Source organism: Adiantum capillus-veneris, chromosome 15 (genome assembly GCF_014529385.1).
Source record: "Adiantum capillus-veneris isolate H3 chromosome 15, ASM1452938v2, whole genome shotgun sequence".
NCBI classification, from domain to species: Eukaryota; Viridiplantae; Streptophyta; class Polypodiopsida; order Polypodiales; family Pteridaceae; genus Adiantum; species Adiantum capillus-veneris.
The window spans coordinates 103195408-103339586 of record NC_140945.1 but is presented as its reverse complement, the minus strand read 5'-3'; the positions used below and the strand labels follow the sequence as shown (position 1 = coordinate 103339586).

General features: G+C 43.8%; 2 protein-coding genes across 2 annotated transcripts; one reads left to right on the top strand and one right to left on the bottom strand.

Annotated features, from left to right (window-relative positions):
* The first annotated feature begins 30652 nt into the window (after window positions 1-30652).
* On the top strand, window positions 30653-118770 carry LOC147441199 (uncharacterized). The gene is made up of 9 exons (XM_086482887.1): window positions 30653-30951; window positions 31046-32572; window positions 81732-81922; window positions 82050-82171; window positions 82267-82378; window positions 82474-82621; window positions 82720-82881; window positions 117999-118121; window positions 118245-118770. Exons 2-9 carry the CDS (start codon window positions 31331-31333, stop codon window positions 118467-118469), a joined length of 2325 nt encoding a protein of 774 aa, XP_086339013.1. The 5' UTR covers window positions 30653-30951; window positions 31046-31330; the 3' UTR covers window positions 118470-118770.
* Window positions 118771-130670: 11900 nt separating this feature from the next.
* Window positions 130671-131432, bottom strand: LOC147441198 (uncharacterized). The gene has a single exon (XM_086483801.1). It carries the CDS (start codon window positions 131430-131432, stop codon window positions 130671-130673), a length of 762 nt encoding a protein of 253 aa, XP_086339927.1.
* Window positions 131433-144179: the final 12747 nt, after the last annotated feature.

Sequence of the window (144179 nt, the reverse complement as noted above, 5' to 3'; positions counted from 1 at the left end):
CTCCCCGATCCCCTTCAATTGGTATCAGAGCTATGGTGACCGCGGAGAGCACGACGGCTTTGAGAGCCTCGAAGCGATAGCTCGCTCTCTCTTGACGGTGGAGAGATTAAGAAAGCTTGGAAGCTTTGTGAGAATGCAATGTGAGCTCAGTTGAGAGTGATGTATGCTCTTGTGGAAGCTCAGAAAGGAGTGTGGAAGATCGTGTGTAAGTGAAGGTGCTGCCCTAAAACTGTGTGCGCAGCAGCACAGTCTTCAGATTCGTTTTTCTCCTTGTAGAATGCAGATCTGAGAATTCTGTTCATGGCGCCCATCCGTTTCGACGTGGTCTACAACTTTGCAGAAGAAACTCTTTGCATTCCTCACCGTTTTGCTGATATTCAGCTCAGACTGACTGTATACAGAAATTCCAGATTTTCTGTTGTCGCATTGTGTGCGAGTTTGATGCACTTTTGGAAGCACGGGAGATGCTTGAAGTTGAGTGCCTAAATTCTGAGTTGAAGATGCAATTGCAGCTTGTGTTAAGCTTGTGGTTTGAGGGTTTTTGGTAGACTTGGGCAACGAAGTACGGAGGCGTTTACACACCACCGAAGCGGTCTCTTGAGAGACACAGTTTTTTGGAGCACACAGGTGGAGCTTCTTTCACTGGTTTTCACAGGATACTTTGGCAGTGATTTTGTGCTTGGATTCATGGTCTTTGTAGATGGTTTGCATATGGTTGTGGTGCATGGTTGATGCCCATTATACATGCATTTTGGCGAGCACTTTCAAGTGCCGGTGAGCTCTCTTGAGAGCATTGTTTTCGCATTGATCAAGTTTCCGGAGTGCAAATCTTTTGGCGCTTGCTTATGCGCGGTCACTCCGTTGATGTACGTTGAGTGCGGATTGCCATTGTATGTGAAAATGTGAAGCCATTTTAGCATTTCTACTCATTGGCATTGAGTAGTGTTATGGTTTATGGTAGAGATTGTACTTGAGTTTTTGCTCAGTTTTCAGGAGAAATTCTATCCGATTTTTCCCAAATTCTCGCCATGGTTTGTGATCGAGTGTTTACTCTCACTTTGACAGGTTTTGTCAGTTTGTACACAGTTTTGTGTTTTTGTATCCACTCTCGCAAGAGTGAGGAGTTGTGTATCTTTCTTTGCTTGAGATAGTGGTTTGCTCTCGGGTGGGAGAGTCTTGTGATCTCGAGCATTGTTTGCCATAGTTTTGCAGAGCTTATGCATGTATGTTGAGTGTAGTTTGATGCGCATTGATTGCTCATTGTATTGAGCTTGCCAGACAATGGTTATTTTGTGTTGATAGCAATTGTGCGTCGAAACTCTGGCGAAATTTTCCCTGGAGTTTTATGCGTATCATTTATGTGATCTAGGTAGAGATTGCGGGTTGCACTCAGCATTTGTGTGCGGTGTTCTCTGCAGGTGGGAGATTTGTGCATGTGTATGCATCGATACCGCACAGTGTGGGCTTGGTGATTAGCTCACAGATTGCAGTGTGATACTAGAGCATGCGAGGCTTGTATTGACATTGCGGCAACTCTATTCTGGAGTGTGTCTCACAGGTTTTACATTGTGTTTCTGGCCATATTGGTAGACAGTTTCCAGGTGTTGTTGGTGAGGTGGTTTTGCTGTCTAGTTTGTTACATTGTGCTCATGGCAGAGACAGGTGATCGATCAGATTGTGACCTCTCACAGATGTGTGTGTTTGATGGGTCAGACTTTGCGGCATGGAGAGAGTGTATGCTTGATGCATTGACACAGCGAGGGTTGCATCGACCATTGAGTGGTGATGCAGGTAGACCTTCAAACATGTCTGACGATCAGTGGCAGGAGCTAGAGGAGATGGCACTATCTACACTCTCTTTGCACCTTGCGGAATCTGTATATGCTCTTGTTATGTATGAGACTACTTCGAGAGCACTTTGGCGCAGATTACATGATATGTATGATAGATCTGAGTCATCACAGACTCGTGTGAGACATGTACATTCACGAGCACGCCGACATGTGACATTTTGGTATTGTGGTCATTCTGGACACATTAGACGGCGTTGTTTGCGTCGTATGCGACATCGTAGGAGACATGGCAGTCTCAGAGATGTATGTAGTGATGCCATGGACTCAGTTGCTTTGACAGTTGAGGCAGATGTAGTGTCGAAGTATAATAGTGACGGGGATGTCACTTTTACCTCGAGCTATGCACGAGATGCTATACATGTGGATAGTGCACTCCCTTCGCAGTGGTTGCTAGACGCAGATGCTATGTTTCATGTCACACCGCATCGTGAATGGTTTTGTAGCTATTCTAGCGGGATGCTTGGTAGTGTACGTTTGACCGATGGATCGGTGCATGCGATAGCAGGTGCAGGAGATGTGAGACTATCATTACCGAGTGGTGCATCTTACTTGTTACGACATGTGCGCTATGTACCAGATTTGACAGTGAGTTTGATCTCGATTGGTCATCTTAGAGATTGTGGATGTCAGATTTCGCTACGAGAGCGAGATTTTGTGATGCATTTGGGTTCGCTAGTGATTGCGAGAGGTGCCAAGAATGGTACAGGTTACCCATTGCATGTGGATCACGCGAGAGACGGTGTTGTCTCTGTGATCATGCAGCCAGGTAGACAGCGAGAGAGCAGGCGAGTCTCTTTTGCTAATGGGTTGCAGGGTGCTTTGCATGGAGTGCAGAGTAGTGAGCTCGTTGTGCACACAGTTGGGGTACGACTTGAGCAGTCGCACAGAGAGGTGACAGAGTCAGACATGCATTCTTTGCTAGTGACTGAGCAAAGCAGAGAGTCAGTTGTGCGAGATACTTCTATGCAGGATAGACAGGTAGAGCGGTCTTGCTCTAGTGAGTCACAACAGGAGAACGTTGTGCAAGAGTCTATGCATACGGAGTTAGAGCATGAGAGCTCTAGTGAGTCACAATAGATTGAGTGGTCATGTTTGCAGTGGATGATTGTAGAGGAGGCTGAAACGTCAGCGATTATGCAATCATTCCTTTCTATGCTCGACAGTGAGCATGGGGATATAGTTGTTAAGGATATGTCTTCCAGCAGACACCTAGAGCAGCTGGTTTGCTCTGAGGTTGCACGACAGGTTGATGCGTCTTTTACGGACAGTCAGGAGATGCATGTGGCTGACACGCCTTGTCAGTCAGAGATGCCTATTGCCAGGGATAAATATGTTGATGCATGCTCCATGGAGCTAGCAGGGTCCGCTAGCATTGCATCGGCATTCGGTGGTCTCATGTATGAGATGTTGATCTTGAGACCGGATATCGCAGCTGCAGTGGGAGCATTTGCAGTTGGGGTTGTCAGTCGTTTGTTGGCTGATGGTGGCATAGTGCACGAGGGAGATATGCAAGTATTGCATACATACTTGCAGTACGTGTGTGGTACGTCTGGTGGTGTATGGACTTACACGGGAGCAGGACAGCCGGATGCACACGATCACAGCCAGCCAGTGGGCATCGGTTGAGAGCGGTTTTCTCTCGCCTTTTGTAGTCTTTAGACTAGGTTCCCTTGCTTAAAGGCACAGTCGCCTTTAAGTGGGAGGTTGTTGGGGTATAGGCGTCTGTGCCTTGCCCGGCCGCCCAGAGTCTGGGCGCCCACTGACTTGTATACCTTATACATAGCATAAGTGTATAGGGGGCTGCTCACTCTTTGAGTCTCCCCACCCATATCTGTGTGTCGTGTGTCTCCTTCTCTCTCTCACTCTCCGTATGTGGTGCTCCCCGATCCCCTTCAAATTGCCCCAAGGACGGAGTTTGCATGGGCCCACAAACATCACTATGCACAAGCTGCAACTTGCATGTGGCCCTAACAGAGCCATCCTTTGGAAATTTAGAACACTCCATTTTACCCAAAATACAGCCTTCACAAACATGTTTGACAGGTGAAGAGGTGGCAAAGAAGCAACCATATCAGATTTCTGCAAACGGAGCAAACTGGCAAAATTCAGATGACCAAAACGTGCATGCCAAATTTTTGCATCTGAAATAGCCCTTGAATCTGCAACTACATTTGCAAAATTTTGTCCACACTTGTCATACAAAAGTGAGCTTATACAGCCCACGGCACAAAAGGCCAGATGCAACAATTTCATCATCAAAACTGAGATCACGAACTGTACATTTTTCATCCACAAATTTGACTACAAGTCCAAGTCTAGCAAGTGCAGATACAGACAAAAGATTCTTCTTGATCCCAGGTACATAAAGTGCATCAACAAGTGTGAAAGAACTGCCATTTGCAGCACTAAGCACAATCTTTCCAATTCCCTGAACCGGATAAGAGGCATTGTTGGCACAAGTGAATGAATTCCCATGAGGGACAGACTCGAGAGAGGTGAAAAATTCAAAATGTGAGGTAATGTGCTTTGTAGCATCACTGTCGAAATACCACACATGTGAATTTGCAACAAAACTGACATGCATGCATCATGGACAGCAGGATTGTAAGTGCACTCTGCACTAAAATCCCATTCTGCATCGACATCAGCATTACAGTCTCCTTTCACAGAAGACTCAACAATGGCTGCATTTGTAGTGGAACCAGCATTTACAGTGGAACCACCCTCTTTCTTCATAGCCTCTTTGGCCTTCAACTTAGGACACTGCTTGATCAAGTGATCATTAGCTTTACAATAATGGCAACGCGTCTTCTTTTTGCCCTTATCACGAGAATTTTCCAAATGAATTGCTGCCAGCAGAAGCATTAGGAACAAAATTTTTGCCACTTGCAGCAGAACCATAAGAAGTGGCTGCATTGTTGTTGCCACCCTTTCTTTGAGAAGCAATAAAAGCTTGTTCAATTGCACGTTGTCTAGTCGTGTTTTTTCTAGAAAGTGACTCTTGCAATAGCAATGTGCATAATGCATCAAACTTGACAACTTCAAGATTTCCTTGGGTCATAAGTCTCCAAGTACTAGCAAAAGTCTGGTAAGAATCTGGTAAGGCATCAAGAACAGTCTGCACAAGGGAGCTATCTGAAATGACGTCACCTGTAGAAATAAGTTGCTCATTAATATCCTTGACATCAGCAAGGAAAGTGTCCATATCATCTTCCTCATGCATAATCTTCGACTCCAATTCTTTATACAGCAAAGCAATTTTAGCCTCATTGCAACTTGCATAAAGATCAGCCAAAATATCCCAAGCTTGTTTCGCGGATTTCACTGAACGAATGTGAGGAACAATGGTGCGCTTCACAAACAACACAATCAATGCATGATCATGCGCATCCTTTACATCCTAATGAGATTGTTCTGCCGTAGGCAAAACAACTCTAATAGCATCAATTCTTGTGCAAGACCTGTCACATCCTCAACGTCGCTTGCATACTCAGAACCAGGACGTACATGAATGCCCTGCACAATATTCTAGACGCCCTTTGACACAAGAACATGTTGCATCATGTAAGCCCACATAGGGTAACTGTCCCCATCCAATCTATCCTCAGCAACAAACATCTTGAACACATATGTGTTGTTGTCAGCCACGGTAAATGATGCACCTGATGTGAAAACTGCCCGAAAAGAGGAGAAACGAAGCAGGAACAACACACGTGCTATATAGCACAAACCATAGAAGATTGTAAGGCACCTGTTATGTAGTAGACGGCACTGATAGAAATTCTGCACAAAATGACAAAATTATTTGTGCAGACCTGCTTGTAGTGGAAATGGAGGCCGAAATGAGCCCGAATAAGAAATTTGAGCAAATGAGCAATCTGAACCCGAAATTTTTGTCGACCTATGAACGCTCGCCATAGTTCACTGAAATCGGAGAAAATAAGCAGGCGTGTGCTGGAGTTGCTAGCAACTAAGCTCGGGAGGACGCAACCTGCTCTGATAGCAATTGTTGGAATTAGGGTTGCAGAGAAATGCACACAGCTTGGAGAAGACGAAGGAAGCTCAGGCACACAAATGAGTGTGTATTACTTAGTGTGCAATAAAAAGATAGATAGCCCTAGAGAGATGGACGTATATACAATGCACAAGGGAAAAAACCTCCTAAAGAGGGAAAAAATGCCCCGACGGTCCTAGTGTGTTCACACACATCACTATCACATGTATATGGTAACAACCCTTCCACTCAAGGAGCACCCTGCAACCCCGTGCCGTTATGGGCAGCCCTTCAAATGGCACCCTCCTTCTCTCACGGCCACGCCTCCCTTCGCTTCATGCCCCCTGCTAGTGGTGGCTCCACTTGCAATGCCATGCTTGCTAGATTGCAGGCGAATCCTAAAATCCATTTTTTATCTCCCCTTTTTTTTAAATTAAGGATGATTCCTACCAAGACTTCCTTGCCCACCTTCAATCTTTGGTAAGGAGACCACATTCACCAAAGGATCACCAAGCGCGGTTACAACAATCTCGTCCACTCGCTCCGCCAATAAATATTGTAGAAGTGCAAGAAACATATTCACGAACTTCAAAGCCACACGCACTAGCGGGTTCTAGACTGACATTCATCTTTGGAGGAGACCAGGCACATGATCTAACCCTTGGAGCCCCAATCGGGATGCTATTTCGAAAGGCTTATACAGAGTTAACTTTGAGCACGCTCTATCATTCACCATACACTACAAATGAGCTTCAGGTTGGGGCTTTAGAAGAGGAGAGAGCGCTTTTGAGCTTTCATATCACCAATAAGATTGTAGCCCTTGATGGAAGCATCACCATCTTGGCAAATCGCTCAATTGTAGGCTAAAAATGATCTACCCGGCTGCCATCTTTAACACTCAAAGAACCATCCCGAGCATGCTCAACCTTTGAGGCTTCCAATCGAATGCACCTTGAAGCTACTTTTATACCTGCTGCTGTAGAGATACTACATATGTAGCCAAGTATAAGATTGCCTAGCTCTCATATCCACTTGCTGACAAAAACCTAGGATCCATCAACGTCTCTCTGATTGCACAAGCTTACCCTCTTGGCCAAGATGACTATAGACGCCCAGTGACGTTCTTAGTGAACATTTGTGCCTCTAATGATGAGGAAGAGTTACATGATTACACTGATGGCATGTATGACCTCACAAGTGATGACTTTGTTTTTCTCGATGATGATGAGGATAGGGGTTTAGCCTTAGGGTTACCTCCCCATGTCTACAATATCCTGTTCCTTGACTCTGTGGGGGGGGTGCAAATAATGAGGTTAGGGTTCCTTATGTTGTTTATTGTGTTCAATAAATGTTGGTGCCTCTTCCCATTGATGTGCCTCCTAGAGGCATTCCTTGTGTTTTCTTGTGTGTACAGGAGTGTTCCCATTGTTAAGAGTTTAGACTTCATGGAATCTTTCTCTCGTTCACTCTTCGAATTGAGTGCGATCATCAACATGAACAGGTGTTTCTTGTCCATTAGCATTGCCCCTTGTCTTTGTTTTTATATCCATGATTGTATGCTTTAAATGTGATTATAGCACAATATTCAGCACATTTGCTTAGATTAAACATTAGATCCTATATAATTTTCTATCATAATCCCCTGTCTAGGTTAAAAAATCAAGCAGTCTGACTAAGCTAGTTTGACCAAGTTAGGCGTTAGAGATCTTCTCTTAATACCATGGGAAATGCCTTCCTAATAATCAATAGTTACTTTAGGCTCTTAATCCAATTTAGGCAGCATTGTGTGCAATGTACTAGGGCTTTCCAATGGTCTTAGTCCCGATTGACCTTTAGCTTAAGTATTATAAGGGAGTTTACTAGTGTGATGAACTTGGGGAGGGTAACAAAATTAAAACCCCAAAGTTACAAAATTAAAATGATGAAAATGAACAAACAGTAAAATCAAAAGTTCCACAATGTAGAATCTTAGGCTGGAAGAGAAATCCTAGCTTGATTTGGTACTTCACTCACATGTATCACCTATGGTACTAGAGCCCTAGAGGTTCCCAATGTGGGCGTTTTTCCTTGAAAATAAAAAAACCCAAGGTATACAAAATAAGCACACACATCAAAATTGAATCAATGTGAACAAACTTTGGGGGGTCAAAGAAAACTGAATAAGTCAGGCGATGATTTCATGAGCAATTCCTTTTATCATAGCTTAACTACAAGGTCTTCTAAGTATAGCCTCTACTCAGCCCTCGAACATGAAATACTTTGCTCTCACGATTAAACAACTTAATTGACGAGAGAAAATTGAGAAGCTTGTCCATGGTATTAATAGTTGACCTGTAGCTGTGCCTCTCGGCTGTTAAATTAGTGACCCCAGACTTGTTTATTTTTTGACCTTTACAATTGCTTATGCATTTGATTATATTATAGTTTAATGTTTTACCACTAACAAATTGTTTAAAATTTTGTTACCAATCAATTTGTGTGCCTACAACTGTATATGCTTTTGATATGTATATGAGAATGCAATTACTGTGCCAATTTTGGTTGATTTTACAGTAATGAAGAAGGCTAAGGATATACAATCTTGGATGCTCTTCCACCTTGACAAATGGGTTTCATCTCAATAGCTTCTGAGGATGGAATCTACATTAAGAAGGGGGGCATGTTAACCGACGATGGAGACCCTTTTTGGTGATTTCATTACAAGCGATAGTGGAGTCAGGACCGAACGAATAGGAGGCTTGGTGACTGCCCAACGCTTCCCATCGCTTGGTGCTGAACTTGGCAAATTGGCGTCGACCCAGTAACAACCACGAATATCACATTGTTTTGAGTCAAGGACCGGGCTTGTCGATCCTATACGTGCTTGGGTGATCGTCGATGAGAGACGCACCACATATCTCATTTGATACTATTTTTACTTTATCGGCCACTATGGGCGCCCATGTGTGAATGGGTTAAACTCTTATAAAAGGTCTATTTTGACCTAAAATTCTCATTCATTGAAGTGTAAGCTAAGAAGTTCTCTTGCTCCATCTCTGTCTCCTTCTCCTTTGTGTGCTCACGTGTGTGTGTGTGTGTGTGTGTATGCTAGAGAGAGAGAGTGTGTGTGTAATCGAGCCTTGTAGCAGCGAGGCGGTTGAGCACGGCATCGACGGCGGCTCCTTCTTCTTTGCACCACAGGATCCTTCACGACGGAAGCATTGAGCGGTGACACACCATTGTTTCTTTGAGCTTGCTAGGGCTGTCTAGTTGTGTGTTTGCAACCTTTCGAGGCTCGTACACAGTGCACGTGGTTTTGGAGAGCAAGAGGAAGGGAAACGTGAAGGGTATGAGAAGAGAAGGGTTGACCAGGAGGGTGAAACAGGCATGAAGATGTTGGGGAATCTCTCTCGATCTCTCTCTCATCTAAGGAAGGCAACAAAATCTCACTCAATCTCTCGGTCGCGAAAGCAATCGAGCTCGAACTTTCTCTCTCTCTCGGCTAAAGAAGGCAACAAGGGAGGCACAGTTCTTTTATGGCATGATGAGCGGTAAATCTCGCTCATATTTGGGAGATACAAAGACATCAAGGTGCATGAAATTTAAGCTAGATTGCATTTTTTTAGAAGAAAAGGTAATTGAAGAGAAGAGGAGAGCTCCATCATCATCATCAGCTTAAGCTTTGTTCATCTTATTCATAAGTCATGGTGTCATTAACGGCCTACTTAATCTTTGTAAGGAGCTTAAACTCCTTAATCCTTGTGTAATCCAAGTGATGGTGCAGTCCGCTTTGGTTATTGATTAAGTTGTACTCCATATTTATTTATGATTATGGTGATTGCCAAAGCTTTCCGTGTCTACTTTTCTCTCCCTCTCACATCTCTCACAATCAAAGGTCACACATCTTCCCGGCTCACCTTTCGAACACATATCCCCCGACACCATATAATCAAAATCAGTGTATCCAACTATGGATGCATCACTATTCCCAAAGCGTAAGCACTCATTGACTGAACCCTTGATGTATCTTAAGATATGCTTCACTACTTTCCAATGTTTTTTTCCCAGATTTTCCATATACCTACTCCCACTTCAAATGCAATATCTGATTGCGTACTAACGATGGCGAACATGAGACTGCCAAATGTCAGAAAATATGGCACCTTTCCTTTTCAACATGCAATTTGGGTCAATCATTCTTGCTAAGCTTTACATATGCAGTCATCGGGGTGCTCAATGTCCCCCACGCCCCCCCTTGCATGTTAAAATGTTGCAAGACCTTGTGAATATACTCTTCCTATGATAGTTCAAGTATTCCATGCTTACTATCTCTCTTGAGACGCATACCAAGAAAATGATGTGCATCGCCTAAATCCTTCATGGAAAACTGCTTGTTTAAGGCCTCCTTGAGAAGCGTAATCTTATCTTTGGACTTCTCAGCTATAATCATATCATCTACGTACAAGATGAGAATGATGAGAGAACCATCGTTCAACCTCCTTGTGTACAAGCGGTGATCCTCTTGGCTCCATACATAACCTTGAGATTGAATGTACTTATCAAACTTGATGTATCACTGCCTTGAGCCTTGCTTTAGTCCATATAAAGCTTTCTTTGAGTCTACACACTAGTTTTTCCCTTGTTGGCTTCTCAGGCTTTATGTCAAAACCTTTTGGCTACTTCATGTAGACATCTTCTTCAAGATCCCCATGAAGAAACGCCCACTTCACATCCATTTGGACCATCTCCATGTCCTCTATGGATACTTAAACAAGCACAAGACGTAGTGAAGTCATTTTGACCACTAGAAAAAATATCTCATGGAAATCTACACCTTGCTCTTGCTTGAATCGTTTAGCAACGAATCTAGTCTTATACTTAGGCTCGGGATCTCCTGCCATGTACTTCTTCTTGTACACCCATTTGCAAGGCAATGCTTGTTTACCCTCTGGTAACTCAGTCAATTCCCAAGTCTTATTGGCTAAAATTGAGTTAAATTTAGATTGCATAGCCTGCTTCCACTTCACGCTATCTTCCATTGCATAGCTTCTTTATAACAAGTGGCCTCATCGTAGTCAATGACTAACAAATAGTCCAATCCTGACTCAAAACGCTTAGGTGCACGAGATACACGAGTATATCTTCTAAGTGCCTGACTGCTCAATTCCGCTCTTTCTGAAGCACTGCTAGTGGTAGGAACATCAACAGTAGACTGAGTTGATTTTCCCAAATTTTTGGAGGCTACATTCTCAAATTAACTTTCTCAAGACTAGCCATAGTCTCAGAAAGGACTCTTCTAACTCGAGCCTCAAAGACGATCGGGTAACTGCAAAAAAATCAAGCCAAATCAACTCCATAGACGACGCACATAGATAGTAACTGCAACTCAATGTCCATAAGTCTGATATCGCGCAAAACAAGCATCAAAATAGTGTGCAAGCAAAAAAGTCAATGCGAGCGGGGATACGCTCTCAAAAGAGCTCATAGCGATAACCATGCGTTGTCAAAAAGACACATAAGTCTCATCTGCAAAACTCTCACTGAAACTGAATAGTGCTCCAACATGTAGCAAAAATCCTAAGTAAACCATGTCTCCACTTGTAATGTTGATGCATAACGCTATGTCTCAATCGGAATGCGATCTACGGTTGGATCTCCAACGCCCACTGGTAGTGGCCGATGTCAAATCTACACCTCCAAGCAATGTGCTCAAGAAACCGCGTCTCTCGAACGACCGCTTGCATAGAGGATAACCGCTCTTTGTGTCCCCCTAATCATGATGGTGCCGGTCTCGTGGGTGTATGCAACAACAATCCACAAAAACATACATCCAATCTCTTTCTGTGTTTGAGAGTGATGTTGGTGTCTAAAAGATGATGCCAGAGATGTTGAATATGGAGAGAATGATGTCGAAGCCGATGTCAAAGACACCAAAACCAAGAAAATCGATGTGTGTATGTGTGTGTGGAAAAGGAAACGCAAGGTTGATTTGTATACATGCCAAAATCATCCCTTTTCTCGATCTTCAATGCCAATGACAAGAGAGAAAGCCTTCTCTCTCTCTCTCTCTCTCTCTCTCTCTCTCTCTCTCTCTCTCTCTCTCTCTCTCTCTCTCTCTCTCTCTCTCTCTCTCTCTCTCTCTCTCTCTCTCTCTCTTCCCTTCCCTTTGCTTGCCGAAGCTGAGAGATTCTCCTTTCACTTGTTGTGCGTGTGTATACGCGTACACACACGCTTCCTTGCCGATTGCGTAGAACCGAGAGCCCACGCTCGCTCTTGCTCGATCTATCTTTGTGCGTTGCCTTCTTCTACTCTCTCTCTCTCTCTCTCTCTAGCGCTACTCACAGAAAATCTTCAATGCTCTGCATTCTTTTCTCCCAACGTTTTGTTTCAAAAAAAATCACTAGTGCTGCCTAAGCTTTTCAGCGTTGCCTTTTCTCCACACATAGGCCATTGCTCTGCTTTTCCAAAACCAACACTGCCTCCTTGCTCTCCAACATGCTTCAGTTGCAAGCTTTGGAGCACCTTAGCAAAGCGATCTATGCTCTGTTTTTCTACAGACTTTAGACAGATGAGCCTTAGCTCAAACCGGAGCTGGTCACATATCGAGAGTAAATCAAGAAACCGCAGCTGCTTTAATACCACTTGTGAGGCACGATACGGAGCGTGTGGATGTGGGTGCGAGTGCAAGGTGCGGTGCTGCAGTATAGGAGGTGTGGTGGAGCTCTCGGTGAGATAATAACTCACCACCCCCTGGCCTAAAGAATAAGATAAGGGTTAGTAGATGCTCGGGCGGTTGACCACTTGGCCTGAAACCCAACACTCTTTAAAGCCCAAAAGAGTGATTTTCACACTTAAAAGTAAGACTTTGAGTGACTTGTTGAAATTCATTGTTCCAAGTTTGCTGCTTGTTGTCGATTGCTAGATACAGAGCATGCTCATTTTTATGCAGTTGGAATCGCTTTACAAAAAAAAGAGAATCTACTTGTATGAATCTATGATGTCACATGACAAATCTGGAAAGAATGTTGATTGACAAATTAGCTGAGCACTGTGATAAAAAAGAATTTTGGATAGAGGATAGCTTCACGATTAGATGGCCCTTGATTGGTTTCAATTTGTACAAGACAACCAATTGTCAATTCTTGGTAGTATGCCAAATATAAAGCAAGGCTATTGTGGATTGCTTCCAATGTATAAATGCGGTAAAAAGTTGGAGTGTTACATTAGACAGATGTTCACATAGTTTATAATACATAGTGCTAATGAGTGTTAGAAAAAAACCGAGGTCTAGTGTATTTTAACCGGCTGAAATTATAAAATCCCGGTTAAATTTTGAGCTTGCCTTTAAGAAAACCGGCAAATTTACACAAGTTTTAGTGTAATTACTTGGAAAAGCTTCAAATTTTAACCTAAAACACATGAGAATTTCAAGTTTCCCCTTATTTTAATCGGTTAGGAAAAATGTATTTTTCTAGCCCTGGTGCTAATGATAAAGGGTTTTGCTTTACATGCACATGATCCGTACTATGGGGTACATTCTTCCATATGAACCATCCAAATTTGAGATAAGATCTAAGGTCCACCAGTAGAGAAAGATGAAAACATACTTGAAAATGAAATTAAAGAAGGTGTTCTTTTACTTGAGAAAAACATGGAACACAAAAGAAAGTTGATATTACACATTGAATCCATGTATGCACCTAAAAATTTTGCTATTTATGGTGAGCTCATGGAAAGCCATTGAAAGTCCTCAATCAAATGCTAGTTGCAAGGCTTTTGAAAAATAAAAACATCATATTGGATCGGTCAGTTTTGGTTGTTGTCATGTTTGTTAGAAGCTCATGAAAAGGTGTAGCAATATTGTGGGTTTCTAGAAAGAGAGCCCAACTGGTGACACAAAGTATGTTATTTGTAGTCTCTCATAAAGTTAGTTGTGTATCTCCCATATATATATATGTATATATATATATGTGTGTGTGTACATATATTGTGTGTGTGTGTGTGCGCGCACGCGCGTACATACACACACACACAGAGGTACTACTACTTTGATTAGTAAAAAGCAGGCCCAAGCATGATCCTTCACGACGGAAGCATTGAGCGGTGACACACCATTGTTTCTTTGAGCTTACTAGGGCTGTCTAGTTGTGTGCTTGCAACTCTTCGAGGCTCGTACACAGTGCACAAGCAAGTTCCTAGCCTTCGACACATGCAGCAAAGTGCACACTATGCATATGCAACTTCACATCTCGAATGACACATTTCTCAAGCTGATGAGAATCACCTAGCTTGACTAAACCATGTGTCGAAGCATAATTGGCGAACCACTCCTTGTGAGAAGTAACATGAAAATTGGCACCCGATACAATAATCCAATTCTGTGCATAGCATTGATCAAGAGCTAACAACACCTCTAGACTCAAATCAAAGGTGAAGACTAGTACGTCTAATGACACCTGTGGTGCGTTAAGAACAATGTCAACATGTGGAGACTTAACAACATTGAACTCCCGTATCTTCCCACTACCCTTGGGAGGTGTAGAACTCACGATAATGGCTTTACCCTTCTCTCTTGGCAACAAAGGGCAATCCTTTTTTGTGTGTCCTTTCTTGTGACAATGGTAGCATTCCATGTTCCTCGTGTCAATTCCACGGATCTTGCTATGTGCATTCTTACGATCTTGAGAATGATAGTGGCTATGACTATGATCTCTTTGCCTTTGATTGTTCCTCTGGCTACTTCCATTTTTCATATAGCATCACCATGTCCAATAGTGTCAAGAGACTGATGTCAACTCTCTTTCATGAGAAAAACACTAATAACATCATTGGAAACAAGCTTGCCCTTAGGGGTATGGTTACTAATGGTAGATTTAAATGTATCCCATGATGCTAGCAAAGAACACAACAAGAAAATGGCTTTCATTTCATCATTGAGTAAACATGCTATTAAACTTGTTTAGGTTTGAACTCACACTATTATCTTCTTTCATGTTAAGACGCATAAGCTTCTTCATCAAAAATCAAAAACACTTTGTTTGATGCACTCTTACCATCCCATGTTGAGCATAAAGATTCCCACAGTTCTTCATTGTTCTTGTCCACAATCGTGAATAATATAGACTCACCAAGATGCAACCTAATAGTTTCCATGGAGGAAAGAGCATCAAGCTCCTCCCACTAATCATTAGTGTACAAACCCTTTCTATGCTCTTTCAATGGCACTACAAGTCCTTTGTTGATTAGGAAATTAAGCATTTTGTGCTTCCCTATAGTGAAATTATGCCATCAAATTTTTTAATGTATTAATCTTCTTTCTCAAAAGCTCCAACCATACTGAAAAGAGCTAATTGCAAGAGAGTAACGCTAAGAACTATGGAAAATTTAATGCAAAAATTTAAGTACGGTCGCTTTTGTTCAAAGATCAAAATCTCAACTAGAAACTTTGCAAAATCACTACAATGTCAATGCAAAAGAGTGTTGTAAGAAACTAGAGGACTCATATGGGAAAAATCCAGTAGAGTCTCCTCTATATAGAGATCAAAATCTCAACTAGAAACTTTGCAAAATCACTACAATGTCAATGCAAAAGAGTGTTGTAAGAAAACTAGAGGACTCATGGGAAAAATCCGGTAGAGTTTCCTCTATATAGAGATCAAAATCTCAAGTGAAACTCTGAAAATCAATGCATAAATTGTAAATAGAGTGTTGACAAGGCATAAAAATAGCATTGTAGTTGGCTAGGAGGGCGCCTGTCAGCTGCATTTGCCAAACACTCCCCCCTTCCTAGCCGTTGATCATCCTTGTGCAAGCCTTTGTTGTTGCTCTTTAGTAGTTGAACCACCACTTCTCCAATGTCTTTGTGATTTGAGTGAACTTGGCAGCTCGAGAAACTATGTCAACTTGGACTGATAGATCTTTAAATGGATTGTTCAAGAAACTGATTTGGTAGGCTATGTGCCTCATTGGTAGATCCTTTAACAGGGGATTGAAGCTGGTGGAGCCCATCTCAAAGAACCGTGTCATGAAGAATTCCTCAAATGTTTGCATGTAATGTGAGGGGAGAAACATTATCCTAGCATAAATCCCGATGAGAGTATTCCTAGAGCGGGATTTTCTTTCCAAATTCTAGGTAATGCCCTATGTGCCTTCAAGGAACACTTGCCAAGGGTGTTCCGCTGCAAAAATGTCTTTGAATGCATGTGATAATCATCTTGGCAATCTTTGTTGTAAGCATATGGCATGTAAGATCACGTACCTCTCTCATTTGGGTAATGACAGCTTTCATGATGTGGACCATGTATGCTTCCATTGGTTTGTAGTTGTTGAGAGGCTTTGAGAGTACTGGGTAGTTCAAAATAGAGGGCCTCTTGCTCCTTCATGTGAAGTAGTCTCCCAGAACTGTCGTTAAGGGATTGGACAATTGGTTAGGTCTATCATGAGATGTTGTGGTGCATTTCTATAAGTGGTCTCATCTTGGGGCATTTTCTCAAACCAACTTTTACTCCATAACGGCTGGCTCTCTAGGATGAGAAGCACTTGCTCCGTAAATTTGGATCTATTTTTCCTAAGTGTACCCAATTTCTCATCCTATGGCCCCTTTGACTTTTTCCATATTGGTTTCCTAGAGCCAAGTTGCATTGATCCTTGTCGCTAGAGTGTGTTGATTTTGGTTGATCTGAAGCTTTGAGGTTGAATTTTACCCCCAAGGCAAGCTACCTACTAAGTTTCAGTTCGTTTGGAGTCTATCAAAACCTTCTAACTGAGCTGACAAAATCTACCCAATTGGTAAGAATTTTTGAACTTCTTTTGAACATACAAGCATACCATAAGTTCTCTTGCCTTTTAAGCCTTGGTTTTTGGAAAAATCTCTTATTTTGCATTGAACACTCTGAAAGTGCATGACTACTAGAATTGAAACAATCTTGCAATGATTCCTTGATCACTTGATGATATTTACCTCTACAACCACTGTGGATTATGACTCTCCTAGTTTTGCCTCTCGGGTACATGGATCGCGATCCATATTTTGGACCCAAATTGCACCATACTTAGGGGAAAGGTTCCTGACAAGTCCCCTAAACTATTTGTCACATTTTTTTGAAGTTTGGAACAAATTTTCTCTGTCCGAGTCAAATGACCGTTTGTAGACTGAATTTCCAAAATTTTAGGGTTTTAGGGTGTAATGAGCTCCATTTTTGCCCAAAATTGCACAATCACTACCCCAACCTATGGTCTAGATGCTGGTCGATTTCTAAAGGATTGTGACACGATAGGGTACATGGATAGCGATCCATATTGAAAAAATATTTGCAACTTCAATTACAGTAGTGTATAGGTGCGATTGAGGGGTATCTCTTGGTGAAATCTTTTTTCATTTGGGGGTGGAGGAACCTGGATCGCGATCCATGTTCCTAGATAGTAGAAGAGCGTACCTATTGAATCTGGTGGTGTGTGGTGGCTCTAAATGCTCGTGGCAGGCAAAAACACGGCAACACAAATTGTCTGCATAATGACCAAACTGAAAGCATTCAAAACACTTTACTTTTTGTTACCATTGAAAACTTGAGTAGGCCATTGATTTTCGGTTTCCATGTTGGCTTGCAATCATTGAAATATTCTTCTTAATTTTTTGATACCAACATCAACTCACCAACAAATTAAAATATAAAGATAGCAATAGTAATTAACCATCACAAGCCTAGCCATTTTCAATTGTAACCCTAACCATATACAACAAAAGGGTGACCAATATCATAACATTTTTTACGTTTTCTTGAAGAGAACAACTTCACGCTAGAGAATCTATTCTTGGATATAAAATGTATAAAGGCTAAGCATTCACTTTCTAAGGTTAAATATTGTACATGTGTTTTAGCCAATTATAGCATGTAGCCAAAGTTTGGTCAAAAAAATGAGAGAAGGCTAATGAAAGAAGCCAGAAACTCTAAAAGAGGAGGCAAGGGTATTTTTGCATGCATAGGACTCTCTAGATCTCAAAAGTAGGTTTTTGCACATGCAAAACAACCCTTCACAAAAATGACCATAACTTTCTCTCTTTGAGCTCTATGGATTTATGGTATCGATTTTATGTTTTCATCATGTCTACTATTTTTTGTAGCAACATCTTTGCTCACCGTTATTCTCATCGGTCCCAGAGAAGACAATGGAGAAGCTATTTGCCATGCATAAACCGTGCATGGAACTCTGTAAGTAAAACACTTCTAAAGAGAAGTATTACATGTTTCTAGGATTTTTGTGTGTTTAGGTCTTGCTTCTACAAGACGAAGAAAAGATGTCAAAGAATTTTTGGATTGGTTTGGCAAGTATACAACTTGTTAAAGCCCTTGGGCAAGTTTCAACAAGTTTGGACAAAATTTGATCAAGTTTACCCACTGCTCCGTGTCCGCAGACTCTGATTTTGAGAATCTGGCTTAAGTCTCACTTTTGTGGTCCAAATTTCACCAAAATTGATTTGTGGGGTCTACTTGATGTTTTTGACCTTGTGGTATACTCAAATTTGCAAAATCAACAAGTTTTGAAGCAGAAGTAAATAATCGTGATTATTTACTCCTGACAATTTTTTGCAAATATTTGCCCCAACCTTAACACAGATCTGTTAAGCACCTTAAGTTAAGGTCACTAGCCAATTTTCATCATGTGTCAGGCCAAGGGCCTAGAGGCCAGTGGCCAAGTCTCAACTCGGTTCAAGGGTTGGCTATTTAAAGGCAAAAGGTTGGAAGGAAAGGATTGAGTTGAGACCTTGCCTCATAGTGTTATCAGAGCAAGCTAATTTCTGAAAAGCAAGGTGTGGCCTCTTCTTTTGGAAAAAAGGATTTGCATGTTGGTGAAGACAAAGAAGCCGTCTGAAAAGACCCGCTTAGCAGGGAATTGGGCTGCCATCGGCTAGCACCAAACTGCGCATTTTATGGCTTGGCTTGTTTACGTTGTCGTGGGGAAGAGTTTTTGACACAGTGGAAGTGGCACTCGTGGTTTCAATTTAAAAAGGTTTAAGGAGACACGCCATCCCCCCCAACTTCTCTCCCCATCCTTGGCTAGAATGCTACAGCAAGTGTTGAACTCAGAGAGTGGCAAGCTACGACAAGTATTGAAGTACACTTTTCTTCAAGCATATTCGGCAACACTTTCCAGCTATTCAAGATGGAAATTTCAAAGAGTTGTATCGTATTAGTTGGACGTTTCTAGCAAAATACTGTGGCTATCTTTGAATTGATAGTTCACGACGTCGGAATTTGACACAATCATTTTTCAACAGGCATTTCCAAGCAGCAAAGCTCTAATTAGCGGTTGGTTGATGCTTCCTAGTGGTTCAACATCGCCGTCGATGATTTTTTATGACTTGGTGAAATTAAATTAGCAAGGCTAATTAATTTCAATTGCTATGGTCCATGGTCAATTCCCTGATTTGTTTCCAGCATGTGAGGCTTTCTCTATGGTACATCTTTTCTCTTGCTAGCACAACAAAAAATCGCCATGGATTTAGACATTGACATGCAACATACATTTGATTTTGAAAATCTTATACAAGTTCCACTTGCTAATGCCCCACAGTTGGCTACTCTCACGGAGGGTACCTGCATGACAACGATCGCCACAAATTGCTTGACGTCCAAGAGTTTAGAGCACTGCAAACACACGACTATTTTAGAGTCTAATTTTACAAAATTGAATGAAAATGTCACCAAAATGTATGATATGTTTGTGCAATTCATGCAACAGTCGACCAAGGGCCAAGTTAGTGAGCAAACTCGAATTTTTGCGTCCCCCATGCCTGGCAGGAGCACACCTAGTATGCAAGAGCAAGGCTCCAATCTGGAGGGGTTGCACCTTCTCTCTCATAAAGAGGTGGATAACTTGATAAAGAATACCAAGCCATCAATTTTGAGGAAGAGGAAAGGGAATGCAACAACCCAATTCTTTACCATGGGCTTCTCCCATCTTATTGGTGAAGAAAAAAGATGGTAGTATGCGCATGTGCATAGACTATCGGGGGTTGAATGCAGGTATTGATAAGAATATGTACCCATTATCGAGAGTGGATGAGTTATTTGACAAACTCACCCATGCTTATATCTTTACGAAGATAGTTTTGCGATAAGGGTATCATCAAGTACGCATCAAGCTTGCGAATATACCCAAAACTACATTCCAAACACAGTTTGGACACTATGAGTTTTCAGTTATGCCCTTTGGGCTAACCAATGCGCCCACAACTTTCATGACTCTTATAAGCAATGTCTTGAAACGTATTTGGGCAAATTTGTTATCATTTTTCTCAATGAAATTCTAATGTATAGTGCCTCTAAGAAAGAGCACTTACAATATTTGAAGAAGGTATTTGAATTATTAGGAGAAAATAAGTTATATGTCAAAGAATCAAAGTGTGATTTTCTCAAGGAGGAAATTCACTACTGAGGGCATGTTATTTCAACTAATGGGGTGCACATGGATCAATCCAAAGTGGATGCCATTCACAGGCTTAAAAACTATGTTCATATTGTTGTTCAAATGACGGACCAACTAAAAGCAAAGGGAAAAATCCTTTCAGTAGGGCAAAGCTCAACACAAAGTTTTGATGCTCTCAAGGACGCATAAGCTCCATCTCCTATTCTGGCTATTGTGGATCCTTTGAAACCATTTGTTTTAGAAACGGATGCTAGTAATTGTGTTATTGAAGCAGTCCTTCTGCATGAAGGAAGGCCAATTGCATTTGAAGGCAAGAAGCTCGATTCAACACAATAAAATTAATTCTACTCACGAAAGAGAACTATATGCAATAGTGTTTGCTTTGAAAACATGGCGACATTATTTGTATGGAGCTCAATTTGAGATTGTGTTTGACCATGAAAGTATAAAATGGTTCACATAGCAAACAAATTTGAAGGGTTGAAAGGCCAGGTTGGTTGAGATTCTTCAAGGTTGGTTGATGCAAAGCTTCGGTAGCATAAAGGACGATACGATGTGGTAGCTGATGCTCTTAGTCGTATGCGTGAGATCAACTCTCTTCTTCTCACCGAGCTTTGAAGTGAGTTTTTGGAATCTTTCAAGGGCAAATATGAGCATGGCGAGGCATATTCCAAAGTGTGAAGCCATGTGAAAATGAGGGATCCTTCTCACTCCAATGATGTTAGTTTGTATTTAACCTCCACACCCAGTTCTCCTCTTTCGAGTGATGAGCTGTAGAGATGGAAACATTTTTCCATCGTTGATGGGTACCTAACTCCACAAGGAGAGAGTTTGTGTAACGATGGACATGGAAATTTGGTGCCAATTTCTTTATGTATGTCACAAAAATCCAAGTGCACGGCACCCAAACATAAAGAAAACTTATGCTCTCATAAGACAACAATTTTAATGGCAAGGTTTACACAACTATGTTCAAGACTATGTCTTGCATTACTAGAAATGTCAAGTAAATAAAGCAGAGTGCTTGAAGGTAGGAGGTCTCTTGCATCCATTGGAGATTCCAAAGTATCTCTGTGGATTTTATTGTGGGTTTACCAACCACTGTACGAGGTCATGACTCGGTATGGGTGGTCGTAGATCAGTTGATAAACTTTGCAAGTTTTTTCCAACCAAATCCATAGTTAAGACTCCAGAGTTAGCTAAATTATTTGTGGACAATTTGTACAAGTTGTATGGGTTGCCAAGTAACATTGTGATGAGTGATCTTGATCCCAAGTTTAACAATCATTTTTGGAGGGCTGTGTTTAAACGATTGGGTAAACAACTCAACATAAGTATTGCAGATCATCCTGAAATGGATGGCTAGAGTGAATGGGTCAACCAAGTGCTAGAGGATATGCTACAAGCATATGTTAACAAGAAATAGTGGGATCAAGAAAACTATCTTCCTATTCTTGAATTTGCTTACGTTGGGGTTGGTGACTAAAAAGCTTTAGCAAGTCAATGATTTCCTCCAAAACCATATGGAAATGTTGAAACTGGATTGTCCAAATGTTCAACACAGGTCGGTATAAAAAGTATGCTTTTGAGAAACTTCATCAAGTCACCTTCACAGAAGGGGGAGAATTATTTTTGCGTGTACCAAAGCTTTTAGAAAGTGTGAAGATTGGTCCAACACCTAAATTATCCCCGAGGTATTGTGGGCCTTTCCAGATACTCAAATGAGTTGGTGATATGGCCTACAAACTCTCATTACCAGCGCACTCTCGTATACATCCGGTTTTTCATGTAAGTTATTTACGTAAATGCTTACATAAGGATGACAATGTTATTGATCAGTAGATTCTGTTGATTTCATTGAACCTCCAACTCAATCACATGAACCTAAGCATATACTCAAATATCATGATCTACATACGCGTCATCATGTACGTCAACAAGCATTAGTCAAGTGGAAAGACAGACCTGAGGAAGGTGCCACTTAGGAAAACATTAGTGTTCTTAAGAAGAAACTTCCCACTTTTGTTTTTGAGGACGAAAATGCTTCTCCAACGGGAGAGTAATGTCTAGCCAAGGGCCTAGCGGTCAAGGGCCAAGTCTAAACTCGGCTCGAGGGTTGCCTATTTAAAGGCAAGAGGATGGGAGGAGAGGACAAAGTTCAAAACCCTTGCCTCATAGAAACGAGACCATGAGTCTATATTTTCGATCATAGAAGGCCAAAACTATTGACTTGATTAGAGAAGGCCATTATGTTGGCACTATAAAAGACCAACTTATTTGCAAAATGATATAGCATAATTGTATTTAGCTTCATTAAGCTTCCAAAATATTAAAAGACCTAGGGGGGTTGGTCATTCCAACCCTCAATACTATGTCGTTTCTTTTTCCTTCTCTCTCTCTCTCTCTCTCTCTCTCTCTCTCTCTCTCTAAGTTTCTACATGTGATTATGTGATTGTCTTCATGTAGATCTGATTATATTATAAAGATGATATTTGAATACCATTTATTTGGTATTGGTTTTAGTGATAACGTAGTGAGAATTGTATGATTATTATGATCACATGGTATGGTGTTGTTGTTTAACTGATTAGTGAGTGGCTAGTTGCTAAACGTGTTGGCAACGACTTCAACTCTAGATTGTGTAGCCATATTTTCTTTTTAGATGACATACACCAATTATAATTAGAGCATTTCATAAAATCTAATATGTTGCTTTACCCGAATGATTTTCTCATGTTAAACTGATCATTTAATATGGGAAGATAAAAGGGAAACAAGAGTAGAATATAGATATGTGTTTTTAGACCCCGAGGGATTCACTCTATATACAAAACCAGACGCCACCTGCGAGCGGACAACTTTGATAAAACCCATATATACGACTCATATTAGGGAATATGACCCCCCTTTCTATGCTTATACGACAATCAATGCAAAAAACTATCATACCCCTATCTTACATATAAAATTTAAGTTTCACATTATCTACCTGAGTAAAACTATTGAAAGAGCGTGTAGCATAGTGACTGGAAATATAGTAAGAAACCACTTCTATTGATAACTAGATGTACCCTCAATGTGTCAATCTGTACAAACTCTTTATAGCTTTCATCCCTCAACAAATGAACTATAATCACAAAACAAGCAATTGATACAAAGCAGTGTTAGTTCTTGCATGTATCTTTGTAGCTATTGACTCACAAGTTCAAGGGAAGACTCCTTTGGGATGCCATGATTTTGAAACACAAAAAATTCCTCTCATTTTTCCCTTTTCTCACTCCCCCCCCCCCCCCACCCCCCTAAATATGATACCCCCTCCCTTATTTTTAAGCTTGGGAGATAAATTATTGGGGGCTTGCCCTTAACTTATACGCTTATGTGACTTGTAAAAAAAAACCCCTTCCCTGCACTTATGTGGTGCGGTAAGTTTTCCATGGTGAATCCCCCTGGTTTTAGACCAAGCTCAGCACGAGGCCAAAAGGAGATGGTTTCATCTCAGCAAGGTCTCACAAGGAGATGGTCTATTCAAGGACAAAGTGTGTATAATGGAGCTTAAAAGACCTTAGGGTTAGCTTCATTAAAGACCTCCGAAGGTTAATGTAAAAGTCCTTAGACCTTAGGTTAAGCTAGGCGTATGCTTGAGATGCTTGATGACTAAGGTGCTTGGTCAAGCTAGGCATGTGCTTGAAGTCAAAGCCAATCCCTACAAGGAGGGGGCGAGCCCTTGAGGCTAGGAACATGAGAGAGAGAGAGAGAGAGAGAGAGAGAGAGAGAGAGAGGCCATGCACTTGCTAATCCCATGCTTGTGACTAAGGTGCTTGAGGAGCTTAAGCATGTTGGGGGCCAAGGTGTTGGGCTTGAAAGTCAAACCAATGCCTACAAAGGAGGGGGCGAGCCATGAGAGTAGGGGGTGGGTTTGAGTGACTACTCCCTCACCCAAAGGGCACCCCTTGCTCAAAGAGGGAAAAGGGACACATGTCAAGCCCCTAGCTAGGTTTCCCCCATAGTGTGCCTAAAGCCAATTAGTTGACCCTTAGAGAGGTCCGATGAGAATTTAGATTAATAAATTAATTGTTTAAGCTTTTTCCAAGCCCTCTCTCTCAAAGGGGAAAGGAGGACACTTGTCCAAGGACTACCTCTATTGCTAGTTGTGACCAAGGCTTGTGATTGGCTAGGCTTGGGAGAGCCAATGAGATTCAACAAGGGCTAAAAGAGGGGGTCGACCCAAGAAACTCGGGGGCTAGCTTGAGGGGTATACTCTCTCCCACACACTCTCATTGTGTGAAGTGCTAAGTGCAAGAACTTCATCTCCTTGTCCAAGCTTGTTGAGAAGTTGAGAGCCTACACCAACACTCTTGGCTATGGAATGCAAATCCAACCAAGAGCCATGCTTCAATGCTTAAGCTTGTCATCTTCTTCATCATCATTACTATGCTATGCTAAGCAACAAGAGTGATGATAAGTGAGGAACTATTTCTTTCTCATGAGAATGCTTCTTCTTCCTCTTCCCTATGCTCATTCCCTGCTAGCTCTCTCCACCTTCGAAGGTGCTTGAGGTATCGGGATTGAGGCCGGGGACAAGTTAAAGCTTTCATTTAGCTAAGCTACATGCATAATTGTGGTGCATGAAGCTCTCTATGTTCATTGCACCATCAAGGTTTCAAGAAACACAAAGCTTGTATTGTACCAAGTCTCTCTTTATGGGAGAAACTATAATACAAAATCCCTTTGGAGGGGGGACCGGATCCACATAAATCCGGTCCTCAATTGTTGTCAAGTTCTCTAGTTCTCTCTCTTGCAAACTATTTTTCATGCCAAGTTAATTAAGTATAATGGTTATGTTGCTACCTCTAATCAAGTTCACCCTCTATTTTTTCAAAGTAGTCTCATAACAATGCTCACTATAGTTCTCTTAATTCCACTATTCTCAATGTTCATAGGCCATTTCCATTACAGAGCAAGAATATGTCTACTATAAATAGAGCATCTGGATAGTTCCTAATTTTTACCCAGTGGATTGTATTGATTTTGAACCGGAATTTTCATGTACACATTAAATACATGTAAAGAAGAAGCTGACTTCTACATAGGGAGAAATTGTACCAAGTGCTTGTGTCACTTATTTTCTCTACCACTCACTTCCTCTATCGTGTAGATGCATAGCCCTCCAAGTGCGGAGGTGCGCATGTTCATTCGCTCTCTACTCTCCTTGATTTTTCCCTTTTCTTGTTATTTTGTAGTGCTCCATGCTTTTGGCTGTTTCAATGGTATCATAGTGCAAACTATGCTCTTGGTGATGCATCCTCCATGAAGATGAAGATTTTTTATAGTAGCAAGAGCCATGCAAGTTTGTGCGAACTGATAAGAACTAGGCTATGGTGGGTGGTAGCGGTGAGCAGCCATGGCTTTGGAGATGGTGTGCAACAGAGAAATGAGAGAGAGAGAGAGAGAGAGAGAGAGAGAGAGAGAGAGAGAGAGAGAGAGAGAGAGAGAGAGAGAGAGAGAGAGCAGGTCGACACGATACACAACAAAAAAAGGCTATATTGTTGATTAATTATTCAAAGCTTTTTACATGTTTATAGATTTAGGCAGCCATGCAAAAACCTTGCAAACTCCACTGGAACCAGTGCTGCGTATCTCTTGTGGAGAAATTTGTGTTCCCACGGGATAGACAAAAGGGCTTGGAACTCAACAGTCCCCCCCTCAAGCCCGAACTAGACAGACCATTCCCATGATACCTCGAGTTTTTGGTATACTCGTCAACCGTGAGTTTTAGGTTCTCTCACAACCAAGGATTTCTGGTGTATCCATAACCTGGTGCTATGATAGTAGAACCCTCCCTTGAATAGATAGGGTGTAGGTCAAAAAATTAGCTACCAAAAATGGAGTTTTTGGTTCACTTCCAAACCTTGGGTTTCAGGTGTACCGAGTAACCTCACGAGAAGCGGGACAAAAATGGTCTGAGAACAAAAACTGATAATTTGGTAGGTCTTACCACTTATGTGTGCCAGTGTCTAGAGCCCGTACAATTTTGATATGATGACAACTAACAAGCATGACAATAATTGACAACGGATAATGTAAAAGGAGGCTTTGACTGGAAAGTTTATGATGGTTTTGACAATAGACAAAAGAGAAGACACTAAACTGACGAAGATAGTTTGTGAAATCTGGTACCGCAATCTTGAAGTAGTTCTTCATGTATGGCATCTTTTGATGTATTGAGTGCTTGAAGCAAAACCATTGAAAAATCACCATTGTCTTTCTTTCTCGAAGAGCTTTGATTTGGGAATTTCTCTTCTGTTGTCCGCTAGCATCACTATCCAAGTGATCATCATCAATAGTCCGGTTCTTTTCAAATGTATCAACAACCTTCCAAAGATCTTCTTTATCACCACTTGGAGACAACGTTTTGAAAAGCAAAAGCGTGCAAGTAAAAAAGCTAATTCCTTGTACTGCCATCGACACCGTGGATATGTTAAATGCTAGCAAGAACGTGTAAGGCCACCAAACCGATTGCATGCAAAACTGCCAATTTTTTGTTGTCCGGTAGGAGGTTGGAAAGCCTGCAAGAATCGCACCCATAATAAAGATGATCTTCCATACAAAATCTGCCTGCGACGGTGTCAAAGCTATGGGATCTGTGTTGAAGGGATCAAGTGCAAGAAATGCATTTTTGAAAGCTGCAGAGACAATGATTGCAACAGCCGCACCGCCCAATATCCCGAATCCCTGCATTGCAAACACGGCAACGATGAAAGCACCTCTTATGCGCTTGTTGGCATACTCAGATATGATCGTAGTTGACAAGAGATAGTTTCCCCCTATGCCAAAGCCAAGCCAAAATCGGAAAAAGCAAAGGGCCGTCATTACAGATCCCTGGCTTGTTTATGAGGGGATCATAGCAGTAAAACCATTGTGTCTTTGCCTTATCGATGGCAATTAGCACCTCAAGCTTGCAGGCAATTGTTCTCACGATGCTGAGTCGAGCCAAGTTCGACAGCATCGAGCCAAGTTCGACCTCGCTCTAATAGCAGTTGATAGGAACTAGGCTATGGTGGGTGGTAGCAGTGAGCAACCATGGCTTTGGAGATGGCGTGCAATAGAGAAACGGGAGAGAGAGAGAGAGAGAGAGAGAGAGAGAGAGAGAGAGAGAGAGAGAGAGAGAGAGAGAGAGAGAGAGAGAGAGAGAGAGAGAGAGAGAGAGAGTAGGTCGACATGATACACACAAAAAAGGCTATATTGTTGATTAATTATTCAAAGCTTTTTACATGTTTATAGCTTTAGGCAGCCATGCAAAAACCATGCAAAATCCACTGGAACCAGTGGTGCATATCTCTTGTGGAGAAATTGTGTTCCCACGGGATACAAAAGGGCTTGGAACTCAACACGAACTAGGGTCATAACTTTGTTTTTACGGAGCGGTTGGTATATTATCAAATGCATAGCTATGGACACCCTCATCCTAAGCCTCTCTTGTTCAATTTCTTTTTTTCTCGTGTATATGAATAGCTTGGCTCTTGTTAATGAGAGAAGTAGAGACTGTAAAAAGAATAGACTTGTTCTAAGCTCTTTTATGTTGGTTATGGGGTCTTCTCTACCTCTCTTGTCAAGAAGAAGAAGAAGAAAAAGAAGAAGAAGAAGACTGCAGAAGTAGTAGTAGTAGATCTGTCTCTCTCTCTCTCTCTCTCTCTCTCTCTCTCTCTCTCTCTCTCTCTCTCTCTCTCTCTCTCACTCATCATCGGAAGCAACCTCAATGGTGATATTTTTCTCCCTCTCATTAGGTAACCGATGCTATTTTCCTACACCGCCTACACTACGGGATCACCTCCTTGTGAGGAGGAAAAGGACAAGTTCTATTTTTTTGCCTCCTTGCTTGTGGGCTACAATACTAGTACCAAAGAGGACACCCCTCCATGCTGAGCCTTTTGATCAACTTACTAAATCTTAATGAATTATATTGGTTACAATTAAGAATATATCTTGTTAAACATGCAAGAGACAATAAACTGGCAAGTGAGACAATGTAGAAGGCGAGAATTTTTGAGGCCGCCCCTTGATAGGATTTACTCATTAAGATCAAGTCCATCATTTGAAATATGAAAAACATTTGATTGTAGCTCTCTTAGGTAATCACCTATACAAACTGTGAAGGCCTAATTACGTCATAATTTGTGCGATTCATGGCTCAAAATTTGCCTCCCAAACCCTATAATCATATCCTTAGTCTCAAAGGCATCTGATTATGTGCATTAGGAAGCCTTACAAAAGGCGAGCAATACTATATGTAGAAGATAAAGTAACTGTGTAGCCACAAAAAATGGCATTTGGGTTAACCAAAACCCTCTTCTTTGTCATGCTACTACATGATGGTAGATACATTGTTTTGAAAAGAACATCGAGGAAAATGTAGAGCCCTAGAGAGTGCTTCAAGAGCACTATAAGCATACCATGGCTACTCTAAAGTATCTTGTGCTCTAGACAAAGTTCTAAAGCAATGGAGGTGCTACCGAGCTTCTTAAAATAGAGAGAGAGCTACTAAATAAGGCAAACACACCTTTTACTAGTTAATGGGTCCAAATTTACCCACTCCATACTCTTTGGGACTTGGATGACTGATGGAGAGTAATTTCAGCCTTATTCCCTCAACTCTGTATTCCACCTTGTTCTCTTCTCCAGCTTGTGTTTATGTATGCATATGTGAGCTTCCCAAGATAAGAAATGCTAAAAGGTGGTTTTAACAGATGTAGTCCATGATAGAATAGTGGGCATCCGCTATGAATTTTTCGAATGCCTTGCCTTAGCTATATCTTCCATGGGCATGAGCGGGAGGGGGGCCTTGAGTCAAAGTAATCTTGGATAAAAGGTAAACTTAGCCTCGGCCACATCGCAATATTGATGTGGGTCCTTAACTGCATTCACCCAAGACCATGTTAGGTGCAATTCATATGAGCACTTGGTTTGCAACATGTTCGCAACATATTGCCATTTTTTTTTTTCACTTGAAATGTTTTCACCAAAAAAATTGGCAATATGTTGCCAACAAGTTGCAACTTGGCTTTATGCCAAGAGGAAGGAGCAGGATGGAAAACACATGTGAAGACAAATGGAAAAAAGTATCCCCCATTCATGTGGGTAAAAAACCAAACCTTTTCCCACTTTCTTTCTTCTCTCCCACCTACTTTTTCTCCCTTCTCTCTTACGTCACCCCATGTGAACTGACTCTTGAGGAGTGCCTAGGTTTAGTGTTCTTGTAGCAGAAACTTTGGTTGTTTGAGAGTGTGGGAACATGCCCGCAAAGCCTCAACACTATTTAACATGCATATTGAATGAAGTGCAAGTGGTGGGATCTACCACGCTAAAGTGAAGCACATTTCTTCCGAAGCTCAGACGTCGTCCAATTTGTCCAAGTAGGTCGTGGGTCAATGTGTTGAATTTTTTCTCAATAGGCCCTCCTCTTCGAGATCCGTTTAACGAGTCCCCATCCGTTGATCCCACTGCTCGCACGTCAGTCAATATCCGTGTTAGAGCTGCGTCCCACCAAGAGCTTGCATCGATTCAATGTCTCGGTTGCGCTGAGAAATGGTGGTCCCATCGAGTAGCTAGAGAGTTTCAAAGCTTCGCTCTTACCTTGTCTTACCTTGTAACTCCTGCAAAGTGTTGTGAAGGTCTTTAATCCAACCGGCGTCGACGTTCTTGCGGTCGACATCTTGGAATTAGGCATGGACTACACCGATGCTGCAATGATTGCAGGGTATAGTTGGACTGGTTTCCAACGCTTCTGGCGCATGCGACCATGAAAATCTCTAGCCCCTACAAGTCATAGGCGGGACGCAGTTTTAGATAGTGCTGTCGCCCGCAAAGGGGAATGAAGAATTATAAGTTATAACTGCATTTATCTTGTCCAAAAAAGCTGCTGATTGTCATATGTGGCATGGGCAATCCTCGTCACTAAATGACACCGCCCCAAGGAGGTGGGATCAATGGCCCAGAGTAGGCGTCGCGAGGCGGGTGCAATCTGGGCCGTTCGATCGACATTAAACTAGGTGTGAACTAAGCGTGAACTCGGAGATATGTGCACCACACCAAATTTGGTGTGAACTTGACGTGAACACGGTGTGAACTAGGGAGGGCCTGCACACCACACCAAATTTGGTGTGAACTAGGTGTGAACCTGTTCGCGACGCCGTGATCTATAAACTTATCCCATACACACCTTTCAACGAGCACGCGATAGCCTAGTGGTTAGATTCAATTCCGTGGGGGAGAGGGTAGTGGGTTCAAGTCCCGGATTCGAGGTAGCGAGAATCTTTTGCATTCTGTAGGCAATCCAACGGTCACGATCAACCGGTGATTGTGAGCCATTGATCCCACCTCCAAATGGAGGTGTCAATTAGTAACGAGGATGGGCAATGGGCATGCCGCATGCGTGCCTGAGCAGCTGAGCTCTCTATTTAGCACATGCCCTTTCTGCTTCTACGTGGCTCTGTAATGTAAGCACTCCCATCCCTTCAAGCCAGCATCGCCAAATCTCACTCATCAGCTGCTGGTTTCGAGGAAGCTAGCTCCCCGTCACCAATCTTCAGCAGAGTTCGCAGATACTAGCTGCTTTATCTATCTATTTCTGAACCTCTGAACAGGACTTTCGAGGATTCTAAAGAGGCTCGTGATACCAGTTTCAAGATTAATTAATGCCTTGTGAGCACCATTGAACCCTAAATTTTTGAGCACAGCTTGTTTTTTGAAGCTTGATGGTCATCCGGTAAATCTGAAATCTAGTCATTTGGAACAGGTACGGGCCATATTGGAAGCTCCAAGCAGATGACCATTGCAGGCGTATGTTGAGGGTGCAAGAAGCATTTAAGGAAGGAGTGTCATCCGCAACTGGCAACCAGCTCACTGATTGTTAAAAGTCCTCAATCTGAGCGATTACACTGCAAATCTTACATGTATTCAATGCCTTGCATGGTCAATGTAATGCCTCTTATCTCAGTGAAGAAGATTACAATGATGGAAGAAGGGCTTCAGCATGTCGTTATAGTGTTGCACAAAGGCTGCTGGCGCTCCTGCTAGATTGATGTGCAGCTTGCCTATGGTACTTAGAAGAGATTCTATGAGGCTTCGGCTTGTGCCAGCAAGGTCTATAGAGGAGACCGGACTCGATCCTTCCTTATTTGGAGGATTTGCTTCTCCACATGGGGCACCATCTCCTGACAGAGAACCGTGGAGCATATTGACATTGCCAACCGCTGAGAGCCCTATGGCCAAAAACATTGCTTTCCAACCACACACTCCAATTTGCTCAAAATGCCAGCAGAAAGAAGACCCTAGTTTTGCACCTTCTCCTGACCAACTGCATTTAGATGCAAATGGAATACCGCATTTTGCCAAAGATCAGGTAGTAAGGAGAAGGATAATCAAAGGCAAAGGTGATGATCTTTATCCCAGCTCTTCTGCTGATCCCACCTCTTCCGATGTAGAAGACCATAATTTACAAACTGGGGTTTCTCACAAAAGCTTTCCTGGGCCTATTCTGCCAAAAATTGTGGAGTCCTCTTCAGAATCCCTTACAGCCTTAGAAATCTCTCTCAACTCTCAAAAAGGTGCAGAGCAGATGGATGCAGCTGTAGGACAATATTCAGATAAAGGTGCCGGCATAGTTTCTCAGAGAGATTCTATAGAAGCTGTGCCAGCTGCCACTGATGAGCCAGAAACTCCCTTCATGGTAGAGGGAAATGTTTTTTATGAGCCCTTTGATGACTCTTCCATTCATAGGACACCCCCTTCTTCTCCAGTGTTTCTTTTTGTCCCTCAAGACAGGATCTTGGAGGAAGCAGAGGGCTCCCCTCAACCTTGTGAAGCTTCCCCTCAACCTTGTGAAGCTTCTCTGTCCAGTTCTTGTACTATAGAAAGTTTCAGAGAGATCTCTGCTGGTACTCCCCTATACGAGCGCAAGCAATCTGCAGGTTTTGGTGTGGATGTTTCTCAGAAAGCATCCTCACCTTCAAGCGTATCTAGCAAGCTGGATGCTCGCAGCAGATGGAAGCGCGCTGCACACAGCGTCAAGTTTGTAAACCATTTGGCTTCAAATATAAGGGTAGCCTCTACAGATCTTATTGAAGATAGGGCAGTGGATGAGATGATGCAGCAACAGTTGACACAAGATGATGCTGGACGTGTTGGGGCAGCTGCCTTTGAAGGTGCAAGGACTGTTGCACGCTCCAGGTCAAAGGGCAGAAAAGGCATGGAGGGACTAGTTGTCAAGCAGGACAGGGGTCTCGTCACATTTTTTCAAGATTTCTATGTAGCTTGCTTGAAGGTTAGTTTTTAAAAAATAGGTAGTACTGTTGAACCTTGGAATTATGCAATGCTTGATTTATTTGAACGACACTAGGGACTAGTTGCTAGAAAAGATGTACACTTGTCATAGGTGCCAGGGAGGTCAGGAATGAGACTTCCTCTCTCTTGTAGCTATTGATCAAAAACAGTTTTCCAGTCTTGGCACTTATCTTTGGCAAGAACATGACTGCTTAGATAATGGTTAAACTTTTGCCCCATTTTGCTGAATGGTTGGCTAGTGAAAGTCATCTGCGTTCCATACTTATCTTACTGCAGAAATCCAATGTCTTATTATGTTGTTAGAATTACGTATTGAAGAAGGTGCAAAAATGTTGGAGGACAAGAATGAAGTAGAGAAATTACTCCTCTTCTTTCTAGCATCCAGATCTTCTCCGCAACTCGGTTTCGGCATGGTTGCTGTAATTCCATGCCGTTCCATGCCGCGAGGTTGATTACCTTTGGTTGACCTTTTGTGGGTGAGTGCTATACATACCCATGGCAGAAGGCTATAGTCGCATCATGTCGTGAGGTTGACCTTTTGTGGGTGAGTGCTATAAATACCCATGGCGGAAGGCTATAGTCGCATCATGGAGGCTGTCCAGAGAAGTTGGATACTGTGTGCCCAGTAGTTGCGATTCTTAACACGCAGGTAAGCAAAGCTGTGGAGGTTCCCGACTCCGGCTTCCTCTGTCAATGTGCATTCATGTGTGTGTGTGGTGGTACCCATCTTGTTTCTTTTTTGACCTGCACGTGGTATTGTTTTCTCTGTCTGTGGTTTTTCTGTATTTCTTATCCAATTCCCCTGGAGGCTGTAAGTTGGTGGGGCCTGGGCTACTAGTTCGGTGAAGTAACACTCATGTCTCATAGGTTAATATGCCCTTTAGAAGATGTTAATATAACATTTCATTTTCATCTGTGTGTGTGTGTGTGTGTGTGTGTGTGTGTGTGTGTGTGTGCTGACAGACAACTGCCCCGTTGGTTTTTTGTGTTTTTTTAAAAATAATTTCTTATCTGATTCCCATGTAGGTTGTAAGCTGGTGGGGCCTGGGCTACTTGTTCGGCCATGGTTGGGGTGGTGTTGGTATTGGATCTCCTCCTTAGAGGATGCCATTCAAAAGTGCAAAGAAGAGATGACGAAAACCATTACCAAGATGAACCGCTGTCATGTGCACATCTAACCCTATGTGTATGTGGACAAGCTACTTCATGACAAGGGTTGGGTTCAGTTCAGTCAGCCTAGCTTAGGAAGTGATCTGGCACTTTTGTGAGTCTGTTCGCAGACCGTGCATGCATAGACACTTAAGAGTAGATGCATATCCTCTGGTTGCACACAGCATGACCATCAGATTTCAGTCAGAACCCATCAGGAGCATTTTTATAGTGCATAGACCTATTTTCCCTATTTTAGTCAATTTCCACTTATTATTTTTAAGTTACTTTTGTTGGGAAACTGGACAGGGCGAAATGAGCAAGCATGGCAGGAACCAAGGTTCAACAAACACCTTCTCAGCAAGACTCCCCCCATCAACAAACCTAGCGTTTTTCCCCTACAGCAGCCCTGGCGTTTTTGCTGAGCAGATCAGCCCCGACAGTAGCAGAACAGCACAACAACTAGCGTTTTGACATCAAATAGCAGAATCAGCCTAGCGTTTTTGCATCAGCATGAGCTCCTAGCATTTTGCAGATTCGTCGTGACAAGACCACAAGAGGCTTCAGCGTTTTTAGTTTTCAGTAGTCAGACACCGCAGTAGAAGTCCCGAACCTCGTAGATCTCACCTTCCCGCAGCAAATCCTCGCCGCACGGTCAGATCCAACTTAGTTTGTAGATTTTTTAAGGTGCAGCGGAAGTGAATGTTCAACTTTGCTCCAGATGAGTGCTCCGAACTGTGCTCAAGGTTCCTTTTACTTACGGAAGGGAGAGCCTTCCGTTCCTTTAGTGAGAGAGTGCAAATGATCACAAACAAAGTGGCAAACACTGTGAATGAAGGTGCTGAGATTGAGAGATAGAGAAAGAAGAATATGACACCAGAATGTTGTCAAACCCTCCTCCAAAGGCCCCACTCTCTATGGCGAGCGCGGTCTACTATTGATTGCACAAATCTCTACAATGCAATGGACTTGCCGACGATGTCGAGACGATGAGGACGACGACGAGACGGGCTGAAATTTGAAAACGCCAAGGGCTGAAATCTGCAAATTCTCTATCTGCTGAATTCAGACTGTATGTCGTCGACGACGATGCGACGACGATGCGCTGAAAACGCAGATGCTGAAATCTGCGTTTTTTGGGTTGAATCTGCAAACTTGGGTGGATCTGACCGTGCGACGAGGATCTGTTGCGGGAAGGTGAGATCTGCGAGGTTTGGGACTTCTTTTGTGGGGTCTATATTCTAAAAACTGAAAACGTTGAGGCTATGGTTGAATCTGTCACTGGGAATCTGCAAAACGCTAGGAGATCTGCTATTTGCAAAAACGCTAGGGCTGATCTGGGGTCTACTGCAAAAACATTGGGGGATCTGCCGTCGTTTACTGTTGCCAGGCTGCTGCAAATGCAAAACGCTCGGCTGAATCTGCACTTGAAGAAAACACTAGCTGTTCTTGGCTGAAAACGCTAGGTTTTGCTGCGGGGGAAGATCTTGCTGAGAAGGTGCTTGTTGAACAATGTGTTCCTGCTGCCTCTTCTGCCAGAAAGTGCTAGCGCTAGGTTCTTATGTACTTGCTTATCAAAATTGCCCTACCTAGTTTCCAACAAAAATCACGTAAAAATGATAAGTGAAAAATGGCTAAAATAGGAAAAATAGGTCTATGCACTGCAAAAATGCTCCTGATGGGCTCTGACTGTAATTTGATGATCATGTTGTGTGCAACCAGAGAATATGCATCTAACCTAAGTGTCTGGACATGCAGGGTTTGTGAATAGACTCACAAAAGTGCCAAATCACTTCCTAAGCTAGGCTAACTGAACTGAACTGAACTGAACCCATGTCGTGAAGTAGCTTGTCCACGTACACATAGGGTTAGATGTGATGTGACAGATTCAACCCGGAAAACACAGATTTCAGCATCTGCGTTTTCAGCGCGTCGTCGTCGCATCGTCGCCATCGACATCGTCATCGACATAGAGTCAGAATTCAACAGATAGAAGATTTTCAGATTTCAGCCCTTAGCGTTTTCAGATTTCAGTCCGTCTCGTTGTCGTCCTCATCGTCGTCGACATCGTCGGGAAGTCCAAGCATTGTAGAGATTTGTGCAATCAATAGTAGACCGCTCTCGCCATAGAGAGTGGGGCCTTCGGAGGAGGGTTTTGACAATATTCTGGTGTCGTATTCTTCTCTGTCTATCTCTCAGTCTCATGCACCTTCATGTTGGGTTAAAGGCCTAAATAACCCCTTTTTTTACATTTTTATATGAACCTGGACACATTTTTTAAAGGTCACTTGTAATAAAAGTGGGAAAACCCAAAACTCACTTATTGAGTTTTCCCCAAAAACGTGAGCCCTCTCTCTCTCCCTCATCGTTTTGCTAGCGCTTCCTCTCCTGTTGGCTTTCGCCACCCCTCTCTGCACACACTGCACTTCCTCCCGTGCTCTTTCACTTGCACACACCGCAACGCGCTCGACAACTAGTATCAGAGCCAGATTAGGGTTTCAAAAGCTTTGCGCAGGTGGCTGGACAGCAGGTGAAAGGCTTCTCTCGCGTCAAATTTTCGCTTTCATCGCGAAGCCCCTTGCTTCCGGTGTCACTTAGGGTGATTAGGGTTTCCAAAACAGCCTAAAACAGGCTGAAATTAGGTCAAAACAGGTAAAAACCAGAAAATTACAGGTCAAAACAGCAAACGCAGGTGTTCTAAATCGATTCCCGTGAATGCCCCTTGCTTTTCCCACTCAAAACAGGTCCATTTGATGCAAATTGATGCGCTAAAACAATAAATTTGCAAAAAATTCAGAATTGGACTGTTTTTATGTACACAAATTGAGGTCTATGTACGGCCTTTGGGGGTTTATGCAAGTATGCATTGGGGATATTTGTTAATTGCTGAAATTTTCAGCACATTGTATGCAACGTGCGGTACATTGTGATCACTGAAAATTTTCAGATTTTGTGTCGACACTTTCTGCTGCATTTTTATCCGTGCAAATGGCCTCTACTTCCTCGTCGTCTGATGCCAAGAGCTTGATGGAAATCAAGCGATTTGACGGTACAGGTTTCGACCTATGGCAGGACAGGATGCACGGGATTTTGTTCCTCAAGGATTGTGAGGACGCCCTTTTGGCTGTAAAGCCTGGGGATATGCCGGATGAGGATTGGGCCAAGCTCAACAAGAGAGCAAAGGCCTATATCAAAATGGCTCTGACTGATGACATGCTGATGGACATAAAGGGCTTGGACACTGCACATGCAATTTGGCATAAGTTGAAGGCCACTTATGAGAATGCCACCCCTGTGAATCAGGTGCATTTGATGCGCAAACTGGTGAACATGATGCTTGACGAAGCCAAGTCGGCTTCTGAGCACTTAAGTGCTTTCATTAGTGTTATGAGTCAGCTACAGGATACTGGGCTTCAATCTTTTGATGACAAGTTGAAAGCCATATTTTTGTTGATGACTTTGCCAGACTCTTGGGTAACGCTTGTGGTTTCTTTGAGTAATAGCCCCAACCCCACATATGATGGAGTGCGAGGCTCCATCTTAAATGAGGAAATTAGACGCAAGTCTAGTGGTGGGGAAGGTGGCAGTTCTGCTTACAATGCGAAGACAGAAGTCAGAAGCAAAATACATGTACCAAGACTCAAAACAGGAGCAAAAGCAAGTCTAGGGATAAGGATGTGACTTGTTACCAGTGTGGCAGAAAAGGCCATAAGAAGCCAGATTGCAGGTATTTCAAGAAAGAGTAGGAAAGAAAGAAGGAATCACAGGAGAAGAAGAGGACAGAGGATAAGAAAGGGGAAAAATCAGTAGGTACCTCCTCCAAGGATTTGGAGATTGTCAATGTATCCTCTAGTGTGGTTATCACAGAGTTATCCGACAGTGAGGAGATCTTGGTTGCAGCTTCATGCCCCTCAGATTTTGTTGTAGCAAATGTAGAAGACATGCTTATCTCACGTAGAGATGTCATTGATGCATTGCTAAGTGCAAATGATGGCCTTACACAGTCTTGGATAGTAAACTCGGGTGCCTCATTTCATGTGACTCCATCTGTGGAGTGTTTTGCTTCTTATCATGCAGGCAAGTATGGCAAGGTTTACTTTGGGGATAACCATGCTTGTGACATTGAAGGAATGGGCACAATGCGCTTGGCATTAAACAATGGCCAAGAGTTTATGCTTAAAGATGTTAGGTATGTACCAGGCATCAAGAAGAGTCTATTGTCTGTTGGCCAGATGGATGCACACGGTTATACAACCATTTTTGCTGGGGGTTCATGGAAGTTGCGTAAGGGATCAATGCTCATTGTCAAGGGATGCAAGAGTGGTACATTGTACTATTTACATGGCAAAGCTTTGCTTGGCAAGTTTCTTGCAGTGGCCGAAGTTGCTTCTCATTTGGAGTTGTGGCACAAAAGACATGGCCATATGAGCCACAAGGGACTTGATGTACTCTCCTCTTTGAAGAGGGTTGATGTAAAGGGCACCAAGTTAGATTTTTGTAATGACTGTTTGTATGGTAAACAAAAGAAGTCTTCTTATTATTCTGGTGTCTCGCGCAAAGCTAATGCTCTTGATTTAATTCACTCCGATGTATGTTCAATGCCTGTTAAGTCTTTTGGTGGTGCATTATACTTTGTTACATTCATTGATGATTGCACTAGGAAAGGTTGGGCATATTTGTTAAAGAATAAGAGTGAGACATTTAATGCATTTAAGAGGTTTCATGCTTTTGTGACCACGCAAAAGGGTAGTAAGCTTAAATGTCTGAGATCTGACAATGGGGGGGAGTACACGTCTGCTGAATTTCAGCGTTATTGCAAAGAATATGGGATTAAAAGGGAGTTGACAGCCCCTTATAATCCATCTTCTAATGGTGTGGCTGAGAGGTATAACCGTACTTTATGTGAGAGAGTGCGTTGCATGTCGTCCACGGCTAATCTCCCTCATGGGTTTTGGGGAGAGGCTTTGAAAACTGTAGTTCATGTATGCAATCGCTCTCCTAAGTTCTAACAGTACGCTAAAAAATGACATTCCAGAGGAGGTTTGGTCTAGCAAACTTGCCTCTTATGATCATTTGAGAGTGTTTGGCTGCGAGGCTTTTGTCCATGTTCGTAATGACTTGAGGACAAAGCTAGATGCCAAGTCCTGTAACAGACTTGGACACTCCAAGTCAAGAATCAATCGCGATAGCACCAAATAACCACTTCAAAACAATTCACAGATCACAATAGATTTGCACTGGCCCGACGGAGTTCCGTGCCTAGAGATATTGGCCCCAAAGACTGGCGCCCCTTTCGGTATTTCTTTTTATATTAATCAGTTCAAAGTACAAGAGAGTGGGTCGGGATTCACTCTCAGACTCTGCGTCCAGATGCTCTGAGAAGTGAGGCCCTCACCACTAATTTAAAGGTTACAAGGGATGCCCAAAAGCAGAGCCCCAAAAGCTTCAAATCAAAAGCAATTGCCCTCTCTCTCTCACAGAGAGTCAAAAAGCAAAATTTGCGTCGCTCATCATTTTTCAAAATTTTTTTTTAAAAAAAAATAAAAATAAAATTTTCAATAGCCTCCGCGATTTCCGGAAATTAGGGTTTGCAGGAATTTTAGGGTTTCTGGCAGAATATAGGGTTTCTGCTGTTCGTAGCCACTGTCCGTAACCACGTCATCACTTTGTGACATACCCTCCTCTTGAAAGCATTGTAATCGACCGCGATTACGCCTACAAAACCGACAAAAGCCATAAACCGTCTTAGCAGACACTGACAGTTAGTACCTACGTACTAGGAACACACATCTAGCATATGTACAAAATCGACAGTCACATCACACGACATCACAGGACATCACCAGACATCACAGGACATCACACGACATTCAACATTCATTCGGATCTTGACCATGATTTATCGGCAATGTAGCTAGCAATCACATCTAGGTCCAATCAGGACCTCATCGATGTCCGATTGACTAACCTCTATTGCAACCATGTCTATTCGAGATCAATCAGATCGAAATGCTGTAGTCCGAAATGCTGCAGTCATTTCGGCTATCAGTTCCTGCACTCACAAGCAGTAAAGAACAAATCAGTATCATTATCAGGAATTCCATTTCATGAAGTCATCCAGCAGAATACTGTCAGCTCTCAGTATCCCTAAAGCTCAAAGAGACATCAGTGACTTTAGTATCAAAATCGAGGCATCTGTTGACAAGGGAGCGGAGTGACTCCCCTCTTGTGTATCCCACTGCACCAGATCTCCGGCCAAGCTGAATTCTGGGTTCCGTTTGGAGTAGACTATGCTAAACCAAAACATCGAGGTAAAGTTTCACAATCCGAGGAGTATCTGCTAGGTCCTCCTCCTCCATCCACTTCGCATCAAATGCAGGAAAGTTCTTGAACTTAACCAAGAATCGCCTTCGGACTTTACCTTTCTTCGTATCCGTATGTGCCAAAATCTGTTCAGGAACAAGGGTCTCCTCGTTTTCTTCCACTGCGGGTTGCTCATCAGGCTCCCCATCATCAGGCACATCACCCTTAACAGGTTTCAAGAGATTCACATGCAATGCATTGTGAATCCTCCAAGTATCTGGCAGTTTCAATCGGAAGGAGACATCATTTATCTTGTCAGTGATCTGGAAAGGTCCGTAGTATCGCATACTAAGCTTTGGAAAAAGCCTCTCCTTTCCCTTTTTCTTTCGTAGGCGTGCCTTCTCAAAACGTAAGAGCACCCAATCATCCTCCTTCAATTTCAAGTCGCGACGATGGCGATCCGCTGCCTTTTTTTGTCGTTCTTGAGACTCCTGCAAAGTCTCGCGAACCTTGGCAAAAGCCGTATCCAAATCTCGCGAATATTCATCCGCTTCCAATATCTAATCTTTTGTGCGCAGGAAGGATGGAACCTTCGCAGCACTTTCAACAATCTCACATGGCGTCTTCCCCGTCGAAGAGTGTATCGTGTTATTGTAGGCAAATTCCACCAAAGGTAAGTTCTTTTCCCATTGAGTCTTCTGATCCGAGATACAAGACTTCAATAAATCTAAAATCACTGAATTGGCAATCTCAGATTGCCCGTCAGTCTGCAAGTGGAACGATGATGAGAACTGCAACCGCGTGCCAATGTTCTCCCAAATTGCCTTCCAAAACAAACTCGTAAATCTGGGGTCTCTGTCGAAGACAATCGTCTCAGACACGCCATGTAATCGGAAAATCATCGTGATCATTCTGTGTAATCGGGAGATCAAAAATGAAATCCATTTCAATACTTTCCCAGGGGCAGGTGGGTATGGGTAAAGGGTATAACAATCCCTGTGCCTTATGCCTGTCAAACTTGAACTTCTGGCATACTGCGCACAACTCTTCCACGTCCTTTTTGAGTCACGGCCAAAAGAAGTATCTCTCTACCCCTTTCATGGTGATAGCAATGCCCCGGTGACCCGTAAAAGGTGGACAGTGGCATTCAGTCATAACCTTTTCCCTCAACGGCTGTGTAACGCACAACATAGTCTTTTTCATCATGTAGCCTTCCCGAAGGGAGTATCCAGCTACTGTCTCCCCATCTCGTATCCGTGTGAAAATATCTGCAAAATCTGTATCTGTGGCATATTGATCGACCATATCCTCGAAGCTCCTATGATGTATCGCGGAAATAGCCAGAACCAACGGTTTCCGAGACAAAGCATCTGCCACCACATTCTTCTGTCCCTGCACATGGACAATTTGGAAGTGGAACTGTGACAAGATGTTCGTCCACCGCATCTGCTTTTCCGAAAGCTGCTTCTGTGACAAGAAGTAGCGCAAACTCTGATGGTTTGTAAAGACAATAAAATCTGCTCCGAGTAGGTAATGCCGCCACTGACTAAGAGCATGGATAACCGCCCAAAGCTCTTTCTCATAGATATGTGCTGTCATCTCCGGCCTAGAGAACAAACGGCTCTCGTAAGCTATGACATGGCCTTCTTGCATCAAGACCGCACCCAGACTACGACCACAAGCATCACAATACACTTCAAATGACTTCTGGAAGTCCGGCAAAGTCAAAATAGGTCCCGTAGTCAAGTTCTCTTTCAATGTCTGAAAGGCAGTCACCTCTGTGGGTCCCCACGAAAAAGGTACTCCTTTTTGTGTCAAGGTATGCAAAGGGGAAGCAACCTCTGCAAACTTTCGTATGAACCGCTTGTAGTACGAGTCCCAAGAAGCTTCTAACTTCATGGACATTCCTCAAATCGGGCCAATCACGGATAGTCTCTATCTTGGCCGGGTCCATTTGCACTCCTGCTGTGCTGACATGTGTCCCAAAAAGTGTATCTCTTGTAGGAAAAATTCACTTTTCTTTGCATTAATCACTAACTTGTGATTTCGTAATGCCTGAAAGACTTGAAGCAGATGATCTCTGTGTTCTGCCTCATTCTTGGAGAAAACAATGATGTCGTCAAAGAAAGTGCCAACAAATAGCCTGTACTCTCAAAAGATCCTGTCCATCATCCGGTTAAATGTCGCAGGAGCATTGGTTAAGCCAAAAGGCATCACCAAAAACTCAAATAACCCAAAAGTCGTCCGAAACGCTATCTTGTAGACATCTCCTGGCGCTATCCTGATTTGATGATATCCACTCTTCAAGTCAATCCTGCTAAAGCACGAGGATCCCTCCTGTAACCTGTCGAGTATATCATCGATCCTAGGAATCGGAAATCTGTTCTTGATGGTGATTTCGTTGAGAGTGCTATAATCGATGCACATTCTCCAAGATCCGTCTTTCTTCAAAACCAACAACACTGGAGAGCAATACGGTGAAGTACTAGTCTGGACAAGACCCTTCTCCAAGAGGTCTTTCACTGGGGTCATAATCTTTTCATTCTATACTCGGCTCACACGGTAAGGTGGCCGATTTGGTGGCGTGCTTCCGGGTATCAGATCAATGGTTTGATCTTCAGGCCCTCTGAAAAGCAATCGGCATGAGTGTGGAGAAAAATCTTGGCGTTCTTTTGATCAGGTCAAAACATATTCAACCTTCATCCATCGTTCAGGTCTCTCCCAAAAGAATGAGTAAGACACTGAAGTTCATCAAGTACAATCTCTGAGCCCTTCATTTATCAAAGTCGCTTTCTCGGCCCGGTAGTCAACCACGGCGTAGTTCTTGTGGTACCAAGGGATCCTGAGTAAAACGTCACTCGCATGCCCTGAACACCCCTGCCATTGCAAACGAAGTTTGCCAATGCTCGGTGTAATGGCAACATCCCATCCGGGTGCCAGTCGAACTACCTCCGCCTGTGGCGTCAGTCTGTCGGGCGTAGTTCCAAATCGAGCCGCCAATTCCAAGTGAAAAGAAGTTGGCCTTGGCTCCTTCAAAAGAGCTTCCTGATCCTTCGCTTTGCCCCGAAAGCGGCAATGTTTGTACTTTCATTCATTAGATTCGGTGCAGGTCCCACGCCATGTGGTACCAGTTCTGCTTTTCTATCTGCCTTTTCTGCCACATTCCTCAGCTGCTCTCGAACTCTCAGACCTGTCGTCGTCTTTATCATTCCATTCTTTCTGCGCCTTATCAGGGCACTTCGCGGAAATATGTCCATGTTCCCCGCATCCAAAGCACTTCCCCTCTCTGATGAAGCGAGCTCTCTCCTCAGGAGTAAGCTTGGGTCGTGCATCCTTTTTCTCTGGGTTGCTCGTTTTCTTTCTACTTTCATTCCTAGAAGTCTGTTCGGCTCGTTGTGTCATGGCCTCATCTGTGGGGTAGGTCAGACTGCCAGAGTGAATGGCAAAGCCCCGCTTCGCATGACTCATCAACTCCTGAATAGAAGCTGACTCCTGTTCCAAGCAGTGATCTCGGATCTCTGTAGGTAGACCCAAGGTAAACCGCTCAATCTGTTCTCTGAATGAGATCTTCTTGAATGAAGAGGCGGGTAGAAAAGAGCTCTAGAATCTTTCACAATAAGCATTGTTGTGTCTTTCTTGGTCATCAAAAGATGGTTCCAAGCAGCTCGTACATCTCGTTCATATTCTTGCGTCAACCAAGAAGAAATAAAAAGCTTCTTAAATTTCAGCCATGTAAGCGGCACAGTCTTGCTTAAGAGAAGCGTGGACCACCAAGTACGAGCATTCCCCTTAAAATAAGAGGCAGCTCTCCGAATCTTGGAGTGCTCTGAATATCGTCCTCCCGCGAAAGTGATGTCAAACTGCTGTATAAAAGACAAAGCCTTCGAAGCGTCGGAGTATCCCGAAAAAGTATCGAACTTAAGTGTTTGGCCACCTTCCTTAAACTCTCGGACTTTCTTGCTTTTACTTCGAGAAATTCATACTGGTTGGCTTTGTAAAAATTCTTCTTGTTTGCATAAAAGTTTCCGTTGTCAGGACTGAACCGGTAGACGAGTCCTCTGTAGAAGTGTCACTCATTGGGTGAGACTTAGACTTCCTTGCCTTTTTCTTGCCCTTTCCGAAGCATTGTTTCTTACTTCGCTTTTTGCTTTTCTTGTCTTCTTCGCTCGAGTCTGAAGGGCTAGAAGAACTGTCAGAAGAAGAAGAAGAAGAACTGGGTAGGTCTTCAAACTTGACGCGCTTCTTCAATTTCTTTGCCTTGTCAAATGTCGACCGACGACCCAAATATCCCGGGAAGTCAGTGCCTTTCTTCTGCTTTTTGCCGTGCTTTTTGCCTTTCTTTTGCACGTCGAAATGCTGAGCAATCCGTGCATCAACCACGTTCTCCAGTTCCTTCTCCGTATATTTCTTGGAGGCAGAAGGTTTCTTGAGAGCGGGTTTCGGGAGTGGTGTTGTGGTTCTTTGCCACTCCATCTGTACCTCTTCCAAAGAGGTCTGGTTCATATATTTTACCATCTTCGGGTCCTTGGCAAAATTGAGCATCATCTTTGTTGCATCGCCAATCAATTGATGACGCTCCATCTCTCTTTGCTCCGCCTGAGTAGGCCGAGGCGGGCCATACTCTCTGTCTGAATCTTCGTTGTGATCCCAGCCCGCATCTCCAGATGCAGAGAGAGTCGACTAGATGCAGAGGGAGTCGATTGATCATTGCCTGAAGCCATAGGTGGCACGGAAAAAAAATTCGGGGATCGGATTTCCGGTAGAAGAGAAATCGGCCGTGCTCTGATACCACTATAACAGACTTGGACACTCCAAGTCAAGAATCAATCGCGACAGCACCAAATAACCACTTCAAAACAATTCACAGATCACGATAGATTTGCACTAGCCCGGCGGAGTTCCGTGCCTAGAGATATTGGCTCCAAAGACTGGCGCCCCTTTCGGTATTTCTTTTTATATTAATCAATTCAAAGTACAAGAGAGTGGGTCGGGATTCACTCTTAGACTCTGCGTCCAGATGCTCTGAGAAGTGAGGCCCTCACCACTAATTTAAGGGTTACAAGGGATACCCAAAAGCAGAGCCCCAAAAGCTTCAAATCAAAAGCAATTGCTCTCTCTCTCTCACAGAGAGTCAAAAAGCAAAATTTGCGTCGCTCATCATTTTCCAAAATAAATAAATAAATAAATTTTTTAATAAATTTTTTTTAATAGCCTCCGCGATTTCCGGAAATTAGGGTTTTTGGCAAAAATTAGGGTTTGCAGGAATTTTAGGGTTTCTGGCAGAATTTAGAGTTTCTGTTGTCCGTAGCCACGTCATCACTTTGTGACAAGTCCATCCAAGGACTCTTCCTAGGTTATGGGGAAGAGGGTGAAATGGGCTATAGGACATGGTTGCCTCAGTTTAAGAGGGTAGTACGCAACCGAGATGTAGTGTTCAATGAGGCTAAATTGCTGAAAAATGCTACATCTTCTGAAATTGACAAGAAATCGGTCAAGCTTCAGTCTCTTGCCACCTATTGATGTTGAAAAAGAGCCTCAGGATGCATTACCGCAAGCTGAAATTGATAATCAGCCGGTTAACCTTGATCCATAAGAGGTAGGACATGATTTAGATGCTCCAAATGAGGATGGACAGCCACCTGTCATGGCTGAAAATGATTTTCAGCAGCGTGAGCATGCTGAAAATGAGTTGCCTCCTGATGTAGAACCTGTGCCTGAGAATGTAGATCATTGGGTACGTAGGTCTACTCGTGTCAGAAGGTTGATACAGCGCTTTGACCCCTCTTTGCATCATGTTATGTTGACAGATGAGGGAGAGCCTCTTACATATAAAGAGGCAAAATCATGTGAGTTAAGTAGTAAGTGGGAGCTTGCGATGCAAGAGGAAATCAAATCTTTGCATGCAAACAATACTTGGGATCTTGTGCCATTGCCTAAAGAAAGGAAGGCTCTTCCTAACAAATAGGTTTACAAGGTCAAATGTGTTGATGGAAAGCCCAAGTAAAAAGCAAGGTTAGTTGCCAAAGGGTATGCACAGAAAGAGGGGATTGACTTTCAAGAGATCTTTTTTCCTGTTATAAAGCTTACGACATTGCGTGTCCTTTTTGCTCTCGCTGCAGTGCTTGACTTAGAATTGAATCAAATGGATGTAAAAACAGCTTTTCTTCATGGTGACATTGATGAAGATATCTACATGAAGCAACGTGAGGGTTTTGTAGTTCTGATGGAAAGGAACTTGTATGCAAACTAAGAAGGGCACTGTATGGTTTGAGGCAGTCATCACGTTAGTGGTACAAAAAGTTTGATACTTTTATGCTGTCTCAAGGCTTTAAACGCAGCCATTCAGACCATTGTTTGTATACAAAGAAGGATAATGATGGAAGTCCTATAATCCTTGTGCTATATGTAGATGATATGTTGATTGCTGGGAAGCATAAGTCTACCATTGATGCTCTTAAACGTCAGCTTAATTCAGCTTTTGCAATGGAGGATTTAGGTGATGCTGAGCACACCTTGGGCATGAGAATCAAGAGAGATAGAAAGCTGAAATTGCTCTTCTTATCTCAAGAAAAGTACATTGCTAAAGTACTTGACAGGTTTAACATGACTGAAGCTAAGTCACTTGGAGTACCTTTACCTCCACACACAAAACTTAGCAAAGCCGATTGCCCAAAGGATGACGTGGCAATGAATGCTATGAAGGGAATCCCTTATGCATCAGCTTGTGGTTCTCTTATGTATGCTATGGTTGCCACTCGTCCTGAAATTGCCCATGCGGTGGGAGTTGTTAGTAGATACATGTCCAATCCCGGCAAAGCACATTGGGAAGCTGTGAAATGCATTATGAGATACTTGTCAGGCACACAATCTAGGTGTATATGCTATGGCAAAAGTGACCTGAAGTTGCAGGGCTATTGTGATGCAGATATGGCAGGTGACTTGGATACCAGGAAGTCCACTAGTGGCTATGTGTTTGCTATTGTTGGTGGTGCTGTCTCTTGGTGTTCACGACTGCAGAAAATTGTGGCATTGAGTACTACTGAGGCTTAATATATTTCAGCCACTGAGGCTTCTAAAGAGGCCATATGGTTGGGCAGACTTGTCAAAGAGCTTGGTATGCCTGCTAGTACTCCTGTCTTGGGATGTGATAGCCAAAGTGTTTTCTATTTGGCCAAGAATGCCATGTTTCATGCACGGACAAAGCACATTGATGTGCGATACCACTTCATACGACAGGTATTGGAGGATGGTCTAGTCACCTCGACTAAGATTCACACACAGGATAACCCTGCAGATGTTCTCACCAAGAGTCTTGCTAAGGCTCAACATGAGCATTGCATACAGCTGGTGGGAGTTGGTTAACTTAAAGGTGTCATTTATGCCTTTAAGTGGGAGGTTGTTGGGTTAAAGGCCTAAATAACCCCTTTTTGTACATTTTTATACTTTGTCCAGGTTCATATTGAACCTGGACACATTTTTTAAAGGTCACTTATAATAAAAGTGGGAAAACCCAAAACTCACTTATTGAGTTTTCCCCAAAAACGTGAGCTGTCACAAATGCGGGCACCACGTGCCAATAGAAAAGAACAGACTGAACAGACTTTTAGCACTTCAATAACAACTGAACTGAAAGAGAGAAACCACACGCGACACGGAGTGGCGGAATTCCACCCCAGAGAGTATTGGCCCCAAACCTTGGCGCCCCTTTCGGTATTTCTTTATATTACTGCTGATTCGCAAAGTACAACAGCCGGGGAGCACCTCCTCTGCAATCTGCGCGCTGAAGAGTGCCAGAGAGGGCCCCCAAGGCTCATATTTAAAGGCCCAAAGCCTAAAAGCATCAAATATGAAAAGCTGACTCCAAAAAATCACTTTCCTAAAATTTCGGATTTCCTTAAAAATCCGCCGCGAATTCCGGGAAATTTCGGGATTTCCCTAAAAATCCGCCGCGAATTCCGGGACGTCCGTACAGGTGCCACATCATCATATTTTGATGTGCAAAGTCTTTTGAGTGTGTTCTGCTTTATTTTTAATGCCTTTATGTCACTTGGGGCCCCATCAGACGAGGTCCCCATAAGTTGGTAGGACTTCTTTTGTTGCTTGTTCTTCTTAGGGTTTCTAGAATTAGGGTTTGCAGGTTTTAGGGTTAGGGTTTCCAGAATTAGGGTTCAGCAGTTAGGGTTTCCAGAATTAGGGTTCAGCAGTTAGGGTTTCTGGCAGAAATTAGGGTTTGCAAGTTTTAGGGTTAGGGTTTCCAGAATTAGGGTTTCAGCAATTAGGGTTACCACGTCCTCACTCTGTGACACTTCTTCTACTGCTTCTTAGGGTTTAGGCCCCTCGGCCGGCATCTGTAAGTTGGCTCCATTCTTTAGGCTTTGACACGTCAGCAGTTTGTTACATGAGCCCTCTCTCTCTCCCTCATCGTTCTGCTAGCGCTTCCTCTCCTGCTGGCTTTCGCCACCCCTCTGCACACACACTGCACTTCCTCGTGTGCTCTTTCACTTGCACACACCGCCGCGCGCCCCACACTTCCTTCACGGTGTTCACCACTTTGTTTGTGTCCATTGCACTCTCTCACTAAAGGAACGGAAGGCTCTCCCTTCCGTAAGTAAAAGGAATCCTTTAGCACAGTTTGGAGCACTCATCTTGAGCAGAGTTCAACTTTCACATCCGCTGGACCTTACATTGGTATCAGAGCTGTTCTGTATCACTCAAGGAAAGAACCATTTTTTTTGCTTGTTGCGGTCGCACGTAACCCAAGTCCACTTGGGCGTGTTGATTCCTAATCGTGTTTTTGAAGAATGACAAGAAACCCAAGAAAGAAGGGCTTGTCCAGCCTCCCCTTGTTTCTCTTTTCACTCATTGAGAGTGGACCGTGCACTTAGCGGCCGGCCAATCGACGTGAGGTGGGAAAAAGCAACCTTGGTGTGAGCGCAAGGCCGCAAGGGGTGCGCCCTCGGGAAAGAGAAGAGCTCGGGTGAAGAGACGATCCTTCTCTAACACAGATTGCAAGCTAAAGAGGAACCTCAAGAACCTCGAGACCCTTGAGAACCTCAAGAACTCAAGAACCAAGACCCATAAGAACCCAAGTTCCACGTGAACTTAAGAACCCACGACTTCAGTGTATGGTCATCACCTGAAGCGGACTGGATACTTCGCATGGAGGTGATGGGCATGAAAGTAGTGAAGAAGAATTTCTTCACCAAGGAGGTTTTTTTGACCCTCTCCCTTCCCCAGCGCCAAGTCCTATGGAGGCTTTGGTCAAGTCGATGATGGACAGGATATTACACCAAGACGCGCAACGTGCTATCGAGTAGCGTGAGTGAACAAGCGCGCATGGCGGCGTAGGACAGAAAAGCAGAAACGTTTCGAGGAGACGTCGGGCTTGGGAACGCGTTCCGGGAACGGGAGGGCCCCATTCCGCCCGTTCCCTGTTACTATGCTTTGAGTAAGTATGACGGTAAGATGGATGCTACTATTATTTATTCTTGGTTGCATCAATTTAATGCTTACTTTGTGACAACTAAGAAGACAGGAAATAGTAAGGTTTTGACGGCAGCTACGTACCTTGTCGGTGATGCCATAAATTGGTACCACACATGGCAAGAGACACAGTTGACCGCGCACCTGGAGGAAGCCAAGGAAGGCACGTCCCTTTCCTTCAATTGGGCCGACTTCCAAGACAAGCTCAAGATGCGGTTTATGCCACCATTGTACCAAGCACGGTTAAAGGACGATTGGCGCGGTCTCAAGCAAAATGGTATGCCAGTTATGTTTTTCTCTAATCGTGTTTTGCCGCTCGGAACCGAATTACGCAAATCGGATGATGAGCGCAAGGAGGCTATATCAGGTTTGATGTCAAAGTCCTCGACCCAATCGATCTCAACAAGGCGGTAGCGATTGCTCTCGCACAGGAGATGAAGCACAACAAGGGAAAGCCTAAGGAAAACAAGACTTCTACAAGTACCACTCAGACTCCTCAGAACGGTAAGAACGATAAGAATGGTAACTCTTCTTACCAATCTTCCAATAGTCTCTCAAAAAAGAACTCTCCAACTGAACCTAAGGGTAAAGCTAACACAATTGCTAAACCTAAGCTCACTCCATATGAAAAAGCAGAACAAGGAATTTTAGGAGGATACATTACGTTGGAAGAACAAAGCATTTATTCTAAGGAAGGTCGTCGTTTTCATTGTCACATCAAGGGTCACATAAAAGGAACATGTCCTAAGCTTGAATCTAATGAATCTAAAAAACCCACAGAACCCACTTCCTCTGTCAATGCAATAAACGAGAACACGAGTGTGACCCAAGTCTCTCATGATCCTCCCATTGATGAGTCTCTCATTAAGTGTTATGGTCATGTGAAGGGTTAGCGTTTTGTCATATTGTTTGACCCCGGCAATATGCAGGATTTGATTAGTGACTCTCTTGTCGAAAGAGCCCGCTTGGAGGTTAGCAAGACATCTCTTTTCGAGGTGTCAGGCTTCTCTCCCGGTATGGACTCTCTCATCACGCAGGAGTGCCTTGATGTTTTGTTCACTGTTCAACGAGTGTTCTTCCGCAGAAAATTTGTAGTCTTTTCTCTTTTAGGATGTGATATGCTTTTGGGCATTCGATGGTTTCGTGAGCATAACCCTCTCATTGATTAGGCGGAAAATACGTTTACTTTCAATGCCAAAAGTGACTCTCCCATTGTCATTCATGGAGAGCAAGTTGTTCATTCTTCATCTCTCATTTCTAATGTACAGACGAAGATTGAAAAGGATCCGGCGAAGGAGACTCTCTTAGTCTCTTCTTTTTCCAAAGCATGACACACATGATTTGCATGATAATGATACGTATGATGATTTGCATGATCAAGATGTGATTACTCACAAGCATGATGATTTGCAGGATAATGATGTGATTGTTCACAAGGATGATCGTTTAGTTGATACTTTTTCTAGCGAAGCTAACCTCATTACAGATTTGATCGATCAAGAAGAACTTATCTCTCGAGTCGAGCTCCAAAGAACCCCCACAGGAAGTATTATGTCTTCGAATGATTAGTCAGTACGCATTGTTCGAGTGTTTCATTTGTGATGCTTTCCTGTATTTTAGTCACTGTCCTTATGTGATCCCTATTCATAGGCATGACATATTGTACGATGAACACGATTCACTTATAAATGAGCACGGATGTATGCGGATTACTCATGAAAAGATGAAATGTTTGCATTCAAGGAATTCACATTTTATGTCTCTCCCTTGGCATGACACCGTATCAGAAAGAGCACAAGAAGGATTGAGCATCAAGCATCGACATTTCCATTGTGCTTTGCCACAGTTGATTGATTTCGATCACAAAGTTAAGATTCGATCTCATTGTTTGCGTGTGTTTGATGAACGGTTTGGCACTCCGTCTCTATGTTCATCTACATTGCATGCACAGTTTTTTCAAAGGAATGGTATTTTTCCAATCACTTTACATGGAATGGGTATGTTCATGTTTTTGTGTTGGAAGTGGTTTCAGGAATTTTCAGCCTCGGAGATTCTTGAAGACAGTAGACGTATGACTATAGAGTCTAGACGAAGTTGAAGCATTGAAGGAGCCACATAAGACTTTGTGTCGCTTTCGGCGCGGCCCAAAGAAGCAAGCATTGCAGGCCTTTACGAAGTTCAAGTATCGCACGACCACACATCAGAGTGGGCCGACGAAGAGTCCTTCCCAAGATTCTTCCAGACGCTGTTGGCGAACTCCCTCGACGCCGTACGGTTCGGTACCAATACCTCACTTTGAAAAGGAGGGGATGTCACACATCTAACCCTATGTGTACGTGGACAAGCTACTTCATGACAAGGGTTCAGTTCAGTTCAGTCAGCCTAGCTTAGGAAGTGATTTGGCACTTTTGTGAGTCTGTTCGCAGACCGTGCATGCCTAGACACTTAGAGTAGATGCATATCCTCTGGTTGCACACAGCATGATCATCAGATTTCAGTCAGAACCCATCAAGAGCATTTTTACAGTGCATAGACCTATTTTCCCTATTGTAGCCAATTTTCACTTATTATTTTTAAGCGACTTTTGTTGGAAACTGGGTAGAACAAAATGAGCAAGCATGTATATAAGGAAACCTAGCGCTAGCACTTTCTGGCAGAAGTGGCAGCACGAACCAAGGTTCAACAGACACCTTCTCAGCAAGACTCCTCCCATCAACAAACCTAGCGTTTTGCAACTTGTAAAGCCTAGCGTTTTTCCCCTACAGCAGCCTTGGTGTTTTTGCACAGCAGAGCAGCCCCGACAGTAGCAGAACAACACAACACCTAGCGTTTTGGCATCAGATAGCAGAATAAGCCTAGCGTTTTTCCATCAGTATGAGCTCCTAGCATTTTGCAGATTCATCGCGACAAGACAAGAAGAGGCTTCAACGTTTTCAGTTTTCAGCAGTCAAACACTGCAGTAGAAGTCCCAAACCTTGCAGATCTCACCTTCCCATAGCAGATCCTCGCCGCACGGTCAGATCCAGCGTAGTTTGTAGATTCAGCGTGGAAAACGTAGATTTCAGCATCTGCGTTTTCAGTGCGTTGTTGTCGCATCGTCGCCATCGACATCGTCACCGACATAGAGTCAGAATTCAACAGATAGAAGATTTACAGATTTCAGCCCTTAGCGTTGTAAGGTGTAGCGGAATGAATATTTGCGCTTTGCTCAAGATGAGTGCTCCGAACTGTGCTCAAGGTTCCTTTTGTTCTTATGGAAGGTAGAGCCTTCCGTTCTTAGTGAGAGAATGCTATGATCACAAACAAAGTGAATGGACACTGTGCGTGCAAGTGTATGAGACTGAGAAATAGAGAGAGCAGAGAGATACGACACCAGAGACGTTGTAAAACCCTCTTCCGAAGGCCCCACTCTCGTCGGCGAGAGTGGTCTACTTATGATTGCACAAACTGGTACAAACGGTATGCATGAGACTGATGCAAGTCTAGGCTATGTCCGCGATGACGACGGGGACGACGAGACCGACACTAGGGCTGAAATCTGCAATCTTTTATCTGCTGTTAAAAAACGCTATGGGCTGAAATCTGCGGCTAGTCCAAAAACGCTGATTTTGGGGCTGTTTTTGTAGGTCTTTGTCGCTGAAAATCTGCAGGTTTTAGGGCTGAAAACTGAGGTTCTTAAAGGCTGAAACTGATGGTCTTTCTCGGCTGAATCTGCTACTCCTAGGATTGAAGATGCAGCAGGTGCTTCAATGCTGAAAACGCCATGCTTAAAACTGTAAAAAACGCTAGGTAATGGGTCTCCAAAAACGCTAGCTTGCTGAGCTTCTGTTGGCGATGGTTGCTGATGCATAACGCTAGGGCAAGGGGGTACTGTGGTCCTGTGTCTGATGAAAAACGCCAAGGCTGATGCAGGCTAGGGCGATGATCTTGCTTGATGAGAAAACGCTAGAGGGATGGTTCTTCTTGCTTGGAGGGGGAAACCGCCAAGGTCTTGTTGGAGAAGTTGCCTGCTGAGCTTGGCTCTTGTTGCCTCTTCTGCCATTTAGTGCTAGTTTAGGTTTGCTTATATACAAACTTACTCACTTTGCCCTACCTACTTTCCAACAAAAGTCACTTAAAAATAATAAGTGAAAAATGTCAAAAATAGGTAAAATAGGCTAAATGCACCGGAAAATTCCCCTGAAGGATTCTGATGGGAATGCTGATGATCATGCTGTGTGCAACCGGAGGATATGCATTTACACTAAGTGTCTGGGCATGCACGGTCTACGAATAGACTCACAAAAGTGCCAGATCACTTCTAATCTAGACTAACTGGACTGACTGAGCCCTGATCATGCTGTAGCTTGTCCACAGACACATAGGGTTGGATGTTCTGATGAATGCTGATGATCAGCTTTGCAACCGGAGGATATGCATTTACACTAATTCTGGCATGCACGGTCTACGAATATCTCAAAAAGTGCCAGATCACTTCTATCTAGACTAACACTACTGAGCCCTGATCATGCTGTTGCTTGTCCACAGACACATAGGGTTGGATGTGTCACGTGACATCCCCTCCTTTCAAAGTGAGGTACTGGTACTGAACTGTATGGCGCCGAGGGAGATCGCCAATATCATCCGAAATCCTGGAAGGGACTTCGCCGGCCCACTCTGATGTGTAGGTCGTGCGGTACTTGAACTTCATAAAGGTCTGTAATGCTTGTTGCTTCTTTGGGCCGGTCCGAAAGCGACACAAAGTCTTCTGTGGCTCCTTCAATGCTTTAACTTTGTTGAGAGTCATGCTTCTTTCTTCTTCAAGAATCTCCATGGCTGAAAATTCCTGAAACCACTTCCAACACAAAAACATGAATATACCCATTCGATGTAAAGTGAGTGGAAAAAATCTTGTCTTCCTCAAGGACTCTGCATGCAATTTAGATGAACCAATAGACGGAATGCCAAACCGTTCATCATACACACGCAAACAATGAGATCGAATCTTGTGTTTGTGATCTAAATCAATCAACTGTGGCAAATTACAATGGACATACTGTCACCAGCGTGTGACTACTATCTATCCTTTTTGTTGATTTCTTTCTTATTATCTATTTACTTTCACTTTTTGGAAACACCCCTCGGGAAATCTAACTGCCCTGCATTGCATAGCTAGTGTGGAACTGTCCAGAGAGTCCCACCTGAGGGCAAGAGAGCACTAAGGTTGACAAGGACTATGGTTAGCCAATGGGGTCATTGACTAGCCAAAGTGGAATCCTTTGCTACAAGGCTACATTTCAGTTCTGGATGCCGCAACAAAAGAGGTCGGATGACCTAGAAAGATACAATGGGGCAGCATCTCCTAAAATTTAGGAACTGCTATTTGACCTGAAAATGTGTTGGCGTCATTACCCTCCGGATGACAAAGGGAACATTTTCTTACTCTGCCGTGAAGTCAACTGGGCAACCGTTGGATATTTTTAGGCGGCAACCCCGAAACGGGAAAATGCTTGTAAAAGTGCCAAGTGGCACCTTCGTGCCTTGCCTTATGCAACAAGAAGTGGCGCTGAATTTGAAGAGGAGAGAGCCTCATTTTCAGATTTTTTCACAGGTTAAGAGCTATGGAGTGCTCTTTCCCTCTTATGCACAGTGCGGTGCCAGAGTGATGCCCTGCACGCTACGCACTGCCCTCTCTCTCCCCTTTGGCAGTATTTTTGCCCCTCTAGTGGGCTCTTCATTTGACCAATAACTTGTGTGGTTCATGCGCATTGCCGAGGCAAGACCTCTTGCACAGGTACTGGATAGCTAGCGCTAATCCCCCCGCAGGTACAGGTGAATTCGGAGAGGTTTCACGCCAAAATCTCGTCCGATTCAAAGGGCAAAGTAGCCCTACAGGTGCGAGCTCGAGGACTTGCTAGGGATGCGACCGGCACGCGAAACGGAGCCCGAAATAGTGAATTACAGCCTGCTGTGTATTTTTGCAGGTTTAGGGTTTTGGCCCTAAACGGACCCTAATACCCCCAGGAGGTTCGGGGACGCAAGGGGACCCCGTACAGCGATCTGGCGTATTTTCACTGAAAACAAAGAATTCAGCGTGCTGCAGATTCTCGCCAGGTTTTGCAAAGTGCCCGTAGGCGTCGGGAAAGTCAGTCAATGCTGGGAATACTGACCGTGAAGGTTTCTAGTACAGTTATGCTGCCGAAATCAGGCTGGAACAGTGGAAATTCAGCCGAGTTTGTGCGGCAGCTTGTAGGAACCACAGCGTTTATTCCCTCTTTGAACAATAAAGAAATACCGAAAGGGGCGCCTAAGTTAGGGGCCAATCTGGTGTCCGTCTACTCATACAGGTGCAATCTAGCAGCCTGTATCCCTCTCCTCTCCCCCTTTGTGTGTCTTGAAAGTACAGGTAAAATAGACGACTAATAATGGGTGAAAGCTAATCAAGGAAAGTAAAGTCTACCGCCCTTTTTGGATTGAACAGGCCGGTTACATGGTTCATCGACGGGATTAAATCACTTTTTTCCCATAGAAGTGAGCCTTGGTCAGTTTTCGGCTTGAAGACACAGGATCAGAGACGAGACACAGGGAATTGTAATTATGGCTGACAGACCAGATGATGTGACTGAAGAGGTTTCCTCTTCACAGGGTCAACAGACACATGAAGTGGGTGAGTCCTCAAGACCACCACAGACTGATGATGATATATTCAGGACCCAGTTGGCTACTGCTGTGGCTATGTTCACACAAGTAATGCAGATCCAGGGTTTTAGCCTTTCTGCAACCTCCGTTCCGTCTCAGCAAGTTGGGTCACTGGATCATATTCAAAAGCCTGTTAAGGCTCGAGCACAGGTGATTCATACCGCACATCAATGGAAACACTGTACACTTGACGAGAACATGCAGTCTCCACAACGTATGCCTAATGTGCAAGAACAGGTGGCTGAGATGCCAGTTTTTCAAGCTGTACCAATTCACCCGCCACCTTTCAACAGCCTAGCTGGTTCTAATGGGCAGGGAAGCAACTTACAGGCTATGCAACAAGTCTTCCCACCACCTTCAGTACACCCTGGCTATTTTGGAGGGGATCCGTATTCCAAAGCATGAGGTCATGCCACTGGAAATCATTTTTATACGCCAGGAACAGTGTTTGCGGGTGCTCAAACATGATGCCTAACCCCATGTACATGTCATGGGTATGCAACCAGGGTTCAAAGCACTCAGGGACAATTTGGGATGCCACAAGCAAATTTTGGTATGGCTGGAATTACAAATCAGCAGCCAAATATGGCATTTCCAGGTCAAGTTAATAGCGGCCAAGGAACACAGATGAACCCTAATAGTGTTCCCATGTTTCAGCACTTCCATATGACAATTTAACGCCGCTGGAGAGGCCAACTCCATACAAAGAAGTGGCAAAGGTGTGTCATTCACCGACCTTTACAGGTTTGATGACAGGAAGAAGCTCTTTCATTCCTCCAGCATTTGATAAGGCCTATGCAGGGGGAAACTTTACAGAGGCTTCAAAGTCCGCAAGGCAGCCACTTTCTTGACAGGGAATGCGGGACAATGTGGACAACTTTATTGCTTCAAGGGCAAGCTCCGTCCACATGGATTTACTTCAAGCAGATTTTTGCAGCAGCAATGGTTATCTGATGATTTCGAAGCAGATGTCATGACAGAATGGCACCAGCTAAATGCTGCCACTTGCAGAAATCTGGATGATTACAATCGAAGTTTTGGAAAGCTCTACTTCCAGTAACTTCCTATAGGTTTGTGCCATTGACAGAACAGATTAAAAATACTGTTGTGCCTACCTAAAGGATTGAGAAAGTACTGTAACGAAGACACAAAGTCACTACTTACGCAGCTCATCGAGGTAGCAAACACTGGCAATGTTTGCTCAAGGAGAAGATTGTGAATTTAACACTGGCGTCAAGGCAGGATCAGCAAGAAAAATTCAGCCAAGAAGCACGTTCCCATGAGGCTCCTAAAGGGACTCAGGAGTCGGCCAACGCAGGGAAAGACAAAGCTACGGCTGAATCAGAAAAACCAGCAAAGAAATGGAAAAGACGTTTTCCTCGCAAGTCAGAAGAGCAAAAGAAGGTCCTGAGACAGAGAACAAATGCTTTATATGTGAGCAGCCTGGCCACATTGCTTACACTGTCCTACAAAGAAAAGGCCAGCTGATTCTGAAGACAAGGAGGACAGAAGAAAGAAGCCATGGCTTTCTAGTGCCAGATATGGTGGGCGACAAGCCAAATTCAGATGCAAGTGAGCTTGCAGAGCATGGGGAAAGGTTAGGGATCAAACAGTGCTTATCTTCTTTGATCCAGGTGCCAAAGCCAACTTTATTTCCCCAGAATTGGCTTCAAAGTTGGGAATCAGACCTGAAGAGATGGGGTATACAGCAGAGGCAGGTTTGGCATGTCCTGGCCATACAGAGGCTGTGACACCCATCATTGGAAAGTTGCGTCTACATATCCAGTCCTATGTAGATGCTGAAGAATTTTACATCATGCCACTGGACGGATGTGAGTGTTGTTAGGTATTCCTTGGTTGTTTCGTGTACAGGAATCATGGATGCCTACAACAAAAAGATCACTGTACAGAGCAGGGAAAGACTCACATTCTATGTAAAGCTTAAAGGGGAGTCTATTCCTACTGTATCAGCTTCTGCTATTACTTCTGTAATGAAAAACATCTTTCTGCGTACTTGGTTTTTGCACGTGAAGTGTCAATTGTGATGAATCAAATTTATCTGTGCTAGATAAAGAAAGGTCAATGTTTTTACAACAGTATAGTGACTGTTTTTTTCCGATTCATTACCGTCTCAATTACCGCCAGAGAGACCCGAGGACCATGCGATAGATTTTGGCCAGGCTGTAGCCCACCAAATAAGCCTCCGTACAGGTTAGTGCGGCTCAGCAGAAAGAGATAATGGGCCAAGTACAGGAGCTGTTAGAAAAGGGCTGATTCAGCCTAGTTCATCTCCATTCTTTCTCCTGTTGTTGGTGCAGAAAAAGGATGGCTCATGGCGTATGTGCATCGACTACCGTGCACTGAACAAGAATACCATCAAGAATAGGTTCCCTATACCTAGAATTGAGATCCCATTATATCAGAGGATGTGCACAAGGACTGGGTTCTTTTAGAACAACCGTTTGGCCTTTAATACGAATTTTTAAGTGATGCCCTTTGGTCTCACAAATGCTCCTGCTACGTTCAATAGGATGATGGACAGAATTTTCCGTCCACACCAGCAGTTTGTTGGTACGTTCTTTGATGACATGATAGTCTACTCAAAGAATGAAGAGGAGCATAGGCATCACTTGGCCATTGTGTTCAAAGAGCTACGCAGTCATAGGTTGCTCATCAATGCAAAGAAAAGTGAGTTTTTTCTGGAAGAGATTCACTTTCTGGGACACATTGTCTCAAAGGATGGTGTCAGAATGGATCCTGCAAAAGTTGAAGCGATCAAGTCATGGCCAAATTTGAAGACGGTGCATGATGTCCGAAGCTTTTTGGGACTATGCTCCTATTACAGAAGGTTTATCCGAAATTTCGCTGAGATTGCTTCACCTTTACATGCTCTTCAAAAGAAGGCAGTCACCTTTAGATGGACACAAAAAGAGATTTTAGCTTTTAATCTCTTAAAGGAAAAGATGACTTCGGATCCAGTCATTGTGTTGCCAGATCTTAGGAAGTCATTTGTGGTCCAATGTGATGCCTGCGGTAGTAGCATTGGTGCTGTGCTAATGCAAGATGGCAGGGTAGTAGCCTATGAGAGCAGAATTTTGCAAGGGCCAGAGATGACCATGCAGGTCTATGAGAAAGAGTTACTGGCTGTGATTCATGCGCTCTTAAGTTGGAAACACTACCTGCTAGGTGCAGATTTCGTTGTCCAAACGGACCATCAGACCTTGCGATACTTCTTGACACAGACAAAGTTATCTGAAAAGCATATGCGATGGGCAAATATCTTGTCCATGTTCCATTTTCAGATTGTGCATGTGGAAGGCAAGAAGAACGTTGTGGCTGATGCCTTGTCAAGGAAGCCACAAATTTCAGCTGTGTCAATTCCTTATCATCATGAACTTGATGATATGAGAGAACAGTATGCAAATGATGAAGATTTTGCAAGGGTCTTCGAGCAACTAATGGATGGACAACGTCATGAACACTATCTTCTTAAAGACGGGTTCATGATGATGCATGGCAGATTGTGTGTCACAAAGCCATTGCGACGCAAAGTTATGGAAGAGAGTCATGTCCCACCGTATGCAGGGCATCGTGGTATCGATGCTACAGTTAAAGCGGTTGAGACATTCTTCTATTGGCCTACATTGAGAAGGGATGTGGATGCCTTTGTGCGAGAATGCCTAATATGCCAAAAGGTCAAGTTTGACAGGCAAAAGGCACCAGGGTTATTGCAACCACTACCTATTCCAGATAAACCATGGGAAAGTATTGCTATGGATTTTATCTTTGATCTTCCAAGAACGCAGACAGGAAATGATGGTATTTGGACCATTATTTGCAGATTCAGCAAACAGGCTCATTTTATTCCTGTTAGGAAGAAGATAAAGCCAGATCAGATGGCACGCTTGTTTATGAGCAATATTTTCAAGTATCATGGCATGCCACAGTCGATTATTAGCGACCGTGATCCACGCATGACTAGTTTGTTCAGGAGAGGCTTGTTTGAGAATATGGGCACCACGCTCAAATTCTCTTCGTCATTTCATCCTCAAACAGATGGACAGTCAGAAGAGGCAAATTCTACTGTCCTAGATCTGCTGAAGTGCTATGTGTCAGAGCATAAAGGAAAGTGGGAGCAGTATTTGCCATTGGTGGAGTATGCATACAATAATACAGTGCATTCATCAACTGGCAAGGCACCCTTTGAGATAGTTGAAGGTGGCAAGAAAGTTCCTCCCATACTGCATACAAAGGACAAGATATTTGAAGCAGATAAGTATGTTCAAGACATGGATGAAATGTACAAGAAGGTCAAAGTGGCCTTAGAAAGGACTCAGGCAAAGCAAAAGAAAGCAGCTGATCGTCACCGTCGTGAAGTGGTATATTCACTTGGTGATTGGGTGCTTTTACGCTTTGAAAAGGCAAGGTTAAAGAAGATGAAGGGCAAGGAAAGACTATTTCCAAAGCTCAGCATGCGTTACTATGGGCCTTTTCAAGTATGCGACATAATCAGTGATGTTGCATATAGGCTGAAATTGCCTGACAGTTGGAAGATTCACAATGCGTTTCATGTGAGTCTTCTCAGACCCTATGTGGGTGATGTGCCAGAAGATATACCAGCTGAAGATCAGCCGGAAGTCGAGGAACTTGACGAGATCTTGCTCCCTGAACAGATTTTGGCACACAAAGAAAGGAAAGTGAAAGGCAAGGTTGCTAGGCGTTACTTGGTAAAGTTCAGAAACTATCCACCAATGGATGCTAAGTGGATGGAAGAAGGTGAACTTGCAGAGTCACCAACTGTGTTATCACTTTACCTGGAAGCCTTCGATTTGCAACCTACCTTGACCCCTTGAGTTTCAAAGCTAAATGGATTGTCAGTGTGACAATGGCTTCTGAAACAAATGATGTACATGGTATTTAAAGTGAGCTCAAATGAAATACCTGTTACATCAATGTTAGAGCTGTACAGATTGTCAGTTTGGCAATTGCTCTTATGGAATGTCCAAAAGTTTGGTTAGTGCTATAGAAGTGAGTATTTCTTGTGAGTTTGTCAAGGATACAATGATTGCTTCTATTCAGGAGTACATGTGTAACTGCATTCTTAAACTGTCGGTTTGGGTATGCTCGAAAGTGTTACGGGATCCAACGTGTACTATAAGACAGTGGCAAAATGTGCAGCTACCATTTTGTCATTGGAAAGTTAGTGACTCAAAGCAATGGCAGAGTGCGAAGCTACCACTATGTCATTGGGACAGGGTTCACACGCAAGCAATACATGAGTCGACGAGGTGTTGAATACACCAGGGTTGACAATGAGCATGTATGTGTCGTATATGTGTCGACATGTGTTGAATACATCAGTGTTGACAGTAAGCATGGACGACATAGATGCAAACGAGGACGTTTGAGATTTCAAGAGGGGGGTATGTCACCAGCGTGTGACTACTATCTATCCTTTTTGTTGATTTCTTTCTTATTATCTATTTACTTTCACTTTTTGGAAACACCCCTCGGGAAATCTAACTGCCCTGCATTGCATAGCTAGTGTGGAACTGTCCAGAGGGAGTCCAGGCCTGAGGGCAAGAGAGCACTAAGGTTGGACAAGGACTATGGTTAGCCAAGTGGGGTCATTGACTAGCCAAAGTGGAATCCTTTGCTACAGAGGCTACATTTCAGTTCTGGATGTGGCTGCAGTGTACAAAGAGGGTCGGATGACCTAGAAAGATACAATGGCAGCATCTCCTAAAATTTAGGGAATTGCTATTTTGGGACCTGAAAATGTGTTGGCGTCATTACCTCCGGAATGACAAAGGGAACATTTTCTTACTCTGCCGTGAAGTCAACTGGGCAACCGGTTGGGATATTTTTAGGCGGCAACCCCGAAACGGGAAAATGCTTGTAAAAGTGCCAAGTGGCACCTTCTGGTGCACTTGCCTTATGCAACAAGAAGTGGCGCTGAATTTGAAGAGGAGAGAGCCTCATTTTCAGATTTTGTCACAGGTTAAGAGCTATGGAGTGCTTGCTTTCCCTCTTATGCACAGTGCGGTGCCAGGAGTGATGCCCTGCACGCTACGCACTGCCCTCTCTCTCCCCTTTGGCAGTATGTTATGCCCCTCTAGTGGGCTCTTCATTTGACCAATGTACAGTTGTGTGGGTTCATGCGCGATTGCCGAGGCAAGAGCCTCTTGCACAGGTACTGGATTAGCTAGCGGCTAATCCCCCCGCAGGTACAGGTGAATTCGGAGAGGTTTCACGCCAGAAATCTCGTCCGATTCAAAGGGCAAGTAGCCCTACAGGTGCGGGAGCTCGAGGACTTGCTAGGGATGCGACCGGCACGCGAAACGGAGCCCGAAATAGTGAATTACAGCCTGCTGTGTATTTTTGCAGGTTTAGGGTTTTGGCCCTAAACGGACCCTAATACCCCCAGGAGGTTCGGGGACGCAAGGGGACCGCTGTACAGGCGATCTGGCGTATTTTCAGGGCTGAAAACAGAGAATTCAGCGTGCTGCAGATTCTCGCCAGGTTTTGCAAAGTGCCCGTAGGCGTCGGGAAAGTCAGTCAATGCGTGGGAATACTGACCGTGAAGGGTTCTAGTATAGTTATGCTGCCGAAATCAGGCTGGAACAGTGGAAATTCAGCCGAGTTTGTGCGGGGCAGCTTGTAGGGAACCACAGCGTTTATTCCCTCTTTTGAACAATAAAGAAATACCGAAAGGGGCGCCTAAGTTAGGGGCCAATCTGGTGTCCGTCTACTCATACAGGTGCAATCTAGCAGCCTGTATCCCTCTCCCCTTTGTTGTGTCTTGAAAGTACAGGTAAAATAGACGACTAATAATGGGTGAAAGCTAAATCAAGGTTTAAAGTAAAGTCTACCGCCCTTTTTGGATTGAACAGGCCGGTTACACATACCCATGCTTGATGCTCATACTTTCATGTGCTCTTTCTACAAATGTGTCATGCCAAGGAAGAGACATGGAATGTGACTTCCTTGAATGCATACTTTTCAGCTTTTCCTGAACAATCCGCATACATTCGTGCTCATTCATGAGAGAAACGTGGTCAACGTACAATGTGTCATGCCTAGGAAAAGGAATCACATAAAGACGCTGACTAAAATACAGGAAACGATCACGAATGAAACACTCGTACAATGCGTGCGTATCAATCATGCGAACACATAATACTTCCTGTGAGGGTTCTTTGGACCTAGGCTCAAGAGCCAAGATCGGTTCTTCCTGAATGATCGAATCGTCCTGTGGGGGTTCTTTGGACCTTGACTCGAAAACCAAGATCGGTTCTTCGTGATTAATCGAATCTACAACGAGGATAGCTTCGCTAGAAAAAGCATCCACTAACTCATCATCCTTGTGAACCATCACATCATCTTCATGCAACTCATCATGCTTGTGAGAAATCACATCTTGATCATGCAAATCATCATGCTCATCATTATCATCCAAATCATCATGCTTATCATCATCATTCAAATCATCATGCAAACCATGTGTGTCTCGCTTTGGAGAAGGAGAGACTGAGAGAGTCTCCGTCTCCTGAATCTCTTGTATCTGTGCTGACACTTGAGAAAAGAGTCGCAAGAATTCTTGCATGCGTCGCTCGCTCTGTTCTTGTCTTGCCTTTCTTTCTGCTTTGTCTTTTGCGTGCCTGCGATCCATTTCTGCTTTTCTTTCTGCGTGTCTCCGTTCCATTTTTGCCATTCTTTCTTCATTTCTTGCTTCGCGTTCTAACTTCCTTTCCAGAAACATCTGGTCTAAAGCCTCCATAGGAGTTAGTGCAATCCTTGACGTAGATGGGGAAGGGGGAGAGTCGGAAAAACCTCATGGTGGGGAAAATTCTTCTTCGCCTCTCTCATGCTCATCACCTCCAAGTGAAGTATCCATAGTGATGACCATCTACTGAAGTCGTTGGTTCTTGTGGTCGTAGGTTCTTAAGTTCACGAGGAACTTGGGTTCTTGGGTTCTTGGGGTTCTTGAGGTCTTGAGGTTCTTGCGGTTTTCTTTCGCTTGCAATCCGTGTTTAAGAAGGATCTTCTCTTCACCCGAGTTCTACTCCTTTCCCACCTCACGTCGATTGGCCAGCCGCTAAGTGCACGGTCCGCTCTCAATGAGTGAAAAGAGGCACAAGGGGAGGTTGGACAAGCCTTTCTTTCTTGGGATTCCTGTCACTCTTCAAAAACACGATTAGGAATCGACACGCCCAAGTGAACTTGGGTTCGTGCGACCGCAACAAGCAAAAAAAATTCTTGTGATTCTTGTAGTTCTTTCCTTGAGTGATACAGAACACTGTCAAAGCTCTAATACCAACGTAAGGTGCAGCGGAATGAATGTTTGCGCTTTGCTCAAGATGAGTGCTCCGAACTGTGCTCAAGGTTCCTTTTGTTCTTATGGAAGGTAGAGCCTTCCGTTCTTAGTGAGAGAATGCTATGATCACAAACAAAGTGAATGGACACTGTGCGTGCAAGTGTATGAGACTGAGAAATAGAGAGAGCAGAGAGATACGACACCAGAGACGTTGTAAAACCCTCTTCCGAAGGCCCCACTCTCGTCGGCGAGAGTGGTCTACTTATGATTGCACAAACTGGTACAAATGGTATGCATGAGACTGATGCAAGTCTAGGCTATGTCCGCGATGACGACGGGGACGACGAGACCGACACTAGGGCTGAAATCTGCAATCTTTTATCTGCTGTTAAAAAACGCTATGGGCTGAAATCTGCGGCTAGTCCAAAAACGCTGATTTTGGGGCTGTTTTTGTAGGTCTTTGTCGCTGAAAATCTGCAGGTTTTAGGGCTGAAAACTGAGGTTCTTAAAGGCTGAAACTGATGGTCTTTCTCGGCTGAATCTGCTACTCCTAGGATTGAAGATGCAGCAAGTGCTTCAATGCTGAAAACGCCATGCTTAAAACTGTAAAAAACGCTAGGTAATGGGTCTCCAAAAACGCTAGCTTGCTGAGCTTCTCTGGCGATGGTTGCTGATGCAAAACGCTAGGGCAAGGGGGTACTGTGGTCCTGTGTCTGATGAAAAACGCCAAGGCTGATGCAGGCTAGGGCGATGATCTTGCTTGATGAGAAAATGCTAGAGGGATGGTTCTTCTTGCTCGGAGGGGGAAACCACCAAGGTCTTGTTGGAGAAGTTGCCTGCTGAGCTTGGCTCTTGTTGCCTCTTCTGCCATTTAGTGCTAGTTTAGGTTTGCTTATATACAAACTTACTCAATTTGCCCTACCTACTTCCCAACAAAAGTCACTTAAAAATAATAAGTGAAAAATGTCAAAAATAGGTAAAATAGGCTAAATGCACCGGAAAATTCCCCTGAAGGATTCTGATGGATTCTAATGGGAATGCTGATGATCATGCTGTGTGCAACCGGAGGATATGCATCTACACTAAGTGTCTGGGCATGCACGGTCTACGAATAGACTCACAAAAGTGCCATATCACTTCTAATCTAGACTAACTGGACTGACTGAACCCTGATCATGCTGTAGCTTGTCCACGGACACGTAGGGCTGGATGTGTCACGTGACAAGCGTTTTCAGATTTCAGCCCGTCTCGTTGTCATCCTCATCGTCGTCGACATCATCGGCCAGTCCAAGCATTGTAGAGATTCGTGCAATCAATAGTAGACCGCTCTCGCCATAGAGAGTGGGGCCTTCAGAGGAGGGTTTTGACAACATTCTGGTATCGTATTCTTCTCTCTATCTCTCAGTCTCATGCACCTTCATTCACAGTTTTCACCACTTTGTTTGTGTCCATTGCACTCTCTCACTAAAGGAACGGAAGGCTCTCCCTTCCGCAAGTAAAAGGAATCCTTAAGCACAATTCAGAGCACTTATCTTGAGAAAAGTTCAACTTTCACTTCCGCTGAACCTTACAACTGCAACCTGCTGGGCACAATAAAAATGCTCGAAGGATGCGTCTTGATCCAAAAAAGTAAAATAAATGCATTGGAAGATCTTGTGATGGCCCAAGATGAAGGGATTGCGTCACTCAAGAAGGATCTCGCTGAAGCACGATCAAGAAACACACTTGAAGGAGGAGAATTGCAACCCTCAATGATAGAAGAATTAAACACGATCAAAGAGCAAGTACGGGCCATCAAACAAGGAGAAGAGCAGCACAAAGAAATGAGTACCTCTTGGGTGGATGTTATTACCAAGACTCAACAGGAGGCGGACGAAGCCGAGAAATGGATCGAAGCTGCCAAGAAAGGAAAAGGCAAAGAAATAACGTCCACGCCCACACCTCTATTATTAATTTGACACTAGAGGAGGAGCAAAGAGAAGACGTGTGCTGTAAGGCGCAGCGGCAGTGAAAGTTGAACTTTACTCAAGATGAGTGCTCCGAACTGTGCTCAAGGTTCCTTTTACTTACGGAAGGGAGAGCCTTCCATTCCTTTAGTGAGAGAGTGCAATGGACACAAACAAAGTGGGTGAACACTGCGAATGAAGGTGCATGAGACTAAGAGATAGAGAGAGAAGAGAATACGACACCAGAGATGTTGTCAAACCCTCCTCCAAGGGCCCCACTCTCGATGGCGAGAGTGGTCTATGCTATTGATCGCACAAACTGGTACAATGGCTGATGCAAGGAGTCTAAACGCTTGCTATGTCGAGGTCAACGGTGTGGACGACGATGACGAGACTAGGGCTGAAAACTGAATGCTTCGAATCGGTACGGTTGCACCAAGTCCGGGCTGATATGCTAGCTTCAAAAACGCTGTGTTGCTGGTCCCTTATACGCTGAATTTCTGCTGCAAAAACGCGGATCATAGGCTGCTGAAAACGCTATGTTGCTGTCTCAAAAAACGCTGGCTGAGGCTGTTCAAAAACGCCAAGTGTAGGCTGAATTTGTGATGCAAAAACGCTGATCATATGCTGAGTGTTGTTGCTGCAGAATCGCCAAGGCAAGGGGCTGCTAAGCGCTGGAGTTATTGTTGAAAAACGCCAGGCTGCTGGGTCAAAAAACACTGGAGTCCTCTGCTGAAAACGCCTGGTTGAAGGGGTCCTTGTTCTTGCTTGAGAATTGGCCTGTTGAGCAATGCTCCTGTTGCCTCCTCTGCCAGAAAGTGCTAGCTTTGGTTTGCTTATATATTTACTTAGTCAAATTGCCCTACCTAGTTCCCAACAAAAGTCACTTAATAAATAAGTGAAAAATGTCAAAATAGGGAAAATAGGTTTTATGCACTGGAAAATTCCCCTGATGGATTCTGGTGGATTCTGATGGGAATGCTGATGATCATGTTGTGTGCAACCAGAGGATATGCATCTACTCTACGTGTCTGGTCATGCACGGTCTGCGAACAGACTCACAAAAGTGCCAGATCACTTCCTATTCTAGACTGACTTGAGTGAAGTGAACCTTGGTCACGTGACATCCCCTCCTTTTCAAAGTGAGGTATTGGTACCGAACTGTATGACGTCGAGGGAGATCGCCAACAACATCCGGAATACTCGAAAGGGCTCTTTCCCCGGCCCACTCTGAGGTGTGGGTCCTACGATACTTGAACTTCATAAAGGTCTGCAATGCTTGCTTCTTTGGGCTGTGCCGAAAGCGACACAAAGTCATCTTCAATGCTTCCACTTCGTCTAGAGTCATGCGCCTACCATCTTCAAGAATCTCCGAGGATGAAAATTCCGGAAACCACTTCCAACACAAAAACATGAACATACCCATTCCATGAGACATGGAATGCGACTTCCTTGAATGCATACTTTTCAGCTTTTCATGAACAATCCGCTTACATCCGTGCTCATTCATGAGTGAAACGTGCTCAACGTACAATATGTCATGCCTAGGAAAAGGGATCACATAAAGACGCTTACTAAAATACAGGAAACGATCACGAATGAAACACTCGAACAATGCGTGCTGACTAGTCATTCGAACACATAGTACTTCCTGTGGGGGTTCTTTGGACCTAGGTTTGAGAGCCAAGATTGGTTCGTCGTGTTTGATTGAATCTGCAACGAGGTTAGGTTTGCTAGAAAAAGCATCAATTAAACCATCATCCTTGTGAACAATCACGTCTTGATTATACAAATCATCATGCTTGTGAGAAAACACATCTTGATCATCATGTAAATCATCATGCTTGTCCTTATCATCCAGATCATCATGCTCATCATTATCATGCAATGCATCATGCTTATCATAATCATGCAATTCCTGTGTATCATGCTTTGGAGAAGATGAGACCGAGAGAGTCTCCTTCTCCTTAATCCGTTCAATCTTCACCTGCACATTAGAAATGAGAGATGGAGAGAAGAACAACTTGCTCTCCACGAATGACAATGGGAGAGTCACTTTTGGCATTGAAAGTGAACGTATTTTCCGCCCAATCAATGAGAGGGTTATGCTCACGAAACCATCGAATGTCCAAAATCATATCACATCCTGAGAGAGGAGAGACGAAAAAATTTCTACGGAAAGCAGCGTGTTGAATTGTAAACAACACATCAAGGCACTCTCTCGTGATGAGAGAGTCCATACCGCGAGCGAAGCCAGAGACCTCAAGAGGAGATTTCTGACTAACCTCTAGGCGGGCTTTCTGAACAAGAGAGGGACTAATCACATCATGCATACTGCCTGGGTCAAACAATATGACAAAACGCTGCCCCGTCATACGACCATAACATTTAATGAGAGACTCATCAATGGGAGGGTCATGAGAAACTTAGGGCACACTCGTGTTCTCATTTATTGCATTGACAGAGGAGGTGGGTTATGTGGATTCTTTAGATTCATTCGATTCAATCTTAGGACATGTTCTTTTTATGTGACCCTTAATGTGACAATGAAAACAACGACCTTCCTTAGAATAAGTGCTTTGCTCTTTCGACGCGATGTATCGTCCTAAAATTTCTTGTGCTACCTTTTCATCTGGAGTGAGCTTAGGTTTAGCAATTGTGTTAGCTTTACCCTTAGGTTCATTTTGAGAGTTCTTTTCTGAGAGACTATTGGAAGATTGGTTAGAAGAGTTACCGTTCTTACCATTCTGAGGATTCTGAGAAGTTTGAGAGGTACTTGTCGAAGTCTTGTTTTCCTTAGGCTTTCCCTTCTTGTGCTTTATCTCCTTTGCGAGAGCAATCGCTACTGCCTTGATGAGATCGACTGGATCGAGCACCTCGACATCATACTTGATATACTGGTCAATCCATAAAGGAATGTCTCCTTGCGCTCCGCATCCGATTTGCGTGATTGAGTGCCGAGCTGCAAAACACGATTAGAGAAAGACATAACTGGCATACCATTTTGCTTGAGAGCGCGCCAATCGTCCTTCAATCATGCAAGCTACTGAGGTGGCATAAACCGTGCCTTGAGCTTGTCTTGGAAATCGGCCTAGTTGAATGAAAGGGGCGTGAATCGTTGGCTTCCTCTAGAGGCGCGGCTAACTGTGCCTCTTGCCATGCGTGGTACCAATTGATGGCATCACCGGTTGGGTACATAGCTGCCGTCAAAATCTTGCTATTTCGTGTCTTCTTAGTTGTCGCAAAATAAGCATTAAATTGATGCAACCAAGAATGAATAACCGTAGCATCCATCTTACCATCATACTTACTGAACTGGATCTTCTCTGTGATTGGGTTGTTGGAGTCCGAATCTTGACTTGCGCCACTTGATGAACTACCATCTTTGGTTGGCTCGGACTTCGAGACGAGAAACATGTCGTACAAACTCTTGCATGTGTTGTTCACTCTGTGCTGCACGCTCTGCCTGTCTTTCTTCAGTCGCCAAGCGCGCTTGATCACGTTCACGCTCCAAGGTGTCTTGTCTGAGTTGGCGTTCACGCTGCAAGGTTTCTTGTCTGTGTTGGCGTTCACGCTCCAAGGCTTCCTGTCGTTCTGCTTTTCTTTCTAGTTGTGCCATCGCAACGCGATTCGTTTCTTGTTGTTGTGCCATCATCTCCATTATCGACTTGACCATCACCTCCATAGGATTTGATACAACTCGTGGCGTAGATGGGGACGGGGGAGGGTCAGGAAAATCTCCAGGTGTGGAAGACTCTTTTCGCCAGTCCCATGCTCACCATCTCCATGCAAAGTATCCATTCCGCTTGGGTGATGACCATACACTGTGATCTTTGGCTCTTAAGTTCACGAGGAACTTGGGTTCTTGTGGGTCTTGGGTTCTTGGGTTTTTGGGGGTCTTGAGTTCTTGAGGTTCTTGAGTCTTGAGGTTCTTGGGTTCTGAAGTCTTGAGGTTCTTGAGGTTCTTCTTTAGCTTGCAATCCATGTTAGAGAAGGATCTTCTCTTCTCCCGAGTTCTGCTCTTTTCCGCGGGCGCACCCCTTGGCAGCCTTGCGCTCACACCAAGGTTGCTTTTTCCCACCTCACGTCGATTGGCCGGCCGCCAAGTGCACGGTCCGCTATCAATGAGTGAAAAGAGGCACAAGGGGAGGTTGGATAAGCCCTTCTTTCTTGGGTTTCCTGTCACTCTTCAAAAACACGATTAGGAATCGACACGCCCAAGAGGACTTGGGTTACGTGCGACCGCAACAAGCAAAAAAAAATTCTGTGGTTCTTTCCTTGAGTGATACAGAACACTGCCAAAGCTCTGATATTAATGTAAGGTGCAACGGAAGTGAAAGTTGAACTTTGCTCAAGATGAGTGCTCCGAACTGTGCTCAAGGTTCCTTTTACTTACGGAAGGGAGAGCCTTCCGTTCCTTTAGTGAGAGAGTGCAATGGACACAAACAAAGTGGGTGAACATTGTGAATGAAGGTGCATGAGACTGAGAGATAGAGAGAGAAGAGAATACGTCACCAGAGACGTTGTCAAACCCTCCTCCAAGGGCCCACTCTCGATGGCGAGAGTGGTCTATGCTTTTGATCGCTCAAACTGGTACAATGGCTGATGCAAGGAGAACAAACGCTTGCTATGTTGAGGTCGACGGTGTGGACGACGATGACGAGTCTACGGCTGAAAACTGAATGCTTCGAATCGGTACGGTTGCACCAAGTCGGGCTGATCTGCTAGCTTCAAAAACGCTATGTTGCTGGTCCCTTAAACGCTGAATTTCTACTGCAAAAACGCTGATCATAGGCTGCTGAAAACGCTAAGTTGCTGTCCCAAAAAACGCTGGCTGAGGCTGTTCAAAAACGCCGAGTGTAGGCTGAATCTGTGATGCAAAAACGCTGATCATAGGCTGAGTGTTGCTGCTGCAGAATCGCCAATTCAAGGGGCTGCTAAGCGCTGGAGTTATTGTTGAAAAACGCCAAGCTGCTGGGTCAAAAACCGCTGGAGTCCTCTGCTGAAAACGCCTGGTTGAAGGGGTCCTTGTTCTTGCTTGAGAATTGGCCCGTTGAGCAATGCTCCTATTGCCTCCTCTGCCAGAAAGTGCTAGCTTTGGTTTGCTTATATATTTACTTAGTCAAATTGCCCTACCTAGTTCCCAACAAAAGTCACTTAATAAATAAGTGAAAAATGTCAAATATAGGGAAAATAGGTTTAATGCATTGGAAAATTTCCTTGATTCTGATGGGAATGCTGATGATCATGCTGTGTGCAACCGGAGGATATGCATCTACTCTACGTGTTTGGTCATGCACGGTTTGCGAACAAACTCACAAAAGTGCCAGATCACTTCTTATTCTAGATTGACTTGAGTGAACTGAACCCTGGTCATGTTGTAGCTGTCTACGGACACATAGGGTTGGATGTGTCACGTGACATGTGCGCGCTGTACATGTAAGAATCTGCGGCCTTAAAGACAAAGATAATGTGGACGAAGAAGTAAAAGAACTCATGGCTCTGATGGGGGTTCATGAACCGATGCATACAAGAGCTTGGAGAGTGGGCAACAAGAAAAATGGAAGCAATGGGGAAACCTCGAAAGAAAGGGCACTCATTCTTCGATTTCCGTCCATGTAAGCGAAGGAGGACTTTTTGAAGAAAAGGCCAACTCTTAAGAAGACGGGCATCTTTCTCGGGGATGATCTTACCCTCTCGCATATCGCTCATATGCAGGAGGTAATGCCGGAGATTAGAGCGGCAAGGGAAAAAGGCAAGATTTGTAAGGTGCAGCGGAAGTGAATGTTGAACTTTGCTCAAGATGAGTGCTCCGAACTGTGCTCAAGGTTCCTTTTACTTACGGAAGGGAGAGCCTTCCGTTCCTTTAGTGAGAGAGTGCAATGGACACAAACAAGTGATGAATCCTGTGAATGAAGGTGCTGAGACTGAGAGATAGAGAGAGAAGAATACGACAACAGAATGTTGTCGAACCCTCCTTCGAAGGCCCCACTCTCTATGGCAAAAGCGGTCTATTATTGATTGTGTGAGGATTCTAGGTACTAATCCTTTATTAGTACTTAAACTCATGATTAAGACTTAAGAAACTGAACTGAACTCAAAGAAAGACTCAGAAGACTCTGTGTTTGATTGATTGAATGACTTCTTGAAACTGAGTACAATAGGCTCCTTATATAGGAGACGAAGAGACACAAATGAAAAGACACGCCTCCTGGTGAAGAGACATGACTTTAGACGTCAAGACATCCTTTCGGCGAAGAGCTGCAACCATTGGGCGAAGAGTCGCACCCGTAGAGTGAAGGGGTGTGACCAGTCGTCGAAGGAGTGTGGCTTTTGGCGAAGAGGCGTGTCTCTTGAGCGAAGGGTCGTGACCATCCAAGCGTAGGGGTCCTCCTTGGCATGGCACTTCGCGTATCTGCAACTAGGAGTAGATGTAATGCTGTTAACATAGTCACAATTTTGTGACAGATTGCACAAATCTCTACAATGCTTTGGACTTGCCGACGATGTCGATGACGATGAGGACGACGATGAGACGGGCTGAAATCTGAAAACGCTAATGATTGAAATGTGCAAATCTTTATCTACTGAATTCTGACTCTATGTCGATGTCGACGGCGACGACGACGCGCTGAAAACGCAGATTCTGAAAACGCAGATGCTGAAATCTGCGTTTTTCGGGCTGAAACTGTAAACGCTCGTTGATTTGACCGTGCGGCGAGGATCTGCTGCGTGAAGGTGAGATATGCGAGGTTCGGGACTTCTACTGCGATGTCTGACTGCTAAAAACTTAAAACGCTGGTGCTTACTGAGGTTTCGTCGCGATGAATCTGCAAAACGCCGAGGCTGAATCTGCAAATAAAAAACGCTAGGGCTGAAAACTGTCTTGCTGTAGAAATCTGCTAACGCTAGGGCTGATCTGCTGTGTTGCTGTGGAATCTGCAAACGCTAGGGCTGATCTACTCGCAAATGAAAACGCTTGTTGATCTTTGATCCTTGGTTGAAAACTCTAGGTTTACCGCCGGTGGGGGGTCTTGTTGAGAAGGTGCCTGTTGAACAAGTTGTTTCTGCTGCCTCTTCTGCCCAAAATTGCTAGTGCTAGGTTTCTTATGTACTTGATTTGCTAATTTGCCCTACCTAGTTTTCAACAAAAGTCACTTAAAAATAATAAGTGAAAAATGTCAAAAATAGGGAAAATAGGTCTATGCACTGTAAAAATGCTCCTAATGGGTTCTGACTGTTATCTGATGATCATTCTATGTGCAACCAGAGGATATGCATCTACTCTTAGTGCCTGGAATGCACGGTCTGCGAACAGACTCACAAAAGTGCCAGATCACTTCCTATTCTAGGCTAACTGAATTGAACTGAACCCATGTTATGAAGTAGCTTGTTTGCGAGCACATAGGGTTAGATGTGTCACGTGACATCCCCTCCTTTTCAAAGTGAGGTACTGGTACCGAACGGTATGGCGTCGAGGGAGATCGCCAACAAGGTCTGGAATCCTGTGAAGGACTCTTTGCCGGCCCACTCTGATGTGTGGGTCATGTGATATTTGAACTTCATAAAGGTCTGCAAAGTCTTCTTCTTTGGGCCGCGCCGAAAGTGACACAAAGTCATATGTGGCTCCTTATTGCTTCAACTTTGTCGAGAGTCATGCGTCTACCATCTTCAAGAATCTCCGAGGCTGAAAATTCCTGAAACCACTTTCAACACAAAAACATGAATATACCCATTTCATGTAAAGTGACTTGAAAAAATCTCGTCTTCTCTAAAGACTGTGCATGTAATGTAGATGAACAAATAGATGAAGTGCCAACCCGTCCACCACACACACGTAAACAATGAGATCGAATCTTGTGTTTCTGATCTAAATCAATCAAGTGTAGCAAATCACAATGGACATGCCCATGCTTGATGCTGAATCTTTCTTGTGCGTTTTCTGATACTGTGTCATGCCAAGGAGGAGACATGGAATGTGAATTCCTTGGGTGCAAACATTTCATCTTTTCATGAGAAATCGGCATACATCCGTGCTCATTCATGAGTGAATCGTGTTCATCATACAAAATGTCATGCCTATGAAAAGGGATCACATAAGGACGGTGATTAAAATATAGGAAAGCATTATGAATGAAACACTTGAACAATGCGTGCTGACTAATCACTCGTACACATAATACTTCCTGTGGGGGTTCTTTGGACCTCGACTCGAGAGCCAAGATCGGTTCTTTGTGATCTATTGAATCTTCCTGTGGGGGTTCTGTGGACCTCGACTCGAGAGCCAAGATCGGTTCTTCATGATTGATCGAATCTGCACTGAGGTTAGCTTCACTAGGAAAAGTATCAACTAAACCATTATTCTTGTGAACAATCACATCATTATCCTGCAAATCATCATGCTTGTGAATAATCACATCTTGATCATGCAAATCATCATGCTCATCATCATGCAAATCATGCGTGTCATGCTTGGGAGAAGAAGAGACGGAGAGAGTCTGTGACCCAACAATGGTTTTGGAGAATAGCACTGCTCATGAACCAAAGCCAAGACTAGCTAAAGTAGATTGGGCACATTCATCATGAAAGACACCTATGTTCGGCTTAGACACGAACCCAATAGGTACATCATATGACACGAGCCCATATCTGGCTCTGACAAGAGAGGTGCCACCATTTTATAGGACACATCAGCCATAACAAACACCCTTCATCACATGACCTCAGCAGATCCAAGAGAAGGCATAAATATGAAGACCCTAGACAAGTGATTCTCAACTTTGCCTTTAGCAGGCTGATGAAGACGTGTTTGTGAAGAACAAGTCAAAGTTCTTCAAGAGAAGAAGATCCATATCTGAGCACTCAAGGCCCAATTTGGGATAAGTCTTTGAGCAAGTTGACAAGGACAGAGCGAGACCGGCCCTCTTTCTCTCTTCAAGTTACCTTCTTCAAGTCTTGCCTCCGAATGCAAAACGCAATCCGAACATCAAGGTTCACATGAGTCCTAGAAGTATACCAAAGTCTCAAGGGATCCACACGATTGTTTCTCAGCACCACGTAGTCTTAGGAAAACCTCTACTTGTATGGTAAGAGAAAATTTGAAGGACTTTATCTATTTGGTCAACAAGGATGATGGTTGGTGCTCAATAAGTCTGGAAGAGGACTTTTGAACATACCTTACTAGGCCCACTTGCCTCCTTCACAAGGTGCTTGACGATGCCTGCTGACAAGCCTAGTGACTGATGAAAAACAATAATTTGGAGGAGGATCCAATTGGTGTCCTCGAATGATGGGGGGACACTTTGCATTATGCCTCCATGGCTGCCTGATGACTAGCTGCTTGTTGTGCATGGAGGGACTCCTCACTTGGAGTCCTCACCTTTGATAAAGACTATCGATGTTGCCTGCCAACTTGATTTCCCCTTATGGCAACCATCTTACTTGTATTGCATGTATCATGAGCCATGGATAAGCCTCTGGCATTAGGCATCCCTCTTGCCTTGGAGTCACGCCACTTTGCAACCCCGATAGATGAAGAACGAACAACTTGGTCTCCACGAATGACAATGGGAGAGTCGCTTTTGGCATTGAAAGTGAACGTATTTTCCGCCCAATCAATGAGAGTGTTATGCTCACGAAACCATCGAATGCCCAAAAGCATATCACATCCTGAAAGAGGAAACACTACAAATTTTCTGCGGAAGGACACTTGTTGAACAGTGAACAAAACATCAAGGCACTCTTGCGTGATGAGAGAGTCCATACTGGAAAGAAGCTTGACACCTCGAAAGGAGATGTCTTGCGAACCTCCTTGCGGGCTCTTTCGACAAGAGAGTCACTAATCAGATCATGCATACTGCCTGGGTCAAACAATATGACAAAACGATGACCCTTCACATGACCATAACACTTAACGAGAGACTCATCAATGGGAGGATCATGAGAGACTTGGGTCATACTCATGTTCTCATTTATTGCATTGACAGAGGAAGTGGGTTTTGTGGGTTCTTTAGATTCATTCAATTCAAGCTTAGGACATGTTCTTTTTATGTGACCCTTGATGTGACAATGAAAACAACGACCTTCCTTAGAATAAATGCTTTGTTCTTCCGACGTGATGTATCCTCCTAAAATTCCTTGTTCTGCTTTTTCATATGGAGTGAGCTTAGGTTTAGCAATTGTGTTAGCTTTACCCTTAGGTTCATTTGGAGAGTTCTTTTCTGAGAGACTATTGAAGATTGGTTAGAAGAGTTACCGTTCTTACCAGTCTTATCGTTCTTACCGTTCTGAGGGGTTTGAGTGGTACTTGGAGAAGTCTTGTGTTCCTTAGGCTTTCCCTTGTTGTGCTTCATCTCTTGCGCGAGAGCAATCGCTACTGCCTTGTTGAGATCGATTGGGTCGAGGACTTCGACATCAAACCTTATATAGTTGTCCAACCCGAAAATGAAAGCCTCCTTGCGCTCATCATCCGATTTGCGTAACTGGGTGCCGAGTTGCAAAACACGATTAGAGAAAAACATAACTGGCATACCATTTTTCTTGAGACTGCGCCAATCGTCTTTCAACCATGCTAGGTACTGTGGTGGCATAAACCGCGTCTTCAGCTTGTCTTGGAAGTCAGCCCAACCAACTGAAGGAAAGGGGTGTGCCTTCCTCGGCTTCCTCTAGGTGCACGGTCAACTGTGCTTCTTGCCATGCGTGGTACCAATTAATGCCATCACCGGCAAGGTACATAGCTGTCGTCAAAACCTTGGTATTTCCTGTCTTCTTAGTTGTCACAAAATAAACATTAAATTGATGCAACCAAGAATAAATAATAGTAGCATCCATCTTACCATCTTACTTACTGAACATGATCTTCTCTGTGACGGGGTTGTTGGAGTCCGAATCTTGGCTTGCGCCACGTGATGAACTACCAACATCTTTGGCCGGCTCGGGTTTCGAGGTGAGAACCTGTCGTACCAACTCTTGCATGCGTAGGTCCCTCTGTACCTCACGCTTTGCCTCTAAAGCCGCTCGTCTCTCTTCGGTTGCCTCCTTTCTTGCTTCGGTCGCCAAGCGCGCTTGCTCACGCTCTTGCTCAATGGCTACTTGTCTTTCTTCATCCGCCTCTTTTCTTGCTTCGGCCGCCAAGGCGCGCTTGCTCACGCTCACGCTCACGCTCACGCTCACGCTCACGCTCACGCTCACGCTCACGCTCACGCTCACGCTCACGCTCACGCTCACGCTCACGCTCACGCTCACGCTCAATGGCTTGCTGTCTTTCTTCCATAGCTGCCTTTCTTTCTGCTTTTCTTTCTTTTCGTTCCTCGGCCGCCAAGCGTGCTTGCTCACGCTTGCGATCCAAGGAGTCCTGTGTTTCTTGGCGTCGCACTTCTTGGTGTAGCATCATGTCCATCATCGATTTGACCAAAGCATCCATAGGATTTGGTGCAATCCTTGGCGTAGATGGGGAAGGGAGAGGGTTAGAAAAACCTCTTGGTGGGGAAAATTCTTCTTTGCTACTGCCATGCTCATCACCTCCATGTGAAGTATCCATTCCCCTTCGAGTAATGACCATACACTTCAAGTCTTGGGTTCTTAAGTTCACGAGGAACTTGGGTTCTTGTGGTTTTTGGTTCTTGGGTTCTTGGATTCTTGAGGGTCTTGAGGTTCTTGAGGGTCTTGGGGTTCTTGAGGTTCTTGAGGGTCTTGCGGTTCTTTTTTCGCTTGCAATCTGTGTTAGAGAAGGATCTTCTCTTCACCTGAGTTCTTCTCTTTCTCGCGGACGCACCCCTTGGCGGCCTTGCGCTCACACCAAGGTTGCTTTTTCCCACCTTACGTCGATTGGCCGGCCGCTAAGTGCACGGTTTGCTCTCAATGAGTGAAAAGAGAGACAAGGGGAGGCTGGACAAGCCCTTCTTTCTTGGGTTTCTTGTCACTCTTCCAAAACACGATTAGGAATCGACACCCCCAAGAGGACTTGGGTTACGTGCGACCGCAACAAGCAAAATAAAATTCTGTGGTTCTTTCCTTGAGTGATACAGAACACTGCCAAAGCTTTGATATCAATGTAAGGTGCAACGGAAGTGAAAGTTGAACTTTGCTCAAGATGAGTGCTCCGAACTGTGCTCAAGGTTCCTTTTACTTACGGAAGGGAGAGCCTTCCGTTCCCTTAGTGAGAGAGTGCAATGGACACAAACAAAGTGGGTGAACACTGTGAATGAAGGTGCATGAGACTGAGATATAGAGAGAGAAGAGAATACGACACCAGAATGTTGTCAAAACCCTCCTCCGAAGGCTCCACTCTCTATGGCGAGAGCGGTCTACTATTGATTGCACAAATCTCTACAATGCAATGGACTTGCCGACGATGTTGACGACGATGAGGACAACGACGAGACGGGCTGAAATCTGAAAATCTAATGGCTGAATTCTGCAAATCTTTATCTTCTTAATTTTGAGTCTACGTCGGTGACGATGTCGATGACGACAATGCAACGATGACGCACTGAAAACGCAGATGCTGAAATCTGCGTTTTCCGGGCTGAATCTGCAAACTACGCTGGATCTGACCGTGCGGCGAGGATCTGCTGCAGGAAGGTGAGATCTGCGAGGTTTGGGGGCTGCGGTACGGTGTCTACACGCTGAAAACTGAAAACGCTGGTGCTATTCTTGGTTCTGTCGCGATGGAACTCCAAAACTTTGATCTGCTATGCTGCTCCAAAAACGCCAGGTTGAATTGGGGGTTTGTTGCAAAAACGCTAGGCTTCTACTGGTCCTGTTGTTGTCGGGACTGATCTGCAATGCAAAAACGCCAAGGCTTCTGCTGTTGATGAAAACGCTAGGTATGCTATTGGGGAAGGTCTTGCTGAGAAGGTGCCTGTTGGATGTCTGGTCACTGCTGCCTCTTCTGCCAGAAAGTGCTAGCGCTAGCTTTACTTATATACTCGACTTGCTAATTTGCCCTACCTAGTTCCCAACAAGTCACTTAAAAATAATAAGTGAAAAATTTCAAAAATAGAAAAAATTAGGTTTATGCACTGTAAAAATGCTCCTGATGGGTTCTGATGGAAGTCTGATGATCATGCTGTGTGCAACCAGAGGATATGCATCTACTCTAAGTGCCTGGACATGCACTGTCTGCGAACAGACTCACAAAAGTGCCAGATCACTTCCTAAGCTAACTGAACTGAACCCCTGTCATGAAGTAGCTTGTCGACGTACACTTAGGGTTAGATGTGCACGTGACAGTAAAGTTGACAGGTAATTGAATTAGTACCGCCCTCTATGGTGTACAGGCCGGTTAAAGCATTTGTGTACTCCATAGTCTCCTGACCATAAGTGAATGTAGGTGTTGATCTTCTGATCCACTGCGTTGCGGTGTTAAACACCATAACCTTGGCTTTACCAAGGTTTACACACAATCCACTATCCTCTACGAAGCTATGTAATGCATCCAAGCGTCGCTGCATACCTCTGGTGGGTGAGATCAACACAATATCATGAGCATAAAACAACAATGGAATCCATGTCCCTTCCAGTTGGGCACCTTTGTCACCCTCTCTGTCACTGTAATCAAAAACCTCATATATATATATATATATATATATATGTACCAAATAGAGTAGGAGACAATGGACAACCTTGTTTCACTCCAATAGTGGAGTGAACTAAATTAGATATCCCCTATGGAATGCGTACATGTCCCACCACTGATCTTTATAGAGCCATGATCCCCCAAATCAACTCAATAGGCACTCCCATCTCCTGTAGTCTATGCATCAATCTGGCTCTAGGCACCATGTCAAATGCTTTGCGGAAATCCACAAAGCTACAATAAATCCGTCTCCCATGGGCCCTACCCTCCTCAATGATGGCTCAAGAGTGGAGAAGCCTCTCCTAAAACCGGCTTGTCCCGCTGCTCGTATGCCCTCACTCTCTGCCCATCTGCTCAACTGCTGCTGAAGGATAGATGCATACAACCGTGCCAATGTGTGTCCAATCATAATAGTACGGTAGTTTCGATGCTTCGTAGGATCACTTGCTTGAAGATAGGCACAATAGACAATCTCCAAGTCTCAGGTAGACCCTCACAGATGACACGATTAAAGAGAACTGCAAGAACCTCTGCCAGCATATCTCTAGCATGTATAAAGTGCTCTGCGAAGAGAGAGAGAGAGAGGGGGGGGGGTTCTCTTTGCCATACACATGTAGTATTCTGCTGCATTATTCTGTTGCCACATGACTGTCCGATATGCTTGGGTGCTAATTACTGCACATCTGCTGCCTTAGGTCTGCAGTATGCCTAACAATTTATGGCCTTGTTTTCTTCGTCTAGCATCACATGTGTGGATGTATTCTCATTAGGTCCGAGAACTCAAAAGAAAGCTGGTGAGTGCAAAGACAGTCCAAAGAGACAAAAAGTCGTTTGCCAAGACACATTGCAAGCCAAGAAGTTTCAATAACAATTTACTAGCTCTTCAAGAAGCTATACTACTTTGGTTCTCAATAAAGGGAATTAATTGAAGATGCTGCAAAAACTGGTCATTAAAACTTATCCAAGATGGCAAGAGTGGTTGCTTACATTGTTATCAATTGTACAGAATCTCTTGAGGGTCCACGGATCAGTTAGATTCTACATGTACAGTATTTTATCTTTTTATTTGTTTAGAAAGGTGCCAAGACTCCTGCAATCTCAAGAACTGTGAGTTGGAATTTTGAAAAAATATGTTGATATATAAAGAAAATGACATTGGCTGTCGCCACATCGAGTAGACGGAGACATCTGATTATTGTCAATGGAAATTACTTGCCTAAATCAGGGAAGTTGTTTGAAAGTCCGGTCTTATAGGATGAATGTGGTACATTACCTACCTCCTGTTCAGGAAAAGTTTTGGGGCTTCAAACAGTTAAAGTGTGGAAAGGAATACCACATACTTGCACATGCACAGGTGTACGAGGTGTGCATCTTTGAATAAATGTGCCAGGTGTTTAGTAGGTAATTTTGGTCTATGCTATAACCAGGTTCTTTTAGTTGTATTTATGGTCATTTTGGTGTCTGTGATGCTGAAATAAAAAAATGCTTTCACTAATTTTTGTGAGACTCTTTTCCAAGGACGACCGAGATTGGGTTTGCTCGAAGTTTGTTTTTTCTTATTGAATCACCTCCTTGTGAAACTTTTCTTCCCAGAAAGACCAAGCAGAAGATTAAAACTGTACAGAGTGAATTTACTAGTAAGTCTCATCTGATTTGATTTTTGATTTGTCTTTTTTTTTTGTAGATGCCGATTGGCCATTTTTTGGTAGGTGTTTTTCTTTCTCCATTGGTCTTAGGACTTCTTTTCACGCCTTTCTACCTATTAGATGTGGATGGGCTCAGCTTCAATGGGGTAGTCCCTGAGGATGCAGCAACAAGCCCCATGGTGTCAGCCAAGCAACGATGTCTAGCTTTTCTGAATATTTTTTTATATGCGTGAGTGCCTTTTAGATATCTGTGTTTTCTATGATCTAAACTGTGTAGACACTTACAGAGCCCCTTTGCTTTTGTTTCTTTGATCTCCCTAGTTTTTTCTTTTCAATTTTGAAATCTATTTATGCAGGCTCTCTCTTTCAACAACCTTTGGAGGAGCTCCTGTTGCTGCTCGTTCTCCTTTTTGCCTCCTCGTGGCAAATGTGAACACATTGTTGGCACAATTTTTATTTGTTTTTCTTAGCGGATCAGGTAATCACTTAAGTTGTATACCTCAGATGGATCTAGTAATTTATTTGCATGTATTTCACCTATATGACATTGATTGTTCATGTTGATTTCAACAGTTTTTGCTCGCATGTCACAACCTTCATATCCTATACGCTGCTCCAAAAAGGCCATAATAAAGACCGATGACCTCCTACCTGTTTTAGGACTGGAGCAACAGGAAAAATTTAAGTAAGATCTGCATTGATTGGAATTTTTTTTTGCTTACATGAACATTCATGATTCATAGGGTTGTATTTTGATATTTGTTGATCATTGATACACAGAGTTTTTGCAGTTCGTCTGGTGCTTACTGGTCCTTCTCCTTGCGAACTGGTTGATGCTAAGATATGCTTGACATTTCGAATTTTTGTAACCCTTCCATCGGGATCTGTCTTCTGCTCAACTCAGGACTTGGAGGTTGTGCGCTCAGAGGTGATCCATGTTTCAATTGCAATTAGTGAGGATAGACACACTTCGAACCTTAGCAAGGTTGGAGAACCTGCTAACTGTGAGCTGCATTGTGTCCTCAGGTGTCCTACTTGAGGTATGGTCTTATGGTACGACATATAATAGATAAAAAGAGCCCAGTTTATGGACACACCATGGAGTCTCTTTATGAAGGGGATGCCTCGTTTTCTTTAACTGTGATGGGCTTGGAGAGGACCTCCATGCAGCCTGTGTTTCATCTAGAGGTTTGATTTTTTCCTAATCTGCTTGTTACAGTAGGCTCTCTTGCAGTGAGTAATTGTATAAGGAGTGCGTAAATCTCAGTTGATACTTCATGTGGATAGTGCTTATCCGAGTAAAGAAAGGCATTGCGGTCAAAGCAAAGAACATGTTTGTAGGTTTTGCTTGGGTTTCTACACAATGTGAAATTTAATATTTTGAAACTTTATTTTGAGAAGGATTCTTTTGTTTTGAAGCTATGAAATGTATCCATCCCACCAGCTAGATTCACTTTAGTATCACTCTTTTGTACCCAAACATGGTATCAGATACACCAATTTGTAACGGATTGGTCTTATAGGTCATTTTGGTGTCACGTGCACATCTAACCCTATGTGCATGTTGACAAGCTACTTCAGGTCCAGGGTTCAGGTCAACTTAGGAAGTTGTAAGGTGCAGGAGAATGAATGTTTGAACTCTGCTCAAGATGAGTGCTCCGAACTGTGCTCAAGGTTCCTTTTGTTCTTATGGAAGGGAGAGCCTTCCATTCTTAATGAGAGAGTGCTATGATCACAAACAAAGTGAATGGACATTGCGTGTAAGTGTATGAGACTGAGAGATAGAGAGAGAAGAGAGATACGACACCAGAGACGTTATAAAACCCTCCTCCGAAGGCCCCATTCTCGTCGGCGAGAGTGGTCTACTTATGATTGCACAAACTGGTACAAACTGAATGCATGCGATTGATGCAAGTCTTGGCTATGTCGGCGATGACGACGAGGATGGCGAAGCCGATCTAAGGGCTGAAATCTGCAAGTGTGTATCTACTGTCCAAAAAAACGCTATGGGCTGAAATCTGCTGTTGCCGAAAATGCTAAGGAAAATGCTGATTCTGTTGGTCTTTAGGGCTGAAAATCTGCATCTATTGTAGGGCTGAAATGGCTATGGAAACTCGCTGAAAATGACCTGCTGAAATTCTGCAAAGGCTGAAAATCTGCAGCGCTTCTTGCTGGAATGAAAAATGCTAGGCTGGCTGGTACTTTTGGTGGAAACGCTAGTGATTGTTGCTTGCAGGAGATGGAGGACTGCTGAAAACGCCAATCGACTGGAGCCAGGGCGATGAGATCCAAAAATGCTATAGGAGTTGGGAGTCTTGCCTTGGAGGTAAAATCGCGATTCGCCACCAAGGGGTTCTTGCTTGAGAAGTTGCCTGTTGAGCGGTGGAGCTCCTGCTGCCTCTTCTGCCATTTAGTGCTAGCTTTGGTTTGCTTATATACAAACTTACTCAATTTGCCCTACCTACTTTCCAACAAAAGTCACTTAAATTAATAAGTGAAAAATGTCAAAAATAGGCTAAATGCACTGGAAAATTCCCCTGAAGGATTCTGATGGATTTTGATGGGAATGCTTATGATCATGCTGTGTGCAACCAGAGGATATGCATCTACACTAAGTGACTGGGCATGGACGGTCTACGAATAGACTCACAAAAGTGCCAGATTACTTCTAATCTAGACTGACTGGACTGACTGAACCTTTGTCATGCTGTAGCTTGTCCATTGACACATAGGGTTGGATGTGTCACGTGACAGAAGTGTTTTGGCACCTTTGTAAGCCTGTGCGCAGGTCGTGCATGACCAGGCACTTAGAGTAGTTGCATGTCCTCTGGTTGCCAACAACATGATCATCGGCATTATAGTCAGTACCCATCATGAGCATTTTACAATGCACAGAACCCATTTTCCTTATTTTATCCATTTTTCACCTATTATTAATAAGTGACTTTGTTGGGAAATTGGGTAGGGCAAATTTTCTAAGTTCTATAAAAGAAACCTAGCGGTAGCACTTTCTGGCAGAAGAGGCAACAGAAGTCCAACAACTTGCAGTGCACCTTCTCAGCAAGACCGACAGAATTCCCTAGCGTTTTCAGCCAATAGACTCCCTGGCGTTTTTGCAGATCCCAAATCAGCCTGACGTTTTTGCAACCTGCAGATAGCATCAGCGTTTTGTAGTTTCCCGGCGTCAGATCAGCCATTGCATCAACGTTTTGAGTTTTCAGCACTCAAACACCGAGAACCAGTCCCTAACCTCGCAAATCTCACCTACCCGCAACAAATCCTCGCCGCACGGTCAGATCAGCCAACGTTTTCAGCTTCAGCCCATTGTCCGCAGATTTCAGCATCTGCGTTTTCAGCGCATCGTCGTCGCGTCGTCGCCATCGCCGTCCTCGCCGACACACTGTCAGAATTCAGCAGTTAGCGGATTTGCAGATTTCAGCCCCTAGTGTTTTCAGTTTCCATCCCGTCTCGACGTCGACATCATTGTCGTCGACATCGTCGGCATGTCCATTGCATCTAGACCATTGTACAAGATTTGTGCAATCAATAGCATAGACCTCTCTCGCCATAGAGAGGGGGGCCCTTTGGGAGGGTTTGACAACTGTCTCGTGTCGTATTCTTCTCTCTCTCTCTCTCTCTCTCTCTCTCTCTCTCTCTCTCTCTCTCAGTCTTAGCACCTTCATTCACAGTGTTATTCACTTTGTTTGTGATCATTTGCACTCTCTCACTAAAGGTAGAAGGCTCTCCCTTCCGTAAGTAAAAGGAACCCTTGAGTATAGTTCGGAGCACTCATCTTGAGCAGAGTTCAACATTCACTTCCGCTGCACCTTACATTGGAATCAGAGCTTTGGCAGCGTTCCGTATCACTCAAGGAAAGAACCACAGAATTTTGTTTTTGCTTATTGCGGTCGCATGTAACCCAAGTCCACTTGGGGGTGTCGATTCCTAATCGTGTTTTGAAGAGCGATAGGTAACCCAAGAAAGAAGGGCTTGTTTGGTCTCCCCTTGTTCCTCTTTTCACTCATTGAGAGCAGACCGTGCACTTAACGGCTGGCCAATCGACGAGAGGTGGAAAAAACAACCTTGGTGTGAGCACAAGCCTCCCTAGGGGTGCGCACGCAGGGAAGGGTCGAGCTCAGGTAAGAGAAAAGCCTTCTCTAACACTGATTGCAAACCAAAGAATCTCAAGAACCTCAAGAACTCAAGAACCTCAAGAATCAAAGAACCTCAAGAACCCAAGTTCCTCGTGAACCTTAAGTATCCAAGATCTCAGTGTATGGTCATCACCTGAAGCGGAATGGATACTTTGCATGGAGGTGATGAGCATGGACGTGGCGAAGAAGAATTTTTTCCACCAGGAGGTTTCTCCGACCCTCCCTCTTCCCCATCTACGCCAAGGGTTGCACCAAATCCTATGGAGGCTTTGGTAAAGACAATGATGGACATGATGTTACAATAAGAAGCGCAGCGTGCCTCCTTGGATCGTGAGCGCGAAGAAAGAAAGGTAGCCTTGGATCGCGTGCGTGATCAAGCGCGCTTGGCGGCCGAGGAAAGAAAGGCAATCTTGGATCGCGAGCGCGAAGAAAGAAAGGCAAAATTGGATCGTGAGCGCGAAGAAAGACGGTTAGCCTTGGAGCGTGTGCACAAGAGCGCGCTTGGCGGCCAAAGAAAGACGAGCGGCCTTGGAGTTAGAGCGTGAGGCACAGAGAGACCAATGCATGCAAGAGTTGGTTCTACAGGTACTCACCTCAAAGCCTGAGCCGGTCAAAGATGTTGGTAGTTCATCAAGTAGCACAAGCAGAGGTTCAGACTCCAACAACCTTGTCACTAAGAACTTGACATTCAGTAAGTACGACGAGAAGATGGATGCTAGTGTTATTCATTCTTGGTTGCATCAATTTAATGCTTATTTTGCAACTAAGAAGCCAGGGAATAGCAAGGTTTTGATGGCAGCGATGTATCTTGCCGGTGATGCCATTAATTGGTATCACGCATGGCAAGAGGCACAGTTGACCGTGCACCTAGAGGAAGCCGAAGAAGGCGTGGCCCCTTGCTTCAATTGGGCCGACTTCCAAGACAAGCTCAAGGCGCGGTTTATGCCTCCTCAGTACCTAGCGCGGTTGAATGAAGATTGGCGCAATCTCAAGCAAAATGGTATGCCAGTCATGTCTTTTTCTAGTCGTGTTTTGCAGCTCGGCACTCAATTACGCAAATCGGATGATGAGCACAAAGAGGCATTCCTTTTTGGGTTGGACGAATATATCAAAATTGATGTAGAAGTCTTCGACCTCGTGGATCTCAACAAGGCGGTAGCAATTGCTCTCTCCCAAGAGATGAAGCATAACAAGGGAAAGCCTAAGGAGAACAAGTCTTCTCACAGTCTCTCTCAGACTCCTCAGAACCCACAGAACAATAAGAACCGTAAGAACGATAACTCTTCTAGCCAATCTTCCTCTAATCCTTCGGAAAAGAATGCTCAAAATGAATCTAAGGGTAAAGCTAAACCACTTGCTAAACCTAAGCTAACCCCGGTTGAAAAAGCCACAAAAGGAATTATAGGAGGATACATAATGGTAGAAGAATAAGTCATTTATGCTAAGGAAGGTCGTTGTTATCAATGTCACGTCAAGGGTCACATTAAGGCGGCTTGTCCTAAGATAGCCCACCTAAAGAACCCAAAGCACCAACAACTAGCACTTTAATGAACCAATGTGAGTCTTCACATGTTTCTGACACACACATGATGAGTCTCTCTTTAAGTATTATGGTCATGCGAAGGGTCAGGGTTTTGTCATATTGTTTGATTCAGACAGTATGCATGATGTAATTAGTGTCTCTCTTGTAGAGAGAGCTCACCTAAAGGTTAGTCAGATATCTCCTCTCGAGGTGTCGGGCTTCGCTCCCGGTATGAACTCTGTCATTACGCAAGAGTGCCTTGATGTGATGTTTACAGTTTAATAGGCTGTCTTCCGTAGAAAATTTGTCATGTCTCCTCTCTCAGCATGTGATATGCTTTTGGACATTAGATGGTTTCGTGAGCATAACACTCTCATTGATTGGGCGGACAATACTCTCACTCTAAATGCCAAGAGTGACTCTCCCATGATCATTCGTGGTGAGGAGGGTTTGCATTCTTTGCCTCTCATTTCTCATGTGCAGGCGAAGTGTGAATTAGGAAGAGGAGCACAAGCGGCATTCATCTATGCCTCTCCAGTTACCCAGAGCATTCAGACTTGAGACAGGTATTCAACTTTGTTTACCAAGTTTAAACATCTCTTTTTGTAGGATGATCTTTCACCCCGTCTTCCATCCGAGTGGTCGGAGGACCATAGCATCGAACTTACGGAGGGGGCACAGCCAGCCAGTAAGGCTCCCTACCGTTTGAACAAGACTCAGGAAGACGAGTTAGAGCGACAACTCACGGAGTTGGTGGCCAAAGGATTCATACGTCCTAGTGTAAGTCCTTTTGCTGCTCCTATTTTGTTTGTCCGCAAGAAGGATGGTTCGTCTTGTTTGTGTGTTGATTACAGGGCATTGAACAAGATGACCGTTAAGAACAAGTTTCTGATGCCTCGCATTGAGTATATCCTCGATAGGCTCAATGGGGCAAAGGTTTTCAGTAAAGTCATCTCAAAAGTGAATACCATTAGGTAAGGGTATTCAAAGTCGATATCTACAAGATCGCTTTTCGCACAGAGCGAGGGCTGTAACAAACTTGGACACTCCAAGTCAAGAATCAACCGCGACAGCACCAAATAACCACTTCAAAACAATTCACAGATCACAATAGATTTGCACTGGCCCGGCGGAGTTCCGTGCCTAGAGATATTGGCCCCAAAGACTGGCGCCCCTTTCGGTATTTCTTTTTATATTAATCAATCATCAAAGTACAAGAGAGCGGTTAGGGTTTCACTCTCAGACTCTGCGTCCAGATGCTCTGAGAAGTGAGGCCCTCACCACTAATTTAAAGGTTACAAGGGATGCCCAAAAGCAAGGCCCCAAAAGCTTTTAAAATCAAAAGCATCAGTTCTCTCTCTCTCTTAGAGAGTCTTTTCTTTTTTTTTATAAAAAAAAAGCAAAAGCAAAATTCGCGTCGCTCATCATTTTCCAAAAATTTAAAAAAAAAAAAAAAAAATCCGCCTCCGCGATTTCCGGAATTTAGGGTTTTTGGCAAAAATTAGGGTTTGCAGGAATTTTAGGGTTTCTGGCAGAAATTAGGGTTTTTGCTGTCCGCCACGTCATCACTTTGTGACATACCCCCCTCTTGAAAGCATTGTAATCGACCGCGATTATGCCTGCAAAACCGACAAAAGCCATAAACCGTCTTAGCAGACACTGACTGTTAGTACCTACGTACTAGGAACACACATCTAGCACATGTACAAAATCGACAGTCACATCACACGACATCACAGGACATCACCAGACATCACAGGACATCACATGACATTCAACATTCATTCGGATCTTAGACCATGATTTATCGGCAATGTAGCTAGCAATCACATCTAGGTCCAATCGGGACCTCATCGATGTCCGATTGACTAACCCCTATTGCAACCATGTCTATTCGAGATCAATCAGAGCAAAATGCTGCAGTCATTTCGTCTATCAGTTCCTGCACTCACAAGAAGTCAAGAACAAATCAGTATCATAATCAGGAATTCCATTTCATAAAGTCATCCAGCAGAATACTGTCAGCTCTCAGTATCCTTGAAGCTCAAAGAGACATCAGTGACTTTAGTATAAAAATCGAGGCATCTGTTGACAAAGGAGCGGAGTAACTCCCCTCTTGTGCATCCCACTGCACCAGATCTTCGGCCAAGCTGAGTTTCTGGGTTCCGTTTGGAGTAGACTATGCTAAACCAAAACATCGAGGTAAAGTTTCACAATCCGAGGAGTATCTGCTAGGTCCTCCTCCTCCATCCACTTCGCATCAAATGCAGGAAAGTTCTTGAACTTAACCAAGAACCGCCTTTGGACTTTACCTTTCTTCGTATCATTATGTGGCAAAATCTGTTCAGGAACAAGGATCTCCTCGTTTTCTTCCACTTTGGGTTGCTCATCAGGCTCCCCATCATCAGGCACATCACGGTTAACAGGGTTCAAGAGACTCACATGCAATGCATTGTGAATCCTCCAAGTATCTGGCAGTTTCAATCGGAAGGAGACATCATTTATCTTGTCAGTAATCTGGAAAGGTCCGTAGTATCACATACTAAGCTTTGGAAAAAGCCTCTCCTTTCCCTGTTTCTTTCTTAGGCGTGCCTTCTCAAAAGTAAGAGCACCCAATCATCCTCCTTCAGTTTCCAGTCGCGACGATGGTGATACGCTGCTTTTTTCTGTCCTTCTTGAGACTCTTGCAAAGTCTCGCGAACCTTGGCAAAAGCCGTATCCAAATCTCGCGAATATACATCCGCTTCAAATTTCTAATCTTTCGTGCTCAGGAAGGATGGAACCTTCGCAGCAGTTTCAACAATCTCACATGGCATCTTCCCCGTCGAAGAGTGTATCGTGTTACTGTAGGCAAATTCCACCAAAGGTAAGTTCTTTTCCCATTGAGTCTTCTGATGCGAGATACAAGACTTCAATAAATCTAAAATCACTGAATTGGCAATCTCAAATTGCCCGTCAGTCTGCAAGTGGAACGATGACGAGAACTGCAACTGCGTGCCAATGTTCTCCCAAATTGCTTTCCAAAACAAAGTCATAAATCTGGGGTCCCTGTCAGAGACAATCGTCTTAGACGTGCCATGTAATCGGGATCATTCTGTATTCTCGGGAGATAAAAAAAAATGAAATCCATTTCAATATTTTCCCAGGGGCGGGTGGGTAAAGGCTGTAACAATCCCTGTGCCTTATGCCTGTCAAACTTGACCTTCTGGCATACCAAGCAACTGCGCACAAACTCTTCCACATACTTCTTGAGTCTCGGCCCAAAGAAGTATCTCTCTACCCCTCTCATGGTGGTAGCAATGCCGTGGTGACCCGTAAAAGGTGGACAGTGGCATTCAGTCATAACCTTATCCCTCAACGGTTGTGTAACGCACAACATAGTCTTTCGCATCAAGTAGCCTTCCCGAAGGGAGTATCCAGCTACTGTCTCCCCATCCCGTATCCGTGTGAAAATATCTGCAAAATCTGTATCTGTGGCACACTGATCGACCATATCCTCGAAGCTCCTATGATGTATCGCGGAAATAGCTAGAACCAACGGTTTCCGAGACAAAGCATCTGCCACCACATTCTTTTGTCCCTGCACATGGACAATCTGGAAGTGAAACTGTGACAAGATGTTCGCCCACCGCATCTGCTTTTCCGAAAGCTGCTTCTGTGACAAGAAGTAGCGCAAACTCTGATGGTCTGTAAAGACAGTAAAATCCGCTCCGAGTAGGTAATGCCGCCACTGAGTAAGAGCATGGATAACCGCCAAAAGCTCTTTCTCATAAATCTGTGCTGTCATCTCCGGCCTAGAGAACAAACGGCTCTCGTAAGCTATGACATGGCCTTCTTGCATCAAGACCGCACCCAGACTACGACCACAAGCATCACAATATACTTCGAATGACTTCTGCAAGTCCGTCAAAGTCAAAATAGGTCCCGTAGTCAATTTCTCTTTCAATGTCTGAAAGGCAGTCACCTCTGTGGGTCCCCACGAAAAAGGTACTCCTTTCTGTGAAGATATGCAAAGGGGAAGCAACCTCTGCAAACTTTCGTATGAACCGCCTGTAGTACGAACACAGTCCCAAGAAGCTTCTATCTTCATGGACATTCCTCAAATCGGGCCAATCACGGATAGTCTCTATCTTGGCCGGGTCCATTTGCACTCCTGCTGCTGACACAATGTGTCCCAAAAAGTGTATCTTTGGTAGGAAAAATTCACTTTTCTTTGCATTAATTACTAACTTGTGATCTCGTAATGCCTGAAAGACTTGAAGCAGATGATCTCTGTGTTCTGCCTCATTCTTGGAGAAAACAATGATGTCGTCAAAGAAAGTGCCAACAAATAGCCTGTACTCTCGAAAAATCCTATCCATCATCCGGTTAAATGTCGCAGGAGCATTGGTTAAGCCAAAAGGCATCACCAAAAACTCAAATAACCCAAAAGTTATCCGAAAAGCTGTCTTGTAGACATCTCCTGGCGCTATCCTGATCTGATGATATCCAGTCTTCAAGTCAATCCTGCTAAAGCACGAGGATCCCTGTAACCTGTCGAGTATATCATCGATCCTAGGAATCGGAAATCTGTTCTTGATGGTGATTTCGTTGAGAGTGCTATAATCGATGCACATTCTCCAAGATCCGTCTTTCTTCAAAACCAACAATACTGGAGAGCAATACGGTGAAGTACTAGGCTGGACAAGACCCTTTTCCAAGAGGTCTTTCACTTGGTTCATAATCTCTTCATTCTGTACTCGGCTCACACGGTAAGGTGGCCGATTCGGTGGCGTGCTTCCAGATATCAGATCAATGGTATGATCTTCAGGCCCTCTCAAAAGCAATCGGCATGAGCGTGGAGAAAAAAAAAATCTTGGCGTTCTTTTCTTCAGGTCAAAACATATTCAACTTTTATCCATCGTTCAGTTCTCCCAAAAGAATGAGTAAGAAAACTGAAGTTCATCAAGTACAATCTCTAAGCCCTTCATTTATCAAAGTCGCTTTCTCGGCCCGGTAGTCAACCACGGCGTAGTTCTTGTGGTACCAAGGGATCCCGAGTAAAACGTCACTCACGTGCCCTGAACACCCTTGTCATTGCAAACGAAGTTTGCCAATGCTCGGTGTAATGGCAACATCCCATCCGGGTGCCAGTCGAACTACCTCCGCCTGTGGCGTCAGTCTGTCGGGCGTAGTTCCAAATCGAGCCGCCAATTCCAAGTGAAAAGAAGTTGGCCTTGGCTCCTTCAAAAGAGCTTCTTGATCCTTCGCTTTGCCCCGAAAGCGGCAAAGTTTGTACTTTCATTCATTAGATTCGGTGCAGGTCCCACGCCATGTGGTACCAGTTCTGCTTTTCTATCTGCCTTTTTTGCCACATTCCTCAGCTGCTCTCGAACTCTCAGACCTTTCGTCGTCTTTATCATTCCGTTCTTTCTGCGCCTTATCAGGGCACTTCGCGGAAATATGTCCATGTTCCCCGCATCCAAAGCACTTCCCCTCTCTGATGAAGCGAGCTCTCTCCTCAGGAGTAAGCTTGGGTCGTGCATCCTTTTTTTTTCTCTGGGTTGCTCTTTTTCATTCTACTTTCATTCCCAGAAGTCTGTTCGGCTCGTTGTGTCATGGCCTCATCTGTGCGGTAGGTCAGACTGCCAAAGTGAATGGCAAAGCCCCGCTTCGCATGACTCATCAACTCCTGAATAGAAGCCGACTTCTGTTCCAAGCAGTGATTTCGGATCTCTGTAGGTAGACCCAAGGTAAACCGCTCAATCTGTTCTCTGAACGAGATCTTCTTGAATGAAGAGGCGGGTAGAAAAGAGCTCCAGAATCTTTCACAATAAGAATTCACTGTATCGCTCTTGGTCATCCGGAGATGGTTCCAAGCAGCTCGTATATCTCGCTCAAACTCTTGAGTCAACCAAGAAGAAATAAAAAGCCTCTTGAATTTCAGCCATGTAACTGGCACAGTCTTGCTTAATAGAAGCGTGGACCACCAAGTACGAGCATTCCCCTTAAAGTAAGAGGCAGCTCTCCGAATCTTGGAGTGCTCTGAATAGCGTCCTCCCGCGAAAGCGATGTCAAACTGCTGTATAAAAGACAAAGCCTTCGAAGCATCTGAGTATCCTGAAAAGTATCAAACTTGATCGAGTGGCCACCTTCCTTAAACTCTCGGACTTTCTTGCTTTTATCTTCGAGAAAGTCATACTGGTTGGCTTTGTAAAAATCCTTCTTGTTCGCATAAAACTTTCCGTCATCGGAATCTGAGTTGTCTGTAGACGAGTCCTCAGTAGAACTGTGAGTCTCTGGGCGAGATTTAGCCTTCTTTGCCTTTCTCTTGCCCTTTCCAAAGCGTTGCTTCTTGCTTCGCTTTTTACCTTTTCTGTCTTCTTCGCTCGAATCCGAGGAGCTAGAAGAACTGTTAGAAGAAGAAGAAGAAGAACTGGGTAGGTCTTCAAACTTGACGCGCTTCTTCAATTTCTTTGCCTTGTCAAATGTCGATCGACGACCTAAATATCCCGGGAAGTCAGTGCCTTTCTTCTGCTTTTTGCCGTGCTTTTTGGCTTTCTTTTGCGTGTCAAAAAGCTGAGCAATCCGTGCATCAACCACGTTCTCCAGTTCCTTCTCCGTATATTTCTTGGAGGCAGAAGGTTTCTTGAGAGCGGGTTTCGGGAGTGGTGTTGTGGTTCTCTGCCACTCCATCTGTACCTCTTCCAAAGAGGTCTGGTTCATATATTTTGCCATCTTCGGGTCCTTGGCAAAATTGAGCATCATCTTTGTTGCATCGCTTATCAACTGGCGACGCTCTATCTCTCGCCGCTCCGCCTAAGTAGGCCAAGGCGGGCCATACCCTCTGCCTGAATCTTCGTTGTGATCCCAGCCCGCATCTCCAGATGCAGAGGGAGTCGACTGATCATTGCCTCAAGCCATAGGTGCCGCGGAAAAAAAATTCGGAGATCGGATTTCCCGTAGAAGAGAAATCGGCCGTGCTCTGATACCGCTGTAACAAACTTGGACACTCCAAGTCAAGAATCAACCGCGACAGCACCAAATAACCACTTCAAAACAATTCACAGATCACAATAGATTTGCACTGGCCCGGCGGAGTTCCGTGCCTAGAGATATTGGCCCCAAAGACTGGCGCCCCTTTCGGTATTTCTTTTTATATTAATCAATCATCAAAGTACAAGAGAGCGGTTAGGGTTTCACTCTCAGACTCTGCGTCTAGATGCTCTGAGAAGTGAGGCCCTCACCACTAATTTAAAGGTTACAAGGGATGCCGAAAAGCAGAGCCCCAAAAGCTTTTAAAATCAAAAGCATCAGTTCTCTCTCTCTTAGAGAGTCTTTTCTTTTTTTTTATAAAAAAAAAGCAAAAGCAAAATTCGCGTCGCTCATCATTTTCCAAAAAAAAAAAATTTTTTTTTAATAAAAATAATCCGCCTCCGCGATTTCCGGAATTTAGGGTTTTTGGCAAAAATTAGGGTTTGCAAGAATTTTAGGGTTTCTGGCAAAAATTAGGGTTTCTGTTGTCCGCCACGTCATCACTTTGTGACAAGGGCAATGGGAGTATGTGGTCATGCCTTTTGGATTGACATGTGCTGAGGGTACATTTAACCATCTCATGGTAGGCCGTTTTGGCGATGTGGTTGGTGTATGTATGTGTATCTTTCTTGATGATATTCTCATTTTTTCTGCGTCGTGGGAACAACATGAAAAAGATGTCAAAAGGGTATTAACCCTTTTAGATGAGTGTTAGCTGTACATTGCAGCTAAGAAATTTGAGTTTCTTCTCATTAAAGTTACTTATCTGGGTTATATCATTTCTACAGAAGGCGTCAAGGTAGATTCCCCGCAGGTGGAACAGGTACGTAATTGGGATTTACCCAAAACTGCATATGATGTGCGTTCTTTTCTTGGTTTATCTCAAGCATATAGTTCGCACATAGAGAATTTTGCACGCATTGCCGCACCCATGACAGATGTTTTGAAAGGGGTAAAGACTTGCCGAGAGCGCGTACATTTGCCCGAGGCAGCCATTGAGGCTTTCGCAGCTCTCAAGGTTGCGGTGACGGAAGTGTCGTGTCTTATCCTTGCCTCTTGGGATAATGCCTTTGAGGTATGGATGGATGCAAGCAATGTCGCCATACGCGCTGTGCTTCAGCAGCATGGCCGTCCAGTTGCATTCCTTAGTCGGAAGCTCAAAAGTGCAGAAAAGAACTATTCAGTTTATGATAAAGAACTTTTGTCGGTCATTCACTCTCTTAAGCATTGGAAGCATTTTCTGTATGGTAGAGAGTTCACAGTTCGCACAGATCACCAAGCCCTCAAGTGGCTCTAGTCTATGCCTAGTGCACATTGGAGTGATCGCCAAGCACGGTGGTCACAATTTTTTGAGCAATTTGGAGGTTTGATTGAGTATGTGCCTGGAAAAGCTAACCCTGTTGTAGATGCGTTAAGTCGCAAAGGATAGATCCGTCAAGATCCACAGTTTCTCTTCAGGATGTATCTTTCGACAGCATGAAGAACCAGTATGCAGATTCCGAGCTTGGTAAGCAATGGTTGCAGGCTCTTGCTTCCCAAGGGCCTAGCAACTATCTCATTCGTGATGGATTGTTGTATTTTCGTCACCGTCTATGTATCTTGCCTTCTCCCAAGACAACCGTGTTGCACGATGCACATGACTCTCACGGGTGGGCACAGGAAAATGAACACCACTCCGGAAAAAATAGAAAGATTCTTTTATTGGCCTAAAATGTGAAAGGATGTGTTTCGTTATGTCACACAATGCACTTTTTGTCAAAAGGTAAAAGCTCCTCGGGGTAAGCAGCAAGGCCTCTTGAGTCAGTTGCCTATTCCCGATGGACCTTTTCAAGATATTTCTATGGATTTTGTAACTAACCTTCCGCCTAGTTTACATTCAAGGAACACTCAATGTTTGACACTTGTTGATCGTTTCAACAAGTTTTGTATATTGATTTCTTGTAAGGCCACACTCACCGCACAAGATGTAGCACGGTTGTTCATAAAGCATTGGTACCCCCTTTGTGGTTTGCCAAAATCGATTGTTTCAGATAGAGATGTTAAGTTCACGTCCAATTTTTGGCGCGCACTCTTTGAAAATTTTGGCAATTTTTCATCGACTTTTCATCCACAATCAGATGGTCAAATAGAGATTTACAATCAGTTGGCTTTTGATGTTTTGAAGTCTTATGTGCATGATCAACAGTCTCATTGGGAGCTCGTATCTCCCATTGGTTCAAGCTATTAATGACTCCTTTTTCTCTGCCATTGGTCGAACTCCGTATGGGGCAGCTTTTGGCCGTCCGTTCCAATCACTTTTGACTTGCTCGGTCAGTCAAATGCTTGATGCCAATGTTGAAAGTCAGTCGTTGGATGAGATTTCTGAGAGTGTGAAGCTTCGGCTAAGCAAGGTTCAGGAGTCTTACTCATGACAGGCTAACAAGCATCGTCAGGATGTTTCTATCAAGGAAGGGGATTGGGTTTATTTAAGAATCATGAAGCAAACGTCTTAAGTAAGTTGGGAAGAAATGTTCAAGTTGTTTTTTAGAATGTATGGTCCATTTCCTGTCATTAAAAAGATAAATGAGGTTTGTATGAAATTGCAATTGCCTAACTCATGGTCAATGCAGAACGTTTTTCATGTTTTTTGGTTGAAAGTGTTTTAGGGAACACCTCTCAAGGGCATTTCCGAAGAAGAATAGCCCGAGATCATCGATGAAGCTGAAGTCATGGAGCTGGAGCAAGTGTTGTTGCATTGGTTTCACCATGGCTCAGAGAAGCAAGTCGGACAAAACTTTTTGAAGTTCAAGGATGGAGGAACCCACGAGGCAGTGTGAGTACCTCACTTAAAAAAGGAGGAGATGCCACTTGCACATCTAACCCTATGTGCATGTGGACAAGTTACTTCAGGTCCAGGGTTTAGGTCAGCTTAGGATGTGTTCTGGCATCTTTGTGAGCGTGTGCGCAGGCCGTGCATGACCAAGCACTTGGAGTAGTTGTATATCTTTGTGAGCCTGTGCACTGCCTGCACACAGGCCGTGCATGACCAGACACTTACGAGTAGTTGCATATCCTCTGGTTGCACACAACATGATCAGCAGCATTACAGTCAGTACCCATCATGACCATTTTACAATGCACAAAATCCATTTCCCCTATTTTATCCATTTTTCACTTACTATTAATAAGTGACTTTGTTGGGAAACTGTGTAGGGCAAATTTGCTAAGTTCTATAAAAGAAACCTAGCGCCAACACTTTCTGGCAGAAGAGGCAGCAGAAGTCCTACAACTTGCAATGCACCTTCTCAGCAAGACTGGTAGAATTGCCTAGCGTTTTCAGCCAAAAGACTCCTTGGCGTTTTTTGCAGATCTCAGATCAGCCTGGCACTTTTGCAACCTACAGATAGCATCAATGTTTTGCAGTTTCCCGGTGTCTAATTAGCCATTGCATCAGCGTTTTCAGTTTTCAGCACTTAAAAACACCGCAAAACCAGCTGCTAACCTCGCGGATCTCACCTATCCGCAGCAGATCCTTGCCGCATGGTCAGATCAACCAGCGTTTTTAGTTTCAGCCCACTGTCCGCAGATTTCAGCATCTGCGTTTGTAACGCGTTGTCGCCATCGCCGTCCTTGCCGACACAGTGTCAGAATTCAGCAGCTAGCAGATTTGCAGATTTCAGCCCCTAGCGTTTTCAGTTTTCAGCCCGTCTCGTCGTCGTCATCATTGTCGTCGACTTCGTTGGCAAGTCCATTGCATTTAGACCATTGTACCAGATTTGTGCAATCAATAGCATAGACCTCTCTCGCCATAGAGAGGGGGGTCCTTGGAGGAGTGTTTGACAACCGTCTGGTGTCGTATTCTTCTCTCTCTCTCTCTCTCTCTCTCTCTCTCTCTCTCTCTCTCTCTCTCTCTCTCTCTCTCTCTCTCTCTCTCTGTGTGTGTGTCTGTGTGTGCGTGCTGGTCGAGGGTGAGCTGCTGATCCTGGGCGAGGGGCGAGCTGTTGGTCCTGGGCGAGCTCCTGGTCCTGTGTCGAGGGCGAGCTGCCTGCCAAGGGCGAGGGCAAGCTGCCTACCAAGGGCGAGGGCGAGAAGAGCCAAGGGCGCCGACGAGCCAGCCAGGACGAGTCAGCCAGGGCGAAGGCAGCCAGCCTGGGTGAGGGAGAGGGCAGAAACTAGCCAGGTCGAGCCAGGGCGAGGGCGAGGGCGAGGACGAGAGCAGTCAGCCAGGACGAGGGTGAGGGCTTGGTGACGAGGGCGAGGCCAACCAGGGTGAAGGCAAGACCTTTGCTGGTGAGGGCCTTGACTCAGTGCTCGCTTTGTTCTTCTCTCTCGGATGGACCAACCAGCCGAGGATGGTGATGCATGTGGCTTCACCACCCCACAAAAAATGAAAGCGACATTCAAGCGGAGGAACAGAGATAGTATACTCTCGCCAAGCTCTCTGCGGGCAGGGAAAACCGTCAGAGTCCAAGATGATTTAATGATGGAGAGGGTTCAAGTGATGATTAAATCTGAGCTCAACTTTATGAGAGATGACATCAGGAAAGAGATGTACGCAAACGCAGAGAGTTATAAGAATTCTATGTATGTAGATATGAGGAAAGGATTGGATAAAGCGATGCTTGGTAAGCATGATGAGATGTATCTATCTGTGAAAGGGGAGATGCAGGCTCTAATGCGGGCAGAAGTGAATATAATGGAATGTATTATGCAGAAAAAGTTGGATGAGGCAATTGCAAGCTTTGAATCTTGGAAAACCAATGTGGAAAAGTGCATGAAGGAAAAAGATGCAGTGATTGAAGAGCTTAAAGGGGAACTTGCAGCTTGCAAAATTATGCCCAAAACTGAGGGGGGAAATCAACCCTCGATGTTAAAGGAGCTCGAAGAGAATAAGGAGCAGGTGAAAACTCTGCGCGAAGGGGAAGAACAAAACTCGAAAGAGGCTTCCTCATGGGCGGAGCGCCTTTTTAAAACACAGGAGAAAGTTGACGAAGCAGAAAAATGGATTGAAGGTGCAAAGAAAGGGAAGGCCCGGATGCCAGAAGCCACACAGACTTCTACCATCATCGATATGACCATTGAGGAGGAACGGAAGAGGAGGACTAGAGCCCTCCATGTGCGTATTACTGGTATCAAAGACACCGAAAATGTAGAAGACGAAGTGAAGGAACTCTTGCAGCGCATGGGCATCTCGGAACATATGCACACAGGTGCTTGGAGAGTAGGAAAGAAGGGAGTGGATGAGAAGGGAAACGTCAAAGAGAGCGCTTATTTTGCGTTTCCCGACTTTGGAAACAAGGAAGGAATTCCTGAAGAAGAGACCAGCACTTAAGAAAACTGGAATGGATGACCTTACTTTAGAGTTGATGCCAGAGATCAAGGCAGCAAGGGAGAAGGGAAAAATTGCCTTTAATAGAGGAGGGGAAGTAGTGGTTTTGAAAAGACGCACAACATGACGGTGCAAGACAGACATATGGGACCACACTCCGGATGGCGGCATGGAATTGTAATGGATCATATAGGCTGGATGTGGGTGCCTTTGAGAATAGCTTCAGAGATAGAGACATTGTCTTTTACTCAGAGACACATCAGAAATCTGGACAGTTGATGCCAAGTGTGACTGGTTACTTATGGGAGACAGCTTGTCGGTCAGACGCTAGATCCCAACATGAGAGTCGAGGTTCAGGAGGGGTAGCAGTCTTATTTAAGGAGGAGTTGCAGCCGCTATGACAGATTTTCCGGAGAGATGACCAGGCGATATACATGTGGGTGAGACTGAGAGCTGAGACAGGCAGATTCTTATACATTGCTATATGTTACTTTCCCCCTAGCACATCAGTCTATACCTCACGTAGAGGGCAATCCCCTTTCTCTATACTTGATGATGACATATGGGAGTTCTCTAGAGATGGAGATATCATTCTCTTGGGAGACTTTAATGCCAGGACGGCCAACTCCCAAACGGTATTTTATAATACCTCGGAGGAGATGCTTAGAGAGATGGATATATCGGAGATGGGGCTTTACAGACACTCACAGGATAGAGAGCACACAGAGTATGGGAGATATCTCATGGAGATGACGACTACGCATGGTTTGGCCATACTTAATGGTCTAGAGATTTTTCCTTCATATGGGGGATTCACCTGCTTTCCACACAGACATGGGGCCAGTACAGTGGACTATGTCATGACTGCACCGAGCTTCATCTCTAATATTCAGGATCTCAGTGTGGGTCCTAGACCTGTTGGAGTAGTAGTGGACCATGCTCTCATGACTTTTTCAGTCTCTTTCCAATATAGTGCCTCTCAGACACCACGGAGGATTGCACACACAAGGTATACTTTTACACTAGAGACGGACTCAGTTTATGTGGAGGAGATTTACAGACGGATGTGGGCAGCCGAGCCTGTATATACTGTGGAGGAGATCACCACTTTATTGACGGAGATCTTGCATGGGGCAGCAGCAGAGGCATACCCACACACTCAACCAGATCAGAGAAGACGTTCTGGGAACATGCCTCAGAATAGTTGGTATGATGAGGAGTGCAGAGAGATGAGAGTTCAGATTCAGAGCGAGCTTATACTTGGAGTCATTACATATAGACAGTCTCGGATTGCCCTTCGGCGTTTAGTGCGACGGAAGAAGCGAGCCTTTTTAGCCCAGATGGAACGTGATTTGTATCAGCTCTTTTTGAGTCGAGATTCAGGTGAGGCCTGGTGTCTCTTCCATGAACAGTCACCTCCTCCAGTGATTACTTCTCCCGAGATTTGGGGTCAGTATGCAGCATCATTATATACAGTACCTGGGCAACCACCACTACCAAACCCTCTGGAGTCATATCCAGCCACTAGTACCTTCTTTACCACTGAGATGGTGAAGAATGTCATTGACAGGATGAGGACTAGGAGAGCATATGATCATGATGGTTTGGTGGCAGAGCACTTGATACATGCTAGAGATTTACTGTCAAAGGTTCTTGCGCGGTTGTTTAACCGTGTCATGTGTGAGGGACTACCCAAGTCCTCGAGATTATCTACTATTGTACCTCTCTTCAAGGCAGGGAACCCCACGGTGCCAGGGAACTACCGTACTTTTATGATAGGGCACACATTGACACGGTTGTATGCATCCATTCTTGAACAGCAACTGAGTAAATGGGCAGAAAATGAGGGCATACGAGCAGCAGGACAGGCTGGATTCAGGAGGGGTTTCTCCACTTTGGACCATATTCTTACACTCAGAGCCATTATTGAGGAGGGTCGGGCACATGGGAGACGGATGTATTGTTGCTTTGTGGACTTCTGCAAAGCATTTGACACAGTGCCGAGGGCCAGATTTATGCACAGGCTACTGAAGTTGGGAGTACCCACAGAGATCATATGGGGGATCATGGCTTTATACGGCTCAGTGACTGGCCAGGTACGCACTCTTGAGGGGATTTCATACATTGTTCATTCCACTATTGGAGTGAAACAGGGGTGTCCTTTGTCCCCTACACTTTTTGGTATGTATGTAGATGAGGTCTCTGACTACATTGACAGAGAGAGTGACAGAGGCGCTCAGCTAGCAGGGACATGGATCCCTTTATTATTATATGCTGATGATATTGTGTTGATATGAGAGTCGCCAGAGGGCATGCAGAGACAGTTGGATGCATTGCACAACTTTGCAGAGGATGGTGGACTGTCTGTGAACCTTGGTAAAACCAAGGTTATGGTGTTTAACACCACACCACAGTGGGTCAAGAGATCGGAACCTACACTCGTATATGGTTTGGACACTGTGGAGTACACAGCTGAATATACATATTTGGGGGTGGTATTCACGGGACCGAGGTTTACTCTGAGGAGAGCAGCAGAGACTAGACTGTCCAGAGCCTATGCGGCATTGGGAGGGCTAGAGAGGATGTGTTCGCAGGTTCAGTTTCAAGAACCACGAACAAAGCTATGGCTCTTTGATACTTTGGTTGCTTCAGCTATGCTTTATGGGGTCCAGGTTTGGGGACCATCTGTGAATCATGACAGTTGGAGGAACATGGAGAGACCCTTGGTATTTATGATATCCCGGATGATTAGAGCCAAGGCCTCTGTATCACATGCAATTATTCGAGCGGAGGTAGCCGCCCCTCCTATAGAGATTGAGGCTCTTACCAGATTAGTGTCCTTTATGCACAGTTTATGGGATACACATAGAGGCAGATATACTAGATTGGCTCGAGTCCTCTAGACAGTTAGAGATGTAGGGAGACGCATCATGTTGGTATGCGCAGATGACCTCATGGTTTCAGAGGCATGGTCTCAGCATGGATAGATTGCCTCCTTTCAAGGTTGCATAGGTACGTACGTACCTTACCTTTCGTATGGTACAACCATACGGTACGATAAGGTACGGTATTATACGGTGCTACAATTTAAAAAAAATCCAAAAGTGCAGCGTTAGTGTGCGGATGTGGAACGCGAGCCGATTTGGGGCCTTTTGGTGGTCTGGAATGCTAATAGGCTAATAGCCCAAGGTTGTATGCCTTATACTCACTGCACGTAACTTTCCAGAGAGCAATAGAGACTGCAAAGAAGTTCACAGACAGGACTCAGGAGTTCGCAATGTTCTTGATGATGGGGGCATGCTCTCTATTGACAATTCATCTTCAGCATCTGACACAGACTTTTGAGGCTATAGGCATGCCGTCTAATAGCCTATGTGCATGCTTTGGAGAGCAGCAGACTTTTATTGTGTTTCAATTTGTATGGCATATACAATGCCGGCTTGTGGCTGATGCCATAGACATTATGCTTGTAGTTGAGTTTGGACGGTTGTACGTGTGTTTCATTGTTTTGTTTTAGTTTGTATGGGATTTACAGTGCCGGCTTTTGGGTGACACTAGAGACAGTATGCTTGTAGTTGAACTTGGTTTTATGATTTATCATTGAGGCTTGAGGCATTTGAGTTTTATGTCCAATTGTCAATATGTTCATTTTCAGCATTGTAATTTGTAATGTAAATTTGCTTATGAGTCTAAGGGTTTTTCACTAAAACATGAGTTTTTTATAAATGGTACGTACCTATTACGTACCTTGAAGGTGGTTCAGTACGGAAGTACGTTCCGTACGTACCTAAAACATGTCGTACACTACGTACCTTTCCACCTTGCCTCCTTTTCAGTATTCCCTGGATGCACCCTCCCTGCCAGTCACACGGACGGAGATCACTAGACTCATTCGTCAGGATCTTATACAGTAGGACACCAGGAGGACATGGGTAGAGCCGATGCAAGAGTTGGGCACGAAGATGGCTTTCTACAAAGAGCATCTTCTCCAACTTTCGGGAGATGGGTTTGTGACTCGTTCGAGCTACATGGACACTCATTTGTCTCATGGTCTGTGATGTGCTATTGGTCAGATTCGCACATCCTCACACTAGCTGGAGATTGAGACGGGTAGATTGAGAGGGATACCACCGGAGTCTAGGATATGCCAACTATGCGGTAGAGAGCCAGAGACAGAGCTACACTACGTATGCCACTGCACTGTGTATTATGAGATACGAGGGCGCTTCCATTGCTTATTCAGGGAGGGTTTTGGACCCCTAGATAGAGTCATGAGGTATCAGGATCAGAGATGCCTTGGCTTATATCTACTTGAGCTACACCGACATAGAGATAGTCTGCTGAGGAGACATGGAGTACGACAGTCACAGACACATATCACAGACTTCTTTGGATCGAGGGAGCCAGGAGACCAACCACCAACACAGGGTTGTACCTGCATTCATACCAGAGGCACCCTCATTGACAGGGCGACTGAGCTCGGGAGATCAAGACGACCATGACCGAGACAAAGGAGCACACTCCATCGACGGAGACTCCAGCAGAGGATCAGAGGCATTCTAGCATGACACCCAGATTGTCATCGAGGGCTTATTCTACATTTTCACATTTCACATTCCACACTTCATTTTTAGTTTTCATTTTTTACATTCAATACTTTTTGTACTTGTACTTCAGACATTGTATTAGATTCACCACTTTGTATCTGACGGTCTCATAGGTTATTTTGGCCTTTTGAAGACGTTAATATATCATTTCATTTCATCATCTCTCTCTCTCTCTCTCTCTCTCTCTCTCTCTCTCTCTCAGTCTTAGCACCTTTATTCACAGCGTTATTCACTTTGTTTGTAATGATTTGCATTCTCTCACTAAAGGAATGGAAGGCTCTCCCTTGCGTAAGTAAAAGGAACCCTTGAGCATAGTTCGGAGCACTCATCTTGAGCAAAGTTCAACATTCACTTCCGCTGCATCTTCCATTTGGCCTTTTGAAGACATTAGTATATGGTGAGAGTGCGTTGTGTGCGGAAGCGTGAGCGAGGGGAGAGAGAGAGAGACAATAAACCACAAACGCAAGATATGGTGAAGAGGGGGCGATTAGCCCCCATGACTACCACGAGCAGAAGACCTAATACAACAACTAGATGAATGGAAGTGGGTACCCCCCTACCCCATAATAGGTGCCCAAGGGGAGATAGGGCAATGCTAGCTAAAATCCCTCACGACCCAACAAGAAATTAATGAAATATGAGGACGCCCGGACAAGGTGGATGGCCGGACAATGCAGTCTGTATGCGTATGCAAAGGGTGGCCAGCCCGGAGGCACACTAGCCGTACATGTATGCCCTAGACCTGTGAAGCAGCAGAGTGGTGTATAAATCTAACACCCCCTCTTAGCACCTGATGTTGAGCAAACTGCATGAAGCCGAAGATGTGAGGCAAATAATAAAGATGTCTGCTGCGATGTCCATCGAAGGACAATATTCCATGAGTGCAGGAGCAGTCTGGGGTGTCCCAACCGCCAAGAGATCTCCATGGTAAAGTGCCGTCACGAGCAGTGTAGCAAACTGCTGTACTCCGCCGATACAGGGTGAAGATACTGCATGAAGGTCCTGAACTGAGTGTGAAAACAACTCCTTGTCGTAAAAGAAGTACCAATAGGCCTGAACCGTCTGGAGAAAATGGGGAAGCCCAGGAACCGTCATGAGAATGACCAAAAGCTTGTCAATGCAAGAACCTGCAACCCAAGGTGGCCATGTGGCTAAGCTGTGTAAAACTCCAGGAAGGCCAAATGTAGCAATCTGCGTCGTAAACGTCCTCCAAATCAAGGAAAGTTAGACTGAACAGTCTGCGTTGTAGAAGCTACCGTAAGCTGTAGCAGTCACCGGTAGACCGCACGTACCATCACTAGATGGTGTCCTGTCAGAAGGTAGGGTAGTCCAAGATGAGGGGAAAGCCAGACTCTATAGTCTGCGTTGTGAAGGGCCTCTAAGAAGAGGTGTGGTCAGACCAAGTTGTCTGCATCGTAATCATCATGTATGAAGAAGGGAAGCCAGACTGAGCAGTCTGCGTTGAGAAGTACCTTTGAGAAGAGGAAAGGCCAGACCAATCTGTTTGCGCCGTCTTGGCTGTATCTCTTGCCTCCAATCCTCCGGTGTCAACCAAAACATAATCCACGCCAACAATGCCACCAAACCGCAACTCAGTGTGGCTCTCAATGTGAAGGAGATGGGAGTGTCCTACTACCCAGGTCGGGGGATGAGTTTGTTGGAAGGTTACTGAGGGTGAGTGTATACAACATTGAAGGTAGCAATCCAAATGATCAGGAGTGTAGAAGAGCAAGTGCACTACCATCCAAGCCAAGCTCCGGGTGACTCCGGATATAGTTGCGGGATGTCTGATCTCCTGCATCTCGCTGGTAAACTCTCCAAGAGAGTCCAAGAATTGAAGTCCCACTCCAGCCTGTAGATCCAAGCAATGAACCTCTCCAAGAAGAGATCCAAGATCCTCTCCCTAAGTCCATGTAGATGCTCCTGTGTAAGCAAGTGATCTGACGTGTCGAGGTCAAGTGGTAAGTGTTTGTCCACCAAAGATGGTGGTGCCGTCTCTGGGAATGTCGGCATCCCATATGCCATGAGCATGGCCATATCTTGTGTGAACTCCTCTAATGAGTGCATAGGTGTGTCCATAGCAAATCACAAGTCACCACCCCCTTGAGTGCGCAACCGCCGAATGATGGCTGGAATGAATGGATCTCCCAAGGACCGTACGCCCGTATTGAAGATATCGTGTTTTGCAGTAGTCACAGAGAGACTGCATGGACCACCATCGGATGGTGTCCTAGCAGGAGGTAACTTCATCCTCTGTGAAAAACACAAACCATGTGGCTGCTGTCTGAAACCTGCCCGTAGGGCGGTAGGCGTTGGCTTTCACCCGATATTCTTTACTTTATACATACACACAGAGCACTTTGCAAAGAGAACCTGCGACGGGAGTTAACACTTGAATACACACACGGCTCGGAAGCTAGACTGCTCCGAGCAGACACCGACAACCTGTAGGCCCCAAAATTGGCGCCCCTTTCGGAATTTCTTTATTCTTTAGGAGGGTAAATTACAAGGTAAGGTCCTGGGAATCCTTCACGTGTATCCACCTAGATACCATTTGATTTGGCCAAATTTCGGCAGCATAACAGCCCCAAAATTTGCACGAAACCAATTCCCCTGCTGGAACTCGCTTGCACTGTCGTATACCCTCTGATTCCTGTCCAAAAACAGTAAATTCAGCAAGCTGTATTTACTGGTTTTTGCCCTGTTTTCAGCCCCAAACAGTTCCCTAACTGTCCTCTGCCAGTGGGGCACGATTCCCAATGATCTTGGCGTCCGTATGGCTGAAAAACAGTAAATATACAGCGCATACACAGCGCTGATTTTGCACCTGTACGGTGAGGTTATGACCCTCACCAGTGCCTGCTTTGGAGCAGCAGTTAGCTACCCCTGTTCCTGCTCAAGGAGGCTCTTGCCTCAGCACAAAAGCATGAACCCACACAACTGTACATCAGTCAAATGAGTAGCCCTCTTGTGGGGCATCACATAATTGCACGTAGAGGAGAGAGAGAGCAGTGTGTAGTATGCAGGGCATCACTCCTAGCACCACACTGTACATGAGAGGGAAAGGAAGCACTCCATAGCTCTTAACCTGTGACCGGTTGCAAATGAGGCCTCTCCCAGCTTAAAAATCAGCGCCCATTTTTTTGCAAGAGGAAAGTTCACGAAAATGTGACACTTGGCGCATTTTCAAGCATTTTCCCGTTTCGGGTTTGCCGCTTAAAAATATCCTGACCGGTTGCCCAGTTGACTTCGCGGCAGAGTTATAAAGTGTTCCCCTAGTCATACCGGAGGTAATGACGCGAACACATTTCACGGCCCAAAATAGCAGTTCCCTAAATTTTAGGAGATGCTTCCGTTGGGCTGCCACTGGTCTTCTGACCATCTATCCAAAAGTGCAATGTGGCCCAACTGTCGGATACTTTTTGTTGGTAGTCCCACCTTGACAGACTTTACGCCTTAATTGAGTTCACTTCCTAGTATCCACCAACTTGCTAAGTGCGACGGGGGGACCTATATGATCTTGCTTTGAGCCTAGACATCCTCTTACCATACGAATTCCGGTGCCGACCACTTCCCGTCTGCGGGTGAATCTACCGTTCACATTGGCCATACAATGTCCGACCGTTTGCTACTTCAAAAAGAGGGTCTCAAAACAAATAAAATAAACCCCATTGGAAAGAAACCAACAACCAAGGTTAGCAGTTGCCACATCTCTGTGACATGGTTAATAACTGCCATGTCCTCGTGACATACCCGCCTCTTGAAATCGCAAACGTCCTCGATTGCATACCATAAATACACGCCATTGATGATCTTGTGCTATTAACACTCTTTTATCATCGCATGTATCCGCAAGAAAGGTCGTAACATACATAGATACAAATGACTTAATGAGGCCTTTATACTTTTGCCATTTCCATCTATGGCACTGAACTCATATGTACATTTGATGTACTAGCTCTATCATTATCCCTCCTTTGCACACGTTGGGTTGGGGCATAAGTAGGCTGTAACCCAAAGGCTTCAAGGTAAAGCTGCAATACATTTGGTGACTCTGACAGTTCATGCTCTTCCATCCACTTTGCATCCATAGGCGGATAGTTCTTGAACTTCACCAAATAGCGTCTTGCAACTTGTCCTTTAACTTTTCTGTCCTTATGTGCCAAAACTTGCTCAGGTACCAGGATCTCATCAAGTTCCTCAACTTCTGGCTGATCCTCAACTGGCATATCTTCTGGCACATCACCCACGAAGGGTCTTAGAAGACTCACGTGAAACGCATTATGAATCTTCCACGCATCAGGCAGTTTCAGCCTGTAAGCCACATCGCTGATCTTGTCAAGCACTTGAAAAGGCCCATAGTAACGCATGCTGAGCTTAGGAAACAGCCGTTCCTTGCCCTTCATCTTCTTTAACCTTGCCTTTTCGAACCTTAGCAGAACCCAATCACCAGGTGATAACAACAATTCACGACGGTGACGATCAACAGCCTTTTTCTGCTTTGCCTGAGTCTTCTCCAAGGCAACTTTAATTTTCTTATACATCTCATCCATGTTCTCAACATATCGATCTGCCTCAAAGATCTTGTCCTTTGTATGCAAAATGGGAGGAACCTTTTTGCTGCCTTCAACAATTTCAAAAGGTGCTTTGTCAGTAGACGAATGCACCGTATTATTGTATGCATACTCAAGCATAGGCAAATACTGTTCCCACTTGCCTTTATTATCTGACACATAGCATTTCAGCAGATCTAAGACAGTAGAATTAGCCTCTTTTGACTGTCCATCAGTTTGTGGATGAAACGAAGACGAGAACTTGAGCGTAGTACCCATGTTCTCAAACAATCCTCTCCAGAACAAACTGGTCATGCGAGGATCACGATCACTGATAATCGATTGTGGCATACCATGGTACTTAAACACATTGTACATGAACAAGCGTGCCATCTGATCAGATTTTATCTTCTTCCTGACAAGGATAAAATGGGCCTGCTTGTTGAACCTGCAGATAATGGTCCATATACCATCATTCCCTGTTGGCGTCCTTGGAAGATCAAAGATAAAGTCCATAGCAATGCTTTCCCATGGCTTATCCGGAATCGGCAATGGTTGTAACAACCCTGGTGCCTTTTGCCTGTCAAACTTGACCTTTTGGCAAACTATGCATGCTCGCACAAAGGAATCCACATCTCTCCTCAAGGTAGGCCAATAGAAGAATGTCTCTACCGCCTTAACTGTTGCATCAATGCCACGATGCCCTGCATACGGTGGGACATGACTCTCTTCCATGACCTTATGTCGCAGTGGTCTAGTGACACAAAGTCTGCCATGCATCATCATAAAACCATCTCTGAGGAGGTAGTGCTCGTGATGTTGCCCCTCTTGTAACTGTTCAAAGATCCTTGCAAAATCTTCATCAGCAGTATAGTGTTCCTTCATGTCATCTAACTCATGATGATAAGGAATTGACACAGCTGAAATTTGTGGCTTTCTTGCTAACGCATCAGCCACAACATTCTTCTTGCCTTCCACATGCATAATCTGGAAGTGGAACATGGAAAGAATGTTTGCCCATCGCATATGCTTTTCGGATAACTTTGACTGTGTCAAGAAGTATCGCAAGGTCTGATGATCTGTTTGGACAACAAAATCAGCACCTAAGAGGTAGTGCTTCCAGCTAGAAAGCGCATGAATCACGGCCAAGAGCTCTTTCTCATAGACTTGCATAGTCCTCTCTGGCCCTTGCAAAATTCGGCTTTCATAGGCTACTACCCGTCCATCTTGCATTAGCACTGCTCCGATGCTACTGCCACACGCGTCACACTGGACCACAAATGACTTCCTAAGATCTGGCAAAACAATAACTGGATCTGAAGTCAACTTTTCCTTTAAGAGACTAAAAGCTGAAATCTCTTTTTGGGTCCATCTGAAAGTGACCTCTTTCTTTTGCAATGCGTGAAGAGGCGATGTTATCTCTGCAAAATTTCTGATAAACCTTCTATAGTAGGAACACAATCCCAAGAAGCTTCTGACATTGTGCACAGTCTTCAAGTCTGGCCATGTCTTGATAGCTTCGACCTTTGCGGGATCCATTCTAACACCATCCTTTGAGACTATGTGGCCCAGAAAGTGGATCTCTTCGAGGAAGAATTCACTTTTCTTAGGATTGACAAGTAACCTGTGACTGCGCAGCTCTTCGAACACAATGGTCAAGTGACGCCTATGCTCCTCTTCATTCTTCGAATACACAATCATGTCATCGAAGAATGTTCCAACAAACTGTTGATGCGAGCGGAAAATCCGGTCCATCATTCTGTTGAACGTGGCAGGAGCATTTGTTAGCCCAAACGGCATCACTAGAAACTCATAAAGACCAAATGTCGTTCTAAACGCAGTCTTGTGCACATCCTCTGGGCTTATACGAATCTGATGGTACCCACTCTTAAGGTCTATCCTGCTGAAAATTGCAGCACCCTCTAAACGATCGAGAATATCATCAATGCGAGGAATAGGAAACCTATTCTTGATGGTATTCTTATTCAACGCACGGTAATCAATACACATGCGCCATGAGCCATCCTTCTTCTGCACTAGGAGCACTGGGGAGCAAAAAGGTGAAGAACTAGGCTGAATCAGCCCCTTCTCAAATAACTCCTCAACCTGGCCCATAATCTCTTTCTGCTGCGCCGCACTAACCCTGTAGGGAGGTCTATTTGGTGGGCTACACCCTGGCACCAAATCTATCCGATGGTCCTCAGGTCTCTCTGGCGGCAATTGCGACGGTAATGAATCAGAAAAACAGTCACTAAACTTTTGCAAAAATGTTGACCTTTCTTTATCTAACACAGATAAATTTGACTGATCCCTATCTGAGACATCACGTGTAAAAATCAAGTACACAGAAAGATGATTCTTTATTACAGAAGTGATAGCAGAAGCAGATACAATAGGGACTGACTCTCCTTTAAGCTTTACATCCAAGATGTGAGTTTTGCCCCTATGCTGTACAGTGATCTTTTTGTTGTAGGCATCCAAGACTCCATGCACTCGGAACATCCACGGGATCCCCAACAAGGCGTCACAACCTTCCAGCGGCATGATGTAAAACTCTTCAGTGTCCACATACGACTGAATATGCAGACGCAGTTTTCCAATGATGGGAGTAACACACTCTGAGTGGCCAGGACATGCCAACCCTGCCTCTGCTGTGTACCCCATCTCTTCAGCTCTGATGCCCAGCTTCATAGCTAACTCTGGTGAGATAAAGTTGGCTTTGGCACCTGGATCAAAGAAGATGAGTGCCGTCTGATCCCTAACTTTACCCCATGCCCTGCATAACTCACTGGCATCTGTGCTGGGCCTGTCACCCACCATGTCTGGCACTAAACCTGCCGTGGGTTTAGGCTTCTTGCCTTTCTGGTCTTCTTTATCCTCTGAGTCATCCGGCCTTTTCCTTTGTGGACAATTTATAGAAATATGACTAGGCTGCTCGCATATAAAGCATTTGTTTTCAGCCATTAGGACCTTCTTTTCCTCGAGCGACTTGCGCACAAAAGGCTTCCTTTTCTGTTTCTTTGCCTGCGCTCCAGAAGTCCCAGTTGAATCCTTGTCTTTGGTGGCCTGTTCTGACCCCTGTGACGCATCAGGAGCCGTTTTCACAAAGGGCTTCTTCGTTGAATTTTTCTTTTGCTGCCCTCCTTTGTCACTGCTCGGAAATCCACTGTCTTCTCCTTTCAACAAGGCAAGACCAGTGTTCGCAACTTCCATAAGCTGAGTAAGGGTAGCCACTCTGTTCTTTGTACAATAATCACGAAGGCCTTTAGGCAGCCCACAACAGTACTTCTCTATCTGCTCTGTCAATGGCACAAATCTGTAGGAGGTCACTGAGAGTAATGCTTTACAAAACCTCCTATTGTACTCCAGCAAGCTCTTGCACGAAGCTACCGTAAGCTGGTGCCAATCTGTCAGGACATCGGCTTCAAATTCATTTGATAGCCAAGCAGATGCAAACATTTGCTTGAAGTAAACCCAAGTGGCGGGTGCCTGTCCTTGCATTGACAATGTCGTCCACCATGTAAGCGCATTGTCCTTTAAGAAAGTGGCAGCTTTCCTAACCTTCGAGGCCTCTGTAAAATTCCCTCCCGCATAAGCGGTATCAAACTGCTGGAGGAAAGTGAGTGCCTTTGTCTTATCCTCGAAACCACTGAAGGTACTGAACTTTACCGCTGCACCACCTTCTTTGTAAGCCTTCGGCTTCTCTAGTGCCCCCAAGTTGTCATACGGGATGGTCTGCAACATGGGCACTGTACTAGGCATGATCGGCACGCCTTGGCCATTCACATTTTGCGTCAGAGGTGCGATATCTGGTTGCTGTCCAGAAAAACCAGCCATGCCAAAATGAGCCTGTGGCACCCCAAACTGGCCCTGGTTGCCGTGGAAACCTTGCTGCATGCCGATAGTACCATACATGGGGTTTGGCATGATGCCTTGCATACCCCCGAACACTGTTCCTGGCATGTACGGCTGACTTCCAGACGCATAACCAGCCATACTTTGGAACACTGATCCACCCCCGAAATACCCAGGATGTACCGTGGGTGGTGGAAAAATTGAGTGCATAGCCTGGTATCCAGCTCCCTGTCCATTCAAGACAGCATGCTGGCTCTGAAAGGTGGCGGGCTGAACTGGCATAACCTGTGGAATAGGCGTTCTAGCCACCTGTTCAAGCACGGGAGGAACCTGCTTTGGAGCCCCCGACTCCGCAACATGCGAGTGTTCCCTTTCCTCCTGCGCCTCATGAAGTACCTGGGCTTGAGCTTCAACAAGCTCCGTACGCGGCGTAGGTTGCCTATTTTGATGTTGCACTGGTGGCGCTTGCAAGCATTCCATAAACCTCGGATTCTGCACCAGCTGCGAAAAGACATTCACTGCGGCAACTAACTGAGTTTTAAACGCATCATCCTCAAGTTGCCCTGTCATAAAGCCCTGTACTACTGGAGGGACATTCATGTTGACAGGAGGTACAGACTGACGTGGCCGTGAGCTCTCGCCAATCTCAAAAACCATAGGAATCTCCTGCCTGTCCTTTGGAGAGGAACCCTCTTCCATAATTCCCTTCCCCTTGTCGGCCATAGTGTAATCCCCGCGTTCTTGCACTGTGTGTCTTTACCCTGAACAATCCAGGCTCACTCTTTGAGGAAAAAGTGATTGATATCCCGGCAATGGAACCATGAAACTGGCCCGTAGGGCGGTAGGCGTTGGCTTTCACCCGATATTCTTTACTTTATACACACACACAGAGCACTTTGCAAAGAGAACGTGCGACGGGAGTTAACACTTGAATACACACACGGCTCGGAAGCTAGACTGCTCCGAGCAGACGCCGACAACCTGTAGGCCCCAAAATTGGCGCCCCTTTCGGTATTTCTTTATTCTTTAGGAGGGTAAATTACAAGGTAAGGTCCTGGGAATCCTTCACGTGTATCCACCTAGATACCATTTGATTTGGCCAAATTTCGGCAGCATAACAGCCCCAAAATTTGCGCGAAACCAATTCCCCTGCTGGAACTCGCTTGCACTATCGTATACCCTCTGATTCCTGTCCAAAAACAGTAAATTCAGCACGCTGTATTTACTGGTTTTTGCCTTGTTTTCAGCCCCAAACAGTTCCCTAACTGTCCTCTGCCAGTGGGGCACGATTCCCAATGATCCTGGCGCCCGTATGGCTGAAAAACAGTAAATATACAGCGCATACACAGCGCTGATTTTGCACCTGTACGGTGAGGTTATGACCCTCACCAGTGCCTGCTTTGGAGCAGCAGTTAGCTACCCCTGTTCCTGCTCAAGGAGGCTCTTGCCTCAGCACAAAAGCATGAACCCACACAACTGTACATCAGTCAAATGAGTAGCCCTCTTGTGGGGCATCACATAACTGCACGTAGGGGAGAGAGAGAGTAGTGTGTAGTGTGCAGGGCATCACTCCTAGCACCACACTGTACATGAGAGGGAAAGGAAGCACTCCATAGCTCTTAACCTGTGACCGGTTGCAAATGAGGCCTCTCCCAGCTTAAAAATCAGCGCCCATTTTTTTGCAAGAGGAAAGTTCACGAAAATGTGACACTTGGCGCATTTTCAAGCATTTTCCCGTTTCGGGTTTGCCGCTTAAAAATATCATGACCGGTTGCCCAGTTGACTTCGCGGCAGAGTTATAAAGTGTTCCCCTAGTCATACCGGAGGTAATGACGCGAACACATTTCACGGCCCAAAATAGCAGTTCCCTAAATTTTAGGAGATGCTTCCGTTGGGCTGCCACTGGTCTTCTGACCATCTATCCTCATTGGAGCCGCATCCAAAAGTGCAATGTGGCCCAACTGTCGGATACTTTTTGTTGGTAGTCCCACCTTGACAGACTTTACGCCTTAATTGAGTTCACTTCCTAGTATCCACCAACTTGCTAAGTGCGACGGGGGGACCTATATGATCTTGCTTTGAGCCTAGACATCCTCTTACCATACGAATTCCGGTGCCGACCACTTCCCGTCTGCGGGTGAATCTACCGTTCACATTGGCCATACAATGTCCGACCGTTTGCTACTTCAAAAAGAGGGTCTCAAAACAAATAAAATAAACCCCATTGGAAAGAAATCAACAACCAAGGTTAGCAGTTGCCACATCTCTGTGACATGGTTAATAATTGCCACGTCCTCGTGACATGTCCACCAAAAAACGCAACTGCAAGGTGATGAAAACGCTGCTGTCCAGCGATTTTCAGCGTGCTCATACGCTCCCGGTAGGGTCCGGAGCGTTGCAGAGGGTGGGGAATCAATGTCACAACCCCTGGTGGGCTGAAAACAGAGAAAACAGCAGGGGTTAATGGCTGAAATCCGACGGAAATGGAGAGGTATCGATACGGGTTGGCAAGGCACCAGATGCTAAGCCGGTGTGTCGAAAGGCAAGATCGGGGGTAGTAAGCCCAACGCTCCCCCTCTGTGCAGCAAACGTTGCCTTGCTGTCCAAAAACGCAGCAGATTCCAAATACGGAGATCTGGCTGAAAATGCAGATGGAGCAGAGGGGTTTTCTGGTGACGAAAAGTCCCAAAAAGAGTAGCGCTTGCAGCCAGAAGCAAAAACGCTAGGTGTGGAGACAAAAAAAGCAGTTGGAGAAGGTCCTCCGCGATGAAAACTCTCCAAGTTCCATCGCTTGCCTGGCTTTTGCAAAACGACGGCAGATCTTTGCAGAAACGTTGCAGATGGGCAAAAAACACTGGCTGATTTGATCCCTTGGGAGGAGAACCTCATGCTGATGGTGAAGCGCTAGTCCCATGGAGACCCTGAAGCTGTTCTGCATGTGCGGAAGGGTGAGAGAGGGGAGAGAGAGAGACAGTAGACCACAAACACAAGATATGGTGAAGAGGGTGCGATCAACCCCCCATGACTACCATGAGCAGAAGACACAATACAACAATTAGATGAATGGAAGTGGGTACCCCCCTGGCAACATAAATAGGTGCCCAAGGGGAGGTAGGGCAATGCCATATAAAATCCCCCGCGACCCAACAAGAAATAAATGAAATATGATACTCCCGAACAAGGTGGGTGGTGGCCTAGAAGTACAGTGCAGTCTGTATGCGTATGCAAAGGGTGACCAGCTTGGAGGCACACTAGCCATACATGTATGTCCTAGACTATGTCCTAAACCTGTGAAACAGTAGAGTGGTGTAAATCTAACATATATCATGTCACTTCATTTCATCTCTCTCTCTCTCTCTCTCTCTCTCTCTCTCTCTCAAAAGAAGTGGGGCTATATTACGTGCTCAGAGTTACAGGCCCAAGGCATTACATCTGCTCGTAGGCACACAGAATATGACGGATCTGATAGTAAAAGACGAGTGAAATGTTAAAAATCCACAAACCATAGGGGAAAAACTACCAGTGATACTGAGTTATAGAAGATGGGTGAATGTACAAAAGCTAGGAGCAAGGGAGTAAGGGAAGAACGTAACAGGGAGCTGAAGCAGAAACAGGCCACCATAACTCGATAGGAGATTGAAAACCCCACCAAAGAATCTCCGAGAGCAGGCTCCAAGTCTCCAAGGCCGTAAAAATGGCGCATCCCAACAGAAGGAAAATCACCATTGCAAATCGACAGTGCACCAAACATACGAGAGAGAGATAACCTCTAGCCATCCTTGGCAAATTAACAGGGCTATGACATTCTTCAACTTGGAAAAGAAGCTGAAGGTGAGGGTAAACCTCCCATGCTTGCCACCCTCAACCCACTCCAGAACCTCTGAACCTTTAGAGGATAAAGTTACAAAACTAGGGACTTTTACCTGTATCCAACTAAATCACACATGTTCTGGCAAAATTTCGGCAGCCTAACGGCCCCAAAACTCGCCCTGAACAAATCTCCGTGCTGCAACTCACTTTTAATGACATAAACCCTCTGTTTTCATCCCAAAAACAGCAATTACAGCTCGCTGTATTTACTGGTTTTTACCCTGGTTTCAGCCCTAAACAGTCTCGGAATTGTTCTCTAATAGTGGGGCATTGTTCCCAATGCTTTTGGCATCTGTATGGCTGCAAAACAGCTCAAAAACAGTGCATAACCAGCGCTGAAAATGCACCTAGAAGGAGAGGTTACCACCCCCACCGGTGCCCGCTTTTGGAGTAGCAGTTAGCTACTCTTGTTCCTGCTCAAAGAGGCTCCTGCCTCGGCACAAAAGCATAAGACCACACAAATGTATATAGGTCAAATGAAGAGCCCTCTTGTGGGGCATCACGTTACTGCACGTAGGGGGGAGAGAGAGCAGTGTAGAGTGTGCAGGACATCACTTCTTGCACTACACTGTACATGAGAGGGAAAGCTTGCACACAACAACTTTGGTACCTGCAACAATCCACCATACGGCTGAAAAATGCAGCCCATGTTTTATTTTAACGCTTCTCTCTCTCTTAAGTTGGAAAATGCGCAAAAATGTGTCAAAGTGGCACGCATGCATTAATTCCCCGCTTTGAACTTTCTAGTCTGAAAATATCTCAACCGGTTGCTCGGTTGACTTAGCGGTAGAGTGATGAAATGTTCCTCTTGTCATTCCGGAGCTAATGACGTGAACAGATTTCATGGCCCAATTTAGCAGTTCCCTAAATTTTAGAAGATGCTTCCATTAGACTCTCACTGGTCATCTGACCATCTATCACCACTGGGACCACATCCAAAAATGCAATGTAGCCCAGTTCTCGGGTTTCTCTTGGTGATCCCACCTCGGCACCGTACAGTGTCTTAAAGAGTTAATTTCCTAGTATCCACCAACTTGTTAAGTACAGCGAGGGGACCTAAATGACTTTGAACTGAGCCTAGACACCCTTTTATTACTCGGATTCCAGTGCCGACCAACTTCCCGTCTTCGGGTGAAACTACCGTTTCACACTGGCCATACAATGTCCGGCCACAACTTCAAAAAGAGGGTCTCAAAAATTAAATAAAAATCATCGGAAAGAAACCAACAACTAAGGTTAGCAGTTGCCACGTCTACAGTGGGAGCCCTAAATGCTCTCTCTCTCTCTCTCTCTCTCTCTCTCTCTCTCTCTCTCTCTCTCTCTCAGTCTCTCTCTCTCTCTCCACAAGATGTTTCTGTTCTTGCACAATGCAAATTAACCAAGGCTTTTATGGTGATTGCTAAAAGGATTATTATACAACAGGATTATTTTGTGTGTGATCATGATGTGACCTGGGAGGGCGACTACGAGGATTTCATTCGGGTAAATAAGAAGGGTCAGCGGGTATTGCACCACTCTCAAATTGACCTTTTGAAGCCACTGAAGGTAGTTGCAGTTTTTATTTTAATTTTCCTGTTTGATATTTTTATGCTGCCATTTTTAGAAAAGGAACCACTTCCTGAGGTCTCATGTGCACGTCTGATATAGCATTGGAATGTCAATTTGCAGGCTGCTGCCCAAGCAACTCAAGCTGTCTCAAGGATGAAGCACTTGTCTCATCAGAAGCAAGAAAAGGAGGAAGAGGTAAAGGAGCCCGAGACAAGTGGAGGAACGGAGACAATTGCGGAAGTCGAAGAAGCCATTTCTCCTCTCTGGCAAAGAAGTTGGTTTAGTTTGCGAAAACGCAAATTGCTAAAATCAATGTCCACTTCTTTCACAAGGGCCGACTGGTGAAGAAATGTGCGAATTGACATACAATATGCCGAGCATGCCTTATGCTGTTTCTTACCTTGTATATGTATGATGTATCTGGGAATTTTGGTGTGTATATGTCACCCGCCCGAATCGTCATCATTTTGTATCTAAATGTAGATCGTCATCATTTTGTATCTGAATGTAGAGCTCACCTTGATGCTGGTTTTCACCTTGCATCTGCATGATTCATCTGGGATTTTTGACGTGTTTATGTCAATGGCTCCAATGATCATGACTTCGTGCCTCAATGTAAATTGCTTGGTCTGGCTTTTACTAGTTCTTCTCTGCGATTATTTTTTCGATCAGTTCAACCTGGTTTCAGAACAATTACTGTATGGATGTGTGTATGTTTACTGCTTGATTTGTTATGATAATGTTCGAATGAGTCATGCCAATGTTCATAGAAAACAGTCTCTCATTGAAAAAAAGGAGTCCGGATTTGTTGGAAAAGTTCTCCATGTCCCGCCGGTATATTTGAATCTATCCGGTGAAAAGAAACTGAAGGTCGGTTTTTCTTTAACACAGTCTTCCCTTGTTACAACTAACCAGACTTCTTGTCACTTGTTGGATTGGTTTGGCCCCAATCCATGATAATTTCTTGTGTATTTGGAGACACTTTTAAGAGAAATTTGCAGAGAGTTTATACTTTGCACTTTGCGTCAGAGGTGAATTTTGGTTATGGATTTAGGCTTACAACTCTTTGAAAAATAAAGCAAAGCTTCAGAAATTTTCCTGAGACATGGCTCTGATAAGATTTTGCAAGGATTAGATATAGGAATCATAAAGTATAGAAAAACCCCTTTAATTGGGTGTCAACCTTCGCCAAGGAGCCAACAAGGGTTTCTCAAGGTGATTGCTATTTTAAACGCTAGGTATGAATGTGATTGCGGTTGGTTCCTTAGGCATTTGAGAACCCTACGTGGAAGCCAAAAGCAAATTTTTTAGGGTGTTTGTCAAACAGAGTTTCAAGTAGGAAGTGAAACTAGTCTTGCTTGGTGGGAATTGCTATAGAACATTACATGACATTCGCAGATTGACATCAAGCATCGAACACTAAAGTACAAAGTGCATTGATGATTTTTTTATAAAAATTGCGTTTGTGTATTAAACATGTAGGATGATTGATACTGCTATAGATGTCTGTAAAATTGACATCAAGCATCGAACACTGAAGTACAAAGTGCATTGATGATTTTTTTTAAAAAAATTGCATGTGTATATTAAACATGTAGGATGATTGATACCACTATAGATGTCTGTAAAATAGTATGATTTCATGGCTCTCTCTACGATTGTGTGAGACCAAGGCGTTGCTCTTTGCCGTGTGTGTGTTCTCATAGATTTTGGAGTGCAGTTGGTTACTTGGGTGATTGTTGTTGCCTCGGGCTTTTGTTGTGGAACACGAGCGGATGAGTAGAACCAACTGATAGGAAACAAAAATAGCTCAGCTTAGGACTTGATGTGAGCATTAGGACATATGACTCACTATAATGGAGGGAGCAAGGAGTCTTGGTTGTCGATCTCATAGAACCTCGTGCAAAACTTATCCGAGGAAGAAAATGTTGGGATAAAGGGTTATCCTCGTGCTACAAAACTGTTATGCAAAGGAGAACGTTGGGTTGCACTTTATAAGATGCATTGCCAAACAAGATCGTAGATTGACATCAAACACCTAGGAATAAAGTAAACATGTAAAGAGTGCATTGAGTAATGCAATACATAAGTTGAATTGCCCAACTACGAGAAAAGAAGTGTGTGTCGATTTGACTTATAGATACGATGAATGAGATTGACCATGTACTAGTGAGAAAACATGTAGCTAAACTAAACTTAAGGAAGCATTGACAAACTCAAAAAATAAAGAAAACTTTAATAGACTATAAAAATTAAACTGCACTACCAACTTGATAATCGTGTATGGGTGTCATCCAATTGTGCAAGCCGAAGGACAATGTTTGATTCAAGCTACATAAAAGCAATGTAAATAGTTAAACATTTTGTCTTGCAATGAAGCATCACATAGTGAAAATGCTAAATATATAGTGCACGTCAAACAAAAGTTCCATACAAAAGTATGGGGGAGAGTTGGCATTGTGGTCTCTCCACAAATTATAAGAAACGGAAGCTGAGCTCTACCAAGCAAATGCACATGCATGGGGAATTGGATGTAGATAAAAGACATTGCAGTGTTGTCAAGTTGGAGTCATGGTTGTTTAGTCGATACATCCGTTGTTGGGATTATATGTGCTTTCCGTGACACACAAAACAGGTGTTAACACAAATATAAAAGATGCATGAGATAGATTTAACTGAAAGAGAAGTAGAGGTAACTTTATGTTCCAAGACAATGTAGAGTTTATTGTAGTGATGAGTTTGCCATTCATAAGCTCCGACGCAATCACTATAGTAGAATGACTCAATCTGTAGGGTGCGAATACTAAGCTGGGGAGACGCCTCATTCTGTCGTTTTGACTCTACAATATACTGTTTAAATAGAAAACTCAAACCGTTTAAAGCAATATTAACTTTGTATTCTACTAAAACCTATTAAATAAGGCGGATATGACAGTGGATTTGCTTGTAAGCAGTGGTAAGACATCCTCACTTCTCTGTAAGCTGAATTTCTAGCTACTTGTATTTCTGGACCTTTAGTACAAGCTCTTACAGTAGTCCTTTGCATTTCATTACATGATATCTCATTATGCTCCTAAGCGTGATATTACTTGTGGTGCTCTATATAGAGGTAGGGCAAGTTTAACGGTCTTGCAAGGTCAAAATCCTTGGGCCTTGGGAAATATAGTTGAGGATGTATATCATGGGAGTCATCACCTCTCCCATCCTCCTACCATTGCTTTCCCGAACAACTCTATTTACAAACAAGGTCAATTTCGTTGTTACAGGAATCAAGAAGTGGGAGAATTATTCTTGGAGATGACTTGACTGGATGACAAAGGAAGCTGCTCGTTCACTAGTTTTGTCACTTTCTCTTTGATGGATCCATGAAGTTCTCATCTGTGGGACATGTGCAAGATACATGCCTGTATGCTTTTCTAAGGGTACCATTAAAGTTGGCATGCATATTGAACAAAGAATTGCCAAGCATGGTATATTACTCCAAGGGTCCTTGACCAGAAATAATTTATCACCACTATTGCTTTATCATCTCTGTTACAAAAGCCTTTCAACATGTCCATTTTTACGCTCACTTATGCTATCATGTCTACCATCACCAATGCTTCTGTGTTGTTTCTCATTTTTCAGCTTAGGCTCATGTTCAAAGCTCGTTTTTCAAATCTTTGATTCTCCCTCAGAAAGCCCTACGAAGAGTGAGTGTGAATGCTTTCTTTTGTTAGCCTCATGCTCAAGCTTGTTTGCAGATATTTGATTCTTCTTTTGCCATGAGGGACACAAAGGCCAAGGAAAGCTGAATCTGGTCACTTACTTTTGTGTTTCTCATTATCTGGAGTCTTAATCAAGTCAGGATCAGCTATCCATAAAGTCAACGCCCAAGAAATACATTTTTCCGAACCGAATAAAATAAGGGGAAACTTGAAATTCTCTCGGTTTTTAGGGCAAAATTTGAAGCTTTTGCCGGTAATTACACTAAAACTTGTGTAAATTTGCCGGTTTTCTTAAAGGCAAGCTCAAAATCCATCCGGGATTTTATAATTTCAGTTGGTTAAAATACACTAGACCCCGGTTTTTTTCTAACACTAGTCACGATATTGAAAATGTGTAGGCGGCATGTTGTTGCACAAATTACCACTAGAGTCTCTGATACATGAAGTTAAAATCTATAGTCTCTCTCTCTCTCTCTCTCTCTCTCTCCCTCTCTCTCTCTCTCTCTCTCTCTCTCTCACATGCAATTTTAGCTTGCTTTCGCTGTATCCCCAAAAACGCGGCTACTTGCTCCTTCAACGCCATCGTCGTGAATGGTCTGCTTGCCTGCACCGCTAGCACCACACTCTTGCCCCGCTATGCAACCACACCCTGCTAGCCCACATTCTCCACTTTGGCATGCCCCTTTGCCTTCCGTTAGATTTGCGATGCTACCTCACAGCACTCGATGCTCTATCGATACTCAGTAGAAGAGATGCACAAGAAGATTTAGAAATTTTCTCATGTTGGAAAACGGAGTCTTTTGCAGTGTTTTTCATACAATGCATAACATCAGGAGCTTCTGTTCGAGAGGCACTGCATACCTAGCTAGGTATGCGGTGCCTCCCTCACAGAAGCTCCTGATGTTGAGGTAAGTCACAATGTGGGAATTTGTGAGCATTTGTCCAAAACTTCTTGTGATGGAGATCGGAGTAGTCATGCTATAGGTGCACAAACTTTGGACGAAGTCTTCAGGAAGGTTTTTCACCGTCGCTTTTCAATGCAAGTGTGTTCAACAAAAAAGCAACGATAGGCTAATATTAAATGCAATGAGAGTTTTTTTACATGAGTCTCTTGACCGTCAATTTGGGTCCAAAGTAATGGCTCAAGAAACCACGGAAGCACAAAAACATCTATAGAACATAACAGGACATATGCAAATTGACATCAAGCATCTAACACTCAAATAAATTAGTACAAAGTGTATTGGCAAATTTTTATGAAAAGTGCATGTGTATATATTAACCAATTATGATGATTGACTACCTCTATAGGTGTCTATGAAATGGTCCAATTTCACGGCTTTCTGTACAATTGTTTGAGCATTGAGACCAAGGTGCTCCTCTTTGTCGTGCGTGTTCCGATAGATTTTGGAGCGAATTGGTTACCTAGTTAGTTGGTTGTGATTGATGTGACCTTGGAGGTTTTCAAGCAGTCAACGTAGGCATCAACAGGAGGTTGTTGTGCAGATGATAGTGCATAGTAGAGCTGTTGCCGCTATAGAGAACGTGATAAAAAAGCAGGCACTATCGCGAGATCTTTTTAACGCAGTGTTTTTTTTAAAACCCTACGTAACCTCATTACTTTGCGAGGCTCTTGGCCGTGGGATTCAATCTTGGGCAATGACCTAGATCATGCCAAGCGGCCACTTGTAGGATCGGAAATCCAAATAAACCTCGTTAGGCTCACCAAGTAAATCTTAGTTTTGAAAGCATTTTTGTAGTTTTCAGAAAAAGAAGAAAATAATGGAGATAATGTAATGAACAATAGTGTGACTCTAACCTTATAAAAGAAGCGGTGTTTGGACTGGAAAATTTGAAATTAGAGGTGCAGAACAAAATAATAGGGAAGGTTCCCAAAATACCCCTCTAATTTGTGAAAATCTTCAAAATATCCCTCAAACTTCAAAAATTCCCAAAATACCCTTGTATCTATTTTGGTCGGATTGTTCAAGATTCTCTAATCTTTATTCCTCTTTGATAGTTGAGATCTGTTTTTGAGTGCTTAACATGTGATTTGTCACAAATTACCTCGCCAAAAAGGCAATTATGTTTAAAAATAATGAAGCAAATCATCTCCAAAGCCTACATAACCAACTCAAATTCTAGTTTTAGCATTTTGTATTGATAGACAATCAATCTTCTTATGAAAAGCTACAATTTTTTTAATCTTTGGAGATATTTAATCTCACAACCAAGGGTATTATGGGAATTTTGGAAAATTTGAAGAGCATTTTGGGAATTTATGACAAATTATTGGGGGTATTTTGGAAATTTTCACAAATTAGAGGGTATTTTGGTAATTTTCTCAAAATAATATAATGGAGAAGGACCTAAAAAGAGTGAAGAAAATAAATAATGGAGACTGAGCTAAACAATAGTACTTTTTCACGCGATCCTAACCTTGTAAGAAGCGGCTTAGTAAGCATCAAAATATTCATTTGGATTAAAATTGTCACTTGGGTTTTGCTCAACATGGATCGAAATAGGTAGTCCCAACATTTGAATAAGATGGCATCCAAAGAGATCCCTTGGCTTGGGGCTCAAAAGGAAAAAGGAAGGGCCAAAAAAAAAAAAACTCTTTCCACCTGCAACTGCCAATAGATATTTCTCTCTCTTGCTAACCTTGGGATTGAGAAAAAATATAGAATAGTCGATTTGAAAGAAAAAGTGAAGGGGTTCCGTTCAAAAGTGAAGCATGCAAGGGCAAGTGAGGGTCGCACGAAGGCCAGGCATGTCAACGATCGATGGAGCACAGGGTGAGTGTCAAGTATCAAGAATTCTTACTTTTTGACAGTTGAGATCCATTTTTGAGTGCTTAACACATACTTTGTCGTAAATTACCTCACAAAAAAGGCAATAATGTCTAAAAATAATGTAGCAACTCATCTCCAAAGCCTGCATAACCAACTCAAATTCTAGTTTTAGCATCTTGAATCGATAGACAATCAGTCTTCTTATGAAAAGCTACAATTTTTTAAATCATTGCAGAAATTGATCTCACAACCAGGGTATTTCGGGAATTTTGGAAAATTTGAAGGACATTTTGGGAATTTATGACAAAATGTTTCACAACCAAGGGTATTTTGGGAATTTTCAACAATTTGAAGGGCATTTTAGGAATTTATGACAGAATGTTGGGGGTCTTTTGGGAATTTTTGGAATTTGAGGGATATTAAAGTAAAAGGGAAGGGTGAGGGAGCCCAGGGCCAGCCACATTTTTCCTGAACATTGGCCGCCTGCCTTGGCGCATGCGTCGATGGGAGAATCGAGCTCTTTCATGTGGATATTTTTCGCATGTGGTAGACAAGGTAGGGCACAAAGATGCTGAGGGGTGATGTGTGTCTGTGGTTTCAGCGTGAAGGCAGAGAGGCACGCTCGTGAGGTTAATGCGAGTCAGGAGCTTGAGAGGTATGTGGAGGGGAAAAGTGAGTGAGGTCACTCTGCATGGAACCTGGCGGTAGCTCGCATGCGGCTTCGAGTGTGGATGTTGTGCGTCATGGCAACCTTCGCATGCAAACAGAGAGAGAGAGAGAGAGAGAGAGAGAGAGAGAGAGAGAGAGAGAGAGATTTTGCGTGCTCAGGAGAATTTTTTTCTTGTTGTGCTTAGCTCTCCTCGGGACGTCTTGCTGAGTCCAGTGGTGCAGCAAAAGAGGTAGATTGAGGGTGGCAATCGCGTGGGAGGTGCAAGGAAATTTGCGCAAAACCAAAGCAAGAGGGGCGGTTGGTTTGCTAGGTTGCAATCTGCATAGTGTGCGTCTCTCTCTCTCTCTCTCTCTCTCTATTGTCTATTCACTCTTTTTCATTTCTAATAGCTTGAATCTAAAGAGATTTCGTCCCCTCTCCCCCCTTTCCCAAATCCTCAAAAAATTAAAAATTCTTTCAAAACATTTCAAATGCATAAGTGAAAGGTAAGTATAGGCAACAAAAAGCCCCATGAAAATGAAAAGTCACATGAAATGAAAAGCCCATTAAAATGGAAAGTCAAAAGACATTTCATCTTCATATGAAAGAAGTGGTCAAGTGAAGTCCTTCTCCATTAGAAAAGAAGTAGTATGTCTGAGATAAAGCAGAGTGGATCTAGATGTGCAACATATATCCATCGAGTGTATGGAAACAGAGTGTTTAAATCTCTTTGTAGGGAATGTACCCATTTTCCACGGCACTCAATCGACTCCTCAATAGCTTGGCTCATGAGGTGCGGCTCTGAGAGAGAGAGAGTCCAAACTTATCATATAAAAGCGTCTACATATCGGTAGGACTCCTCTATGTAGGTTTATTGTGATCCCACCATTTGTAGGTGGGATTACACTAAACTTAGGTCTTTTGAAATTTTTAGAATCTTAGAATTTTTGACCTTTTTATTTTTTTGAATCCATTAGGATTACATAGTAGTTTTTATAGTTGTATCAAAGTGGGTAAGCGAGAAGACGACTAGCACGTCAAAGTTTGTATGTCATGGCAATTAATGATATATTTGCGTTTTTCCTCATGTGCTTACATGCAAAAGACGGGGACGAATCCTCCCCTAGGATACATGATAAGAAAGGAATACATGCGTCCTCCATACAACTTTGGTGTGGAAAGTGTTGAAGGTGGGCAATTGCCAAATATAACAAATAATGGGTCCCATGCTTTGCATGAAAATATAATCACTTTTTTGGTGTTCCCACAAGGATTGCGCTGTCTACGCTTAGAATTTATATTGCATTTGAAATTGATACAAAATGCAAGATTAAACGTGTGGAAAAGTGCTTGGGGCAATGAAAGTTGCTTTTCATGAAAAGAAATTTTGATGAAACTGATGTATAACTGATGTATAAGATAAATGAACATGATATTTTTGCAAGAACTCCTTTTGGCTTTCTAAAAGAAGCGTAAGCCTTAGTGGTGAGTTGGGTTAGGCATACTTTCATTGTTGTCGGTGCCACGATAGAGACTTACTTTAAATGTTATTTTTATTTTAAAATATTAAATGAATCTTTCTATTTCACTTTTCATTTCACATCTTTACAGAGCTTGACTTCACTTGCATTCTATTCTATTAGAATGTTAAAATGAAGCTTCACCTTGCATAATTCTAGTAAATTCTATACATACTAGTATAAAACGGCGTCGCCTTCGGTGGCGGCATGGTCCCTCTTACCCTCAAACCCCTTTCTTTCACTGCCTATTCAAAGAGGGTTTTGGACCACTTGCCAAAATCATGAGATACCAGGATCAAAGATGCCTTGGACTATTTTAAATGGAGCTGCGCAGACATAGGGAGAGCCTCTCTAGGAGAACATACAGTAGGAGATACTCATAGAGGGAGATTACTGATTTCTTTAGACTACATACGCGGCATTCAAGCATCACAGTAGACTTCAGAGTCCACCTGCACTCTCTCTCTCTCTCTCTCTCTCTCTCTCTCTCACACACACACACACACACACACACACACACACACAATAGGGGCGATCTTGATATGGCATGGGCGATTCTGTGCATTGCAGAAGCAAGGACCATTTTGGTATTTTGGGATCTACCATTGCTTCGGATCTGCTAAAAACAACTTTCCTCTTGGGCATCGTACCTTGGAATGCATCGATTGTGGCATATGCCCATAGGTTGGCCATTGTGGGTATTATGGAAGGAGTGGAGGAGGGTATCAGATTGGTAGTCCCACAGAGTGTTTGGGAAAAATCATTTTTTCAAACATACAAAATTCCTTCCTTTAATTTGCCAAGAGGAAAATTTTAAAAATTAGGTTACTTTTCCAAGTTTTTACGCTATTTTCTCTATTTTGGGGCCGAATTTCTCCTTTTCCCCTTGCACTCAACCTACATTTTGGAAATAAAAAACGGCACGATATTAAGCCGAGATACATTTTTCCCGAGCACTGGTCACACAGCTGGATGGAGCCGCTATGAATGCTGGGCAGATACATGGCATTACTGCTCCTTGGCATCCTCTCTCTCTCTCTCTCTCTCTCTCTCTCTCTCTCTCTCTCTCTCTCTCCCCCCCCCCCCCCCTACACACACGGATATTCACACTGTCCATATTAAGCTCTGTATTGCGTGATATCCACATTGAACTTTGTATTGCGTGCCAAAAACACCAACATTGACTTACATCTCTCTCTTTCTCTCTCTCTCTCTCTACGATTGGCTATTGGTCAGTCCGTGGAACCTCCTGCACTATGAGGCAGTGATGATTATGCTTGAATATGTGTGCAAGCTATGCCTTAAACGCCCGATGGCCAACAGATTGGCGGGTGTTGGTTGACATGCCCCACGTAGGGCAATTGGGCGATTTTGTGCATTGCAGAAGCAAGGACCATTTAGGTATTTTGGGATCTACCCTTGCTCCGGATTTGCTAGAAACAGCTGTCCTCTTGGGCATCGTACCTTGGAATGCATTGATTGCGGCATATGCCCATAGGTTGGCCATCGTGGGCATTATGGAAGGAGTGGACGACGGTATCGGACTGGTAGTCCCACAGAGTGTTGGAGAAAAATCATTTTCTCAAACATACAAAATTCCTTTCCTTGAATTTGCCAAGAGGAAATTTTTAAAAATTAGGTTACTTTTTCAAGTTTTTACAGTATTTTCTCTATTTTGGGGCCGAGTTTCTCCTTTTCCCCTTGCACTCAACCGCCATTTTGGAAATTGAAAACGACACGATATTAAGCTGACACATTTTTCCCGAACACTGGTCCCACAGCTAAATGGCGCCGCTATGAAGGCTGGGCACATACATGGCATTGCTGCTCCTTAGCATCCTCTCTCTCTCTCTCTCTCTCTCTCTCTCTAAACCCCCCCCCCCCCCCCCACACACACACACACACGTATATTCACAATGTCCATATTAAGCTCTGTATTGCGTGATATCCACATTGAACTTTGTATTGCGTGCCAAAAACACCAGCTTTGATTTACATCTCTCTCTCTCTGTCTATATATATATATATATATATATATATATATATATATATATCTACGACTGGCTATTGATCTGTTGGTGGAACCTCGTGCACTATGAGGCAGTGAGGATTATGCCTGACTATGTGTGCAATCTATGCCTTAAATGCCGGATGGCCAATAGAGTGGCGGGTACTGGTTGACAGGCCCCATGTAGGGCGATTCTATGCATTGCAGAAGCAAGGACCCTTTTGGTATTTTGGGATCTACCCTTACTCCAAATCTGCTAAAAAAAGCTTTCCTCTTGGGCATCGTATCTTGGTATGCATTGATTTCGGCATATGCCCATAGGTTGACCATCGTGGGCATTATGGAAGGAGTGGAGGAGAGTATCGGATTGGTAGTCCTAGAGAGTGTTCGGGAAAAATCATTTTTTTAAACATACAAAATTCCTTTCCTTTGTTTGCGAAGAGGAAATTTTTAAAAATTAGGTTATTTTTTCAAGTTTTTATACTATTTTCTCTATTTTGGGGCCGAATTTCTCCTTTTCCCCTTGCACTGAACCGGCATTTTGGAAATTGAAAACGGCACGATATTAATCTGAGACACATTTTTCCCGAACACTGGGACTCACACAGCTGGATGGCGTCACTATGAAGGCTAGGCAGATACATGACGTTGCTGCTCCTTGGCATCCTCTCTCTCTCTCTCTCTCCCCACACATGGATATTCACATTGTCCATATTTAGCTCTGTATTTCGTGATATCTACATTGAAATTTGTATTGCATGCCAAAAACACCAGCATTGATTTACATCTCTCTCTCTCTATCTATCTATCTCTCTCTCTCTCTCTCTCTCTCTCTCTCTCTCTCTCTCTCTCTCTCTCTCTCTCTCTCTCTCTCTCTCTCTCTGTATGACTGGCTATTGATCAGCTAGTGGAACCTCCTGCACTGAATATGTGTGCAAGCTATGCCTTAAATGCCCGATGGCCAACAGATTGGCAGGTGCTTGTTGAGAGGCCCCACATAGGGCATTAAGGTATAAAGTGCGAGCCTGAGAGAATTTGTCATTTTCCCGATCGTGCGAGAGGTAGGTAGGTAGGGAGAGGGGGATTTGTGCTGCCTGAGCAGGCTCGACGCCGAATAGTGCAGTCATGGATGAGAGAGAGAGAGAGACAGAGAGAGAGAGAGAGAGTAAGAAATGAAATGAAATGTTATATTAGCCGTCTTCAAAAGGCCAAAATGACCAATGAGAGCAAACGAATACAATCACCAACTTGGTGGATCTAATACAATAGGTACAAAATGGTACAAAATAAAATGAAGTAAAAAAAAAGCTAAAACGACTGTCCGCGTGAGAGAGAGAGAGAGAGAGAAGCCAGAACTTGCTGAAGGTACTCTCACTGTTGTCCTACTCATCTCAGCTTGCCGATTTGCCTCCACTCAGCACTGTCAAGCTTTGCGCCCGCCTTCACTCCAAGGCTCAAGCCTATGAAGAGCATATTCTCCTCAGCAGCCATCACTGCCCATCAGCATCTCTCTCGTCCCTGTGTGTGTGCGTGTGCGCGCGCCGGGTTGTGGCATGCCATGTTCTTGACAGCGCCATCAATGATGGGCTTAGCGGCACTCGATGGTGTGTGCATGTGTGAGAGAGACTGGCCCAGATCACTGTCCACGGGCGGCAATGTAACCACGAGAGAGAGAGAGAGAGAGAGAGAGAGAGAGAGAGAGAGAGAGAGAGAGAGAGAGAGAGAGAGAGAGATTATATTATCGTCCACGGAGGTCATATATGACCTATGGGACCAAAAAACATTACAATGGATAGGGTTGTCATATACATCTCACTTAAGGAGTGAGGGTCCAACGGGGGATAAACAAGAAAAGAGAACAAGAAAAAACCTAAGAGGGAGCAAGTGGGAGGGAGGCTGGTTTAGGAGTTCGAAACTCCTGGATGATGGCTTTACCTCCTCGGTACACTGCCCATTTTCCTGCTGCACGTGCTTCGCGTACCTTTTGAAGTTCTACTTTTTTTTGTTTGAGTTGAGCGGGTGTAAGATCTTCCGCAAACCAAAATTTAGTGTCTTGGAGAAGCCTTGATTGTTGAAGGAGTCTGATTCGATCCGATTTAGTCTTGAGAGTGAGGATGGCATGGTTGGTTCGATACACGTGTGTAACTACGGTGATTTCCTCTTCATCCCATTGTATCATGGGGAGTGCCGCTTGAATTAGAGGAAGTGCCTTACCAAATTCGATGTCCCCCTCCCCTTTCCAGCCGCTTGGAAGCCCGCCGATGCGGACATTGAGGGCGATGTCATCTTGCCTTTGTCGTTCGCGTAGCGTAGAAGCCACACGGGCTTCAACTTTGTTAGAGATGACCTCTTGCACGTGATTCTTGACAGCCTTTGTGAGGGTGGTTTCTACATCTACCTTCGTTTTCTTGAGCTTGGCTTCCATCTGCTCGATCTCTTCTTTCTTGTCTTTCTCCATTGTGGTGAGCCGAAGCTCAATGGCAATAATTCTTTGTTTCAGCTCGTCGTTCTCCTTGCGGAGCCTTTCAACTTCATTTTGGAGGTGGATAGTGTTGTCTAGCTTTGGGGGCGTTGCCACAACCCCGGCGAAGGTAAGTTTGTTGCGGGACGAAGCCCTAGTAGCCATGCTCATGTGATTGTGGCTTCTTGTGGTGTGACTCTGGTTGATGTTAGAGCTTGAGGCTTTTGAGGCCAGCAGAGCCAGTCAATGTTGAAAAATTGAATCGATGGCAGGCAAAGCTTCCCTCGCAAAAGACTACCCCTGTGATGCCAGTCGACGCGGCAATGGTGCAGACAGTCGACGCGGCAACGGCAATGGTGCAGAGAGAGAGAGAGAGAGAGAGAGAGAGAGAGAGAGAGAGAGAGAGAGAGAGAGAGAGAGAGAGAGAGAGAGAGAGACGTTTGGACTCTGGCAGGTTGGCAGCTATGCAGAGCGCGCACATGCACACACATCTCTCCGATTGGCAGCTGCTGAATCCTTGTAGAGCACGTGTGTGTGTGTGTGTGTGTGTGTGTGGCTTGAAGACGCTGCAGGCTCGCCCGCATCAGAGAGGCACCTCAGCCCTGCAACAACACACCCAGAATGAGGATAGCTATGAAGAACACGCCGTAATGGCCCACCTGCTGTGAAGCGCCCGCATGAGAGAGAGAGAGAGAGAGAGAGAGAGAGAGAGAGAGAGAGAGAGAGAGAGAGAGAGAGAGAGAGAGAGAGAGAATGGATGGCTCTGGTGATTAAAAAGAAGTGCACCCATCTCTGCTTGCTGCAATATCTCGCTTTGCCAAGCCCCCCACTCACCTACAGCCCGAGAGTCGAGACTCGCTCTCAATTTAATGTATCGGCAGCCCCTCTCTCTCTCTCTCTCTCTCTCTCTCTCTCTCTCTCAACACACAGGCGACAGTGCACACTTGCCTGAAGTGGTCGGAGTAAGCACCTTTCGCCACGTGGCCGGAATCCCTTCCCCCATTATCTATAGTATAGATACATATATACACACATACATATATTTATTTATTTTTACACACACACACATACACACACACACACACACATATATGTGTTTTATATATATATATATATATATCACACACATATATATATATATATGTGTGTGTGTGTGTGTGAGATAAAGGGAAGAAAAAATGATGAAATATGTAAGAACTTAGTTCAAAAATCTTGCAAATTCAAAAATTCAACTATCATTTCGGGTTTGCTTCTTTGCAAGGAAGAAACTCATCCCTTAATAAAAGAGATATTATTGAACAATGCTTTACCTTACATAATTCTACTTAAACTCAACCTAATGATTTTATCATTTTCTTATTGTTTTAGAAATCCATAGTGACCCTTTCACTTGTTTATTTGTTAGTACAAATACTTGATGGGGACAATCCCCCCCCCCCCCCTCAGCACTAAAGGGCACGGGCCATTTAATGAAGCCCAGGCGGTGGGATCCACGGCAGCGAAGTTCGGACGCGAAGATCGAGACGCGCGCAACCGTAGGATGCCGGGATAAACTAGAACATGGAAAAGTAAACTTGGACAAGCAACGGAACTTGTCCAAGTTTATTTATCATTATATAGTTTGCCCATATGTCAACTTCCCTGTCGCAGGCGTAGCGGTTAGTGCATTGGGCTCTCATGGGGGTGGCGAGGGTTCAAGTCTCCGTGCCTGCAACGGACGCCCATTTTTTTCCGCCCTCAATCTTCCTCGAGATCCCCCCTTTCAACCTCGACTGCCGATCCCATCTCTTTCTATCTGTGCCCTTTAGTGCCGTGCCCCCCCCCCCCCCCCCCCCCCCCCCCCCCCCCAAATACACCATCAATACACACACATCTTTGTGTGCATCAATTACCTTGATAAAAGACCCCTTGCACCATGACTGTTTGGGGGGATTTTGCTTGTTTAAAGGTGTTTGTCCATGGGAAAAGTGCCATGCATCTCTCATGTCTCGTATACTTTTTAGGCCTTGTAGTAATAATTTGAAATGATGATTTATTTTCATACTTCACTCTCACTTAGTTAACTTGGACAGGCATCCCGCTCGTGGTTTGTAATCTTGAAGGCAACTAGACCACTTATAAATTGTAAGGTGAGCCCCTCTAGAGCTCACTTAGTCCTTTGTGTTTGTAAAGTCTTTCATTAGGAAAAATATGAACCCTCTAGGGATCCTTTGAGATTAATGTTAATTACAAGCCAACCAATAGGAAGAGGGTGGTGGACACACTCTATGCCTTCAAAATAATAGGAAGAAAAAGTCTTTCATTAGGAAAAATATGAACCCTCTAGGGATCCTTTGAGATTAATGTTAATTACAAGCCAACCAATAGGAAGAGGGTGGTGGACACACTCTATGCCTTCAAAATAATAGATAATAGGGAGAAAAAGTAGTTTTTTACTTGTTAATGACCTCTTACCTAGTGAGAAGGTGGGGGATTGGGTTTTGGGGGGGGGGGGGGGGGGGGGGGGATCCACTTGGAATGTCCAAGTTTCTCTCTTTTTTGACCTGGTTTTGAAAAATTCAAATCTTATCTTCTGTACCCCCCTCCCCCGTGCCTATTTTTTGGTCAGAAAGCATTTTCTTGACCTCCAAAAGTCAACCTGTGCGCAAAAAACCTTAAAATTCAAAAAATTTAATTTTTTTTGAAACATCAATTTCCACTCTCCAAAGATCCTCCAAAACTATCCCATACCTGAAAAGTGATTTTCTCTTTTTAGAACCCATTTTTCAAGCTCTCCTTGCTTGCAACCATCACACCCATCCTCTACTCCAACACTATCTCTCTACTATCACCTCCATTGCGCAGAAGCAAGTAAGCTAGTTACTCAGATCGGCCACTGTTATTTCTTGATTTACTTATTGCATGGTTATGTGTTTTTACCGCGAGGGTTTGTCACTCTGAAAGGATGATGATTTGTTTTACAAAATTAGTAGGAAGTTATGGTTGTTTCTTCCTGCAACTTTGTAATCCCAGACATGGGGCTGTTCTGCGTCGTGTGATTACTGATGGTTCACAAAAATACTGTTTATGCTAATAACTGTTTTTTTTTTTTAACTCCACTCTATGGATCGGTGGTCGGATCACGTGGTTGGCTAGGGTTGTTTTTTCTGCTCTGGAAACCAATACAAAATGGGATATATATTGCTTTTCTTGCATACTAATCTCTGTTGCATGATGGCAGGCGGTTTTGTGCCTTGTTACTTGACTATTACTCTATGTTGGGGTAAAAACTCTTGATATAAAAAGGGGGTGTGATGCTTTACCCTCCCCACACGAGTAATGAGTATATATTTTTGGCTGGGATGCTTACTGTCTCACTGATTCGGAACATGGCTTTATATTAATGGGCCGTAATTTACGCTATGTCTACTGGCTTACTAGCGGTTTCTTGACCTGTTTTTATTTGGGTTTTTAAAAAAAAAGTATTGAATAATGCTTGGAAGGATTGTTTTAAGAGATGGTTTACCACTTACTTCACTATGGTTTTGGTTGTCGCCGTGATTACTTCGACGATGGTTCCCTAAATTTCTGGTTGTTATACTACCTTCTCGACGGCTACATAGGTGCTATGATCTTGTAAATTTTGGTGTAAATTGGGCCATAACCTGTCACTTATGGGCGTTTGATGGTAACGCCACTTCGCTTGGATATTAGTTAAATGGCTGAAACCGTCATGAGGAATTTTCTACAAATGATCTCCTGTTTATATTCTCTTATAAGATTGCATATTGTAGCATTTAATTTTTAAATTCTTTTAGGACTTTCTGCTATCTGGGTTGTCCGAAAGGATCGTTAAGGTAGGTTAACTTATAAAAAATGGTAAATTTTGGTAAACATAATGGGCCAATAAATCTTTGCCCAACCATATGACAACCATTGGACTAGCTTACGACTGGTTTATGACTACTTAAAGAGATTATTAAAAAAAAAAAAACCCCCACTACACTAACTAAGTGCTTTTACTAAAAAAAATGAACTGTGACGTAATATGGGGGGAATTCTGACACTTGGATTAAAAGGGGTAATGGCCTTCTAATCAAAATGATGTAAAATTCATCTATAAATGGAAAATTTTGGGTTCCTATTTATTAAAAACATTTAATATGGACTAAGCTTGTACAAAGTTGAATAAAAGTTTTTAAGGTTGACATGGATAACAACTGGTATAGTCCATTGATACCTGTAATACACATCCAAGGCTAGCACATCTGTTGTCTTGTTTGGATGGATGCAGGTAAGGACTCTATCTTGCCTTGGAAGGTTTTATTTGGCTTTGGTTAGCTGTCCTACACTGGATTACACATTCACCTACTACTTGGGAAGTTCTTTTGTCACTTTGTATATAGGAAGGAGGCTTCATTCGTACAAGCATTGTATAAAATTAATTCTAAAGCTGATTTACTTTTGTACTTATCTTTTCATTTCTTTTAAAGCCAGCTGTCTTTTGAATGTAAAAAGTTCAATTATGTCATATTATTTATGGTAAAACAGCTACACACACATCCTATACATACGGTTTTTTCTTTTTGGAAAAACCGGGATGCTGGCTTTGGATACTTTGCTTGAAATTTATCCCTAGGTTTGACCCACAGTCGATAATCCCTTCATTGGTTGACTGGTGTTAGGTGGTCCTTCCTAGGCTATTTTTTTGGTTTTCTGCTCACGGCTATTATAGTCTTGGACTTTGCCGGTTTTACGTTTACAAGCCCAACTTACTATAACTAATCTTGTTCTCATTGTTATATTTACTTTTAGGACGACAAACCTTTTAGGATGATAGCTCGCATGAGTGTAAACACAGCCCTGAGAATCATACAAAGATTCTCAAACAGATTAAGCTGTACCTTAATAACCACAAACCAAAAAATGCTTAGGCAATTAGAACCAGACCCTTCCTTGCTAGAAAGTCCAACGATTGTATTACCTACTACTCTAAGTAAATATTTCCTCACTTACCCTTTTTGGTATACTGCAGACTCTTGCTCTTTCACAAGGATTGGAATTGACCTCTGAGCCCCTCTCTATAGCCACTTCTCTTGTTCTCAGATGTATTAGCAGCTTGGATGCCTCTCAACTAATTTATGACTTAGCTCTTGCTTCAGACAAGAAAATGTCTATCTTACACGTGCTGTCTTTTAATGATTGGGTTAAAGTTTTGGCTACCTTAGACAAGGACTCCCAGGAAGGAGTAAATTTAATTACTCAGTACATTGCACAACTTCCCATTCTCTCTCTACAATACCAGCAGGAGCTTGCCCTTTTCTCCTCTTCTGGAGCAGATCTGTCTAAATTTTTAAGGAAGCTGTGCGGCCTCAATCCATCCTTTGTTTGTACACCAACTACCCCGACTATCCCTCAAACCGGTGGTATTTTCTGTAGGGATAGTGCTACTCTTTAAGCAATCAAAGAATTCCAAAATAATCTTTGTTCTCTCAATGACTCCAACCTCTTGGAAATGGTGCCAAAAATCTCTAAACTTTTTCCTTTTTTACCGGTTAGATGATTGAAATCGAGTCCCTTGGTGTAGACCATCAGCTTTGGGTCCTTCCCAACAAAGCCTTTTTAGCACCCATTTTGAGTGAAACCTGGGTATACCTTGCCAATCTCCCTGCCTCAATTGTCGAAGACTGTAGACTCAAGATCTTAAAAAGTGGAAATTTCTTGACAAAGGAGAGCTCATCAAAGCACCTTTCAATTTCAATATGATTGATCATTCTAAATACCCTTCCAATACTGGCCTATACATCCGTACTAAAGGGAACATGGAGTTTGCTAAAAGTAACCCATATTTCTACACTGAATCCATCTGGAATGTATTTCGGCCCTACGTTAAATGTGCTTGCAAGTTTCTTGACCCTACCCCCAACTCTTTTACATATTTTTTAATTCCTAGCTCTTCCTCCAGCCGAGCAAAGGCTCGTAGCTACGCTAGAGGAAGAGGCAGAAAATCTCCCATCAGGAATTTTCTTGAATTGTAAACCTTGATGATTTGTAGGTAACTACAAGCCCTTGTGGATGAAGGTCTCTCAACAAAGTTGCTCCTAACCATGATTGTATCTACATACACTGTCCCTTCCACAATGTACTTCTCAATTGGGTACAACCTAAAGCTCTTTTTTGTGAGTGCTTTGACTTACTTTTTGGCAATCACAAACTACTCGATAATGTTCTCATTGGTTGGATTTCCCAACAACCTGTCAAAAACTTGGTTTATAATAATGATTTTCTTTGACATGAATCTATTCCCGTTTGTACTTGCTATCAATTTACCACATTCTGCAAGAACTTTGATTCTTATGGTATGCACGTTTGTACTTGTGATCTTAGCATTATTGAGGATAAAAAAATACGAAGAATCTTAGCCAATGGGCTCAATCACATACCTATCTCTCCCAAAAACCCTTATCTCGGTCTATCAGCCGTGCTAAGCTGCTTAATTGACCTCGTCAGTTCTCTCTGACTGGAGAAGACAGTCCTACTGGACCTAACAAGATTGGTGGAAGAATGCTTCTTTCAAAAAATATCACAAATTTCTAGAAAATGGTTATCCACCACTGATAACTCCTGGTTAACACCACAGCTTACTTTTGATTTTCAAATTATCTCTAAAAAATGGTTCGTAGTCGGGCCTGATAAATCTCTAATTGTCCCACTCTTATCTGCAAAAACCTTGCATGGATGGCCGCCTGTGATCGTGTCTCTGGGAAAGAGTTCATTAGAATTAACTCCTCATTACAAATTGTTACCAATTCTATCTATAGACACTCAGGGAATCTAGGCTATTGCGTACATAACACTAAATTACCTGTTCTATTTCCCACCTATAAGTTGCATACGCATAAGTTCAGATGGACATCTGATGCTTCCAACGATATCTTTACTGATATCACTAAGGATATCACACTTTGCCTTGAACTAGTTCTAGCTGAGTTAGAACTTATTTGTGCCACAAAACAAAAAGTTTGCCATGACTTCTTACAAATTTAGTACAATCCCTTTTGGTTAACAAAAAACTCCACTGAGGTCTCTCTTAACCTCCCAAAACAAATCTTCCACATTTTTCTGCAGATATCACATAATGCTACGAAAACATCCCCCTTGACGGGGTTCTTGGCCTTAAGAATGTTCTAGCCAATGTGATAAAAATGGCCTTCTCCTATACAAAAAAGGGGTCTTTTTTACATTTCACTCTCCAAGAAACCCAGATGGATTAAAACATCTCACTCTATACACCCCTTACACTTCAAAGAAAAGAAGCTTTGTCTATTTCTAGGGGTTTATGTTTTAACCAATGCCGAGGCATCCCCATGGGGTTCTCATGTTCTCCACTTATGTGTAACATCTATCTTCTTCCTTCTCGAATATAAATGGTTTCTCAAAGCCATGAAAACTTGCAAAGATAATCTTTCACAGTTTGGAAACACCTACAAGTATATGGATGACTTATTAAGCATCAATAATAAAGCCTTCCTTAGTGAAATTTGTCTGATCTATCCTCACTGCCTAAGGATTGAATCTACTTCTTTACATGGGCTCATAACACCCAATGGGGCTTTTTGCACGTCGGTAAAATTCCTTAACCTTTCTATCTCTCTTCATATTCCTTCTGGCAGAGGATATGACCTAAGGTTTGTATGGAAAAGGGATCTCCTGAAACTACCACCTGTGGAATTCGTTAAAAGGAATAGTAATAGGCCTCACAAGACGACTATTAGCTCTTGTATTAGCCAGCTGTATTTAATCGTCTACTCCTCTTTCGACTGTCTCCTTGCCTGGGAAGACATTAAACTATCAATAAGGAAATACTGTCATAATGGTTTAACCAAAAACGAGATTCTAACCTCAATTTACAATCCCTTACTTGGCATGACTGGACTGTTTTAACCGAGAAAATCTCATTTCTCTAATAAGAAAGTAGGCCCATTCACAATGGGTCTACTATTAACTCATTGTGTTGGTCCCTGTGCGCGCACGCCCACCACGCACACGCACACGCACACGCACACGCACACGCACACGCACACGCACACGCACACGCACACGCACACGCACACGCACACGCGCGCGCACACACACACACACACACACACACACACACACACACACACACACACACACACACACACACAGTGTTACTTAATTAGTTCCTAACTTATTTGCTTCTTTTTTAGAAAAAAAACTTCAAAATGTTTGAGCCTCCACTATGGGACGACCCTTCATAAATACTAGAGGCCTGATAAGGCGTTGGTATTTTCTGGCTAAATGGTTTACATACACTCCTACTGTACCACCTCACTTGAGGGTGTTCCCGAGCTTACTTGCTTCCTAGGACTTTAGTAAAAACCACCACCTATGGGCACTACCATGGGTTATAGCCCTTCTCAATACTTGAGTGTCTTTACCTCGCGTGAAACCCGTGAATACTCCTAGTTGTCTCCTCATTGCACCGCGCAGGCAGCTTCATCTTCTCTATTGGAGATCTCCCAAACGCTTGAATAACTGCGCAATTTGCAGTTATGGTGACCTCCTCCCTTCTCTATTTAAAGGTGAGGGTGCATCTCTGCCCCTCACTTAGCTTTGGTTGTACTCTGTTTGTTTGCTTAATGCTAGTGATTGCGTATCTGAATCAAAGCATGGAGCTCTCAACTCAAGTTACTCAGGTCGGCCACTGTCATTTCTTGATTTACTTATTGCATGGTTATGCGCTTTTACCGCGAGGGTTTGTCACTTTGAAAGGATGATGATTTTTTTTACAAAATTAGTAGGAAGTTATGGTTGTTTCTTTCTGCAACATTGTAATCCCAGACATGGGGCTGTTCTGCGTCGTGTGATTACTGATGGTTCACAAAAATACTGTTTTTATGCTAATAACTGTTTAAAAAAAAAAACTCCACCCTATGGGTTAGTGATTGGATCATGTGGTTGGCTAGGGTTGTTTTTTTTGCCCTGGAAACCAATACAAAATGGGATATATTGCTTTTCTTGCATACTAATCTCTGTTGCAGGATGGCAGGCGGTTTTGTGCCTTGTTACTTGACTATTACTCTGTGTTGGGGTAAAAACTCTTGATATAAAAAGGGGGTGTGTTGCTTTACCCTCCCCACACTAGTAATGAGTATATATTTTTTGGCCGGGGTGCTTATTGTCACTGATTCGGAACATGGATTTATATTAATGGCCGAAATTTAGGCTCTATCTACTTGCTTACTAGCGGTTTCTTGACTCGTTTTTACTTGGGCTAAAAACTACTGACTTATGCTTGGGAAGGATTGTTTTAAGAGATGGTTTACCACTTACTTCACTATGGTTTTGGTTGTCGCTGTGATTACTTCGACGATGGTTCGCTAAATTTCTGGTTGTTATACTACCTTCTCGACGGCTACATAGGTGCTATGATCTTGTAAATTTTGGTGTAAATTGGGCCATAACCTGTCACTTATGGGCGTTTGATGGTAACGCCACTTCCCTTGGATATTAGTTAAATGGCTGAAACCGTCATGAGGAATTTTCTACAAATGATCTCCTGTTTATATTCTCTTATGAGATTGCATATTGTAGCATTTAATTTTTAAATTCTGTTAGGACTTCCTGCTATCTGGGTTGTCCGAAAGGATGGTTAAGGTAGGTTAACTTATAAAAAATGGTAAATTTTGGTAAACATAATGGGCCAATAAATCTTTGCCCAACCATATGACAACCATTGGACTAGCTTACGACTGGTTTATGACTACTTAAAGAGATTATTAAAAAAAAAACCCCACTACACTAACTAAGTGCTTTTACTAAAAAAAATGAATTGTGACGTAATATGGGGGGAATTCTAATATGGGGGGAATTCTGACACTTGGATTAGAAGGGGTAATGGCCTTCTAATCAAAATGATGTAAAATTTGTCTATAAATGGAAAATTTTGGGTTCCTATTTATTTAAAACATTTACTATGGACTAAGCTTGTACAAAGTTGAATAAAAGTTTTTAAGATCGACATGGATAACAACTGGTATAGTCCATTGATACCTTTAATACAAATCCAAGGCTAACATATCTGTTGTCTTGTTTGGATGGATGCAAGCAAGGACTCTATCTTGTCTTGGAAGGTTTTATTTGGCTTTGGTTAGCTGTCCTACACTAGATTACACATTCACCTACTACTTGGGAAGTTCTTCTGTCACTTTGTATACTGGAATGAGGCTTCACTCGTACAAGTATTGTACAAAATTAATTTAAGGCTGAGTTACTTTTGCACTTATTTTTTCATTTCTTCTAGAGCCAGCTGTCTTTTGAATGTAAAAAGTTTAATTATGTCATATTATTTATGGTAAAACAGCTACACACACACATACCCATTTCCGTAAGTATAAAACGCACACACACACATACCCCCCCCCCCCCCCCCCCCCCCCCCCCCCCCCCCCCCCCCCCTCCCCCACACACACACACACACACACACACACACACACACACACACACACACACACACACACACACACACACACACACACACACACACAAACACACACCCCGAGTACCTTGTCTTCTTCTTCTTCATATCAAAACCCTAAACTGAACACATAACGATTATATATTTCAAGTATAAAACTCCTGGTTTTATGCATTCTTCTGGTTTTGTTAACCGGCTGATATAACCGGTATAGCAGAACAGAAGTATCAATACTAGTGCTACTAGCACTAGTACTGGCACTAGAAGTATTTTGACTAGTACCAGTACTAGTATGCCAGTATAGAAGTATAGCAGTTTCAGTACCAATACTAGCACTGAAAGTCGAAAGACTAGTACTTGTACCAGTATCAGTATACCAAACTTGTATATATACCAATATACTGGCTCTCTGCATGACCCTTATAGAATTGCCTATTTCCTATCTCCGAGGGTAAAACTTCTGGTTTTAACATTGTTCAAATATTTGTGAAGAAATAACAATATGTTAGGGAACCGGTAAACCATTAAACATGTAGACGAAAAATGTAATAAAGTAGTATCAGTCCCAGTACTACCAGTACTAGTACTAACATTGACAATTTTAGAAGTATCACAATTTTAGTACCAATACTAACAATACTTGTACTAATAGTACTAGTACTAGCACTGACTGATACCAGTACTAGACCTGTATCAGTACCAGTATACTGGCTCTTTGCAAGACTTGTGGAATTACCTATCTCCTATATAAGATTACTAGTTTATGCACCTTTTTGGTATTCTCGACATAAACAATGATTGGAAACCAGTTTGCCAGTAAACCAGTATAGCATTATAACAATATAGATGTGTAGCAGTATCAATACCAATACTGCCAATACCAGTACTAGCACTGAAAGTCTGAGACTAGTACCAGTACTAGTATACCAATTGACCAGGATTGCACGATAGCAGTACCAGTACCAGTACTGGCAGTGAAAATCTGAGACTGGTACCAGTACCAATACCAATGTATCAGACTGTAAAAAGTTTGTTTAAAATGATGTAATTGGCTACCAAAGTCTCTTGAAATTTTGCTTTTAATTATAAGGTTACTTACACAAAAAGGTGTACCTATGTGAAATAAATAACAGAGTGTACCAATTACTAGGATAGCAAGATAACAGTACCAGTACAAGTATTGGTACTAAAAATCTGAGACTGGTACCAGTACCAGCACCTATATCAATACTAAGTATGCCAATTGGTATACCAATTTAGAAGTATTGCAATTTCAGTACCAGTACTAACAGCTAATAGTACTAGTACTAGCACTGACTGATACCAGTACCAATACCAATATACCAGACCTGTATCTGTACCAGTATACTGGCTCTTTGCAAGACTTATGGAATTATCTATCTCCTATTAAGACTACTAGTTTATACACCTTTTTGGTATTCTCGACATAAATAATGTTTGGAAACCAGTTTGCCAATAAACCAGTATAACATTATAACAATATAACATTGGAAACCAGTTTGCCAATAAACCTGTATAACATTATAACAATATAGACGTGTAGCAGTATCAATACCAGTACTAGCACTGAGAGTCTGAGACTAGTACCGGTACTAGTCTCAGATCGGGATTGCAGGATAGCAGTTTCAGTACACCAGGGTGGTACCAAACGTACTGTACGTGGTGTATATGTACGTACTGTACGTTTTTCCGTACAGGAAAATTTTTTATGTACGTAAAAATACGTACTCTTGTAAAAAAACCGCAAAATACTACATTTTCTAGGACTTTTTCAATATAAATCAAGAGAGAAGCCAACAACTTATAGAGACATTCAAAGACACGTTTTACAAGACAACCACATACTGTGTAACTACTGCAAGAGACTTAAAAGTTAAGACGACATTGATAACTGAACAAGAACATCAAGGCTCAAGAGTCAAATGAGATCTGAAATAAGAATGAACACACCAATGCTGAAAACATCAAATGACAAGTACCATAGGTGATAGCCTACAAGGCCCACGCCATAACAAAGGGCTCATCAACCATCATAAATGAAACCATCCTACTCAAAAAGTTTGTCTATATAGTAGTAGAAAGCACTAAATAGCTAGCTCAAAGCTAGCTCATCCATGTGATGGCCCCATCCTCAAAAATCATCATCAGATACAAATGAAGACTCTGTTGAAGAGACCAAGTCCCCATCCGTCAGGACATTTCCCTCTTCGTCGTACTCTGGATCTGCCATCACAGACACCTGTGCCACATGTATATCATCCTCTACTGCCTCTGTCGAAGCCTCAATGAGATGAAACAACCATTTTGCTCATTTCCGAGAAGAACGAACAGGTAGCTTCCCTTTACGAATGCTCTCTCTTCGAGCACTATCTGGGTCTGGATCCTGCTCACGTAGAGGAATAGCCAAAGCTTGTGCG

Excerpts from the sequence above, each read along its gene's own strand:
- LOC147441199 (XM_086482887.1), top strand. The coding sequence starts at position 31,331 with ATGTGCAGCTTGCCTATGGTACTTAGAAGAGATTCTATGAGGCTTCGG. Across the intron at positions 82,379-82,473 it reads GAGCAACAGGAAAAATTTAA|AGTTTTTGCAGTTCGTCTGG; the intron begins GTAAGATCTGCA and ends ATTGATACACAG. Across the intron at positions 82,882-117,998 it reads AGCCTGTGTTTCATCTAGAG|GATTATTTTGTGTGTGATCA; the intron begins GTTTGATTTTTT and ends ATTATACAACAG.
- LOC147441198 (XM_086483801.1), bottom strand. The coding sequence starts at position 131,432 with ATGAGCATGGCTACTAGGGCTTCGTCCCGCAACAAACTTACCTTCGCC.